Source organism: Haliotis cracherodii, unplaced genomic scaffold (genome assembly GCF_022045235.1).
Source record: "Haliotis cracherodii isolate W230 unplaced genomic scaffold, xgHalCrac1.p SCAF_16, whole genome shotgun sequence".
In the NCBI taxonomy this organism is placed as follows: domain Eukaryota; kingdom Metazoa; phylum Mollusca; class Gastropoda; order Lepetellida; family Haliotidae; genus Haliotis; species Haliotis cracherodii.
The window spans coordinates 10,610,788-10,726,404 of NW_027266271.1; the positions used below are offsets into that span (position 1 = coordinate 10,610,788).

General features: G+C 40.1%; 4 protein-coding genes across 4 annotated transcripts; 2 read left to right on the forward strand and 2 right to left on the reverse strand.

Moving 5' to 3' along the window:
* Nucleotides 1-11,417: 11,417 nt before the first annotated feature.
* LOC139463376 (uncharacterized) lies at nucleotides 11,418-19,580 on the reverse strand. Its single transcript, XM_071244635.1, has 5 exons — nucleotides 19,511-19,580; nucleotides 18,992-19,180; nucleotides 15,646-15,726; nucleotides 15,356-15,452; nucleotides 11,418-12,648 (listed from the first exon to the last, which is right to left on the reverse strand). The coding sequence occupies exons 1-5, from the start codon at nucleotides 19,563-19,565 to the stop codon at nucleotides 11,877-11,879; spliced, it is 1,194 nt and encodes a 397-aa protein (XP_071100736.1). The 5' UTR covers nucleotides 19,566-19,580; the 3' UTR covers nucleotides 11,418-11,876.
* A 3,720-nt stretch (nucleotides 19,581-23,300) lies between these two features.
* LOC139463813 (glutamate decarboxylase 1-like) lies at nucleotides 23,301-69,455 on the reverse strand. The gene is made up of 15 exons (XM_071245146.1): nucleotides 69,351-69,455; nucleotides 45,849-46,064; nucleotides 44,354-44,590; nucleotides 42,766-42,856; nucleotides 42,297-42,403; nucleotides 41,721-41,836; nucleotides 39,240-39,319; nucleotides 38,598-38,769; nucleotides 36,795-36,859; nucleotides 32,087-32,165; nucleotides 29,961-30,110; nucleotides 28,353-28,402; nucleotides 26,081-26,135; nucleotides 25,357-25,446; nucleotides 23,301-24,056 (listed from the first exon to the last, which is right to left on the reverse strand). Exons 2-15 carry the CDS (start codon nucleotides 46,060-46,062, stop codon nucleotides 23,877-23,879), a joined length of 1,686 nt encoding a protein of 561 aa, XP_071101247.1. The 5' UTR covers nucleotides 46,063-46,064; nucleotides 69,351-69,455; the 3' UTR covers nucleotides 23,301-23,876.
* Nucleotides 69,456-90,525: 21,070 nt separating this feature from the next.
* LOC139464150 (atrial natriuretic peptide receptor 3-like) lies at nucleotides 90,526-103,233 on the forward strand. Its single transcript, XM_071245680.1, has 12 exons — nucleotides 90,526-90,826; nucleotides 91,410-91,781; nucleotides 92,899-93,056; nucleotides 93,713-93,847; nucleotides 94,804-94,939; nucleotides 98,343-98,431; nucleotides 99,047-99,182; nucleotides 100,048-100,135; nucleotides 100,702-100,861; nucleotides 101,752-101,829; nucleotides 102,466-102,537; nucleotides 103,168-103,233. The coding sequence occupies exons 1-12, from the start codon at nucleotides 90,526-90,528 to the stop codon at nucleotides 103,231-103,233; spliced, it is 1,791 nt and encodes a 596-aa protein (XP_071101781.1).
* Nucleotides 103,234-103,912: 679 nt separating this feature from the next.
* Nucleotides 103,913-114,836, forward strand: LOC139463377 (atrial natriuretic peptide receptor 1-like). Its single transcript, XM_071244636.1, has 10 exons — nucleotides 103,913-103,946; nucleotides 104,789-104,938; nucleotides 106,415-106,583; nucleotides 107,822-107,974; nucleotides 108,306-108,429; nucleotides 109,787-109,855; nucleotides 110,266-110,440; nucleotides 111,225-111,323; nucleotides 112,903-112,994; nucleotides 114,774-114,836. Exons 1-10 carry the CDS (start codon nucleotides 103,913-103,915, stop codon nucleotides 114,834-114,836), a joined length of 1,128 nt encoding a protein of 375 aa, XP_071100737.1.
* The last annotated feature ends 781 nt before the right edge of the window (nucleotides 114,837-115,617 follow it).

Here is a 115,617-nt window from a genome sequence, read left to right on the forward strand (position 1 = left end):
TTTGATCACCTGTTTTGACCAACAGGTTGGTAGCAGTATGAAGAGTGGAATTTACACCATAATTAGGTGCCAAGACCACATCCTGCAGCAGGTCCTTGCACTTGTACACAACATACATAATTCAAAATTAACTTATCGTGATATTAGTGGGTTTTTTTAAATCAGTAAATGCTGCTATCGTGTCATTGGATTCTCTGGTCTAGCGATTACTTGATTATCTGGTTTGTTTACAGGCCACTGTCGCATGGCAGGGGCACTGATGTGCGGCGTCACGTGATAAATACCTTACTTTTTATGCAAATTGGGAGAATGGCGGGTGCTACCGGTAAGGCATGTTTGGTTTGTTGTTTTAAGCCGCGCTCAGCAATAATCCAGCTATATGACGGCGGTCTGTAAAATAATCGAGTCTGGACCAGACAATCCAGTGATTGACATCATGAACATCGATCCACGCAGTTGGGATCGATGACATGCATCAACCAAGTCAGCGAACCTGACCACCCGATCCCGTTAGTCGCCTTTTACGGCAAGCATGGGTTGCTGAAGACCTAGTCTACCCCGGAATCTTCGCAGGGCAGGGCAGGGCAGGGCAGGGCAGGGCAGGGCAGGGCAGGGCAGGGCAGGGCAGGGCAGGGCAGGGCAGGGCAGGGCAGGGCAGGGCAGGGCAGGCTTTTCCTTTTCGCGAACACCTGGTGTCATCACTGATTTTCAGGGATCCTCACATATAATTTTCACAACTGTTTGCCCCTTTACGCCAAATTTCAATCTGTTTCGGCCGATAGTCTACACTTGTTATTCTCTTGCAATGATTATTTATATAATTGAACTACTTAAAATGGTGTGAGTATCGGAAAATGAAACTGTTGTAACGTTAGTTTCTGAGACATTTCGAGAACTTAGTTTTGGCTGAGAATGTAACTTTAGTTTAAAGCATCAATTCCCGTTTTTGCAAATTTTAAATTCAGTCTCTTTTGATTTGGTGGAATCTTATTTCTGGTTTGGCCAAACGTTTCGAAGCAGTATCAAGAACTATACTCTGTTGTCGATATTCTGAACTCATACATTCATCAGAAAAAGTTGCTGGAATCGTTTGATTTCTTTGAACCACACAGATTATAGTCTTTTATCAATTGTTCTTGAAGGGGCTACAAATCTTCCAAATCAATGCCAGAATTTGGTCTTCGTAAGCATGGCTTAGACATGCAGAATTCAATCAGGTCACAAAGTTCACCCGAGCCTGAATACCTACACAGTCACTTGCCGAATTTTATCCTGTCTGCTAGATAACAACAGTTAGTGGGTCATGTCCTGACTTGAAACCATAACTTAGTATTCGGGCGAGCTCAGTAGGTTGTGCCAACACTATGAATATCTATGCAAGGGTCGGAGTGAAAGGGGAAGGGGTCGAGGTCTATGATAGTGAGTTCGATCTTGGTTCGGGCCGATTATGTTTCTAGTTTTGTCAGCACTACACCCATGCTTGTGAGTAGTAAACGTCTAAGACCTGCATCACTTCTCACTCACTCACTCACTCACTCACTCACTCACTCACTCCATGCAACGGTATAGGATTAAAAAAAACCAATTATCGGGTAAGTAAGTGCATCACGTCGACGAATATTTGTCATATGAGTTTATTACTGAATCTGGGGCCAAGGCTCTTAATGTTACATTATTATTTGAGTAATGATAATTGATGGCGTATGATTCCAAATGCTTTACAAACTCCCCATTGGAAACATTGCAACATATCCATGTATCAGCGTAAATGGACTGTATATAAAGTTCTTGTTTATCGGTGGATTTGTCAATGTGAAGGTTCATTCCATGGCATTTACGTTACATTTCCATATAAACTAATCGGTAAAATATGTAGACATGTGTTTAATCCTTCTAAACTGCTATAGAGCAAGAATTAATCACTTCAGTACTATACAAACGTCAAAGATTTTCAACATCTCTGTGGAAAAACACATAAATTCAATATCAAAATTTATATCGGTAGGAGCAAAACGGAAATATGAACTATTTTCTAACCTAAGTTAAACCAATACGCCGTCGTCAATAATCCGTGTAGACCCGGGGTAGAATAGATCTTCAGCAACCCATGCTTGCCGTAAAACGCGACTATGCTTGTCATAAAAGGCGACTAACGGGATCGGGTGGTCAGGCTCGCTGACTTGGTTGATGCATGTCATCGATCCCACATTGCGAAGATCGATGCTCATGATATCAATCACAGGATTGCTGAGTGCGGCGTTAAACAACAAACCAACCAACCAACCAATCGTCAATAATCATTCAAATAATGTACATACTATGCATGGAACAACCCAAACACTCAGTGTTAAGATGCATTCAAATAGATATCATCTTAATACTCAACACTATGCGAGATTATTAATCGGATTTCCCCTTAACTATGACGTCATAAAACTATAAGGTTACATGATGCTATAGCAACGCAATGTATCTCCTGCCGAAGAAAGCGTGGTCTCAACTGGCGATTAATTTGTAATTAAGTTCGCGTGTGAGCTTGATTTATTGCACCTGATGAAGGTGTAATCAGACTGACCAGAACCAAATCTTCTCGAGGGGAGGATATCTTATATATCTCAATGACATACATGGAGACGATTTCAGAATTCCGAGTTCTACGTAATCATTAACGGTATCCTCATCTATCAAGCGACACGAACAACTGGGAGAGCAGGAAGAAGATTCGGAGAGCAGGAAGAAGATCAGCAGAGTTGAATATCACGTTTCTCCCTGATGCCAGGAGTCTTATAAACGCCAATAATAACTATAGTTATTTAACCCAATGCTAGCTTTTGTGTCAATAAAACAGTCAAATAATTCCAGAAAAATGCGTGTCTTTACAGATTCAAGTAAATTCCCATACGGGGAGACGTTCGCAATACGGGATGAAATTGAACACATAGACAACCCATCTAATACCGTCACAGTGCCACAGAGACTAATGCTGTGTGTACTGGCTGTATTGGAATACGAGACCTTCTACATTAGTGTGCATTGTTCCGCAAAGATGGCGGAAGTCGTAGTTTTGTTTGCTGGTGGGCTTAGGCCGATGTGAGTTGATTAGCAACGAGATGGCTTTCAGTATATAGTTACAAATGTACACTCCTTCAAAAGGACAGGCTCTAACATGATATATTTCATCATATACAGTAAACTACGGTTATAACGAACTAAAAGGGACTACTAATTTTAGTTCATTATAATCTTAATGTGTTATAAACATATATACAGCATAACTACAGCAAATAGTCGGGACCAAAAAAGTGAGTTCGTTATATCCGTCAGTTCGTTATAAGCGTGTTCGTTATAACCGTAGTTTACTGTGGTTTTCATTTCACGCTGGGATGACCTAGGGATGGCCTTGTGGTTAAAGTGTTACTTCGCTTGGGTTCAATTCCAAACGTTTACAACGTGTGAAGTCTAATTCTGATGTCTCCCACCATGATGTTGCTGCAATGTTGCTAAAGGCGGCGTAAAACCATACTCGCTCACTCAAGCAATGATGATGAATACTCCGGAAGCTAAGGATAACTACTGAGCATGCATTATACTTCATTATAGTCACAGGGCATGTCGGATTTGTCGTTCAATTTAGACTCCGGATCTTTAATTTGAATTTTATTTGGAAATGGTAAATAATCCCTTAATTAAGATAATTTCGTCTCTTCAAAGCATTTTTTCGGGGAAAGCAAAGACATGTTTGAACTTTATTTTGTTAACTTTTCTAAAAGGCTTTGAACAGATGTATTGGAAGCAAAGGTTTGAGAAAACACAATACAGCTATTTGACAATGGGTTACTTCGTCAAGCAAACGGGGTTACGTGGGCGACACACAGGGGCGGGTTTGAGTCAGTCGTGGCTACAAATTAAGCGATATTTTCCCCGTCTCCAATCACAAATTTACCTAATTGACAAAAACAAAACTTTTTAAGGTATAGCAGCACAAGTGGCAGAATATAGAATTCAACCAAACGGAAATCAATTCTCCACACAGTCCCGACACCCTACAGCACCCGCGCTAACAAGAACGCTGTGATAACACAGTAATTCAAACTCGTCAGACAGCCAGATCGGAATTGTGTTCAGACAAGGCAACATTCAGACGTGTTCAAACCGCAATAAAGGATCCATTTAATAGGTTTCTATTTCGATTCTGCGCGTATGGACTTGACAGTGAAAGAAAGGCATCTATTTATTACGTCAAAGAGATGTATAACAGCTGTCCAGCAAAGACCCAGAGGATTTATTATTGATTACACAACCAAACCTTTACAAGAAAGTTTGGCTTGGGACGGAATAGAGCATGCTAAGAGCGGGCATTTGTACAGATTAATAGTTGCACGTTGAAAACTTAAAGATTGTCTTTGAAACCTTAAAGTATTTTTGCAAAGTTTGGATAAAAACATAAAAAAACACCTGTCTGATTGGCAGTTCCCGACATTATTCGATTGTCCCCCCTTAACTGAAACGTGTTTGAAACAAGCAGCTATTTCTTATGAGTATGGAAAGGGTTTTGTGGCTTGTATCTATTGATATTATTACGATTTATCCGTTGAATGATATATGTGTGAATGAACAGTAAAGTGTAATGTGTTGTGGCATGAAGTTTCAGAGTCATTCGCTTTACTGATACATTCAAGCACGTGTGTGGTGCTGACAGACAAGCATTCACAATCCGGGGTAAACTAGAAATCGAACTCGTGGTCACCGGATCCTGGCATGTTTAAAGGGAACAACTCTGCACTGTGAAATGTGGCTTCTTAGATTTCTTTTGATTATGTAAAGGGTTGCTTCTTCGATCACTGGGCCATTCGTGTTGTCGCTTTAAATTGGAAAGACTAATCTTTGTGTGTTGTTTAACTCCACACTGAGATATATTCGTGACGGCGGTCTGTCAATTATCGACTCTTGTCAACAAAAACATGATGTGGTATTGGATACCAGTATGTATGTATCTACTTTTTATTATGTAGATTGTTGTAAACAGTCTGTAAAACATGTACCAGGGTGGGTGGTTTTGAGAATAAATGACTTGAAAATGAAAAGGCATCATGAGCATTGGAAACAGTGACATTCATCAACCAAGACTGACCATTCTATCCTGGTAGTAGAAAGAATACCAGGGAGGACGTGTAAGGATCATTGTCTTGATCCTGGATACTCAGCCCAGGTTTATTTTGGAAGCTGCAAGGTGAATATTGTTACCCCTGCTATTCATCGTTCCAAGCTGCGTGGATCGGTGTTCATGATGTCAATTACTGGATTGTCTGGTCCAGACTCGATTATTTACAAACCGCCGTCATATAGCTGGAATATTGCTGAGTACGGCGTTCAACTACAAACAACAACAACCACTGATATTATATTTTGTCCTGCCACTCTTTGTGTTCTGCCATTGTAATTGCTGTGCAGTAATTTGTATTGGTTTGCAAACCTCGTTCATTTCATAATACAGCTGTTAATTGATGAAGGGCCAAGCAGCTCGGAAACGTACCAACAAGTTACAATACGTAAAAAAGGCGTCATGTAATCATTAACTGCTAATTGAATTCCATTTCTTTGTTGTTTTTTTATTACCGAATTCTTTTAAGTATAGATTTCTGGTTTAACATATTGTTTCATTGTGGAAGTCGACACGTAACAACTGCCGTGTATTAGGCAGCTGTGATGAGCAAAGATATTACCTTCTGTTTCTTTGTTTCTTTGTTGTTTAACGCCAAACAGTACGATAGCAGCTGTATGACGGCGGCTTGTAAGTAATCGACCCTAACCACACAATTAAGTGATCGATATCATGACTATCGATTCACGCAGTCGGGGTACGATGACGCGACCTTAACGAGTCACCAATCTTGAACCCAAAGTCTTCTCCTACGACCAACATAGGTTGCTAGGGACCAAGTCTAACACCTTCAGTCTAAGATTCTCTTACCAGTTTAAGGGGGCACGGGTGGCCCAGTCGTCTAAGGCGCCGCAATTCGCTGCGTCCCTTGGGGATGCCACAAACCTATGACTGTGGGTTCGAATCCCGGTTCGCCGCGATTATGTTTCTAGGTTTGTCAGCACCATACCTGTGCTCGTGTTTTTCATCGAAATAGTAAACGTCTGAGACCTACATCACTTCGGGCTTTCCTCCCACATTAAGCTGACACGCCGTGATATAACTGGAATACTGTTAAAAGCGACGTTAAACTCAACTCACTCAATCCCTCTCACAAGTATACGTAAAATGTGCCCATATCGATCAAACACATTTTTTTAATAACAGATACATAAAAAATAGTCAACTGCACACCGATTAAGCGCCCAAGTTCTATGTAACGTGAGGTAGCCACATTTGATGTGTATTTCGTTATGCAAGTAGCGTATACGTGTATCACTTTCAAGAAACCCACGAGCATAGGTATGGTGCTGACAAACCTGGAAACATAATTGGGGCGAACCTGGTGTTTGAACCCACGATCAAAGGTTTCTGGCGTGTCCGATGGACCCAACACTGCACAGTGAATTGCGGCGCCGTAGACAATCCCTTATTAAATGAATATAAGGTGCAATTTGCAGTTCCAAGAAGATGACAAAACAGCATCAGATATCATGTAACAAGCACTGACCGCATAATGGTGAACATGGTGACCGCATAATGGTGAACATAGTGACCGCATAATGGTGAACAAAGTGAACGCATAATGGTGAACATTGTGACCGCATAATGGTGAACACATAATGATGAACATGGTGAACGCATAATGATGAACATGGTGAACATTGTGAACGCATAATGGCGAACATTGTGAACGCATAATGGTGAACATTGTGAACGCATAACGGTGAACATGCCGAATACATTTGATAAACAGTGAGCTTACGTCATTAAAAACAGATTTGTGTCACTAAAACCTTAATATCTGTTCGGGATCAGGTCAGGAAATGAAGACACTCAGACTTTTGCTGTTACCGTAGCGGTAACTCCGCTTTTATTTGAGAGTGTAAGACCTCATTGATTAGGTGAGTGTTAATACGAGGACGCCCTGTCAGTGCATGCCTAAGTCTGGGAAACCGCATCGTGTTGAATGGCTTCTCGGACTAATCAAATATCAGGTATCAGTAATGACTGACTGATACTCATGCTGTGTGAAGTTACTATAATATGCATTACAAAAACGCTGGAATATAAGCCCAGTGTAATCTATTTAACATGTCCATTTTGATATATTAATTAAGTCGTTTTTAATAATTGTAACTGCACAAATAGGATTTATCCGTTTCTTAGGTCGACGCGACTAAATTCAAGATATTTTTTCCATTCGTATTTTAAGCATTAATCACTTACCTATATGCCCAGGGAAGGCCTGATTGGGTTCGTATTAAGGAAAACATCAAGTTCTCTCTCAGTTCGTTTTGGACGCAGCATCTTTAGCTAGTTGTTTATGTTTACATAGAAATGTAAAACGTTTGGGATATTGAATTTGTAATGTTCTCACCAGCTGAATGATCTCCTGGAGCTCCAACAACACTGGTCGTCTCCGTGGGTTCGATCCCCGGCCGCGTCATACCATAAAGATGGTACTTGTTGTTACCCTGCCTGGCACTCGTCACTAAGGGACTAAAACAATGACTGGTCCGCTCGGAGTCAGTATACTGTGTTTGAGTAGAGTATGCATGTTAAACTGCGGCATGTTATCTTAGTGTGCTGGCACTATAAATTGGCATTAGTCCGGACTAGTACAAGCAGTCTTACACACACATATAAGTGCAATAATCTTGGACGCGACGTTAAACCATTCACCTCACCTCCAATAGCGCCGCTACAAACTCACGTCTCCCCTACCATTGGGTAAGCACGTTAATCAAGGACCTAAATCGTGGGTTTGAATCCTATCGGACTGTCCGCACCATTCCCGTGCATTAAAACCTAACTCACAGACTTGAGTTAAGTGTTCCGGAAATTGTATTATATCATGTTGAATGTGTTTCAATAATAAATACCCTTCGTGTGAAGTGTTCCGGAAATTGCATATCACGAGTTGAGATGATGTCATATCATATATCATCCTAGCCTTGATCGAGTGTTAAGTACTTTTAAACTAATTGTAACTTTACGCGTATAACACCGAAATCCGCTTTGAACCGAATTGAATAATGTTATGTCACGACGTGTCACAATTATGTCGGAAGAAATGTAAAACGTCAAATCCAGAGAATATCCAGTCTGGATCATCTGACGAAACAGATTTCAACTGGTGTAAAGGAAAAATAGCAATGAAACATATATGAATAATTTTTTTATGGATCATTTAATTAAAATAAGTGTGTTCTCGAAAAGGGTAAGCATGTCCTGCCCTACCGGTAGCACCCGCCATTTACACAATTTGCATAAGATGCGCGTGTACTTTTACACCGCACAGCAGTAGTACTCCTGCCGACGGATACCCGTGGAGATCCGGGATAGAATAGGTCTTCAGCAACCCATGCTTGCCGTAAAAGGTGACTATGCTTGTCGTAAAAGGCGACTAACGGGTGGTCAGGCACGCTGACTTGGTTGATGCATGTCATCGATCCCAATTGCGTGGATCGATGCTCATGATATTAATCACTGGATTGTCTGGTCCAGACCCGATTACTTACAGACCGCCGTCATATAGCTGAAATATTGCTGAGCACGGCGTTAAACAACAAACCAACCAACCAACCAACCTGTCGACGGCGGTATATAAACAGACCAAACAATGAAGTGATCATAAATTCAGTCACGATAGCGCATTTATTGATTTTTTTGTTGAAACTAAATACGACAGGTTCATTTTTAATTATATCTCTTACAGGTGCAGAGATCCTGCTGCTTATAAGTAAAGGAAAAACGTTTCAGAAAACACGTTTAAGAAAAATGTTCGTTTTGAAATAGGGAAGTAGGATGGGGGTGTTAGGGGTGTGGCTATGTTATCGCTCGGTCTAGACATTGCCAGTCCACCAACAGGAATATTGTCGAAGTACGAGAATATGAAGGTCTCAGTTGTTGGCGAAACCCATAGGTTGACAAATCAAGAATGTTAATCGGACTAAAGATCATAGAATTCTTGGACGCCAACGGGAAGCAACTCTGCATTGCGTATTACGGTAACCTGAACGACTGATCCACCTTTCCCTAGCCTCCATTTAAGAACATCAGGGTTGCAACTGCAACGTGGTTCACGACGTCGACAGCGTAGATACATACATTTACTCCTTCGTATACAATCATGTAGTTCAAACTGTAACCAGAGTGCGACATGTTCCTAGGCCATCGGCGCGTCACGTTAAATACTACTTTACTTATTTTCATAAATAAAAAAGATAATAAAAAATTGTATTTGAGACCCGGGCCCTGTGTGTGACCAGAAGTGTTTCCGCCTCACGTTTTGAGTAAACTGTGTGTAAGTGGTCGATTTGAGCCCTACGGGGAGTGATCTGAGCCTGGAGTGAGTGTTATGGGCCTGGTAGAGTGGAGTGATCTGAGCCTGGAGTGGGTGTTTTGGGCATGGTAGAGGGGAGTGATCTGAGTCTGCAGTGAGTGTTTTAGGCATGGTAGAGGGGAGTGATCGGAGTCTGCAGTGAGTGTTTTGGGCATAGTAGAGGGGAGTGATCTGAGCCTAGAGTGGTTGTTTTGGGCATAGTAGAGGGGAGTGATCTGAGCCTGGAGTGGGTGTTTTGGGCATGGTAGAGGGGAGTAATCTGAGCCTGGAGTGGGTGTTTTAGGCATGGTAGAGGAGAGTAATCTGAGCCTGGAGTGGGTGTTTTAGGCATGGTAGAGAGAGTGATCTGAGCCTGGAGTGGGTGTTTTAGGCATGGTAGAGGGGAGTGATCTGAGCCTGGAGTGGGTGTTTTGGGCATGGTAGAGGGGAGTGATCTGAGCCTGGACTGGGTGTTTTGGGCATAGTAGAGGGGAGTGATCTGAGCCTGGAGTGAGTGTTTGGGGCCTGGTAGAGGGGAGTGATCTGAGCCTGGAGTGGGTGTTTTTGGCATGGTAGAGGGGAGTAATCTGAGCCTGGAGTGGGTGTTTTGGGCATGGTAGAGGGGAGTGATCTGAGCCTGGAGTGGGTGTTTTGGGCATGGTAGAGGGGAGTGATCTGAGCCTGGAGTGGGTGTTTTGGGCATGGTAGAGGGGAGTGATCTGAGCCTGGAGTGGGTGTTTTAGGCATGGTAGAGGGGAGTGATCTGAGCCTGGAGTGGGTGTTTTGGGCATGGTAGAGGGGAATGATCTGAGCCTGGAGTGAGTGTTTGGGGCCTGTTAGAGGGGAGTGATCTGAGCCTGGAGTGGGTGTTTTAGGCATGGTAGAGGGAGTGATCTGAGCCTGGAGTGGGTGTTTTGGGCATGGTAGAGGGGAGTGATTTGAGCCTGGAGTGAGTGTTTTGGGCATGGTAGAGGGGAGTGATCTGAGCCTGGAGTGAGTGTTTTGGGCCTGGTAGAGGGTAGTGATCTAAGCCTGGAGCGGGTGTTTGCGGCATGGTAGAGGGGAGTTGCCCGAGTGATTTTTTAAAGGATTGAGTTCAGTCTGCTGCACCGGAAAACATTTTCTGTATGCAGCCAAAAATATATATTTCGCTGATTTAAATGAGCAAGCAACAAGGCTCGTTGTCATTCTCTCGTTGTATTTGATGATATTGGCTTTATTTTGGTGATTGGGATGAGGAAGGGAATGTCTATCACATATTCACAGTCAATGCGTATGGTGTACACTGATTTTACCAACACTTCAACACCATAAAGTCGAAGGACCACATAACTCAATAAAAGCAACACGAATTGTCTCCCTTGTCTTTCTGGCTTCAAATTGCTTGCGAAATCTTGGTGTAGATTTGACCAACCAAGATATGTGATTGCAAATTACCATCTTTAGTTGTTAGACGAGAACAAAATAGACACACTTTATGCACAAAATAGGGACCAGTTATCTGCAATTAACCCTTACTGCAGGAAACAACTATCTAAACATGGAATAAAAGCTTAATCTAATCGTCTCAAATAGTTGAGAACAGTGTGACAAATAACTATAGGTGCTTCACATTTACGCGGGCTAACAGAATAGTGCAACACTTTTTGTCATAAAGTGTACCGTGAAGACGATTGAAAGCCCTCAGTTAGTATTAACCCCAGCCACGCGTGACGTTTGCGTTTGTTGTTTAACGCCGCCCACAGCAATATTACAGCTACATGACGGCGATCTGTAAATAATCGAGTCTGGACCAGACAATTCAGTGATTGACATCATGAGCATCGATCCACACAATTGGGATACGATGACATGCATCAACCAAGTCAGCGAGCCTGACTATCCGATCCCGTTAGTCGCCTTTTACGACAAGCATAGTCACCCTAAATATCACAAAAGACAAGATGAACGTAATCATGTGCTTAATTTATTAATCATCCGTTCATCAATCAAAATATATAGTTTCAACAGACTGAGTATACATTGTAAACATTAGGGCATGCTTTTGAATGGGAACTCGAGATTATAAAAAAGGTATGTCAACATACATGTGCAATAAAAAGGAAGCGCAAATCGACAAAAAAAACCTTGCAAGTAGAAGAATGTGAATGTTAGAAATAAAGATCTGAAACTGTTTTTTGAACGTTTTGCATTAACAAAAATGATGTTAGGAACATATTACAAAAGTTCTCACGTTCAAAAAGCTAGTTAATGTACTTCTAAGTACGGCAGCCAACAAAGACTGAATGTAGACACTGATACTCTCCCCCACGATTATTTCTTCAGCCTAGATATAGACGACATTGCATATGACAAATGGAAACGCATATGAGAACAAGAAAATTTAAGAAAAAACAATGATCCCGTTGTTTAAGACTCTGCTTTGGGATCTTGCTTGACAGCTTCCTCAGGAGGAGGAGGCGGTGGTGGGATGGGAGTTACCTCCCCTGGTGATAGGATTGGAGTTACCTCCCCTGTTGGTAGGATTGGAGTTACCTCCCCTTGCTTGCTCCCAATGCTTTTCCCCTGTAGCATTGCTTCCATTTCAGACATCAGCGATGATTTATCCTCCTTAGGCGCTTCTTGACAGCTCATCTTCTTGTCTGCTTCTTTCGCAGCCTCTACCTTTGTTTCCGTGGCCGTGATGCTGCCTGACGCAATACCAGTGTCAACAGCACCAGTTACGCCGGCTGTAATGACAGCGGTAGCCGTAGAGCTTACAACAATGGCAGATACTACAGTAGAGTCGGTTGCAACAGTTGTAACCGCAGCTGAAGTCGAGTCTTTCAAAATGAAGTCGGGAGGGTCAGGTAACTTCTCATCTTTGCCAGCGTCTCCATCCGCAGATGCAGATGATGCAGCGGCAGCAGAGGTCAATGTAGTTTCAGCATCTGCAGTTCCAGTCGCTCCACCTTCCACTACGGCAGTGGTTTTTGCAGTTTGTTCATCGCCACCGGCCGATTCTTGCGGCTCTGCTTTACCAGTTTCTCCGCTGGGAGTTTCTTGTTTTGAGTCATCTGTCATCTTTGCGTCCTTCTTTTGTCGTTTGTCTTTTTTCTTTCGTCCCTCTTTAGCATCATCCTTTTTCGATGTAGACTTGGGCTTCTTCTCCTTTGGTTGACGTGCCCGCCTTTTGTATACTCTGTGACAAAAATGAATGCGTTACAAAATTCATCGGTTGTTTAGAGTTACAAACGAGGGAAGGGTATGTGTGTAACTGATTTTCAAAAGAAACACGAAAAGAAGGACCGAAGTACTTCAGCAAGCGGATATGAACATAACTGTTTTTAAAATGAGTTTATACAACTGTAAACACCCTGTTTTATATACACAAAATTATTCGGTGGCAGTGGTCTTGCCGTCTTCATTTCAAGACAAAGGGCGTTATACTGTCTACTGGATATATAGCTACTACCTTTCTGACTGGTGTTTAACGCCGTTTAACGTAACATGGCAGCTATATCAAGGCTCCTGTAAACAATGGAGTCTGGACCGGGCAAACCAGTGACTGATATCATGAGCAACGTTCTACATAATCGAATCACGATGACACGTTATCAGCTCAGTCACACAGTCTGACCACCCCCGTCCGATTTGATACCCTATAATGACAAGCAAAGGGGTGCTGACCAATCCGATTTGATAATCTATAATGAATAGCAACGAGATGTTGACCAATCCGATTTGATTACCTATAATGGCTATCAACTGGGTGCTGACCAATCCTATTTGATTGCCTATAATGACTATCAATGGGGTGCTGACCAATCCGATTTAATAACCTATAATGGCTAGCAACGGAGTGCTGACCAATCCGATTTGATAACCTATAATGAATAGCAACGGGGTGCTGACCAATCCGATTTGATTATCTATAATGAATAGCAACGGGATGATGACCAATCCTATTTGATAAACTATAATGAATAGCAACGGAGTGCTGACCAATCCGATTTGATACCCTATAATGAATAGCAACGGGGTGCTGACCAATCCGATTTGATAACCTATAATGACTAGCAACGGGGTGCTGACCAATCCGATTGGATTACCTATAATGACTAGCAACGGGGTGCTGACCAATCCGATTGGATTACCTTTAATGACTAGCAACGGGGTGCTGACCGTTCCGATTTGATAAACTATAATGACTAGCAACGGGTTGCTGACCAATCCGATTTGATTACCTATAATGACTAGCAACGGGGTGCTGACCAATCCGATTTGATAACCTATAATGGCTAGCAACGGAGTGCTGACCAATCCGATTTGATAACCTATAATGAATAGCAACGGGGTGCTGACCAATCCGATTTGATTATCTATAATGAATAGCAACGGGATGATGACCAATCCTATTTGATAAACTATAATGAATAGCAACGGAGTGCTGACCAATCCGATTTGATACCCTATAATGAATAGCAACGGGGTGCTGACCAATCCGATTTGATAACCTATAATGACTAGCAACGGGGTGCTGACCAATCCGATTGGATTACCTATAATGACTAGCAACGGGGTGCTGACCAATCCGATTGGATTACCTTTAATGACTAGCAACGGGGTGCTGACCATTCCGATTTGATAAACTATAATGACTAGCAACGGGTTGCTGACCAATCCGATTTGATTACCTATGATGACTAGCAACGGGGTGCTGACCAATCCGATTTGATAACCTATAATGACTAGTAACGGAGTGCTGACCAATCCGATTTGATAACATATAATGAATAGCAACGGGATGCTGACCAATCCGATTTGATAACCTATAATGACTAGTAACGGGGTGCTAATCCGATTTGATTGCCTATAATGACTAGCAGCGGAGTGCTGCCCAATCCGATTTAATACCCTATAATGACTAGCAACGGAGTGCTGCCCACTCCGATTTAATACCCTATAATGGCTAGCAACGGGGTGCTGACCAAACCGATTTGATTACCTATAATGACTAGCAACGGGGTGCTGACCAATCCGATTTGATACCCTATAATGACTAGCAACGGGGTGCTGACCAATCCGATTTGATAACCTATAATGACTAGCAACGGGGTGCTGACCAATCCGATTTGATTACCTATAATGACTAGCAACGGAGTGCTGACCAATCCGATTGGATTACCTATAATGACTAGCAACGGGGTGCTGACCAATCCGATTGGATTACCTTTAATGACTAGCAACGGGGTGCTGACCAATCCGATTTGATAAACTATAATGACTAGCAACGGGCTGCTGACCAATCCGATTGGATTACCTATAATGAGTGTGAGTGAGTTTGATTTTACGCCGCCTTTAGCAATATTCCAGCAATATCACGGCAGGGGACACCAGAAATGGGTTTCACACATTGTACCCATGTCGGGTATCGAACCCGGGTCTTCGGCGTGTCGAGCGAACGCTTTAACCACTAGGCTACCCGACCGCCCCACCTATAATGACTAGCAACGGGGTGCTATATTATGACAATGGACCCAACGGAAACATAAGTACTGGGTTTTGTCTTTTGTTTGCTGTTTAACGCCGCACTCAGTAGTATTCCAGCTATACGACTGCGGTCTGTAAATAATCGAGTCTGGACCAGATACTTTAGTGGTTGACATCATGAGCATCGATCTACGCAATTGGGATGCGATGACATGCATGAACCAAGTCAGCGAGCCTGACCACCCGAACCCGTTAGTCGCCTCTTACGACAAGCATATGTTGCTGACGGCCTTTCCATGTGTAGGAACGGAACAGTCAATGATGAACACATTTTACTCGGATAGACTTAATCCAGTTACTGTCGAGCGCTTTCAGCTCAAACGTGCCTAGACGTAAGGTAGAACTAAAACTCGTACCTTCTAAGAACGCAGATAGTGACTAAAATCATGTTGATGACAGTGAAAGCCCCAACGGCGATCATTATGACATGATTCATATTTGCTATCTCTGGGGCTGAAACAAAAAAGGGCTAAATTAGTATTTTAAAAGAAATATTAAATGTTGACTGAAAGTTATATACAAACCTAGATCTATACAGTGTGACAGATCAAAATTTGATAATTGAATCATTACCAATCAACTGCTGATGTGTTTGTGTTTACTGTGCTAAAAGCAAAGCAAAATTAAAGCCAATGTTTCGACTTACGACTGCATAAGAAACGCTTTTCGTCGTCGCAAGCAGCTGTTGTTTCTTTTTTTCGAGGCAGAACTAGCATGGGGCATTCATCTGAAATAAATATATATTCAAATGTATAATATAATAAATATTTAACCACCAATGCAAACTATATTATAAATGTTCCTATTGCAGGAAGTTCACAAATCCAAATATGCATTAACAAAAGCAGGGTGCACACATACCTGATCCCACATGGTAAACGGTGGGTGATTTATGAGAGCTTCAAATGTCTTCATTAAAATGGTTATCTCCCTTTAACTCACAAAGTTGCGTACCAAGATACTTGAATGTGCATGGCTATTTTATACAAACACGTAGGCACTTGAACAACATACAATATGCATAAATGCATACACACTTTATCCTACACGCACCTGCATCATATTTTCCCACTAAAGACTCTAACGTCCATCCATACACACCAACATCTCATCCACGCACAACCTCACAACCATACATGAACACATAAAGTCCACATGTACACAAACCCATCCATTCATCATCCGTCCATTGATCCATACCCACCCATCCACACAACACAAAACCACATCCACCTATCCACATCACACTAAACCATCCATTCATACCACGCCTCGCCACGCCTCGCCACGCCACGCCACAAACACACGCCACACGCTGCGTCACATACACACACGCCACACGTCACACACACACACATACATGTACGCCACACACCGAGTCTCACACAAACACACGCACGCACGCACGCACGCACGCACGCACGCACGCACGCACGCACGCACGCACGCACGCACACACACACACACACACACACACACACACACACTCACGCCACGCCACGCCACGCCATACAAACACAGACGCTACGCCACAATACGCCACTCACATACACATGCCACGCCACTCACACACATGATACACACCACGTAAGGCACACACACGCAATACACCGCGTTACACACGCCACGCATTGCGTCACATATACGCCACACTGCGTCACACACATACACACAAGCGCCATGCCACGGCATACAAACACACACGCCACGCCACGCCACGCCACGCCACGCCACGCCACGCACCAGGTCAGGCATCGGCATACAAACACACACACCGCGCCACAATAGACCCCACCCCCACCCCCACCCCCCCCCACCCCGACACACACACACACACCACATCCACATCCTAATCCACGCGCCACGCCATGCCATATCCTACAAGTAGAGATTAATATTTTGCTGCGGAGCATCAATAGCTCCCCGCCATATAATGTTATGTGCAGAGGAAGGAAGTGTAAGCTATGGGAGGAGAGAATTTGTGTTAAGTACAAATTGGTTGTTATTAATGTACTTATATTTGGAAAGCACAATAAAAGAAACAGTGTCTTTAATTGGCCAGCACAAAGAAAACCCAGGCAAGAAAACGGGGCCTGTCAGGCAAAACTTGATGTATACCCACTATTAGTACCAATAAAAAAATCCTATATAGATAACACAACAAATGTCACTCTAAAGCATGCTTTTGCAGCAAATATCAATATTTCTGGTCAAAATGTTTTAAAATAGTAAACACAAAAAATGTAATGAATACACTCTAAATATACTTCAGTTCAAATGTAAAAATTCATGCAATCAGTAATGGATTCCCATTTATCTAGCAGCAAGTTAGGAACATACAGTTTGGTCACGTTATCTATAGATATTGAGAATTATCTTACATATTGTAAAAACAAAGGCCATAGGTCACTTTTCTCAAAACTTCACAAATTAAAAATTGAAAAAATTGTAGATATACAAAAACACCAACCCCATTTGAACAACGTCTCTGTGAAACATGTGATGTCTCAGAAGGATGAACAACATTACGCACTGTCTTACATAATACAACCAAGAAAAAGAATCACAAATAATCCCCAATCATGATAAAGAATTTGGTACACTCTGTTAAAAGGAGCAGATTCTTAATAAGTTTACCAACAGTTATCCAGAAATAACTTCCAAGATCTGTTAACATATCAACAATTACAAACAAATTCCTTGTACATGTATGTACAACATTACCATAGTTTTGCTTAATTCTCATATTGTTTCCATATCATTATAATACACTTGTTTTAGAAATTAAATTCTACCTCTTTTGAATGTTGAATGTTCCTGTGTTTTTTAATTGTCGTTTATTGCGCATGTATATTTTAGTTTGTGATTGTGTAATATTGCCACTGTTTCTTCATTGAATGTTCCACAATACATATCTCATCTAAAACATCTTTGTTGTATAATTGTTTCTTACAGTGGTTTACGGGGGCATGGTTGGCCCAGTCGCCGAAGGCGCTGCAATTCGATATGGAGAGTTGTGTCCCTTGGGCACGCCAGAAACCTATGACAGTGTGTTTGAATCTCGGTTCGCCCCGATTTTGTTTTCAGCACGTTGGTTTCACCAAAGTGGTGAACGTCTAAGACCTGCATCACTTCAGACTTTCATCCCACTTCAAGTTGACACGGAATACTATTCAAGACGGCGTTAAACCCAACTACCTCACTCACTCTTGTGTATGGTTCCGTTTGGTTAACTGGGTTTGTGTTGTGATTGCTTCCGGCTTAGATTGGACATTTGTTTAGAAGAAAGTTACTATGTTCAACCCAAACATCGTGAAGATATCATGCAACCGTATTATCTTTTTGGAAAATAATTGCAAACTTCAGACCAACCTGTTGATTTCCTATGTATCCAGATGCAAAGAACATATACGGGTGTATGATCTCTGCTGGAAGTTAATTTTTTTTTGTCAAAGCAATAAACCATACAGAAACGTAAACCGCCGCATGAAACGGTATGTACCATACATTACATACAGTGAAGTATTTAAAACAATGCTGTGCTCAACTATGCGCAGCAATACATGTGATTATGAAGACAACTAATAAAAAAATTCTCATATCAAACCCGTTGTTTTACATGTGTTGTTTATTGAACAAAGTCATACTTTATAGAAGCCTGTTATTTAATCGTGTTGAACAATATGTTGCAATAGTAGTGTGAAAATTGAGTGCGCGTGACAGGCTTGGCCTAAATTCCTTCCTGGAACGTTTCTCGGGCGGGGAAGAATAAGCATTATTTAAACTTACTTCACCGGCGAAGCGACCTTTTGTAATGTTTAGTTATAAAGTACACACCACTACATTATGACGTTCGGGTTTACTTGTTAAGACGTGCGTATTAACGAATAAACTAACGCACACGTCTTGTCTTTCGCTTTAGCGTGTTACATCAACTCTAAAGTAAATACGTGAGTACAGAGGATGGCTAGTTAATGACACAAGCTTCTTACCTCCTTTTTCTTTGACGCCGCCAATCCAGTATTCCTCGTCTTTACCTATATTTTTTAACAACTCCACAGTCAGGTAGTTTGTGAGGCGAAATCCATCTTTTCGGCATTCTTTTTCCGCTTCATCCCAGTCCTTCTTTCCCTGGGACACATTCACGTACAGTTCACCGTATATTGGAAATCCCTCAACATCTGAAACGTGAGACGCCTTTTTCTAATAAAGCGACATAACCCTTTATAATAACAAGAAACTCGTCTAAAAGCGATTCCGACCATTCCAACTACATAATAAGCCAGTGTTTATCAATTACCCATAAAGCTTCAAAAAAGGAATATAGTTTAAAATGGTATGTGTAACGGTATCTGTTTTTGTCCATGTTAACATTCAGATCCTGTAGTTGGTAGTACATAATTTATTTATAATAGTTCTCATTCTCATTAAAAAAAGAAGTTATGCAATCAACAATTTCTCTTACCGCATTAATGTTTGAAAATGATAATAATTAAAGAGAGCTCACTTACGCACGAAGTACAGAAAACAGCAGACCACGAAACATGTTCTTATGTCAACCATCATGGGCTCTTGGTCTGTCCCAAACGGTGCATGGAGTCTTTAGTCACGTGACTGTAAATCTAACTGCTTAGCTGTTGGTTTCAAGTGGACAGGCAGTGTTACTATTACACGACCCACTTTAATTTGCAAATTATGTATCTACTGGTCCGCCTGTATTTGCCCACTCACTTGTTTGTATGTATATGTATTCTCAGCCTCACCCATTTCAGAATATTGTGAGTGCAAGGGGAATGTTGTTTGTGTGATTGATGTTAAATGATACAAAGATACGCATCCAAGCAAGTACACACACGCTCGCACGCACGGACCCACACAAACGCGTCCAAGATTATTGCACTAATATACCGACGTGCATGCACGTGTGTGTGTGTGTGCTGCTTGACATAGTCAGGATGAATGCTAATTTATAGTGCTAGCACACTGAGATACAATGCCACAGCTTAACATGAATACCCCATCCGGGGATCGAACCCCGGACCTTCCGCTCCCCGGGCGGAGTGAGTGAGTGAGTGAGTGAGTGAGGAACACTTCTACCGGGAACCGACAGGGGTACTCTTCATCAAGCACGTACGAACGTAGATGCTTATATTAACATCATCGGTCATTGAAATGAAAAAGAATTTGAACCTTTTCGCAAACTCCTGATATCATCGCTGTTGACAGCGATTCATAGACACATGCTTTAAAGAAGTCGGAACCATGCAAAATGTCTTTAAGTTATTGTTATTATGAAATTGTTTTGTCGCTTTTATTTTGATGTTATGATGTTATATTAAGGTCGCGTGTCTCTAGTGCACATTTCGGAGTATGACCATGCTCTCTTTGTGGATGCTCATGTACTTAGTATATATAAGTAGATAGTGTACACACCAGTATTTATTTGCATGATACTGAATATAAAACAAAACAAGTTTGTAACTCCAGCTAAATATGACATTTATTCAATCTAAAAGCAAAATGTTTATTAAATTCTTTCTAAACAGAGATCAGGGTTTCAATGCACAAATATCCACACATTTTCCAAAAAAAACCATATATTATCAATATATACATGCAACGTTAACATTGATAAATGCAAACAAAGAATGATTACAGTATGGATCGTGTAAACACCGATTTCAACAACCATGAACATAACCATCAAACGATTCTGTCATTTTCGCCTTTCCATCACCACCGAATTGTATACGAAATAAGTAAATACTTGACCGTTTCCTGTATACATGCAAAGAGATCTACATATCTTATCTATATATCTATATTAACGCCGTCATCAACTGAGACCGTAACAAAACTACTGTATATAAAATGTGTGTCTTGTCATTGCTGCTGGTAACATTATGAAATCACAGAGTCTATATCACAATGATCGCTGGGAACAAAAACATGTGTACATAACAATACGTCACCCATTTACGCCCCTTAATGCCGAGCGCCAGGCAGGGTAACAACAAGTACCGTATATTAACGTCTTTTGGTATGACGAGCTCGGATCGAACCCCCGACCTTCCGCTCTCCGAGCGTACGCTCCACCACTAGCCCAGAGAGGCGGTCCAGAAACAAACAGTTTCACGTTGAATAGCTCTCTATCTTTGTCATAAATACACACGTGATCACTTCTATAGTTAACTAAATTATATATTCATGTATTATACATTCTTATCCACAATCTGCTTGGTACATATGTATGTTGCTGTGGGGGAATGAGTTGGTTTTAACGCCAGCTTGAACAGTATTTCAGTTATATCTTTGGTGAATGGCGATGGTAAATATTGATTAGGGACAATCTGGAATTCGAACCTGTAACGAAATAATTCAAATGCGCCAAAAGGGAGCCAACTCAGCAGAACGAATTGAGAGGCCGTAGATCGCTGAGCCATTGTTAAATGTGATTATGTCTATTTAACCATCACTTATTCCTGCAACAGTTTGTAAACAGTTATCTGTAGCTGAATAATGTTGAGTAGGAATATATTAGGAAGAGAATTTATGGATGTCAACGTCTTTATTATGAGGGACATGTTGACCTGATGAGTAAGCATTTACTCCGAAACGTTGTGTTCCTCATAATACAGAAGCTGACATCCATAAATTCTCTTCCTTATGTGTAATACTCCTAAATGCCTTTCCAAGACTAAAGATATTGGTTGCATAAAGACGGGGGTAAGAAATGAATTTTGCAACCGTATGACCCTATCATGTTCCAAAAAGGAAATTTATTGATAAGATGCCTCAGATACACATCATCAGTAAAAATATTTTTATTTTTAGAAGTTTTAAATCTTTGATATTTTACACATAAAACCATGTGGAAATATTCTTTTAGTGCTGACATGGTGCCAGTACAGTTCATTTTTGTATAAAACGTCGCTAACCTAAGATAATTCAATTAGTGAGTGGACAGTTGGGTTTAACGCCGCTTTTAACTGTATTACAGTTATATCGCGGCATGTCAGCTAAATGTGGGAGAAAAGCCCGAAGTGATGCAGGTTTCAGACGTTTACCACTTCGGTGAAACCCATGAGCACGGGTATGGTGCTGACAAACCTAGAAACATAATCGGGGCGAATCGGGATTCGAACCCACAATCATAGGTTTCTGGAGCGTCCGAAGGGACGCAACTGTCGACTTGGCCACCCGTGCCCTCTAATTCAATTAAATATCAAACATATGATAAAATAAGCCGAGAGGTATAGATGCTCTTGTCCCTCACTTTATGATAACACATAACGTTAAAACATTCATCGTCATCCAAGCCTTTTTTGTGAATTGATGGATTTTTACCTGAAGTAAACTATGAAAGACATGGCACGCAAATTCTGAAAGCAGAAGAGACGCTGGAGAATTGGCGACAGATCCTCAATGGGAAACAACATTCATTGTGACACAGCGGCCACCATCTCTTAAGAATCGTGAAGGAGTTAACAAGATAGTCAGTATAACAAGTATATGCCGGTCCACCGAAGAAGGTGGTATACCGAGGTAACGGGTTCAAAGTAACAGAATCGCTATGCCAAACAAATATTAAAATAATGACAAGATGAATTACAAAGTTCCCATTTTGAGAAATGTATAATATAACAAATTCGATTTAGATGTCTACCTTCCTTGCATATGGGCACATAAAAACAAATAGTAAGTAAATAAATGGCAAAAACATTCCCCTTCAGTGGGACCTGTTAATTCAGTTTAAAAAGCCAGCTTCACCCTGTTTCTCAAACGTTTTGTTTTAGGTAATACTATGCAGTTGTTCCAAACATTAATACGACAGACGTACATGTACATTAACGCGTGAGTGAGTGAGTGAGTGAGTGAGTGAGTGAGTGTGTTATATCAGGAGCTGCTGTATCCTTTTCCAGCGAAATCTCGAATAATGTTAGAAATGATGCTAATGCGGTTTGAACTTAATTCTGTTTAAATGTATAGGTTTCAGTGAATATATATATACCGTATTCGACGTAATAAGCGCCCCGCTCTATCAAGCGCCCACGGCGATATTTGCTAATATATTGACAAGTAAACAATCATAATAAGCACCCCTTCCGATTGATAAATGCACACAAGACTTATTGATTCGCGTATAATACGCACTCGTGTGTTATATGCACCCTTAATAATGGGCAATTAAATTCTGGAATATATTCTGGAAATATAAGCATTTCAGGCTGTCAGCATAAACCACGAAGTTTATCTTTCAACTCTTGTTTTCACCAAAATATTATTCTAATAAGAGCCCCTTATTTTCAATTTTGAAAGCGCCCTGGGCGCTTATTGCGTCGCTTACGGTATATATATATACTTGCAATGTACATGTCCATAACCTCAGGTCCTAATACAAGCAAACTTACAACCCATATTACTAATACAACCACTTTCAAATTGCGAGACCATACAGATACCACAGCATCATAACGCCAAACTACAAATCTCAAATAACTGATCGTTAATCGTCCTCCCACAACATCTATTTGTGCCGTGACGCCTATGTTTAAGTTGTTCTGCCAATGGGAGATGCTTCTAATGGCTCTTATACGCTCTAATTAAACATAATCATTTATTGTCGGTTCTCCAACGGATACCGATATAAATTCTATAAGGTCACATACAGTTAGGGAATGCTTTTCAACGCAATCAGATTTTATTTCCTAGACTAACATCCTCTCCCAGACCTTTAATCGGGCATCGTGATTACAAGAGCTCACACAGAACGGGTCATTATGCAGTTCTCTAAAAACACTCTCAGTGAATATGTTCCCATCCACAACTTCTGTATGGGAATTTAGTTTAGTTCCTGCTCCCGGAGCAGGAAGAAGATCACAGGTTCAGATCTCGCCCAAGACATTCGATCTCATCAAGCAGGAAGTCCAGGTCACGTGTACTGACGGCCATGTTGGAAATGGCGACCCGGAAAAAGTTGGGCATCGTGTTTAACGGTTGATATTGGACCATCACTGTTCCTGATTCCATCATTCGTGCCTTGATGGCTGGTGCAACCTAGGAAGAGGAAGAGGTGTATGGTAACTGTCGACAGACCGTATACATTTCAAAATAGAACGCGCACAATTTTTATCACCATAACAAAAAACGACAATTGTTCTACTTCCTACTCAACTATATGGGATGACCATTTGATCATTTAATATAAGAGTAAGATATTTGTTCGGCGTCAGTTGCAAAGGCAGATAATGTTTTTTTTATAACTGGGAGCCTTGTAACAGTGTACTTTGTGGTGGGCAACTTCTTGTTTTTCTAAAACATACTGTTTTAAAAGGATTTGCAGAAACAGCTTTTTTTTATTCAAATGGTCGGTCCCTAAAGTCAGCGGATTGGCCAAGCTCGTACGACGGATCATTAAAGGAGGCATATTGTCTACAACAATAATCAATAAACAATTATCTTTTTTTATATTATCATGTATGATTTTCCAATAGGAATGTTCAGATAGGTCGTACTACAGACGTATTGAAATTGTCTCGATAATAATGTATCGATAACAAGCTGAAATATCCTTTGTTGAGATCAATACCAAAACATGCTATCGACACAACAAGATGAAGAAAAGTATTCGGAAAACACGTATGAAAAGGATGATATCCATATAGAACACGGGAAAACTTTATATAAGAGTGAAAAACGTCAAAGCATAGAACAACCATGTCGAATACACCAGGGACTCTGCATGAGTGAGTGAGTTTGGTTTAACGCGGTTAAACGGTAACATCAAGGCACGGCAGTTTGATGTGGGAAGTGAGGTGAAATTGGGTTTCACGTCGCGTCCAAGATTATTGCACTTATACAGCGACGTGCATGCACGTGTGTGTGTGGCTGCTTGTACTAGTCCGGACTGATGCCGATTTATAGTGCTAGCTCACTGAGATACCATGCCGCAGTTTTAACATAAATACCCCACTCAGACACAGTATACTGAATCCGAGCCGACCAGTCCTTGTTTTAGCCCCTTAATCCCGAGCGCCAGACAGGGTAACAACAAGTACCATCTTTTAACGTCTTTTGGTATGACGCGTTCGGGGATCGAACCCCGGACCTTCCGCTCTCCGGGCGGACGCTCTTCCACTAGACCACGGAGGCGGTCCGTTTGATGTGGGAGGCAAACAAGAAGTGATCAGCAGTGACGTTATACCCATAAATACAATACAATACAATACGTCTACCCCAAGTACAATAGTATCGTCACAACGTTTATAACAATACTGTTACAATGGTATACATGGTACAATACAATAATATATATTCCAATGTGAACGGAGCATATGTTATTACACACGAACGTTACCTTGTGGAGATCTTCATCGGGTATTTCCTCGCGTTTTAAGGATCGCCATTTTTGTGGGATATACCAGAAACAAACATTAGGGCCTTCGATCTGGAAAGGAATACTTTCATATATGTAATGTATATGTACGAACACAAACACCTTCCCGATGACAATCATTATAATCTTTCGTAGTCGTGCCTTGAGGTGAGGTGAGGTGAAATGCGGTTTAACGTCGCGTCCAAGATTATTGCACTTATATAGCGACGTGCATGCTCGTGTGTGGGTTTGTGGCTGCTTGTACTAGTCCGGACTGATGCCGATTTATAGTGCAAGCTCACTGAGATACCATGCCGCAGTTTAACATGAATACCCCGCTCAGACACTGTCAGTATACTGACTCCGAGCCGACCAGTCATTGTTTTAGCCCCTTAATGCCAGCGCCAGACAGGGTAACAACAAGTGCTATCTTTTAACGTCTTTTGGTATGACGAGGCCGGGGATCGAAACCCGGACCTTCCGGTCTCCGTGCGGATGCTCTACCACTAGACCACGGAGGCGGTCATCGTGCCTTGAGACAAATATGGGGTACATGCCATGGGGACCTATTCCGACTTTTCGGACTTATAAGAATAATATATCTATCTATATCTCTACATATATACTTGCATTTATTTGTAAACTATCTAGAGTTACTCCTTTACAGATATACCAATTATACATTATATGTAGGATCGATTTATACCTCGTCAAGAATAAGGTGGAATCCTTCGCGATCTCTCACTTTTCCAAGAAGATATCTGTTATTAAATAGAAATTACAAAACATCAGTAACATTACAAACAAAAGTCATTAAGTCAAACCATAATCTGTATAATCAATAGGCAAGTTGCCATTCACATTTCAGCGATACAATTATTAAATCTAACAAACAAACAAACAAACAGTTATGAAAACGAATCTTGACATGTAGTAACGTTGCGTTAGTAGACACGATACGGTACTCGAACATTGTTTCTTAAAAGAGTTTTATTACGTTCTAAAAGGAAATAACTACCAGTAGCAATAAAACTAATATATATTCAGTAACTAACGGTAGTTTGAGATCTCTTGGATGTTTGTTTGTTGTTTAACGCCGCACTCAGCAATATTCCAGCTATATGACGGCGGTCTTTAAAATAATCGAGTCTGGACCAGACAATCCAGTGATTGACATCATGAGCATCGATCCACGCAATTGGGATCGATGACATGTATCAACCAAGTCAGCGAGACTGACTACCCGATCCCGTTAGTCGCCTTTCACAGCAAGAATGGGTTGCTGAAGTCCTATTCTACCCCGGAATCTTCAGGGGTCTCTCTTGAATGTACCGTTAGGACGTATATACATGCAGTGGATTAAATGCTTGAACAGTGTTTATACCTTGTAATGTGTGGGAATGTTGTTTTGTGCCGTTGACAGGTTTTAACAAATATATAGTGATAGTCTGTAAATAAGCAAACATCGACCATACAAGCCAGTACTTGATAGTATGAGCACCATCCCACCCAGGGATGGGGTTGGATGAGGGGCATGTGTGCACAATATTTTTATAGGCAATAGGGTAAACGAATTGGAACTGTCTCATAACACGGTCTTGGACCGAGGAAGTAGTTGTTATTACAATACTAGCAGCAGCACACGTGATTTTGAAAAACAAAACACAGCGGTTATTTGAGTAGCCTGCTATAAGCCTGTCCACAAAGGCGACAGTTCGTGTGAAGGCAGTGTATTCGAATACAATGGATTGATACTTATATTCATTTGACAAAGTAAAGAGGTGACAATAATTTAACTTTCCTTGTGAAACTATTACTTTTGAAACGCCTTCGAATTATTATTATTTCGTTCATTGTATGGATTAAACATTATCAGTTATCAGACACAATGTCACAATTCGCTTTTACAAAGCAACGTTCACAAACGTCATCTCTGCGAGTATTAAACAGTGTCTACATTTAATGAATAGTCTTGTTTAATTTATAAAATTACTCGACCAAAGTTGGTATCGGTACGCAAATGAGAGTCCGAAAACAAATATTCGGCGTAAGGTCCATAACCCATAACATAATAGTGAGTGAGTGAGTTATGATTTTACATCGCATAGGCAATATTGCAGCCATATCGCGATTATAACATAATAACTATCTCACTTGGTCAAGTTGCTTTCGAGATTGGAGATTATTGTATGTCAACGTTTAATCAAAAAGTGCAACTACTTTTTATTGCAAAGCTGTAACCTAATGAACTGTATGTTAACGTTTAATCATAAAAAGCAGCTACCTTTCACTACAAAGCTGTAACCTAATCAATTGTATGTTAACGGTTTATCAAAAAGTGCAGCTACATTTTTCTACAAAGCTGTAAACTAGCTAATCAATTGTATGTTAACGTTTAATCAAAAAGTGCAGCTACATTTTACAACAAAGCTGTAACCTGATCAAGTGTATGTTAACGTTTAATCAAAAAGTGCAGCTACCTTTCACTACAAAGCTGTAACCTAATCAATTGTATGTTAACGGTTTATCAAAAAGTGCAGCTACATTTTTCTACAAAGCTGTAACCTAATAAATTGTATGTTAACGTTTAATCAAAAAGTGCAGCTACATTTTACAACAAAGCTGTAACCTGATCAAGTGTATGTTAACTTTAATCAACAAGTGCAGCTGCCTTTTACTACAAAGCTGTAACCTAATCAATTGTATGTCAACGTTTCATCAAAAAGTGCAGGTACTTTTCACTTCAAAGCTGTAACCTCATGTATCATGTGTGCAACACGTTCTGTTGATAATATACGAGGGTTCAATAATGAGTTCTAAGCCTAACAGGGAAGGAAGTTCGTAATAGTGACATTACCTGATGCCATTGAGGTACATCCACAAACACTTGAGTCATTTGAGGCTTCGAACTAACCACTGAACTCCCGTACATGTGGTTCGAATCACTTTACTAAAATAATTAAAACTGTTTTACTTACTTTGCTAGTTCAAAGTTACGGTCCATTTGATCCTCAAACCCTTTATCGCCCTGTGACATATTTAAAGACATAATTATTCTAACATCATCATAAACAGAAGAAGAACGTCAACTGAAATATAGATATTCCTACCGACATTTCCTTTGAAAAACTGAAATAAAGAAAGTTTATTGGACATGTTTTATATATTTGCATAATAAAGTGAAAACCCAATTACAGTTTTAAACCATGCTACAATCTAACATTCTGCAACAGAGAGAAGGATATTTTAATTTATTTTTAAATTTGAAATTGAAATCTGGTGTACCCAGAAAAACAAAATGATAGTCTACTGTTTGTCTCTTTTAACTTGTTTGTGTATTCGTTGAAACAGCTCTTCACAAGAAGACAGATAAACATTACCAGTATTTCAAGTATTTTAATGCACGGTTCATCCAAAAATAAACGTATCATTATTGAATGGACTGAGTATTGTTTGACGCCAGTTGTCGAGTCATATCACGGCAGATGACAGCGATATTGCATTAATGAGCTTCACACTTCAACTTCACTGAATCAAAGTGGGGATCTAAATCAGGTCGATGAACGAACAATTTGACCAAAACATTGAAATACGTGGAACTGGCATTCAAGCTACTACAAGATTTTCCACTACCATATACATTCAAACACCGTTGTGTCGAACGTTTATGTGTCGAACTTACGGCAAGTCTTCTTTGACAACGGTATAAGGATCCATACCGAAACGTCGCCTTTACAGTTTTAAAGTATAAAAGAAGTTGTTATCCATAAATTGTGTCTACTTTGTTTTGTATTTGTGTTCAATGAAACATTTCTTGCAGGTCGGTGATTATGAAAGCGATTTGGTACGTACATGTTGATTACAAAATATTATGTGCAGCCAATTGGAGATGTAGAAGTGGGCTGTAAATGCTACAGCTAACTAACTGTTCTAAATGGACCATCCGTAGCCCCCAGTAGTGACACATAGAAACACTTATACGATGAATGGATGGGGACATACGGTAACCACAGCCAAGAACCACTGTGCCTGGGGGGGGGGGGGGGGGGGGGGGGGTTAAAAGGTGGTTGACAAATAAGTTGTTTATAACAACCGTTCAAAATTGTATTTTTTTAAAAATATTCTGTAGCTGCTTGATTTTCCTTATTAACTAACTGCTCGAACCGAAACCTGTTTTGTTGACCATATCACTTCCATCGTGATACTGGCACGTCTAAGTAAATAGTTCCATCTGTAACGGTTGATCAACATTTTGTGGGTGTCATCAATATAGGAGTAAGCCTATAATAAACATGGTAGAAATGATCCAAGAACATGCCAAAATGTCATGCAAAGTATCTTAAACAAACATCAGGAAGGGTCTTCAAGCAATGATATATAGCAGCTGCGCTGATCCCAACTTCAGCTTCCACAAATGAACTTTTACCAATGGAATATATGCTGGCCGATCTCGTGAGTGGTGGTATCATATTATTGCAGGAGATTTATTTAATTGCTAGATTTGACTATCTCACTGTAAATTATAAGTACATATTAGTAACATCGTGATCCTTTCGTATGATTCCAGGACTATGACGCCACCGTACCTTGGATCTCCACATGAGCCACAGTTTAAAGATGTCGTTGTGTCGGCCACACTGTACGGTCTTGTCACCCGTGTCGTAACTCACATCGTATAGTTTGTCCTTTTGGAAAAGGTAGGCCGCATTGGATTGGTTCGCAGCTAAAAGAAGATCCTGCAATTCACATTGAAATGTGTGACGAGGCACAACAATGTATGATCCTGGTATAATTTTTCGGTTAATAGGAACACCAATATTATCTAAAACGTTATTTGCTTCTATTCGGGGTTTCAAACTTCATAGATCACACACCATGTGTCTAGCCAATGAGTGTATGGACGTTACTTTATGTCTGGTTACTTTATGTCTGAGTGTAGAGGTGCTTCCCTGTGTCTAGTCAAGGAGTGTTACCTTGTGTCTAGTCAATGGGTGTTACCTTGTGTCTAGTCAATGAGTGTTACCTTGTGTCTAGTCAATGAGTGTTACCCTGTGTCTAGTCAATGAGTGTATGAACCTTACTTTATGTCTGAGTGTACAGGTGCTTCCCTGTGTCTAGTCAAAGAGTGCGTGAGTGTGACCCTGTGCATCTAGAGAATGGCCGGTCACCGTAGGGGCACGTCCATCATCTTGTGTGGAGTGTATGAGTGTGACCTTGTGTCTAGACAATGAATGTACGTGTGTTACCTTGTGTCTAGTCCATGGGTGTTACCTTGTGTCTAGTCATTGAGTGTATGAGTGTGACCTTGTGTCTAGTCATTGAGTGTATGAGTGTGACCTTGTGTCTAGTCAATGAGTGTATGAGTGTTACCTTGTGTCTACTGAAATAGTGTTACCTTGTGTCTAGTCAATGAGTGTTACCTTGTGTCTAGTCAATGAGTGTATGAGTGTTACCTTGTGTCTAGTCAATGAGTGTTACCTTGTGTCTAGTCAATGAGTGTTACCTTGTGTCTAGTCAATGAGTGTTACCTTGTCTCTAGTCAATAAGTGTTACCTTGTGTCTAGTCAATGAGTGTATGAGTGTGACTTTGTGTCTAGACAATGAGTGTACGTGTGTTACCTTGTGTCTAGTCAATGAGTGTTACCTTATGTCTAGTCAAAGACTGAAGGAGTGTTACCTTGTGCTTAGTCAAAGAGTGTAGGAGTGTTATCTTGTGTCTAGTCAATGAATGTTCCCTTGTGTCTAGTCTAAGAGTGTATGAGTGTTACCTTGTGTCTAGTCAAAGAGTGAAGGAGTGTTACCTTGTGTCTAGTCAATGAATGTTCCCTTGTGTCTAGTCTAAGAGTGTATGAGTGTTACCTTGTGTCTAGTCAATGAGTGTTACCTTGTGTCTAGTCTAAAAGTGTATGAGTGTTACCTTGTGTCTAGTCAAACAGTGTAGGAGTGTTACCTTGTGTCTAGTCAATGAGTGTTACCTTGTGTCTAGTCAATGAGTGTGACCCTGTGTCTAGTCAATGAGTGTTACCTTGTGTCTAGTCAAACAGTGTGGGAGTGTTACCCTGTGTCTAGTCAATGAGTGTTACCTTGTGTCTAGTCAAACAGTGTGGGAGTGTTACCTTGTGTCTAGTCAAAGAGTGTAGGAGTGTTATCTTGTGTCTAGTCAATGAATGTTCCCTTGTGTCTAGTCTAAGAGTGTATGAGTGTTACCTTGTGTCTAGTCAAAGAGTGTATGAGTGTTACCTTGTGTCTAGTCAATGAGTGTTACCCTGTGTCTAGTCTAAAAGTGTATGAGTGTTACCTTGTGTCTAGTCAAACAGTGTAGGAGTGTTACCTTGTGTCTAGTCAATGAGTGTTACCTTGTGTCTAGTCAATGAGTGTGACCCTGTGTCTAGTCAATGAGTGTTACCTTGTGTCTAGTCAAACAGTGTGGGAGTGTTACCCTGTGTCTAGTCAATGAGTGTTACCTTGTGTCTAGTCAAACAGTGTAGGAGTGTTACCTTGTGTCTAGTCAATGAGTGTTACCTTGTGTCTAGTCTAGGAGTGTGTGAGTGTTTTCTTGTGTCTAGTCTAAGAGTGGGTGAGTGTTACCTTGTGTCTAGTCAAACAGTGTAGGAGTGTTACCTTGTGTCTAGTCAATGAGTGTTACCTTGTGTCTAGTCTAAGAGTGTGTGAGTGTTTCCTTATGTCTAGTCTAAGAATGTGTGAGTGTTACCTTGTGCCTCGTGAGAATGGCCGAGCACTGTAGGGGCACACCCATCATCTTGTGTGGATTCCATGTCAACGAGTCAGCTCTGCAGCAGACGAAGCAACGTAAACATGGATGCAGCTGGAGTGAGTGAGTGAGTATGGTTTTACGCCGCTTTTAGCAATATTCCAGCAATATCACGGCGGGGGACACCAGAAATGGGCTTCACACATTGTAACCATGTCGGGAATCGAACCCGGGAATCTTCGACGTGTCGAGCGAACGCTTTAACCACTAGGCTACCCGACCGCCTCGGAAGCAGCTGGAACTTGGATGCCAAATATATAGTCCCATAGAATACAACTAATTAATTAAACATGTGCACTCACATTCGCATATCTGTCACACGTAAAGAAAGAAAACAAAGAAAATGGAAGTGACAAACAGGTGAGTTACAATCACACATGGTGTTGGCGTCGCACCTGTCGTGACCACATACCTCTAGGACCGTGTAAATCTAACATTAAACTACAAAATAACTTCTTTAAAAATATTCCCCGACGAGTATGTTTTCATCTCAGCCATGGCTGACATTTGAAAACGACGCGTGGGTGTACTATAATATTGTACTCTATATATATAACATTTTTTCCTCAGTTGAAATTGAATATTTCTTACCATGTCAAATGTCAATCGATAAAATAAGCGTGGTGTTTGGTAAATCGCAAACGGAAAAAGCAGGAAGTTAGGAATCGATTCGACGGAAGCTCTCCCATCTATTATTTCCATGTTTTTAACGCCAAAAATGTAGTCACTGACGTAGGAGAAGGGTAAAAAGCCACCATTGATATTAAGGTTAATTCTGTCATTCCCCATCGACAGTTGATTCGATCTCAGCCTGTATTATTCAATTTTCTTCACACATTCCACAACCACCTGTCTCCGGCATGATAAAGTAGTGCATAATTTTCTCAGGAGCGGGGGATCATTACTTTTCTATCGGGGAAATCTCCTATGTCACCGTTTTTCAATTGTTTAAGTCCACACAAGTGATTGTGCGTCAGTGAAGTCCAAACATGGTCCCATCGTTGTGAAAGAGGTTAGGGAGAGGATAGGAGGCGGTTTCCGCTCCGGAGAGGGTATCGATTACACCCGTATCGATCAGGATTTAATCTGTTGCCAGATAGAGAGCTGATTGCATGAGAAGCAAATATGGACCCGTGGAGTCATAATAACGACATGTGATTCTTACTATAGTTATGAAGGGGCTAATTGTTATACAGCGCATTATACTGAGTTATTGCAATGGATTCACATAAAATTGTGATATAGGAGTCCAAAATAATTCTTGTATTTTTATATGCACGGCTTTATTGTGCGGGGCTATTGTGTAATATCCATATATTGTCGACCAGCTTTTCCTTCAGTAATGCTGCTATGGTGTTCAGAAGGAACATTCAATGCGTGAGGTCTGAGCTTTGGATTGGAACTTTTCAACGTACACTTTCATTGTTTAGTTTAACATTGTCATGTACCTATTATTACACAATCTAGCCGCCGTCATATCGCTGGAATATTGCTGAGTGCGGTGTTAAAGAACAAACAAACAAACAAATACAGTTTAATCTCGATTGTAAACACATTCTTTCCTAAAAGGTCAAGTGAATTAATAGCCGTTTGGTCTTCGCAATCTGAAATACTTTGCAAAAAGAGGCTTCATATAGTTATTTTGCAAAATTTACGCCAGATTGAATCTGTTTCGGCGGATAATCTGGACTGTTTATTCTCTTGCATTGACAATGTATTTTCCATATAGCATTTATCCGTTTATGTCAAAGTGCTGATCTGTTGAGCTAAACGTGTATGATCAATGGGAACAGTGAGAGCGTGACTATGGTATCACGCTTTTAGCAATATTCCAGCAATATCACGGCGGGGGACGCCAGAAATGGTCTTCACACATTGTACCCATGTCGGGAATCGAATCCGGGTCTTTGGTGTGACGAGCGAACGCTTTACCCACTAGGCTACCCGGCCGCCCCCTTGTTGGGATAGAGATGCCGAAAGTATGAAATTGTGTGTCTTCCAGTTATTGTGTCCAGAAACAGTCCTGTCTCTGAAGCACAACATCACAACATCACAGATCAAAGAATTAGGTGAGATAAAGATTTAGAAAATGGTTTCACAAAATAGCATGTTTGTGTTTGTCCACTGTGTGTTGTAATTTTTTTTTTAGGTTTTAATTTCTTTCTATAATTCGTATTTTGGATTGGAGATTGGAATCGAAAACTACTTTCCATGTTGATTTGACAACAATAGTGGTTGTCTAGATTTTTGCACAGGTTAATATGCTACGAAGATGAGTGGAACTAGCCTTGAAACGACCGTTCAAGTATAGCACGCAATATGTGACCTTAGAGATGTTCGGAATCAATGGTTGGTTCCTGAAGGCCACGAAACTACTGTTCACATTAGTAACAGACATGAAGGGTGTTAAAGACGACATCACAGACACCTATTGATCTGGAACACATCGGGAACAGCTGTGATTACTACGTCAGCGGCGGTGTCATTGCGGCAACCATGTTTGCTATGTTTGATCGCCTTTCATAATTGACCTGTTACATGGAATGTCAAGGGTAACGGATAAGTTACCAACCCTTCATATCCTTACATTGTATATACAAGTAGGACCGCCTCCGTGGTCTAGTGGTAGAGCGTCCGCACGGAAAGCGGAAGGTCCGGGGTTCGATCCCCGACCGCATCATACCAAAAAACGTTAAAAGATGGTACTTGTTACCCTGTCTGGCGCTCGGCATTAAGGGGCTAAAACAAGAACTGGTCGGCTCGGATTCAGTATACTGTGTCTGAGTGGGGTATTCATGTTAAACTGCACTATAAATCGGCATCAGTCCGGACTAGTACAAGCAGCCACACACACACATACACACACACGTACATGCACGTCGCTATATAAGTGCAATAATCACCATTTCACCTCACCTATATACAAGTTAGCGAGTGAGTATGGTTCTACGTCGTTTTCAGCACCAGAAATGGGATCATACGTTGGACCCATGTATGGTCACGAACACGGGTCTTCGGCGTGACGAATGGTCGGCGTGACGAATGGACGCTTTAACAACCAAGCTACCCTACCGCCGCCTATGAAGAACAATACATTTTTTCTGGTACCATTTCATATGGAAACTGTAGATTGGGCATAAATGGTACTTTCCTAATTGATACGGCGAGTTGAATAAATGTTGTATAAGCCACCAGTCAGCAATATCCCTGCTATATCACGGCGGCCCACGCCATCGGAGCCATATGGTATAGGAAGTCGGAACCAAGACACCAATTGGTGACTTTCCGATCCTCAATAGTTGGCTCGAACAAGCATGGAATACTGGGACCATATTGTTTCTCGGAATACGCGCGCGTCTCAAAGAGAGCAATAGACTGTGGTATTACTCTCGTATTTTCTAACATTATGTTTAGAATGCAGACAAGTGGGTCTGTTTGGTTTAACACTGCTATAAACAGTATTCTATTCTATCACGGCGTGTCAGCTTCATGTCGGAGCAAAACCTATAATGATGCAGATCTTTGACATTAACCACTTTGGTGAACAGGTATGGTGAGGTGAGGTGAAATGGGGTTTAACGTCGCGTCCAAGATTATTGCACTTATATAGCGACGTGCATGTACGTGTGTGTGTTTGTGTGGCTGCTTGTACTAGTCCGGACTGATGCCGATTTATAGTGCTAGCTCACTGAGATACCATGCCGCAGTTTAACATGAATACCCCACTCAGACACAGTATACTGACTCCAAGCCGACCAGTCATTGTTTTAGCCCCTTTATGCCGAGCGCCAGACAGGGTAACAACAAGTACTATCTTTAACGTCTTTTGGTATGACGCGGCCGGGGATCGAAACCCGGACCTTCCGCTCTCCAGGCGGACGCTCTACCACTAGACCACGGAGGCGGTCATCGTGCATTGAGACATATATGAGGTACAGGCCAAGCGGACATATTTCGACTTTTCGGACTTATAAGAATGGCGTATGGCGTGAGTGCGTCACTACACCACTAGATATTGGTACACGGACCGATAGTAACACATGAATTCTTACACGAGTTTCGTAAATCAGTTTCACACAAAGACGAGCGTAACACTTTCTATATTGCCCATTATTTCTTAATCTTCCCCTTTAGAAAAATGCACTGATCACGACCGCTTCTCAGGAAACCACATTTGTTGAATTACGTCAACAATCTTCAGCTATGAAATCGTTACTAGTATGACGTCATTCCGACATACATCACAATAAGAATCGAATGACGTCAACAGTACCGCCCGGAAGACGTTAACAATACAGTGGTGCGTGTGAAGTGATATTTGCACGAGTGCAAATACGATTTTTATGAACTCGGTTGCTGCTTATCCTATGAGTAATAAAACTGTCAATAAAACGTAATAAAACGTCGTTTTTTATTTGATTTTTTTGCCGTCACAATGGTAATGACGTCAAAGCGTATCACTGTTGACGTTATGTGTAATAAACACGTATATGTAAACGGATAATCAGCAAATGTCTGACCGGGAATATTCGAGTTGATGATATGATCAAACTGATGAATGTGTATAAGAGTGTATGTCATGCAATCACAATGTAATACAAGATGCTACATATGGTCTTCTACAGCAAAGGAAAGCTTCATGTTTTACCTGTGCACGCCCTGCAGAAGATGTCTGTGTTTTCGAGAGAGCAACGCCGATCCTCCCCACGCTGCCTGAAGAAAGAAGATCACATCAATATGTAGTGGTTGTTTGATTTTACATCAGAGGCAGCCGAGCCTTTCCCACAGCCCATACGCCTCATCAGGCCTGTAGCGGAAGACCAACAGTAAATATTGTGATCACAAAAAAGACAAAGCCATTCTCATCCAGCTGGTCACTTGCACTATCGATTCTATACAGCAACCGCGACCCCTCCGACTGTTTTGTAAATTACTTAAGGGTACAGGGATCAAACAACGAACAATTACGAAGGTGGCTGCAAGCTTCTGAGCATGACTATGAAGAATTTAGTGCACCCGTAACAGTTTGCATGTATTAAGTACAATACTGTCCATGTTTATTGGCTGCATTTGAACCCTATACACAATCAGGCCGCATATTATTGAGGGCACCAAAGTAACAAGGTATTCTCTGTTGATGAAAACTGGCTACTGCGCTGTCCTCAAGTTACTCCAACAGACATGCGGACATGGACTCCACTTGAGGTGATGATGCTCCTTCCTTTGCCATTGTTACGAGGTCGGCAGAGAGGGGAAGGAACAGCCTCGACAATAACCCAAGATCAGGAAGACCTTAATGTTCCACCACCACATAGGAACATGTTGATAGAATACTTGATATGATTCTGGATCATTGAGGACACACTTCACATAACCAATACAATAGGCAACATGAGAGATAGAACATTCTGATTTAAACGTGGATGAGTCTTTTCAGTCACAATCAGCCAGCGACTAGCAACAGTTAAACAATAGAAAACATTTAACCTCTTCGCCGAAAAAGGCCAGGTCCGTTCCATCTACTGGCTTGATGGCTTCGGATGTCTGAGATTTCATAGGAATGCTGCTGGTGGACTACCTCCCGAATAATCGGACCATTAATGGTCAATGTTATGCTAATCTGCTGAGGCAACTGCGTGAGAATACTAAGGGCATACTTCGTAGAAAATGCACTAAAGGCGTTGTTCCAGCAGGAAAATGCACCTGAACACAAGTCTGTTGTCGCCATGACTGCAATGTATGACTGTGGCTTTAACTCCATTTTCAACTGATTTGACACGTTCAGATCGACCTTCCCCGTAACCTGAAGAAAGAACTGTCTGGCACACACTATGCAAACGATGTTGACGTCATTTCTGCTGTTGACTTTTTACACAACCAGGAGGAAGCTTTCTACACCAACGGGATCCAGGCACTCTAGCATCGTTCGCACAATGTGTGTACCTCGGAGGGGGATTATGTTGAAAGATAAATAGCAACCATCAACGCAGTCCATCATAGTTAGGCTCAGAACTTTTCAGCCACCCCTTGTGACACGATCATTTTGAGAATTTGTGTTTTCCCATCAAGACCGTTAGCTAATGCCATCAATGAATTAATCTTAGGCTTAAAAGAAGGTTATGACAGGAAGGGAAGCTACCTTTTGCCCAAATAAAATATATTACATTTTTTTAACACATTTTTTTCTATGAGATCGCTCAAAAACGTTTTTTTATATTTTAACTGCCAACGATACTTTTCGGAAAGACCAGAGATGATTCAGAAGATCTTACGCGTTGCAAAAACATTTACCTTCCTGTCATGTTTTATCATTGGCAGATACTTTCGATAAATCACGAAGCATATTGTCTTGTAATATAATGAATAATAATCGATAAAATGAACGACTGTGTCGTCGTGATTTATAAATAAATGTCTCAAGTATTTTAAATGTAGTATCAAAGTTCCTCACATCAATGTGTAACCACATTTCATTTTTTTCACAAACGTCCGCAATAGCCTCCACTGGGTCATAAGCACCAAACACAGTTGTCCCACATGTTGCGTTGACAAGCATAGGTTTCTTGCCAGCCTGCTTAGCCAAACTGATCTTCTTTTCCAGGTCCTCAATGATCATCTTACCCCTGTCATAACATTAAAGTCCTGTATAAACCGTACGAAAACGACAACATTTTACGAATCGTCATACGAATTTGTTATGATCACATAATATTTTCCAATTCCAACTTGAGGAAAGCACAAGCAGCGAAGACAATGAGTGAATGGTCAGTTTAGTTTGAGACAGTTGCTGACAAAACGAAGAAATGAGTCTTTAATTAATAATCAGGAAACATCATTGCGGCTTAACATTTCAACGCTTGAAACGCCATGAAATAACATAACATTGCATGAGTTGTTATAAATCTTTCCTTTCGCAATCACACGACATCGGTGGACGATGACACAAATCAGTCAAGTGGCTACTAGATCCTCTTTTGTCGGTTCCTACGACAGGTATTGGGTATTGTTTTCCCTTGAATCTCTACATAGTCGATCGAAACGATCTTAAGCACAAATACATATTATCAAGCATGTGTTGAACGTGTGAACATACCTGTGGTCACACTTGACGGATATCACATTGTTAGTACCAATTCCCAAGAGCCCAGCTGCTCTCCTCAGAGAATAATGACTCTGAAATGATAATAATATACAGAATCAGATTATTTTCTTTCAAACATATTCCTTCGGGGGGACAGGATAAGATGCAGCCTGGGTATAGTGAAAGAGAGGAAAATGTACCAGTGGAAAATCACGTCACAGGATAAGTACCTCGCGATCATCAGTGACAGTAAACTGACTGTCTTCCAAAACGCAGGAAGTGCCAATACCAACTTCACTTTTTAACGGAAACTTAGATCTGTTAAGATTGACTCTACAATGAAACACGGACAAGGGCATATCAAGTGTTCACCAGAAAAAATGGGAACAAACATATATTTTAGGAATTGCATCGAATGTCATCGACCATCAAAATGTAGACATGCCCTCCACGTGTCTTTTAGAGTTTGTTTTGGAAAGCTATTCTGCGGCCTTGAATGTTGCAACCCTGATGAAACAAAATTTGAGGAAGAGTCGTATGAAACCCACGTTTAATATTACCGACTCGAAACTGCATATTGCCTGTTAATGGTAAAGTGATACTTAAAATGTTCTACATAATCTCAACATATGATTTAAGTATTAAAATAAAAATATATGCCATGATTATTTCATTTCGACATTTGTGTAATTGTCTCCTTATTTGTCTATTTTCGAGTTCGGTTGATGTCTCCGTTTACGCATTCTGTCAAAAAAATTATGATATAAGGAAATATATTAGAAGCGATAAAATTAAAATTAAATGACACTCAAAATTTTAACTTGGATTTGCTAAATGAAGAGGTATTTGTTATTTGTGAGTAACATATCTTGCAACATTAAACTCATCAGTAGATATTTCTGTAAACAAGGAGAATTACAATGCCCTCACAGTAGTTACTTGAAAGATGGTTATATCTTGCGAGAATAACATGATGTCTTACAGAACTGTTTGCACTATTGCATAAGATTTATTTTTATCTAAAATTACAAAGTGCAAATTTAATTAAATTTTCAACTATTTTTTTTGACCAAAAACATTTAAATGCGCATGCAAAAAACTTTCTGAGTCAGATACACAAACGGAGCACTTGTCATCTTCGACAATCCTTTTTTCGTACTCTACTAAGGTCTAATAGCTTAGCATCCCAAATGCTATTTCTATAGTTTGAGAATAGAGGTTTTCCTAATATATTTAATTCCAAATCATTTTTCCATTTTTCATAAAGATGTTGGTTTTTGCTGAGCATATCATAAAACATTCCTAAATCTTTTGTACAAGACAGCAAGTTACACCGTTTTTAATAAATACTTATTAAGTATTCAACTTTATATAACAGTACACTACAGTTATAACGAACCCAAAGGGACTGCTGACTTTAGTTCGTAATAACCGTAGTTCGTTATAAGCATATATACAGCATATATGCAACAAATGGCCGGGACTAAGAAATAAGTTCGTTATATCGATCAGTTCGTTATAAGCGTGTTCGTTAAAAACGTACTTTACTGTATTCACTACTTGCTTCCATGATTTAGGAATATTTAACAGCATTCTACTGTATCAAATTTTGTCATTTAATTCTACACATGGTAAAAACCCTTCATTACATATATCTTCAGCACAAGGTATACCCTTATAAAACCGATTTTTTCTATAAAAACAATTTTGAAACTGGTGATTTAACCAGAATGGCTAAGATGACATTTCTTCCACACTGTGTTGATTATTATTATGTTTATTGCAGTAATTACCACCTCAAGTGCAATATATCCTTCCCAATTTTAATATTGTATTGTTGCGAATGTTTGCACCAAGAAGGAGATATGAAATAACTGGCGGATTCTCAAATCTGACATTGATTGGTTTTAAACATAATTGAAATGACTCCATAAAAGACGTTATATCAATCATTCGAATACCACCCTCTTCATATTTTCTTATCAAGTTTGCACTATTTATTTTGTCTCGTGTATCACTCGAAATAAATCTATATAGCATCTTATTTAGTTTATCAATAAAGTCACTTAGTGGATGATGACATGATATTGACTCAGGTCCTCGGTTAAACTAACGTTACGTATTTATCTCTACCAGATATCACATAGCTCAGTGTTAAATATGTTCTGGGTTAATACTGTGTTTATTTTCGAATCAAATGCCTTCAAAGTGACCTATTATAGGGCTGTGGGGGAACATTAGGAAACACCTGGAGCTATATGTCATTAAGTCTTTATTGTCAAGTGTTGCTATGGCCTCTTGTCGGGTTAGCGTACCTGAAATGACATCAGGATGGCGTGTTAGTTGATTTCTCCTTGATAGATATCTGAACGTGTATGCCACACACATGACAAACTATCGTCATCTCACCCTTACGACAGACAGCAAAAGCAACATGTCAATAAAAGCCACAAAACCCTTTCCAAAATCAGAAGAAATCTCACTGAAAGTCACCTGTTCAGACACAAACATGACCGGCTGAGCAATGCCAATCATCCCATCTTTCTTAACTTCCGGGTACATCTGGTGTCGCGCCAAAAGAACTCCATAGAAGTTGGACACAGCTCCGCCTAACGGAAGATATGCATGATAATGTATTAACAAGATAAGGGTGGCATGATATATTGTGATATACGAAGAATGAAGTATATGCCAATGAAGAACTGCCAATATCGATAGCTTGTGTCAGTTACAGAAAACTATGCACTGGAAAATATTGCTTGGTGCGATCACCTTTCTACAATTGATGGCATTTTGAACCTTAATGGAAAATATATAACAAGGAAGGTTGAGACCGTTAATGTCATATAGCTCTCGGAAACAATCGATCCAAGATTATTACCAAGATTTCTGTTTTCAAAATTTCGAGACTTGATTTTTAATATACCTTGAGATTATGACATGACCCAGTCATACTTAAGAACAGATCGAAGGTATTCATAATTGTTTCATAAGATTTAGCTGAAGATGATCAACATTTTAATATGTATCGAGTTTTATACTGGATGGCAAGAAATGGCCGCTACTCACCGGGGGCAAATATTCCGTCCCCTTCTTCCCATCCAACAAGACTGCGCATGCGCTGCAGTATTATTTCCTCCATAAGCGTAAACACAGGAGCAACCTCATACGTAAACCTTAAAACATAGTCATACTTCTTGACGGTCGTATTTAGCTTACCGAGTTCAACATTTTTTTAAATTGTTTATTTGATATAAGATAGGTTGGTCAACACTTTGTACTAGTTATTCCATTTCAGTTTCAAACAAAGAAAGATAATTATCACTTTGAAAAGAACAGGTGTTTTGTTTTATGCCGCAGAGCAATATTCCAACTATGTGGAGGCGGACTGTTGTTTATCGAAGCTGGACCAGGCAATCCAGCAACTGATGTTACTATGACTGCTCCACGCCGTCGGGGTACAATGACACGCAAACCCGCAATTTCCTACCCCGGAATCCTGACGGGGCTGTAACGTGACAGTCCTGGTGGTACTCACATGTTACTGTTAGCTGTGGCAGCGAGCCACTCCCCGGCGACGCCAATAACATCCACTCCAGTTCCTAGCTGGTTAAGAAACCGGGGATGACCTGCAAGATAATACCCTGGATTGATTTTTGTAAATAGTGACTTCGTCCTGCTGTCTTAAACGTCAAAACAGGGCGATTACACAACATAACATGCTTTCGATTAACCCATGGGGCAGGAAGAACAATATTTTTTCATGCCAAGAAATTCTGCAATTTATCACTCGTCTTACTGTCGGCTACAACTGAAGTGTGAACACGGATGAAATCTTGACATATATTGCATTACACGTGTTTATATAATGGGAATGCTGTGTTTGTTTGTTTGTTGCTTAACGCCGCATCGGCAATATTCCAGCTCTATGAATGTAAATAATCAAGTCGACCGGACAAATTAGCAAGTCGCCTTTTACGACAAGCATGGTTCTCTGAAAACCAATTCTAACCCGGATCTTGACGGTGAAATGCTGTGTAAATATAAAACGTTCACACCGTTTGTTTGTTTGTTGTTTTACGCCGCACTACATATTCCAGCTACATGAAAACGAGTCTGGACCAGAGAATCCGGTGATTGACTTTATAAGCATCGATCCACGCAATTGGGATACGATGACATACATCAACCAAGTCAGCGAACCTGACCAACCGATCCCGTTAGTCGCCTTTTACGGCAAGCATGGGTTGCTGAAGACTCCGGATCTTCACACATGTGTCTCTGGTATGGTCAGGTTATCTATGGAAGAACTTGAGCTATAAACTCTGCGTACACTCTGCACAGTGAATGGGGTATACATAGACATTAGACTTAGCATTGCTGTCCGAATGTACATACTTGTGGAATGCCTATCACTTAAAAATCAGATCCTTTACTCCGATACCCTTCTGTGTGAAGCGCTGGGAACACCTCCATTGGGGACTTCTACATTGAAAATCTATTCGGCGTGGAGTCTCGTAAATTCTCGGTACGAGGGAATGAAGCATTAAAACAAGCATGTCTGATTTCTTTCTCTATTTCGAAAAGCGAACAGAAACGATGATGTTCCAAAAGTAGAATCACAAGGCAGCGACATTATTTTGTTGTGGATATTTCTACACCCTGTCGTTTCTGGGCGCCATGGCATCTCAAGTCAAAAGGAATACAAGGGAAGGAATATCCAGTGTTCAGAGTAGGTTTTCATTTGTACAAAGTTAATCAAAATTTCCGAATAGGGGTGGTAACAACATGAGGTCGAATCATGGAATTTGTGGTTCTATGCAAGTTCTATGAAGGTGTCGTAAGATCTTCACGCAGAGATATATCTCTTTTTCATGGAATTGGTGGAATGGCATCATCACAATTGGTATCTTAACGTGAGTAATTGAGTTGAATTCTGCTAATATCGTTTTTATTCACTTCTATAAAAAAGAGAACTCTCAACGTCAACATCACAGACACGTTCAAGGTCGTTTGTCTGTCACATGAGAGAGGTGAACGAGCTCAACAACGGGTAAGAGCGTCTCGTCAGGCGCCATGTTTTGGATTCGCTTAATTTATTTGAAGACAAAATAAAGCCTACGCACCAGATTTCACGCAGTACTTTAGGGTCTCTTTGCAGTCGCTAAGTATCTGCTCCAGATCTCGGGGACTCTCGTGAATATCGAGACAGTGCGCCATCATCTCGCGGAGTTGGTGAGGGTGGTGAAAGTCAAGGACCTTTCCTCCCCTGTCCTTCTGCTTCACCAGATACTGCTGCAGGACGTCAGCTATCTCGTGAAGGAAGTGACACATCTTCTCCGAACCGCCAGACTTGAGGAAATCTGTTGTCAGGTATAGACATGTCCTATTATTGATGTTATTTTAAGATCAAAGACCTTAATATCACCCATGTAATATGATAACTGAAGATAAATCGTTAAAACATCATGTTTGCACTTTTGAAAGTTTCTAATAGCTTTTGCAAAATTGATTGGATGTAAACCAATTAACCTTTGCGCCATCCTGTAACACTGTCATCCTGTATGTAATCTAATCTAACTATCTAACCAAAGGTAAGTCAGTTAGGCTCGCCTTACAAAGTTTATATTTCCTGAACATGTCTTTGAAGTAATCTGATTCTTTTTAGAAGCGATAAAAAATTTTTTTTTAAAGTTTGAAACCTCGTCCTTTCTGCTCCCTTTAGCCTTATTTCAGTAGATCAACCTGTCACGGGGTTCTAAAGTCAGAAGAGTGTATCACTGGGAAAAATAATAAAAAAACCTGAAAAATAATCTGCCCAATACGTTTCAGCTTAAATAACTGATTGAGTTCCCTTCGTTGGCACATAGTATTTTCTTCAGTATTATTAATGTGTAATTTAATTAGTTTTCAGATGAGACAATAAACCAAGATAATTTTATTTAACAGAGTTAGCTCAATGAAATAATATATGGAATGTAATAACATACCGCATATATGTGGTTGTGCTGAATACTAAACGGCAAACTTAGCGATACAGACGATGTACGTGATGCTTTACAATCCATTATCATCTGGTAACCGCCTTAGAAATATTGCCAGAACCCGTAAACTCATTGAAACCAAACGCGATATCGTGAGGTTTTGAATTTGATGTTTTTCACAGGTTTCTCTAATTTGAAAACACAGTTATTTTCTCTCAATTTTACATGGACGCAATGACGACCTCTTTGGTAATAGCGCAAGTGATGATTAATAAGGCATCAGGTGAGTTTAATACTTTCTGCAGTATGAATTGGTGAATTTAGGAATCAGTGATGTTTGGGTGTAATCCGCATATATGTTTGAATTAAGATACACCAATCAAAATTTTCACCACAAGACTTGAACCATTGCAATAAGTCACAGCAAAACACCTGGCAGATATCCATGATTGAAACTGTCGTCCACAGAGAAAATGGAGCGACCCTTGCAAAGATTAGTTCCAAAATACACTCCACCATATTTATGACGTCATAGTGGAATGCAAGACGTCCAAGCATTGTGACGAGAAAGACAAGTATGTCACTGTGTGTGTGATTACACTGTGACGTCACTTTTAGAGCTTTGCTATATATTTACCAGTTGCAAACATGCCCTCAAATTCTGACCAATCAGGGCTGCGGCAAAACTTGGAAACTCTGTTTTCTGACGTTGGTCTGAACGTCAGCTCTGATGTCACTGATTTGGTAACGTCATCGTTGGCCGTTGTCATGGTGTTTCCTTCTAGATGTTTAGGCTCTTGGACGCTCCTTGCTCGCTTTAACTTTTGAAATACCCCGCAATCAAATGCCATATCTGCAAAAGATAATGTATGAAATAGAATCTATTCAAAACATCGCAACGGAGAATCAGTTTAATTAAAGCTAATAGTTGTAGAATAAGAAACTATAAAACATCAAAGCCAGAGCCGAAATTAAACAGATTCCATTGGGCGTAAAAAACACAATCGCAGCAAAAATTATATGAGTACATCACTGAAAATCAACGAGGTGAGGTCAGGTGAAATGGGGTTAACGTCGTGTCCAAGATTATTGCACTTATATAGCGACGTGCATGCACGTGTATGTATGTGTGTGTGGCTGCTTGTACTAGTCTGGACTGATGCAGATTTATAGTGCTAGCACACTAAGATACCATGCCACAGTTTAACATGAATACCCCATTCAGACACAGTATACTGAATCCGAGCCGACCAGAGCTTGTTTTAGCCCCTTTACCATCTTTCAACGTCTTTTGGTATGACGCGACTGGGGATCGAAACCCCGGACCTTCCGCTCTCCGGTCTACCACTAGACCACAGAGGCGGTCCGAAAATCAACGATGACATCAGGTGTTCGCGAAAATGGTAAGCATGTCCTGCCCTAGAGGAACAAACATAACCAAAAATAATGTGACCAATTCTATCTCCGGACAATGCACTATGTGTCTGTAAATCCTTCTGAAGTCCTGGCCACTGCTCCGAGATGCACGCACTGATTTAATTAACTGCGCGCAGTCATCTGACAGCCAATCCCTATCCCGACTGTAACCACTTGATTAAGGTGAGGTGAAATGGGGTTTAACGTCGCGTCCAAGATTATTGCACTTATATAACGACGTGTATGCACGTGTGTGTGTGTGTGTGTGTGTGTGTGTGTGTGTGTGCCTGACTGATGCCGATTTATAGTGCTAGCCCACTCAGATACCATGCTACAGTTTAACATGGATGACCCAATCAGATACAGTATACTGACTCCTTGCCGACCAGCCCCTTAATGCCGAGCGTCAGACAGGGTAACAACAAGTATCTTTTAACTACGTTTGGTATGACGCGGCCAGGGATCGAACCCTGGACCTTCAGCTCTCCGGGCGGACGTTCTACCACTAGACCACGGAGGCGGTCCCACTCGTTTTAAACTCAATGATGATGTTTATCGTTAGCAAAATAAATACTTTAGCAATGGACATTTTGCAATGTTCCTCTTTAACGCAAGTGATTGAGTAAGGTTTTACACTACTTTCAGCAATATCACGGCGGGGGACACCGGAAAATGGGCTTCACATTGTACCCATGTTGGAGAATCGAACCCGGGTCTTCGGCGCGACGAGCCAACGCTTTGACCACTAAGCTACCAAACCACCCCATTAACCCAAGTTATATTGTTTATCATAGGAAAGGCTTGTTTTAAGTATTAGGAAACACGCAGCTATCCTTTTAAATTCTTAATCGTGATGTTTCTTGATTCTACTTCAAGCGGCGAGCAAGGGCTATTATGTTATCCACACTCGGGATAAGGACACGGGCATTTTACTCATTGCCAAAGGATATTATAGTGTCAGATAATGATGCAACTAACTATCGGTGAAGCCTTCCATCAAGAGAGTTGCTGAATATGGTTGTCACTACATTGTTACATTTGTAATCCATTTTTAGTGTACTGTGTGGCATATGGTATAATGTTAATTAAATACATAACTGATTAAACATCACACATGATTTTGCTAACAATTTTGTCTGTTCTAAAACATTTACATCAACATTGCACGTAAGGTCTAATTAAATGTCATTTTTAAATCATCAAAGTGTCACAGCTTGTATATAATAAGACATTTTTGCTGTACACTGTTACACACAGCTTAATGTTTTGTTCATGTCAGTGCGGTTCCTCAACCAAGAGGAATGTGACTTTCATTATATTATTATATAATAGTTAATGTACCAATCTGCTAGTTTTACATATTGGCTTATAAACATGTATCTCTATAAATTCCCTTGCATCTATTAACAGAAACATTCGAAAACATAGCAGAGGACAAACATGTCCGATCTATATTATTTGTTATGATATTGATTCATTGAGAAGTTAAACTCTGACAGTAAGCTGCATAGATAGACATCACTTCGCAAGCGTGACACAACCACATGATCACAAACAGTGCCTCCTGCATTAAATGACACTATCTTATGACCACAAACAGTGCCTCCTGCATTAAGTGACACTACTTCATGACCACAAACAGTGCCTCCTGCATAAAGTGACTCTACCTCATGACCACAAACAGTGCTTCCTGCATTAAGCGACACTACCTCATGACCACAAACAGTGCCTCCTGCATTAAGTGACACTACCTCATGACCACAAACAGTGCCTCCTGCATTAAGTGACACTACCTCATGACCACAAACAGTGCCTCCTGCATAAAGTGACACTACCTCATGACCACAAACAGTGCCTCCTGCATTAAGCGACACTACCTCATGACACAGACAGTGCCTCCTGCATTAAGCGACACTACCTCATGACCACAAACAGTGCCTCCTGCATTAAGTGACACTACCTCATGACCACAAACAGTGCCTCCTACATCAAATGACACTATCTTATGACCACAAACAGTGCCTCCTGCATTAAATGACACTATCTTATGACCACAAACAGTGCCTCCTGCATTAAGTGACACTACCGCATGACCACAAACAGTGCCTCCTGCATAAAGTGACACTACCTCATGACCACAAACAGTGCTTCCTGCATTAAGTGACACTACCTCATGACCACAAACAGTGCCTCCTGCAATAAGTGACACTACCACATGACCACAAACAGTGCCTCCTGCATTAAGCGACACTACCTCATGACCACAAACAGTGCCTCCTGCATTAAGTGACACTACCTCATGACCACAAACAGTGCCTCCTGCATTAAGTGACACAACCACATGACCACAAACAGTGCCTCCGGCATAAAGTGGTCATTGGACGGAAAAACGACGTTATTTGGACGCTTTCAAACCATCGTTTTTCCGTCCTAGTAACGTCGTTATTTGACATCGGAATTTACTGGGAGAGAACGATATCATCAAGCTCTTCCCTTTTTTGATTGACATTGTCAATCAAGCAACATCGCCTACCGGTATTCCTACTCAGATTTCATTGGTCAGTTCTCGCGTGTTAGATGACAGGCCCGAGTTTGACGCTGTACTCGAAGCGCTTAGCGGAAGTACTGAAATCAATCGTTCTGCGCATGAGGATTGCTTAATGCCTTGTCCAAATTTTCCGTTCTGTGCATGCGCGGTTTCGCATATTGTTTCCACTATGTCACCACTATTTGACAATGATTCATAAACACAGTCTCGTGGTAAGTTCGGAATCGTACAATGTCGCTTTAGTTTATGGCACGTACTTGATCGGCACGCATTTCCCATTAACTAATACAATGATAACGGTAATAGTTTTAGTCAAAATATTTAGGAAAGCGCAAGGCTCAGGAACGTCTGAGTATAGGAAAAGGATTTATACTTTCGAAAGTTATATAATCGTCAAATACGCAAACGAATATCAACCGGCTTTTAAAACTTATTTTTGTAGAAGGTGATCTTGGTGTATATTGCCAGATATTATATGCATACACATTTTCCCGATATTGCTTATTTTAATGTTTATTAATAGTTTTAAGGTTCGTCCGCCTAATTGACGGGATTCCACTTTCTCATTTGTACATGACACTTAAGCAGTGTCCTGTTACTGTAAACAGATTAGTTTCAAATTCCAAACTGGTGATGTCCATTCAGACTAATGCTTAGTCTCTAAAACTGTATAGTTTTGAAAGAAACAAGTAACTCCATTTAAATTGAAGAGTAGCCCCAGTTATATGGGAGATTCCGAGATGATCCTATTCTATGGATATCTAAGCTGCCACCCAAACCGATCCAAACGGGACCCGAAAGCTTAATATTGTATGCTATATAGTCACATGGAAGTGCACCAGAATTATACATTGTATTCCGGACGATTGTGCTCTTTCATTTACTTTTAAGTCAGGAAAAAAGACTTAAAAGGAGATTTGTTGAAATTAAGTATTAAATGTTGCCTATACACTAATCTGAACGTACTACTCATTGTTCTATTTTTGGCATCCTATATATATACAAAATAAGGTCAAAGGAGAGAATGACTTTAGAACGGTAACATGCGTTAATGTATATATATCAGAGATATACATTAACGCATGTTACCGTTCTAAAGTCACACTCTCATTTAACCTTATTTTGTTCATAGTATCAAAGTTTAATCAACATTATCAAGAGCAGCGATTTAAACTACTGAAACACCCAAACACAAGGCTGTTATCAAGCGCTAGTGCAGACGTGATGCATCGTAAAAACTGTATCGTGATGTCTTCAGAAATACAATTTCTTGCAACATGTATACTGCGAGATAGTAAGCCTAACGCTTACTCACCGGTGGAACGCAGACAATATCGCTAATACAGATATCACGTATTTGAATGTTAATACTAATGACAAACACTCATTATTTTTGCAGTGACGATATAACACTTATACACGTTTATTGGTGACTTTCATCAGTTTTGCTATTCATTTTAATAACTTTGTTTTCACATATACAAGTAACAATACCCGACTAGCCTGTCATACATACTTATGGGGCAGTTTTCAATCTTGTACTGACTTACTCTGGTGTTCCCGAGCGAATATTAGTGGCTTGGGTGTTATACCCCGTTTTTCTGGTAATCGTATTATTACTTCATTTTTATCTAATGACACCCTGTTGTCTGAATCCCGGCTCCGTGACTGTCAACAACAATAAAGATGAACATTCAGATCAAGTACATGAATGAGTTTGTTTTGACGCCACAGTCAATCAAAGACAATTGCTGTGCGGTTTGATTACACAACTCTACCAGGTCGAACATCGTGGATCTTTTTTTTTTACCTAAAGAGAATCATAGTTCATATGCTAATCCATCTACGAAAACCGTCCCGCTCAAGATGACCTTAATTGTTGTTAAATCCACCATCTATCCCCCCACTCTCACCCCCACGCCTCCCCTCCCCCCCCCCCCCCTGCCACACACACACATACACGCACCCACCCAAGCACGCACGCACGCACGCACACACGCACGCACGCACACCCACAAACACAACAGACATAAATAACATGGACAGGAAATACTGCTGTTAGCCTCTGGTCAACATCGCCGCGCTACCACAGAATGTCAGTAGCTTTAAACTCGCTGAAATGTTTTCGCCTTGCATCCAAGATGGTGGACATGTCAAATCGTATGATATTTGACTATTTTATGTCGATATGTCTTTTTGGATTACCCAATAGAGTCAATTCTTAGTTACAAGGTTGTGAAGAAGCTTACAACTTTATAAAACTTATTCATCTCCATATCCAATAGAGCTACTCGTACTCACATAAAGTTGTAGTTATTATGTTACTGTTTTATTTCTTTTAAAACATATTACGTGTTAATCAGTAACAATTAAGACGAACATTCAATTTCCGATACAAGTAAACGAATACGTGTGTTTTACGCCACAATCAGTCAAAGACCAAAGTTGTCCGGTTTGATGACACACAATCTACCAGGTACCACATTATGTTCACCCGATCCCCATTTAAGTCTCCTCTGTGTGGATATTCCTGCCGAAAAGGCCCCATGTACCTGGGAATCTCATTGATACATTCATGCGCGGCGTTCTCTACCTCAAGAAGATCATAGTTAACATGTTTATCCAACTAGAACTACCACCCCGCTCAAGATGAATGTTTTATGTTATATCCAACAGACTCACATCTACACACACACATACACGCACGCACGCACACACGCACGCACGCACGCACACGTGTATGCACGTCGCTATATAAGTGCAATAATCGTGAACGCGACGTTAAACCCCATTTTACCTCACCTCACTGAGCAATTTGTTATTGCGATCACCATGTTCCAATAGTCTCATTGATCGAACGATTGGGAAGTAATCGTAACTTGTGTAAACTGCCGGGCAAAAGTAAGTATACACCTATCTATAATGGTGGCTAAAAATGAAACAAACAAGAAATGGTTATTCGATGGAGAGAAATGGTTATTCGATGGAGATATATTTCCTTCGGGTATCTTAGGCGATACTACATGCATCATATCAAGGAGTGTCTCACAACAGGTGACGTGCACATGACGTCTTAAGGAACACGGGGGTCGCAATTTCACAGTACACAGGAGTGATATCAAAATGGCAGGCATTTTCTTTTGCCCGCTTGTGTATATATATCCTGGGAATATAATTTTAAACAATTTGAGAATTGGTGCCGTTATTTACTTTTACTGTTCTAATATATTTGATACTGTACAGCAGTTATGAATAGTTTCCTAGACAGAAAGCATGATCTATGAAACGGTATCTGCAGCTGGTAGTTCGTAACACTCTTTGGACGACATCCACCTCGTGTCTGCAATCCAACTATCCCCTCTCCCTGGTAAATTACATCATGTCAAGGGGTCTTTGTGTGTCAAGAAAATCAGCTGATGTCCGATGCTGAAGAACTGTGTTCACAGCTGACCGACTTGGTATTTTTCTGCACTGACAGAAACTGGATCAACTGACACACAGCTATTATCGATATTTGAATAACCCCAAATAATCAAATAGATGCCCTTCGTTAATCCCTGTGTGGAGTACCGTATATACCTGTGATAACGATAGCGGTGGCGATGCTAATGGTGGTGGTGATGATGTTGGTGATGATGGTGATGGTGATGGTGATGGTGATGATATGCTGTTATCCTTGCATTTTACTGTGGTGATAAACATTGTGATTGCAAACTTTAACATTTGAAAAATGAAAGCGCATATAGTTGATCATATGATCAAAACCTCTGGCGTTGCCTGGTGGTAAAAGCGTTCGCTCCTCGTGCCGAAGGTCCAAGTTCGATTCTCTGCATATCATAGGCACAATGGGGGAATCCCCCGCCGTGATATTGCAGGAATATTGCTAGGGCGGCGTAAAATCCGACTCACTCACAAACTCTCATAAATCACTGTGCCATTGCTAACCAAGGTTCTGCAGATGGCACCGGAGTAAGTCAAGATTCAAATCTCGGTTGCTCTTCTTTCATTATATCTCACTAGGTGGCGCCACTGGCCTGGCTAGGTCGTTCATTCATCCACAGGGCTGTATACATGATCAGCGGCACTTTCTCAAAGCGGTTGTCAAGTAGGGGTTTATGCCATGGGAAGTTGACCTCAACCGATTTCAGCAGTCCTGCTTTTATCTGATCCATTGACCTAAGTTTGTGGCTCTGTGACAACATGTACAAAAGAAAGTCTTTGTACAGGAGATGCAATGGGCTATTCATGACATATCACAGGCTTTTACGGATTATGAACCGGCCTCGCGATGTCTAATCCGTTGTCCTCGCATAGATATTAACATATCTTCCAGATCTGTCTGAATGAATGGCGTGACAACATTCAAGAAGTTCGTTAACGGTTATGTGAAATATTAGAATGATTCCACCACAGAGGCTAAATCTTTAAGTTCTTTGATTCTTCGGTAGCATTTTCAATAAATGTTGTTCACGAGAGGTTCCTAAATACATTAATCGAGATTACGCTATCCGCATGGATGATCTATTCCGGCATACATATATCTAGATTGGTGACGCTAAGCCGGTGACTCACTCACTCACTCACTCACCCAATAAAACAACCAATAAAACAACCAATCAACTTCATAAAACAATACAATCAATATAAAAAAGTAAATCAATCACTAAAACAACTCAATCCAACAATTGAAAAAAACAACTCAATCAAACAACTTAATAAAACAACTCAATCAGCTAACTCAATCAATCAACCAATCAATTAATTCAAACAATCTATCAATCAAACAATCAATCGTGCTTTCTACATGCAAGAAAATGGAAATCGAGTGAAGGATGCTTGACTCACTCTAAGTCTTTGTCGGCCATTGTATCGTTGCTCGTGGTACCAGTTACCAGTTTGGGCTAGACGAAGCATTGACGAAGCAAAGAGTTTAATCAGACGTCTCCTTGAGGGAGACTGGTATCACACCTGTGATCCCTGGCGATAAGAAATATTGCATTGCATGCCAGGCCAGCAGTTAGACGTATCAACGCACAATCGTAAATTCTCCTCAGCGTAATATATATCTTCTACGTGTGTGGTAACAAGGTGTGTTTGGTAGCTTGAGTAGGAAGCACAAGTGCACGAATGGATGTTATTTCAGATGACAAATGAAAGAAGACAGAATGATTGTGATGCAAATTTAGTGACCGCAATTTCACAGTACACAGGGGTGATATTAAAATTAAACACACACACACACACACACACACACACACACACACACACACACACACACACACACACACACACACACACACACACACACACACACACACACACACACACACACACACACAGAGACAGACACACACACACACACAGACACACACACATACGCGCGCACACACACACACACACACACAACACACACACAACACACACACAACACACACACTAACACACACGTGCATGCACGTCGCTATAAAAGTGCAGTAATCGTGAACGCGACGTTAAACCCCAGTTTACCTCACCTCACTGAGAAATTTGTTATTGCGATCACCATGTTCCAATCGTCTCAGTGATCGAACGACTGGGAAGTAATCGTAACTTGTGTAAACTGCCGGGCAAAAGTAAGTATACACCCATGCATAATGGTGGCTAAAAATGAAACAAACAAGAAATGGTTATTCGATGGAGAGAAATGGTTATTCGATGGAGATATATTTCCTTCGGGTATCTTAGGCGACACTACATGCATCATATCAAGGAGTGTCTCACAACAGGTGACGTGCACATGACGTCTTAAGGAACACAGGGGTCGCAATTTCACAGTACAAAAGGGTGATATTAAAATGGCAGGCGCGCGCGCGCGCGCACACACACACACACACACACACACACACACACACACACACACACAAACACAATAAATTGTTTTATTAAATGTATCCTAGAGAGTCAGTAAGAAACTATATGTAGAAATAACTGCCTTTGTTCTGTAAATCTCATAAAGTTTCAGCTTTCGCCTCTTCCTTTGTGGAATGAGGTTTCGTATTTGTAAAATGATCTCTGTTATCTGTCTGTACCATCAACTTAACTGCCCTCGCCCCCTGCTGTTTTCCCGTCCCATATTGCCAAGCAGGTGACCCACAAGGAGGAATACGGTCCTCCCACAGTCCAGAATCATCATGAGTTATACTGTGCCTACCACAATAAGTTGTGAATACGTAGCCTTGCTGTGGCCAAACGTTTTGTAACAATTTGGCAAACTTTGATATGTAAACAGCACATATAATTCAGTTTTATTTCATCTTAATATATAAGTTGAATCCAACTTTACCTTTGAAGATCCGGGTTAGAATAGGTCTTCAACAACCCATGCGTGCCGTTGTAAGCGACTATGCTTGTCGTAAGAGGCGACTAAAGGGATCGGGTGGTCAGGCTCGCTGGCTTGGTTGATGCATGTCATTGTATGTCAATTGCATGGATCGATGCTCGTGATGTCAATCACTGGATTGTCTGGTTCAGACTCGATTATTTAAAGACAACCGTCATATAGCTGGAATATTGCTGCGCGCGGCGTTAAACAAAGGACAACAAAAACGGAAAATACCGGATCCTACTTATTTTGTGGATACCATAACAATAAATAAAAACAATAGATCGTTTGAGCTAGCCAAATGTAAAAAATAGTCGATAGTCATAATTCCCTCTGTTGGTCCCACGTGAAATGCTCTTCATGAATACTGTAAATCATGAAATTAACGCAATAATAAGTCAGCACATTAATGCGAGTATAGAACCCTGGCCTAAAATGCGTCATGACATTTGTGAGAGTAGCCTTGCAAAACTCACTGTAGACTCACAATTTAATAATGTAGTATTGGTTGATAGACGTTCGACCGAATGATATCATTTGATAACTTCAACTGTTCATCTAATTTCCATCAATGGATGTTCCATATATGTTCATGTGTTTCTTCACTGAACGTATAGTGTTGAGGACTACTTCAGTTGAGGATAAGTAACATAAATAATGATGATATTATTGTCATTATTATTCCTTCAGATTAGGCGCGGTCGGGTAGCCTAGTGGTTAAAGCGTTCGCTCGTCTCGCCGAAGACCCGGGTTCGATTCCTGACATGGGTACAATGTGTGGAGCCCATTTCTTGTGTCCCCCGCCGTGATATTGCTAAAAGCGGCGTAAAATCCATACTCACTCACTCCTTCAGATAATTAAAAAGAGTTATTATGTTTTCATATTAAACATAGAGAAAGAAGTATGGATATTGTGGATATTTTTTAAGCATCGGCATTTTTAACATAATTCTTAAAGATATCATGTTTTGCCGCACTCGGCAACTTAAGGTTATTACAACATACATACATTTAGGTTCAGTTGGATTATTTAATTTGTTTTATTTTGCAAATGTTACAGAGACCTGATAAAGTGATATAAAAATGTTTAGTCGCTATTCTTAAAAGTAAGAATATGTTAAATTGATCAACCAGAAATATTGCACACCAAACGATAATCATATATCCTGACACTATTATATGTCGATATTTGTGTATGCTATTGCTACATGATTGGTTATGACACGGATACGTCATGATAAAGCAATGAGAAATTGACATTTGATGATATAAGACAGCTACGCGATAAATCACAAAGAACAAAGAAGAAGGAAGCGATATTTATTTCACGATAAAACATTGTTCTATCATGACGTCATTTATGGAGATTCGAACATGCACTCGCAACTTGAGGACGTCGTAAATTTGACGTTATTTGTGAGAGAGAAGTGTCTAGTGAGTTGTTCCTAGAGCTGTTCCTTTTCACCAAGTTTTGTGATGCAGGTGGAATGGCCTATGAAGTATTTACTGCCCTCTATAATTCTTTGATCCAGCCTATTCTAACGTATGGGGCAGGTATTTGGGGACTCTATGAACACAAATGCCTTAACACAATCCAAAACAGAGCGTGTCGCTTCTTCCTTGGAGCCAGTCGTAAAACTTCGAACATCGCTACGAGAGGAGATATGGGTTGGACCTCTTGTGTAACCAAACAACGTCTTGAGGTCTTCAGATTGTGGATGAGAGTGGGACTTATGCACGAATCCAGACTACCACACAAGATACATAAGTGGTCACTCAACCGGAGGAGATCCTGGGAACACCGAGTGCAGAAGCTGAGTAAAGCCTTGGGACTTGAGCAATACTTAACCGCAGTTACTTTTAAATCCACTGTACTACTTATTCGCAAGCAGATGAACATTCAGGATGAACAGAAGTGGTTTACTGACATATGGGACGATAAAGGAAATTTAACAAACGGAAATAAACTTAGGACTTATCGCATGTTTAAGAAAGACCTGTACCCAGAAGCTTATGTAACCAATACAATGTCTAGACACCACCGCAAGTCCTTCATACGACTGAGAACCTGCAGTCTGCCTCTGTGTGTAGAGACAGGCAGATATTCTAAGCCGCCCATTCCACTTCATGACAGAATCTGCCCTCTCTGCCCCCTAGAGATCGAGGATGAAGCCCATTTCACCATCACCTGCCCACTGTACTCAGATATAATGTACGACGTCTTCAAGTATGCCCTGAATGTAGACGATGAATTTATGCATAAAAACCCAACAGAAAAGTATGTGTTTTTAATGCAAAATCCTAATTGCCAACTCCTACTTGCTTCTAAGATTCATCTCATGGTCAGAAGAAGGAATGCTCTTTTATGATTTACTTAGTTAACGTAATTTCTGTAATGTTTGTAAGTAAGTGTGTGTGTGTGTGTGTGTGTGTGTGTGTGTGTGTGTGTGTGTGTGTCTGTCTGTCTGTGTCTGTGTGTAGGTGTAGGTGTGTGTATGTGTGTGTGTGTATGTAGGTATGTGTGTATGTATGGTCTGTGGGTCTAGGTGTATGATATGTGTGTATGCGTGTATGTATGTGTGTGTATACGTGTGTGTATGTACATGTGTGTATGCGTTCGGCGGAATGCATGTCAGTGCGAGAATCTATGTTGTTGATAGACCTGTATGATTGTTCTCATGCAGGTTTGGGTATAATTCATGTTTTAATTATATATTGAATGTAGGGACTGTTTGTCATTTGTGCTTTCTTAACTTATTGTTGTTCTGTGATATTTTAGATTATAGTGTCTCATAGGCCATATGGCCGGGTGCATTTTATCATTCTATGAATGTACATTTTGTATTTTATCATATAATGTGCACGTGACACTTAAATAAACACATTCTCTCTCTCTCTCTCTCTCTCTCTCTCTCCCTAATAGATGTAGCTGTGGAAGGTAGATAAATGCAATGCGCGAACAATCGCATCCGAAAGTGAGAGCGAAATGAAAATCGGCATTGGGAGAAAAGGTACAGATAATCGACGAGAAAATTGTGAGAATATGCGGGGAAGACCAAATTCAAACCCTCCTGTTCATAAAATGGATTTATCTGGCATTCTATTCAGGGAATCATCATTATTTAAGTACGGGTAAATATTTTTAAAGCGTGTACTTTTTCCTAATTTAACACCCTTAAAGAGGCTGTACGTAATGTTGATATCTCATACAAGAAATAAACGAGTCGTGGTCGTTGTTTATCTACAATAAACAACTCCCACACGCGGTTTGTTTCTTAATCACATGACCATATACACTGACATTATATCACATGTTTATCAGTTGACAAAAACGACATAAGCCGTTCCATCGTCACAATAAACCCTTGCCAAAAGTAGCGCCAACTGCACGATTCCGACAACACCAGGAGCATGTTTCAATATTCACCATAAAAAATGATGAAAAGTGGGTGCTCGCAAAAAGGCACAATTCCGCCACAAACACATGCAAAAGCAAGCCAAGTGTTCACCCGAAAAGGCACGGAAACACACGGTACAAGTCAAAATAGAGAATTGTATCAGACATTTTGGTAATTGATACGTCAAACCTGGAAATGCCGTCTGCACGTCCAAAACAAAGCCCAAGCCAGGACCCGAATCCTTTAAACCCGCCCAACCAACCAGCTGAGCACAGAGCTTGCCGAAATCAAAAGTTCTGTTAATTACGTACATTTTCCCCTAAACTAAAGTAATCTATACTAGTTCTGAAGTAAATCGTATTTACCCCTATGTATCGCCGTTTGTCATTTATTGCCGATAAACAGAATATGCACACTTTCTGACAGTAACGTGTGATAAATCAAGCACTAAACCTATCTTCTCGATATACATGTTGCACTTACTTAAAACACAATTGGGCTAACAAGATATGTATATTAAAGTGCCATGCTTTCCTGATGTGCTATCATTCTAATTTGAAATAATGATATAAATAGTTACCACTCATCCTTCAATATTTTTCAAGGTCGGGTCAATCACAAACATATTTGAATATATACAACAGCTATACTTACTTATCTTTATACTTAAAGGCATAAGATTTGTCTGTCATACAGACCCCGTAACAAATATGTCCAATACAGCCCAAAATTTGGCAAAATGAAGAACGTCTCTTGGCCCCTTTTTTATTATATTTTATAACTATTGTTTAACACATGTTTTTTTTTCTGTAAAATATGTTCATTTCAGAGATTAGATGTTATTCTAGCATCAGGTCTGTGGTACGTTCACTGCATCAGCGTTGACATAAAAGCGATATTTACATATATAAATACAAACAGAGGAAATACTTAGCATTTATCTTTAAAGGAAGAATGTGGGACATGCTTAATACATATGTATGTGGACATATATGTATGGACATTTGGATGAATATAGATATACCTCCTTATAGATAGTGATCGTAGATAATTGTAGAACGTGCATGAAGAAAATGGAATAATTATGTGAGTAATCGGGTAAATACCACGTTTAGCAATATTCAGACATATTGCGATATTGGTTTCCAACATACAAGACGGGCCTTGAAATTATGACTTGAATTTGGACCTGGCTTTCTGGTGTGATGTAACACCCCATAATCTCCTGTAGAAAAAGAGCTCAAAGCACGAATAAAGATCACGAGATGAAACTGATGTATACATCTTGACATAAATTTGCGTAGTATTACTACGTTAATTCATCAGTATATATGTATTTTGCGCAAGAGGATATTGTAGGATCGATGCTGACATGCGCATATAACCTATTCACCAGTGCTGTAATATTTAATTCATTTGTCTTTTGATACATATCGATAGGAACATGGAGAGTCTGTCTGAAGAAATATAGACATGCATGGGATCTTTTGGATAGCTGTACTTCATGGTTAGACTAACGCTTAGTCTCTGAAAATATATTATTTTGGTTAAAACGAGAAACTATATTTAAATTTAAAAGGAGCCCAAGTGAGATTGAAATTTCAGCCTGAACCTGTTGAACATCTAGGCTTGTTTCTTTTGGGGCTAAAGCATTGCAGTAAGGCCTGGGCGGAAGGGAAAATAATATGGTTCGGGAACGGTGAGACAAACTACGTCACGGTCTGTATCGCCGTCGTGATCTTTAGAGCTACGAAATTAGAGCCATCTGAGACAGCGACTCGACACCTGTTTGCACCCATCAGATACCAGTCACTACTGTCACTACTTCTCTCTCCAAACGAAAATAAATACGAAAAATGTCGGATGTATATTTTTAAAACTTCTAATTTACTATTTAGATATATGATTTAACTTTAAAGTAATTATATGTATCTCATGTTCAGAAATGTGTTATAGGTATCTGTGATGCTGGTACCGTTTTGTCTGCATTGTGTAGCTTTAAGGAGTTATTATGAATATCAAATACATGTCTTGAAATATAGACTTGTAAAAGAGTTCATCAATGAACCATATGCAGTCTAACCATTGGCGTGTATGGATATATTATCCATTTACTTATACACACTTATTATGGACATATACAGAATTTCATTGTACCTTATTATTAAAAAATATACCCGTGAAGATCTGGGTTAGAATAGGCCCTCAACAACCCATGCTTGTACGAAGGCGACTAACGTAATCGTGTGATCAAACTGGCTGACTTAGTTGATGCATGTCATCGTATCCCAATTGCGTAGATCGGTGTTCTTGATGTCAATAACTGGATTGTCTGGCCCAATAACTGTTTTATTTACAAACCGCCGTCATATTGCTGGTATATTGTTGAGTGCGGCGTTTAACAACAAACAATCAAACACAAACTATTATTAAACACCTTCCAACAATGAGAAATTAAACTTTCATTTTCTATATATATAGTATTTATAAAATAATTTAATCATTTCGTTGCTTTCTTGTCTGTCATTCAATGCGCATGTTCAAACCCCCAAACCTTTAATATTTGATTTACAAATGGTCACGTTAGTGAGTTGCCTCGATCTTTTGTTACCTATTCACACGAACAGATTAAAATAATTTGTTTGTACTATCATATTTCAATTTATTTAATTCATTATACGAAATTAATCATTCATTTATAAAAGTATAGATTATATTCGTTTATATCACTATCTGATGTTCAGGTTTTATTGCAGAAATTATAATGAATTCAAAATGTAGAAAGATATACAATTTGCCATTTTTTTCAATTTTTAAACTATACAAAGTATAATATAATGATTAGAATGCCTGTACCGGACAGTGTCTAAAAACTAAATATTGGTCGATTAGTCCCATTTTTCAGATATGCCCTTCAGTTGTATTATTGTATGTCTCCAGATAGATGTTTACATTGTAGTTCTCATTATATGTGGATAATTCAAAATGCAACATAGAAAATATATATTCTACCATGACGAAAGAATACAGAGTATACAATAACTCGCAATTGTTCAAAAAGAGATTTCAAATCACAACATATCTGATATAAACAGAGGTGGTGATACTTTAATCTCTACATTGTGCCCTTGTTCGTGAGTCCTTGTTCTATTCAGCGAACAGCCCAAACCCGAAACTCCACAATATATCCGATTACACTGACCCTGGCTGGTCCCAGGTGGATTCTCCCAAACGTCCGTTCTCCATACTCCATACATACGATACTGATACCCTTGTACGTCTCCCAGACCGTAGAGAATAAATTTAAAAGGAATCAAGCTCAAGTCTAGAACGATTTGGCAAGCCCAGATTGCCTCAATTCTATCCATGGAAGTAAGTATCAATAAAACAATATTGTTCTTGGCCCCTTTAGATTATATTTTGTAGATACATATTTTTAACTACGAAAATTTTACTGACACCGGTACTGTCCCTTGAAGCTATTCATAGCTCGAATAAGAATTTCGAATTATCGTCCATTGTTCGATGTCAATACATCGATGACAAGTGAGGATATCATATAGTAATCGTTGATGCCGCGCTACACTATAATAAACATTATAATCAAGTTGACTAGTATGTTCATTACTACAGTGAACATGTAACTGATCATGCCCTTCGTAATATCAAATACTAATATGTTATTGTGGGATGAATTTAACTGGATCATTGATGACATGTGATATTAATATTCCATCGATTTCTTTCCTGGTTGGTCTATCCATGTCTACAAAATAATAATAAAAAATGAAAAAGGAGGACAGAACAATTCTTGATTTCAGGCTAGAGCTGTGGAAATCTAGACTTTCCCAACCATAGCCTTGCGTTGGTCTCACAGCTCATACCATACAACAACAACACAAGTTTTAGCTTTTCCGCAAATCAGTATCTCATGCAGTATGCAGTATATCAACTGCAATATACTGCATATAACATGCAGTATACAGTATGTCGCGAGCACCGCGCTGGGCCGGAGCACACATTTCCTACCCCTCTCCCTTCCGCAAACACCTCATGGGAGGTGTAACGAGGTCACAGGTCAGGCGTGCACTCGTCAGTTGTCTTCTACGGTCAAGAGTAGGATCTTCCGGACGATCACTGCACTAGAGGAATGTGGATTGTTGATGAGGTACAACGTGTTTGAAAACTGGGAGTTAACTGAACTTTACGCCTTTTAAACACATTTGTGAAGGGGCGACAATGCGACAACGAGACATATTTTAACATTGAAAACGGCATTGTAGCCCTTTTGTAAGATAGATAAAAATATTATTCAAAGAGCGACAATGCGACAAATGGCCAAAATGTCACGTTGTCGAATTGTCGCGCTTTGGTTAATTTTGACACGTTTTGCTTGATTTTGTAAGGGCGTCAATGCGACAATACGACCACGCGACAATGTCCCTTCCAAGATTCCGTAGTGATCCGTGCAAACAACTGATTTATGAAATAGAAGTCCAAAATGCCAATTAAAAGATAAAGTGTGAAAATGCGCTATAGCAGCTTCTGATTTCATAGATCTTCAAGAAGGATTATCAATAATGGGATGGGTGATGAGTTCATCTGCATGCCGAATCTACACGCTGTGATTAACAAAAATGCTGTGAGTCAATACATTTTGTCAAATGTATGACATGTATTACCTGTAGGAACATATTGTTTATACTCGTCCATGTTTTTGACGGACAATATGATATACATGCTCGGTAATAGTGAGGACGGGCATCATTGTGTGTTTCCGTGCCTCGTTCAGGTGAACAATTGACTTGTCCTTGCATGTGTTTGTGACGGGTGCCACCTATGTGGCAGGACACGCTCACCCTTTCGCAAACACCCGTTGGATGGCCTGAACCGTGATATAACTGGTGTTTAATGCGATCACCGTAGTGTGTTACTGCAACTGTCCAAATTATGTGTAGTGATGCCATGTAATATGTAAAATAAAGCATATTCATTTATCCAATTGATTTGATTAGAATATACTTGCGTCAGAGTATTTTATTAACGCCAAAACCGTATTTGTTAAACACATATAATAACAGATCATATACACGCATGGTGCCTGGACTTATTATTAGCTTTAATAGGCCATTCCGGAATAAAATAGTTCCACCAAAAGCGAGGAACATCTGTTTTAGTTTGTTTACAAGAAATGTATTCCAAAAAATATCCTCATTAGATGAGAAGGTCTGTTAAGAACTACCTCAGTAAGTCAATCACAATGACAGTGCGTCGTAATACATTTACATCAAGTACAAGACGTCAAAATGGCCGACACGATATACGTGACGGGAAATATTTCCGAAGTTGTTAATTAACCTGTGGCGATGTCAAGCCTTTGTCATCACTGATCAATTGGCCGATCACTGAAAGGTGATTGTAAAGATGTGCAAATAGATACTAAGGTAAATTCATAGATTGATGTAGATTGTCACTACGATAGTTTGGATTTTTGTTTATTTGTTTTTTTCTCTAGGATGGGTTGTAGGGAGGGTATCGTATGAACGGGCATGCAACCAAACTCTATGACTTATCCCAGAGTATTTTAGGACGCTACGTTCAAAATTAAAGGGTCTAAATGATGAGTAACAACGCTTCTGTATGAATTCGTACTAGGGAATTCCCAGGGTTTTCCCTGGGAATGTGGAAGTAGTCAGTGTTTACGTCATTTCAAGAATACAGTCCCGTGAAAAACGTCATGTGACCCACCTCTCGTCCTATGGAAAAGCCGTATATCGTGTAAACTTCACATTACAAAATTAGTTACTGTTATAACCAAATGAAACACAACCCATTATCCGATAGAGGTAACTATGCATAGCGGTGGAATATGTTATCTCAATAAACTTGGTAACATGGTTTGGTTTGACTTCTTGGCGCGTGTCTGAATTCCATTAACGTGTTACATATCCTAAAACTGACTAACAGTTGTACAAGCATCGTTTTCCCGTCCATTTTACGCTTGAAAAACTCGACGCTTTTCCGGACACTTTCTAGACGCTAACCAATTAATCAATTTTAATGAATTTTTAGTCGTTTTTCCGTCCAATGACCATATACGGGAAAAAAACGACGTTTTCGTGTTTGCAGTGCAAACTCTGTCGCCATTGACACTACGTCTCTTTGTTAGCGCCAAACTGTTTTATCATTCCAAACTTGACCCATCAGTAACAAAAATGATGTCTGATGCAGTTCCATATTTTAGATTGTGCTATATGCTCCCGTGTTTGTTCGGTCGAAGAATTGATTGTGTTTGTAACGAGTGCCACCGGTAGTGCAGGACACGCTCATATCTTCGCGGAGACTTTGTATCCATTACATCATAGTGGTCCATGACACATGTCTATGACGCAGTCGGAATCGCACAATGGACTCTGCTAACAACAACGATATGTTATGATTATAGAAGGGTATTGTCGCTTCTATTTAAGGAGAAAATGTTGGTACATTTCCCAATGATATCTAAGAACTAGAAAGAACTCTTGCAATTTCAGATCACGCCATATCAGATAATGTAGACACACAAATGGAGTTACCAGACATCTTAAATGTATATACGCTGGAGAAATTAGTTCAGCATGAGACCATGGCGAGTTCATTGCAAATATAGTCCAAAAGCGAATGTGATTTCTTAAACACCAATTATTATAATGAATGGTGTGATTTCCAAGTGCTATAATAGGACGTATCGCTGGCATTTTGCGAAAGACACAGGCGTGAATATAGTTAATAGGTAACTGTGTTTGATAAAGGTAACAACTTTCAAGGCCTCAGTAATGCTTTCAAATTTCTTTTATGGAAGACATTTTCAAATTTGGTTCATCGGTGACAAATATGATGTCCGATGTAGTTCCCTATTTTGTTACCGTGTGTTTTATAGGTGAAGAATTGACTTCCCTTTGCATGTGTTTGTGACGGGTGCCACTGGTGAGGCAGGATACGCTCATCTTTTCGCGAACAGCTGGTGTTATCACCTGTGATACTCTCGGAATCGCACACTTAGCAGAGATTTCTTGTTGCTCAACAAACTTGTGGAGTCTTTCTGTTTATATGGAGATCATAGAGTACGCAAAAGTATTTGACACGCCGACATATTCAGATGTTTGTTTTGAGAGTCAATATAATGAAACATACAATTATAACAATATGCATAAAAGGTACCTTTGAGTAGAAAAGTCATAGATAATGTTATATGTCTAGCTATATAGATGTCGCACAGGTTCGGTCCTTTTTTCCTCATTATTTATATAAAAGTCTGTACGCGGCTCTGCTTCTATCGCAAGGAACGCTTGGCACACGTTTGCTGATCTCATATCAATATTTTCAGACTACTCATCAATTATCATTCAACTTCTGTGGACATCACTTGGTCAAACTTCTTAAGAAAGCCTTAATCCCTATTCTCGGCGCACGAACTCTAATTTTCTTATCAAGCTGATAATTGAACATGCTGTAAATTCGTGACCATTCAAAGTGTCTAGAGTATATATATACTGGCTAGCCCCGGGGGTACCTCACTGTCGAGAAATCCCCAATAAAGGAGTTGACCATAGACAGTTTGTTTGGTTTCTTTGGAGGTAAGTCATGTTCACTTTACTATTTCTCTAAATGTATAAGTTAAATTGTTTTATAATTTGTATCGTATATGGAGTAATATTATTAATCTGATGTTATTGACCATGTGTAAGGGCAAATATATTAAGTTGGTTGTATCTATTTAACGGACTTATCTGTCAAATGTTTGTGTGTAAGGTTTAGGCAAAACTATCGTTTAAGTATTAACTCCACAGTATAGCATATCAAACATGTTCCGAGTCGGAAATAAGGTGTTAATACTCGGGTGTCGCGATCGTGGTAGCAAGCTGTGTATTTTATCTGCGAGTTGTTATTTTAGTGTGATTGAGTAATTTTGTATATGTGATTTTTTTTGTAAATGCAGGCGAACTACCTCACTTTCATCAGACTTTTTATATCACATGAGGCATGTTCATTATCTTTTAATGTAAGGATATTATGATGAACCATACATTGCATGTATTACTTGTTCATAAACATAATCCAGAGAGACTTAAAAAATTGTTTATAAGAGTTATTTGATGGAACTAGCGTCACAGAAAGCGTTAATGTCTATAGCTAATATATGATGTATTTACATCCCACATATTTATGCTAATAGCACAACTAAGTCTGAGCTTAAATCCGTAATAATATTCATGCAATCATTAAGTTAATCTGTTCGCGATGTCCAAATAAGATAGGTAACGCTCTTGTACTTACATAGGCCTGAGCATAATGCATTTGTAACACAGCTTCAGCAAACATGTCTTCATTGCGAGCAATGCCTAAAAATATACATATATCCATATATTATACCATTCAGTAATGTGAATGGACATTGGTTAATGGGCCCGTTAACTCAGTGTATGTGGATGCTATCGGATGGACTTTGTTGCGGTAGTTTAGATAAATGATAGATATGCCCTTCAAGTATAACATATACCGGCATAAAAATGAATGATATATGCTCAGAAGTACAGCCAACACATGTTATTTATATTTACATCGCGTACATTTGATACCGATTGTGGGTTTAACTACTGTAGATTAAAACGTAAATAACGTAACTTTTGGCAGTGCCATTTAGCAAGGCGTAATCATAATTAGGAGTGGCTGAAAATAAGTGTCACATGAGATCATGTAAGCTTTGTTCATAGGTATCTTTGTAGACTGACTTTAATATTGTTATTTGTAATTGGTTGTTTTATCACTTAGCTCACGATACGTTTGTTTATCATAAAACTTACACTCTTATGTATAATCATTGTTTAATATCACACACCATTGTGATAACTGCTTCTTGTATGGAAACTGTAAATGCTCTACATGACTTTGTACTTTATATGTAAAAATATTTCTTATTTAAATGTGAATTGACTGTCGAGAAATCCCCAATAAAGGAGCTGGCCATAGACACTTTGTTTGGTTTCTTTGAAGGTGGTGCCCGACCCCGAGCTAATTCCCCAAGGCTAATTCTATATATTGTGACGGTTTTAATACGAAATGCAAACCATTATATATAGTATACAGTGGTACCCATTGTGCAAAATTAGTACCATCATGATTAGTAGTACCCTAAATGGTACAGTGGTACCCTGAGGGCCGGGTACAGCGGCTGATGGCTTTGCTAAATATTTGACACACTGGTTTGATACTAAACCCATAGTGTAGTTTATAACACACTTGATAATACACAAATACTGCACGAACATATGGAACAGAAACCGCAGCCTTTGGAACACCGCGTCTTCATAAAAACAGTTTTATATATGAACTGAAAGTAAATGATAACGAGAATAAAGCATACAAACATCACTGCATTTGAGGAAACAAATAAACAGTGCCATTCACTTCAGAACTTTCCAAGTGCATTCATGTTATGACATCAAAATGATGACCTTCTTTATATGTCATTGAACATTGGCAGGATGAACATGGGAAATAGTTCTATGGATATTCATCTTTTTTATTTCAATAAATGCGACGTGTCGGTGGAAAAATTAACACCGTTATCAAGCAAGGAATGTTTCAACACCGAAACGTCACATTCATTGTAATAAAGGTGTTGTATATCCATAGAACTATCTCCCTCGAAAAATGTTCACAAGAATATCACACATAACTTCTGACAATAATGAATTGTCTGAAACTATGTTGTCGTGTACCAATATCTTATTATTAATAATTTTTCTACATGTTTATTCAATTTGTATTCTACATAAAGCCAAATGGCTAGCTTATAAAAAGAGCTGAATGCACAAGTAATTTCATTCGTTACATTAACAAACAGATGTTCCAACAGTCATCAGATCGACTGCACATGTAATTAATGCATACGTAATGCATAAGTAATTCCGAACAAGAACTGGTGAACGATATTTGTTTCGTGACGTTCTATTTACGAAACTGCATCTCGTCATGAGGTAAATAAATAGTGTTGTTAAAAAAACTGGTAAAAAAATGACATTTATTTGGTCAAAGGCGACCTGGTATTCGCCATATTTCCTGCTGCTATTTAACAAGTTTAATTATAGTTCTTTTATGTGAAGATGTTTGTAATCTAAAATGTTCAAAATTTTGGAGTATGCTTTTTCACCAATTTATAAAAAAAGACAAATAAGTGATTTTCTATAATATCAATAAAGAAAATCCGGAATTTTTTCGGCAGACTCACCACTAATTGTTTTACGTTAGAGAATGTTTGTTTTAATACATCCCCACGAGTTATGAGAACATCAACTGACAACTGATCAAGGGATGAACAATTACACACATGTCAATGCACACTACCGTCTACAGACAACAAAGAAGCGGACCTACCTCTCCCCCCGAAAGCAGTCAATGTGCGGTGGCTAAAGTTTGTGCTAATCTCTCTGCGACACCAGAGGGAGTCGGGGTCGAAATCTCAAACCGATTTCTCGATCGTGCTTGTGTTCCCGTTATAAAGTGGAATCCACCACCATCCCAGCATACGATTTGTTCATGTATGGAGATCCACTGGGGCCACACCTAAAGCCGTCAGCTACAACACCCACACGTCCGATATTGATATCAATATGTCTATGAGATGATAAAAAACGTGTTATGTTCTTTCTCATTATATCGTATTTCTTTCACATCGATTCAGCACGTATGTCATTTAAGTATGTTACGAACACAAAATACAATTCACACATATGATGGATATTTTCGGCGTGCTTTAGTTGTTCTTAAACGATTTTTCAATCCAGTCATAAATATTTATGAATTTGGTTCATCAGAGAGGGGGATTCAATTGGTTATGGTCGTATAATGGCATACTGATGTTGTCGGTGTAACATTTAACGCATTAGATTATCGGGGGTGTTACATAAACTACATCATATGGTAAACGTTCTCATCAATAGCTTCGGCGTTTTGGTGATTATTTCTCTTAGTGTACTGCTCGTAACAGTGTCGATGCACAAGGTCCACCAAATATACCACCAAATCCCCGTCTCAGAGTTTAGCAGTTATCCTTACTACAATCAGGGAAGGGCTTTCTTTGTATTCACAAAAAGCATTTAAGACAATAGGAATTAATTCTATGTGGATTCTAATATCAATCAAAGGATTTGAGGAACACTCGAGCATGCTCTTTCTACCAAGATGCAAGGCCTCATAACAGGTTGTAAAAGGTTTGTAGTTGACATGTGGAGAGCCTTACAAATTTTGACGCATTTCTGATGCAATATATTTGATTGTGAATCAGGCTCATGATAAAGTCGGAATCGTGCAATCAGGATCAGGTGTCAGGACCAACCTCACCCTATCTGATGCATGTGTATTTTAATCTGTAACTACTACTACTACTACTACTACTACTACTACTACTACTACTACTACTACTACTATTTGAAGATCCGGGGTAGAATACCCCACCCTATCTGATGCATGTATATTTTAATCTTTAACTACTACTACTACTACTACTACCACTACTACTACTACTACTACTACAACTACTACTGCTACTACTACTACTATTTGAAGATCCGGGGTAGAATACCCCACCCTATCTGATGCATGTATATTTTAATCTTTAACTACTACTACTACTACTACTACTACTACTACTACTACTACTACTACTACTACTACTACTACTGCTACTACTACTACTACCACTACTACTACTATTTGAAGATCCGGGGTAGAATAGGCCTTCAGCTACCCATGCTTGCCGTAAAAGGCGACTATGCTTGCTCGCTGACTTGGTTGATGCATGTCATCGTATCCCAAATGCATGGATCGATGCTCATGATGTCAATCACTGGATTGCCTGGTCCAGACACAATTATTTGGGATTTATAAATTGTGAGAAATCATGTGAGAAAACGAACCCACAATATCAGCTAGTGTTCTCATGCCACAAGGGGGCACGGATGGCCTAGCCGTCTAAGGCGCCGTGATTCGCTGTGCCGAGTTGCGTCCCGTGGGCACGCCAGAAACCTATGATTGTGGGCTCGAATTCCGGTTCGTCCCGATTATGCTTCTAGATTTGTCAACACCATGCCCGTGCTCGTGGATTTCACCGAAGTGCATCACTTCAGGCTTTCCTCCCACATTAAGCTGACACGTGGTGATATAACTGGAATACTGTTAAAAGCGGCGTTAAACCCAACTCACTCACTCATGCAACTATGTTGCTCCAGTGCACCTTGCTTCAGTACAAAACTACAAACGGTGACAGCAACTGGGCATAGACTTTGCAAGGAGAGCACTAATGGGACAAGAACCATGGCTATTAACTGATAGAACTCACCAACCCACTGACAAGGTGTGATATTTCCCAGGGCCTAGTGTGGTTAAAGTGAACGTTCGTCTTGCAGAAGGGCCGGTTTCATTTTCCCTCGTGATGTCCTTTTCTGATGTTCCTATTTCTGATGTCAAAAAACAGAACCAGAACTATTTCAATTAATGCGAAAGAGCTTGAGTTTCGTATTTCCGAAATAAATGCCAGGGTAGTTTATGGTCCGCAAATCCCACGACTGGTATAGACGTTATATATGTATAATAATCGCATGGTCAAGACATTGATTTCACGAAGGTTTTGCGAAAATGAAGTCATGACCTTCCGGATAGATTTCTCCCGCCTTCGATATCGTCACACGTCCCCATAGTTTTCAACAGTTCAATCTGTCTCGGGCAGGCTTCCATAGGCTGTTGTCCTCCCCAGTCATCAAGAGTAACAGGTCGATAAGATCATCTGAGTCAACTGTGACCTCGTCCTCCTCGCATTATAGAACCTATAGTGTGTAGGTTTCTTCGATAATTAATTTCAGTGCATAGTTCTCAAAGCGGAATCTTGCCCCCAGTTATTCGTTTGAGCGAGAAATATTCAATTACCTAACTTCAAATGCTGGCTGCATTCCAATTCATTTGTCAAACTCTAATGCCAATGCGTGGCGCTTAACCAATGTTCACATCTATTTAACAAATGTTTGATTAAGTTGTCGCGATCTGGTTTGAATTAAAAAAAATCGAAACCCAATGGAGACAGGATTTTTTACCCTTACGTACAAAATCATGATTCCCTGAAAACTGAAGAATTCTTACTTATTGGCGTGATTCCTTAATTTCGTCAATACTTCCAAAATATCTAATGTTTTAAATGAGAAAGTATCGTAATAAACACCCCGTGTTTACAACTTGAGCACAAGAGAGGTTATAATAATCCCTTAAATTCTTTGGACATCTACATGGATTGGAGTGTTTGTGCATGCTCGTAAACAGATTGTTTATGATTGTTTGTTTGTTTGTTGATTAACGCCGCACTCAGCAATATTCCAGGCTTTAAGACGTCAATCTGTAAATACTCGAGTCTGAACCAGACAATCCAGTGATCATGACATCATGAACATCGATCTACGCAAATGGGAAACGATGACATGCATCAAACAAGTCAGCGGGGGTGACCACTCGATGACATTAGTCGTCTCCTCCGACAAGCTTAGTCGCCTTTTACGACAAGCATGGGTTGCTGGAGACCTATTCTAATCCGTTTTACACGGGTCGGTGTCTTTATGGGAGTGAGACGAGAACTAAAGTGTCATTTAAGGATGTAATAGATTACGTGACATATAATTGTATGTGGTAGCATGCATTATGTAAGTGAGCGTGGGATTTCAGTGCAATAAATCTGAGAAAGGTTTGTTTATGAAGTCCCTGTGTAACGTGAGTCATGTAACTTAAACGATGCTTTTAAGAGTATTTCGGTCACATCATGTCAATGCAGGTCCAAAATCGTAGACGCATATAGCGCATTGGGGAAACCAGGTAAGGTGTTGACAACAAAAAGCATAAAAAACATTTTCATATCATAAGACATCTCTCCTTAAAGAGTCCATCGATGATTCCGACTATATCATATGCATGTGTTTATGAAGAACTATCAAACAGTGATGATAGGTGTTCGTGAAAAGGTGGCATCCGTCACAAACACATGCAAAGGCACGTCAATTTTCAAAACAAGGATCATAACAGCATAATCATGGTCTTGAACCTAGGATAAGCGAATCCTCCCAGTTGGAACAAATAAAACACATTATATCTCTATTCTAATTACACATTGATTACTTAAAGTGTTAAGTACTACTGTGCAAATTGTTACCAAAGTCTTTTTTTCTAATTCAATCACCATTCACTGCATGCACGTATATTCCACGGAAAGGAAACGCAGTCTAAATATAATTCAAAGTATCCAGTATACAGGTTGTCAAGAACCCTAGATTGTGATGTGCAGTGACAGTGTGTTGATCATACCCTGTCAGAGCCGCGACGTGTATATTACACGCTAGGTGAGGTGCCATTTCCAGCATGTCACTCGTGTGTCAGTAGGATGCTTTAATTGAATAAATTGTCCGATCGGTTGCCCCTGACCATCACTCTTGACAGAGACTGCGTATCCAAAGACGGTGGAGGATGGTGAAATAGGGGACACTTACTCCTGAAGAAGCAAGAGGATGTATGCAACCATTTCTCCGACATGATTGATGAACTTTAACGGCCTTCGGTGTACATGTAGTTTTAATCGAAGTCATGACATTGCGAAAATATATCGAAAGTGAAAATAAAAGCGACAAAACCCTTTCCATGTCCAAAAGAACTCTGCTGAAGGAATGTGCGTTAACTATGTGTCTGATTTTCGTAATTTTGGTGTGTCAATAGAGCCTTTGCGAACACCTGGCATTATCCCTATTTGATAGTGATTCATCATCACAAGCTCATGATATAGTCGGAATCGTACAATGGACTCTGCTTTGAAAAAAGATTATGACTAAGAAATGGTTTGTGTCGCTACATTTTTATTGTCCCGTAAACCTTTATGGTCTACGTTGTACGTATTTAGTTAATTTCTCTATTGCACCAAATGAGACCATTCCAGCACCGCTATCATTTGTGCATGCATGACAAAGGTTATCTTGTGCTGGAATGAACTTATTTATTCTTCCACACCCCTTAAAACTGTAACAAGGAAGCTATGAAGCATCACATTCTTCATCAGAAAGGGATATATTAATTATTTCTAGTATAATTTAATTATTAACAATCATTATTGTATTGTCGAGAATCGTTCACATTTTTTGATCGAATTCATATTCTGTATGCTATGTCTAGCAGGCATTTCCTACCTCTTCTTCATCACGATTTGACAATTTTGATTAAATATCTTACAATTCTCTAGGGGATAATTAAAAAATTGTAAGAACGTTGGTAAATTTAACTTCCCGGTTTTGCATCGAAAGTTCTGAAAGATTCCATCCAATAAAACTGGAAAGTGAGGTGGAAAACACGTCTTGACCTCTTGGTAACGGGGATCATCATTGCCGAGTGTTTGCAGAAGCGAACGCGGAATAACTTGACTCATTGATTGGCGAACTGTCAATTCTGCCGCCTTCAATAATTACAGTCGCTTTCTTTTGTGCGTTCTATATGTCATTCAAGTTGTTTAAATAGTCTTGAAACGTCTTATTTTAACCATACGAACCGTGAATGGATCAGGAAGGATATATCTGGCATTCATACAAAAATATTGTCAATGAGTATGTGCTTAAAAATCTGAATACTGACAACAACGTGTATTGCAGCTTGTATTTCGCGTCATTTTTTAAATTTCGAACAAAGATGCCTCCACTTACCTCAGAGAACATGTCCCGCATGCCAATATTACAACAACGATTTTCGAGAGGATGAATAAACGCAAAATATTACGCGATCATTTTTCATCAACAAAAAGTTTTTTGAACATTTATATAGACATACTTTACATATTATAATTGTTGCATTCTGTCATGATAGGACATTGCCAGAATATCTACTATCCTCTCTAAGAATTAAAATAACCTGAGTGTTTATATACAGAAGGCATACATACACTTTTTTACGTTGTAAGATTAGTTCAAAGTTCAGAGATATTAATATAAATCAGAATTGATATTGTGTAGTTTAGTTTATCTAATGCGGAAAATATCCCGGGATAAAGCTACTTTAACGATTCCCACTGTTTGTATTGAGTATACAATATTATATTTGATAATATAGTATTAGCTGAGTGTGTTTCCGTATCTTAAATATCACATATTAGCAAATAAGAATTGTATTCTTAATATCATTAATATGAGATCATTCTTAACCAAATCGATGTTTAAGACGTAAAGTAGCCCAACTTTAGAAATCGCATATGAATACAGAGTTTGAGTGAACTGCCCCATTTCCCACACAGTGCCAAATGAGTTGCAGCCGTGTTTGTCTGCAGAATCAGACACACATTGTGAACCCCTATCTAAACTCATTTGGGAATGTTAGTCAACAGTTTATTGACAGGGCGAACATTGCATCGATGTGTGGAGCTTTAAAAACGTATTTCTGCTTGAACTCATTTGAATATTAATCGGATCCTGAGACCATTTTTATCGAAGTAGTTTTTACATCGATAACACTATCCATTACATACCGAGACACTGTGAAAACGCATATTCAACTTTAGCTGGAAATATAAATAGATGTGGCTTGTGCTAAAGTCCATCTTCAAATAATTCGAGATTCGAACCCGTAGGACGACAATGTTGTGTTGTGCCTAAATACCCAGAACAATTATTTTGGTTATTTGGACAAATATTTTAAAAAACATCGAATATGCGTTTTCACTGTCTCTGTATATTATATTTGAAAATAAATTATCTTGTCAACATGGATGCAGCAAAGTATCTGTTACAGGTTTCAATTTCTTAATATCTTACCACCTAATAATGTACTCCATCCTTTGCATGAAAGTTAGGATATTGGAGAAAAATATGTAACAGCCTTAAATGCAGTCGACCTTATAGGATGTCCTGTGAAAATCACAAAATTTTGACTGTGCACATGAATGCCATATGGATGTAAATTGCCAACGTCAATGTATTCAGTCTATTTCCGGCTTCCCAAAGACGCCACCGCAGTCATGGTCACAAGAAAGGACGAAGGCCAAATGATACTATTGATTTGGAAGATTTGTTGACCCTCCTCAAGGAACCATTTGGACTCCACAAGGTAAGAAGAAGACTCTACATTGTATTGATGAAAGAAATCAAACAACGCAAGCAATTTGTGCTGATGGACAGGTCTACACACAATAATAGCTCACAGTATCGACTAGAGAGCATAGTTCCTTGACAATGATGTGTAACGTTTGACCAGAAACAAACAAGAAAGCAGAAACAGGCACAACCAAATCAGATAAAGATTCCTGAATTTGCAAACAAGTGAATTGATGCGCTGAACTTAGGTAACATTCTCAGACAAAAATCAGTTTTCCTAAATGTCCCAACATATTTCAAATTTCAGGAACCATTTACAGTGTCATATTCATAGACGAACACCATGTCATCCAAGGTAGTCAATTGTTAAAACGTGTTGCAGATCTTAGCATCTCTTGAAGTAACTTCCACTTATTGCGGTTGCCAGGACTCATTATACTGCCACCAACCTGTTGGCAAATATGGCCCAAAATATCGCGAACAGACTGCTACAAATAAGGGATCACAATCATATTATCGTTATGGAGGCGGTCTGCGTATGTCAAAATATCGGTCAGAAGAGAAGAGGAACCTGATGACCTCTGACCTGAGACAAAGACAGAACAAAGGGATTTATTACAACCATATGGCAGCGACCATCCTTCGTATCCTGATGACTCCGAGATGATTGGTTGGTTGGTTGGTTTGTTGTTTAACGCCGCACTCTGCAACGTACGAGTACCACGTACGAGTCTCATCAGGCCATAACTGAATAACGGACATGAAGTAGTAACATATAGTTACGTGACGTCATAACATTTAGGAAACTATGACGTCACAATACCAAGGTGACATATATATATATATATATATACATAATTATGATATCGCATTACGATATATAAACCGCCGGGCAAAAGAAAGTATACACTTGTAAGTTGGAATTGGACCAAACGTTATCACAATCGTTGAACACAGTCGCCGTAACATTGCAAATTTATGGTCCAAACCACAACTGTGATCAAATACATCACAACCGATTCCATTGTCTCGCCTCTACAACATAGCTTGCTGTGGACCAAGCGTTTTAAGTATAACCGGAATCCGGCAAATCATATCAATACCAATACATGATCAATAAATTATTGCACTAGGTTTAGTGAAGCGTGTAATATCGCACACACATGTGTAATCTGTGTGTAGTGGCTGGTAGGTTCGTTTAATTATTTCAAAATCTACACACATAATATTTCACTTAAGTACGACACATATATTTGTAATTGGGGGATAACAAAATGTTATCAAACATCGAGACACTATTGTTCATTGTTTGTAATGTGAGGTTTTATATCGGGGATGACCAGTGAGGGAAAGTAGCAGGCCATGTTTCATCTAGCGTGTGTTCGTACTTAGAGGGGGGCACTTGTGGCCCAGTCGTCTGAGGTGCCGCGATTCGCTGTGCAGGGTTGCTTCCCTTGGGCACGCCAGAAACCTATGATTGTGGGTTCGAATCCCGATTCGCCCCGATTATGTTTCTAGGTTTGTCAGCACCATACCCGTGCTCGTGGGTTTCACCGAAGTGGTAAACGTCTGAGACCTGCATCACTTCGGGCTTCCCTCCCACATTAAGCTGACACGCCGCGATATAACTGGAATACTGTTAAAAGCGGCGCTAAACCCAACTCACTCACTCACTCGTACTTAGAGGGACATCGAAGTTGGCATCCAGTGGAATAGCACAGATACGTATGACACACACGTCCAACATGTAAACCGTAATCAGTAAACCTAAATGGTCTCCTTTGACGAGCGAAAAAGCGTCGAAAGGGCTACTTCTTTGGGTTGAAAGAGTGTACCTTTTTATTGAAAAGTACTGCCAACGCAAGAAGATATTTTCTTTTTTTGTAATTGATGCTGTAATGAGGTCCCAGATTAGAAGTTCTTAGCGCAATTACTTTACACAGACACATGTTGCCACATCGTTGTACTTTGGCAATAGACATTTAGGGGACGTATAAAAACTTCAGATATGCAGAGGACGCTAAATATAATTGAACGTTCATACAGTGTATTTCATTTCCAATTTAAAGATAACCCACTTAAGATTTCCTTGGTAACCAGAAATACCGCAATTGGTCTTCAAGATGCCGATGTGGCAGTACACGGTCGACTGACTGCCAGTTAGTATCTATCATATGAAGACAAAAACTTGTACATCAGTATTGAAATCGCTCATTTAATGGTGATTGAGTTGTGAAACGCTGCCTTGAACAACATGTAAGCTAAATTGCGGCGTGTCAGCTTGATCTGGGAGAAAAAACAAAAATAATGCAGGTCTTCGACATTTACCCCTTTTGTGAAGCACGGGCGCGCGTTTGGTGCTGACAATCCCCGAAACACATCCGTTGCGACCCAACTGTGTTTTATTTTTTTTGTGTCTGAGCATATTATCACGCGGTTCTCTTTCAATCATACCCGGTTGTATCGTGAGGAAAACTCGATCCTTTAAACATTCATATCAAAAGTAAGACACTGCAATATTTTGCAAATTGGTTTTGTGATTTTGAGACTGTCCCTACAATGGAGATACCGATTATTGGAAAATCTTCGTCACTTTATTTTTGCTGTATGCACAGAAGCTAATTGAGTAGAGCGATCTCCATTGACAGGGGTATTAAGATCGAATTAATAGACAGGTGCTTTATTAAATCCTTCCCCATGACAGAAGGCCCGGGTGAGGGGGGGAAAAGGGGCATTTTCTCTCCATTAGCAGCAGCTGTGACGATGGTAACGAGCTCGAAATTTGCACATAATCGATCGCGACAATCGTGGGGCCCGTCCAATTGATTTTTGAAACGTCTATTAAGTCCCAGGATAGTCTGAGAGTTTGGACACTTCGCCTCTTGATCCTTAGAAAATCGAAAATCGCTCTTAGGTCAAAAATTAATACCCAATATTGCATTTTGAAGCAGACGATTAACGGAGCGAGGAGGCGATGCGTGGGTTAGTGTTAGACGGCCGCAGAGAGGAAGATGCCGTCTTTGATACGACCTTGATCTTTCTTTGAGTGCTTTTCTTAAAGCTCTGAGATTAGATGTCGTGGTTCCTTTGTTGCATGGTGTGCAAATACATTTGAAATCTAATTTGTAAATCCAACTGTCTTTAGTGATAGGGTCGGGTTTTTCGTGTGCAACTGAATTAACGATCTGCCAACAGCTTCTAGTCCGATTTAAGACGAATATCGTATTCCATACTTTTGACGTAATCGAACGTGGGGTGTTTTATATACACGCAACAATGAGTTACGTGAGGAAACGTAATGGGTTGATAGTTAGTCACTATGGAACGTGTTAAGTGAATGGATTTTCAACAATTGCTTGATCTCTGATAACCCTCAGTATACTATTTAGCCTTCTGTGTGATGGAGTTCTGTTAGAACAAAACATTGGCGGGTGTAGAAGGAGTTATTGTCCCGAGGATTCCAGCAACCTCTGCCCGTCGTAAGAAGCGACTTAATGGATCATAAACCCGTGCAGATCTTGGTTGGAATAGGTCTTCAATAGCCCAGGCCTGCTGTGAAAGGTAACTCTGCTTGCCATAAGAGGCGACCAACGGGATCGGGGGACAGGCTTGCTGACTTGGTTGATGCATGTCATCGTATTCGAAATGCGTAGCTCGATGCTCATGATGTCAATAGACCCTTTAAGATCCGTGTTAGAATAGATCTTCAACAACCCATGCTTGTCGTAAGAGGCGACTAACGGGATCGGGTGGTCTGACTCGGTCGCGATTTTAAATACGGATATGGACAAAATACCTTCAAGGCGGATGTTTAAGCAAGAGCGATTGTTGTAGAAGTGACGATACAATGACTACGAAATGTTAGAAACGTTTAAGTCCGCATTTCACAAATACGTGATTCGCTGTGTAGAGTTGCATCCTCTAGGCACGCCTGTAGACTGTGGCCGGGGATCGAATCACATATTGGCACTGATAATGGTTTTAGGTCTGTAACCTCCCACATCAAGCTGACACGTCTTGAAGCAACAGAAACAATTTGGAACCAAAACCGGCGTTACAAAAAATCACTCACTCATGATTTATTATTGTGTGTATATGCCAGCAGGCTAGTTGGACCATAGTTAACTTAATATTTTGTCAAATTTAAAGGTAATAAGCGTTTATTATTTTATGTGGCCTGTATTCGATAACATCGCGTAAAAATATAAACTTAGGACCCACTTGCACAAAACGACCTTAGCGCTAACTCCCATACTTTAACATATGCTTACAATAGTCGTAGCGCTAAGATCGCTTTGTGCAAGTGGGCCCTGATCTGAAATTTGGTAAAATCACCTTATCACAGTGTGAGGAAATTACTTCATTTTACAATTCTTTCCGTATCATTGGTCATAAGGATGTTGCTAAATTTAATCGAGATTAAGTCAATCAGTAAAAACAAATATAATTTTCAACTGAGCAGGTTCTCTTACATAAAAGGGTTTGTTCACATGGGAACAGTGTAAAAGAACCATCTAACAATTTAATCAGTAAAATCGTCAGACGTTATATTATAACGAAAATGCTATGCAATTATTACTTAAGAAACACATATACCGGTGGTACATGGAACAATTATATATGGACAAATTTGACATCAGCAAAGAAGAGCGAGCGAAAGAATGAGTTTTGTATATCGCCGCTCTGAATCAGTTGTGTCACAGCGTGTGATGAGGATGCATGGCAGGCCGAGGTGATGCCGGTGTAGAAGGGTCGGGCCACTCGAGAGTTGTTGTCTAATTTAACTACTTTTAAATTTGATGTGTTAACTGTATAGTGGAGTTTAATGAAACAATGTTCAAATCGAATCAGTCCGTCGTTTAGAATAACAATACGGTGATGGCTTGGTATTCTTGCGATCCTTCCTACCAATGGTCACTACACCCAACTGTTTTTCCAACTCTCCCAATGTTTTTAATGTTTGATTTGACCCCACTTTTACTAGTATAATCTTAAGTGTATATAAATATATGTAATTATATGCAATGCTGTCAGATTTAAGCGTCATACCATTTACGGACTTCTGCCTGTTATTTTAACTGTATAACAACTAGTATAGTGTTACAGATTTACGTTTAAAACTAGTTGTAACATACCGCCATTCAAATATGCAGGACTGCAATTCATTGTATATAAATTTGTTTAACTGTTAACTACTATATATATATAATATATATATATATATATATATATATATATATATATATATATATATATATATATATATATATATATATATATATATATATATAAGGATATCTATTAGATATATATGTATGTAATGTGTAAATATTTTAGATGAGTTACTTTTCAATTTTTTCTGAAGAATGTTACTTTAATTTAATTTAGTTAGTTTCCAAATTAGGACTTAAAAACAATGTATTTCATATGAGGAAAACATTATTCGTCAACATGTGAATGTGTGAATACACACACGCTACAACGGTAACCGCCTGTTGGTAATTACTGTGGCATGTAGTACCCCTTTTGAGTTATATTATTTCCAAATAAATCAATATTTATTAAGCATTCTTTACGGGGGAAATGATTTGATCCTGAGAGGGGATTGATTACATCCTAGGACAGAATCACTCTGGAGTGAAATTTGTGAGGAGTGATTTGATCCTAAGGGGGATTGATTTTAGCCTGAAGGGAGTGTTTTGATACTGAAGGGGAAGTGATTTGATCATAGGACAGAATCACTCTAGGATGAGGAGTGATTTGATCTTAAGGGGGATTGATTTTATCCTGAAGGGAGTGTTTTGATCCAGATGGAGTGATTTGATCCTAGGACAAGATCACTCTTGGGTGAAATTTGAGAGGAGTGATTTGAACCAGATGGAGTGATTTGATCCTAGGACAAGATCACTTTAGAGTAAGATTTGAGAGGAGTGATTTGATCTTAAGGGGGATTGATTATATCCTTAAGGGAGTGTTTTGATCCAGATGGAGTGATTTGATCCTAGGACAAGATCACTCTTGGGTGAAATTTGAGAGGAGTGATTTGAACCAGATGGAGTGATTTGATCCGAGGACAAGATCGCTCAAGGGTGAAATTTGAGAGGAGTGATTTGGTCTTAAGAGGGATTGATTTTAGCCCGAAGGGAGTGTTTTGATCCAGATGGAGTGATTTGATCCTAGGACAAGATCATTCTTGGGTGAAATTTGAGAGGAGTGATTTGATCCAGATGGAGTGATTTGATCCTAGGACAAGATCACTTTAGAGTAAGATTTGAGAGGAGTGATTTGATCTTAAGGGGGATTGATTATATCCTTAAGGGAGTGTTTTGATCCAGATGGAGTGATTTGATCCTAGGACAGAATCACTCTAGTGTGAGGAGTGATTTGATCCTAGGACAAGATCACTCTTGGGTGAAATTTGAGAGGAGTGATTTGACCCAGATGGAGTGATTTGATCCGAGGACAAGATCGCTCAAGGGTGAAATTTGAGAGGAGTGATTTGGTCTTAAGAGGGATTGATTTTAGCCCGAAGGGAGTGATTTGATCCTGAAGGGGAAGTGATTTGATCCTAGGACAAGATCACTCTAGGGCGATATTTGAGAGGAGTGATTTGATCCAGATGGAGTGATTTGATCCTAGGACAAGATCACTTTAGAGTAAAATTTGAGAGGAGTGATTTGATCTTAAGGGGGATTGATTATATCCTTAAGGGAGTGTTTTGCTCCAGGTGTAGTGATTTGACCCTAGGACAGAATCACTCTAGATCTTGAGTCAAATTTGAGAGGAGTGATTTGATCTTAAGGGGGATTGATAATATCCCGGAGTGAGTGTTTTGATCCAAATGGAGTGATTGGATCATAGGACAAGATCACTCTTGAGTGAAATTTGAGAGGAGTGATTTGATCCTAGGACAAGATCACTCTAGAGTGAAATTTGAGAGGAGTGATTTGATCTTAAGGGGGATTGATAATATCCTGAAGGGAGTGTTTTGATTAAATTTTATGTGTTAACTGTATAGTGGTGTTTAATGAAACACCTATCAATGGTCACTACTCCCAACTGTTTTTCCAACTCTCCCAATGATTCTAATGTTTGATTTGACCCCACTTTTACTAGTATAATCTTAAGTATATATATATATATATGTATGTATATATATATATATATATATATATATATATATATATATATATATATATATATATATATATATATATATATATATATATATATAAGCATGAGTGTTATTCATTGTCTATAATTTGTTTAACTGTAAACTACTATATATATAAGGATATCTTAAATATTTTAAATGAGTTACTTTTCAATTTTTTTTCTAAAGAATGTTACTTTAATTCAATTTTAGTTAGCTTCACAATTAGAACTTAAAAACAATGTTTTTCATATGAGGAAAACATTATTCGTCAACATGTGAATGCCACGCACACCCAGACCTCATACACACACGCTACAACGGTAACCGCCTGTTGGTAATTATCCAGATGGAGGGATTTGATCCTAGATCAAGATCGCTCTGGATTGAAATTTGAGAGGAGTGATTTAATCCTAGGACAAGATCGCCCTGGAGTGAAATTTGAGAGGAGTGATTTCATCCAGATGGAGTGATTTGATCCTAGGATAATTTCACAATAGAGTGAAATTTAAGGGGAGTGCTTAGGCGAATGGCACTTTAATATGTAAATGCATTTAGCGACAGCCCATGAAAGCTCAGTCGCGAAACATGTGTTACCAGAGACTAGGAAGTGTTTGAGGACTGCTTGCAATGTATGAAACCTGACTGAAACTATATCAATGGCAGTCAGTGTATCTAGTTTGTAATGGAATCTGGACCAGGCAATCCGCAACTGAGATACAATGACATACACCAACCAAGTCAGCGAGCCTGACCACCCAGTCCCGCTAGTCGCCTCTTCAACAAACATGGTCGCCTCTTCAACATACATAGTCGCGTTTTACGGCAAGCATGGGTTGCTGAAGACCAATTCTAGTATGATTTTGTATATAAATATTCAATGCTACCAAAATTAAGTGTAAACCCAGTAATGCACTACTGCCTTTTGTATTAACTGTATATCAGCTAGTATAGTAGCATAGGAATATTTTTTGAATAGTTAAAGTCATCCCTCTTGTTATGCAGTCTTGTGGATATTTTTTTGTCACTCTGAATCTTTATGTATATATCTAAATATGAACCAGACGAGGCGGTCGCACGAGTTTCCTTTATTTCTACTTTATGTGGGGAAATAAGTGAAAGGGAATTGGCTAGTTGATGGTAAGTGAACGATATCAGATCATCGATTGTTCTGGATCCGTGGAGATCCGGGGTAGAATAGGTCTTCAGCATCCCATCTTTGCCGTAAACAGCGACTATACTTGTCCGTTATTCAGTTATGGCCTGATGAGACTCGTACGTGGTACGAGTTGAAAGCGCTAGCCTATTAAAACTGTGTTCAATCTTACTCCACTTATTTAATTAGCACTGGAACTAAAGGTGGCTCTTTTCCAAGAGGTTCCACTGAATATATCAGTGACACTGGATCTTGTAAAGCACTGGAACTAGAGGTGGCACTGTTCCAAGAGGTTCCACTGAATATATCAGAGACACTGGATCTTGTAAAGCACTGGAACTAGAGGTGGCACTGTTCCAATAGGTTCCACTGAATATATCAGTGTCAATGGATCTAAAAGTGCCCCTGATTATATCAGTGCCATCGAATCTAGAAGTCTCCTTGAATATATCAGTTCCACCGGACCTATATGTGAAACGAGATCTGAAGGCGACATTGGATGTACATGTAATAGTGATACTTAAGCTTGTGAACTCTGGATCTAGATATGCCCCTGAATATATCAGTGCCACTGGATCTACAAGACCTACTGGATCTAGAACAGCTACAGCACCTGTCAGTGACACTGGATCCAATAGTAAAGAGGTCTTTGCTTGCAGGAAAAGGCGACAATGCTTGTCGTAAGAGGCGACTAACGGGATCAGGTGGTCAGGCTCACTGACTTGGTTGATGCACGTCATCGATCCCAATTGCGTGGATAAATGCTCCTGATGGCAATCACTGGATTGTCTGGTCCAGACTCGATTATTTACAGACCGCCTTCATATAGTTGGAATATTGCTGAATGTGGCGTTAAACAACAAACGAACGAAGGAACGAACCTTGTTCTGACATCATATGCTTAAAGAAACAGATCCGCAAGAAAGGGACCACACTTGGTGCCAATGGATGTGCCTACTTCTTGACCAAATGTCTTACCCTTAATTTGTACATAGATGTTGTCAATAATGAAGTCCATTATTTCACATATAGTTTTCTCAGTCAACTTCAGATGGCTTCTGCTTTCGTTTTTGAGAATTATCCTTATCCTCTGAATATCGACATATAGCTGCAACAAAAACATTAATACCGAATAATGCATGAATGGTATAAATAAAACACGTGGCATAAAAGAGATAAAACATAGATAACACGTTCGACATATAGGAATGTTCCATACATGGAAGAGAACTTTAGTAAAGAGTACTTCTGTAAAGTACCAAAACGCTTCCTAGCGACGGTCCCGCACAATCTGTCGAACAGAAGCGGTGGTAAAATATTTTAGCATTAGGGAATACTGCAGTCGGTCGGCTATATATTTGGCACACGTTTTCTGGTGAACTCATCTCGTGACATACCTAAAAATTCCAGTTCTGTAATTTTGCATCAAGAAATGAACTTTTTGGCCTGACAATAATCATATAGATGTGTGCGTCACACCTTCATAGCGTTTTTGGGGCGGTGGGGTAGTCTAGTGGTCAAAGCGTACGCTCGTCATGCTGAAGGCCCGGGTCCAATTTGGAATATTGGTAAAAACGAGTGAGTGAGTGAGTTGGGTTTAACGCCGCTTTTAACAGTATTCCAGTTATATCGCAGCGTGTCAGCTTAATGTGGGAGGAAAGCCCGAAGTGATGCAGGTCTCAGACGTTTACCACTTCGGTGATACCCACGAGCACGGGTATGGTGCTGACAAACCTAGAAACATAATCGGGGCGAACCGGGACTCGAACCCACAATCATAGGTTTCTGTCGTGCCCAAGGGACGCAACTCTGCACAGCGAATCGCGGCGCCTTAGACGACTGGGCCACCCGCCCCCTGGTAAAAACATAAAGACATACTCACTCTCTCATAAGGTTCTGAAGCTGAGGCTGACGTTGATACTGATTTGGCACTTTACAAGCTCCACGAGACTGCAAGATAATAATGGTCCATTTAAAACAATAGTCCATTTGTATCGCACTTATCATGCGCAAAGCGCACAGAGAATTATTACTCAGGTCAATGGATGAGTGTGCACTCGATTTACATTCTCATCACCCATAGGACCAAGCTGCATGTGAAGCACTAGGCTAACAGTCACAATACTATCTCATCCTACCGGGTACCCACTCACAGCGGGTTGAATGTTCTAGAATGTCTAATAGATGGCTTAGATTGTAGGGCAGTACGTCCTATGGAAAGTCACTTCTATACAAATGTTTATCCCACTGAAGTAGGAGATAAACAGTGGTTTGGATGGATTCAGTCGTACGGCTCGTAACTGTCGTTCGGAATACCCAATGTTAATCATTTTGAGGTTGCATAAGTAGAAAATAAATTCAGACTGCCACTTTCCTGACAGTTCTGATTTCCAGACGCTCTGATTGGTCGGACGAAAGGTCGTTCTGGCATGACCCGTAATGGGATGTCCTCAATACTTTGTTTAGAACTCAGATCTTATTCTAAAATGGGATTGGTCCTATTCCAACCATATCAGGTCGGGGGAAACAAGAATGGGGTTCACACGGTGTACCCATATCGAGGATAAAACCCAGGACTTCAGCGTGTCGTATAACAAAGAGACACCCGACTGCCCATGAGATTAACGAGTGAGTGAGTGAGTGAGTGAGTTGGGTTCAACGCCGCTTTTAACATTATACCAGTTATATCACGTTGTGGGAGGAAAGCCCGAAGTGATGCAGGTCTCCGACGTTTACCACTTCGGTGAAACCCACGAGCACGGGTATGGTGCTGACAAACCTAGAAACATAATCAGGGCGAACCGGGATTCGAACCCACAAACATAGGTTTCTGGCGTGCCCAAGGGACCCAACTCTGCACAGCAAATCGCGGTGCCTTAGACGACTGGGCCACCCGTGCCCCCCCCCCCCCCCCCCCCCCCCCGTGAGCTAAAGATATGTTTGTAAAATAGCGCTCGGGATGTATTTTGCATTTGATAAAAATAAGATATTCAACAACAAAAATTTCATCATTTTTACTCCGACACTAACCGATAGAAGAGTGTATTTCTGTAATGAATTCATGAGAACCCTCCAACAGAACTCCAAGTATATGAAAAACGCCTTGAGAATATTTCAAATATACTATATATATTGTTTTCAGGAAGGAATGTATATTTCATCCCCAATCAAGGTCCTAAACCTGATAAATGCTAATCATTCTCAAACCTTCACCAAGTGAGAAAAAGAACATTAATGTAGACAATGCAACAGAGTGATTGATACAACCACAGATTGACGGTGTTCATATGTTTAGATATTTTATAGCCGCTTCTGCACATTCGACGTGAGGGATTTCTTTCCAACTATTTTGACAATTCTATTTTTATATTTGTCACACTGCTCCATCAAATAACACTGTCATAGCTATGTATGGCTTGCAAGAGGTTTGTGTGTGTTTTTAATTTATAAAAAAATAACATGCTACTTCTACCTTTGTTTTTAAGACAGATTTGCATGCAAATGTCAGCTCAATCTGAGATGATGATGTTGGTTACAACTGCTGGCACTGCTGGACTCGCGACTCGCGGTGAATACACACGTATGAGGATCAATGCACATAGGGTCAGAGAGTAAGTCGTAAATACAACCAGAACTGTCTTCTAGTTTGTTTTATCTGTTCCCATATTTTCCAACGTAGGAACCGCCTCCGTGGTCTTGTGGCAGAGCGCCCGCCCGGAGAGCGGAAGGTCCGGGGCTCGATCCCCGGCCGCGTCATACAAAAAGACGTTAAAAGATGGTACTTGTTGTTAGCCTGTCTTGCGCTCGGCATAAAGGGGCTGAAACAAGGACTGGTCGGCTCGGAGTCAGTATACTGTGTCTGCGTGGGGTATTCATGTTAAACTGCGGCATGGTATCTCAGTGTGCTAGCACTATAAATCGGCATCAGTCTGGACTAGTACAAGCAGCCACACACACACGTGCATGCACGTCGCTACATAAGTGCAATAATCTTGGACGCGACGTTAAACCTAATTTCATCTCACCTCCAACGTAGGAACTTTCTTTCAAAATCGATTACATTCTATATCAATATGACATAGGGTGATATGACAGTGACACAAGCTTTTCCATAATCATAAAGAACTCTGCTGAGAGTAGCCCATTGTATGATTCCGATAATATCACGAGCATGTGTTTATGAATCACTATCAAATAGTGATGATAAAAGGTGTTTGCGAAAAGGCGAGCGTATCCTATCCCACTGGGGGCATCATTCAATGAAATAGCTAAACGAAAGTCAAGCGTTATTATGGTTTTCGTCAAGATAGTGAGTGAGTGGGGTTTAACGCCGCTTTTAACAGTATTAACAGTAAGTGATGTAGGTCTCAGACGTTTACCACTTCGGTGAAACCCACGGGCATGGGTATGGTGCAGACAAACCTAGAAACGTAATCGGGGCAAAACGGGATTCGAACCCACAATCATAGATTTCTGGCGTGCCCAAGGGACGCAACTCTGCACAGCGTATCGCGGCGCATGAGGCCTTCCGCTGGGCCATCCGTGCCCCCTCGTCAAGATAGGGAATTGCATCAATATCAGTTTGGTAAACCACAAAACGTTTTGAAAACATTACTTTGACCCTGATCAAACAGCATTTGAGTAATAGTCATTCATAGTATTCATAGAAAGACCATACTCTAAAATACCTCAAAAGGTGTAAAATGTAGACACAAACGCGATTTCTGTATGCGGGCAATGGTAGACCAATGGCTTCAGCGTTCCATGTTCGATTTTTCTTATGGGTACAATATACCTCATTGCTTAACACATGGAATTAGTCCAGCAAGCACTTAGCAGTAACTAGTTGGGTGATAATTACTATAAAGGGTTAAATGGTCTGTGACAAACTGTCAATTATACCTATGTGTACGGCACTAGCTACAGACGATGACATTGGCGTTTTGCAACAATAAATTTGTAACATTTTCATCTCACACAGATAATAAGCTTGTTTATCTTCTCATCACTTTATCAGCACGGCACACCAGAACAGTCGGTCGGTTTCGACATCTAAACAATGTGTGAAGCCCATTTCTGGCGTCCCCCGCCGCGATATTGCTGGAATATTGCTAAAAGCGGCGTAAAACCAAACTCACTCACTCACTCCTACATCTAAAGCAACATGGCAAAACCGTGGTATCTCTGCTTGTGGTTTAATACACTGTGAGGTATTATCTATTCGGGGGATGCCATATTTTTTGGCGAAAGTAGCAACGATAGAAGTTAATCAATACTGCTCGCAAAAGTATGTGGGACTCCACTGTTTCAATATTTCTAACATTTATTCCGAATCAATTACATCTTAGATCATTATATGACAGGGTGATATAAAAGCGACAAAACCCTTTCCAAAATCATTACACTGCCCTGCTATAAGCAGTCAATAGTACGAATCCGACAATATCAAGAGCATGTGTTTATAAATCACAATCAACTAATAGTAGTGATAAAAGATGTTTACGAAAAGGTAAGCGTATCCTGCCCCATCCGTGGCGCCCGTAACAAACACATGCAAAGGGTAGTCAAAATAGGGAATTGCATCGGATATCAGATTGGTCATTGATGCGTCTAATTTGGAAATGTCCGTCACATGTCTGACATAAAACACTTTGAAAGGTTTACGACGGCCTTGAATGGTATAACCCTGATCAAACAACATTTGACTAAGTCTTATGGCGCTCTTTGAAGTTTTAATAGAAAGTTTTGAAAAATGTTGATGTGAAAATTGTGACGTGTAGAAACCAAACGCGCTTTCTGAAAGGCACATGTATGAGTGCGATGGGGTATGCAGCGTTTTTTTGGGTTAAATTTGTCTTTTTGGTACAATATACCTCATTACGTAACACATGAAATTAGCCAAACAAGCACTTAGCAGTTGGATTCTAATTACCATAACAGCTCTAATGATCTGTGAATTACACTGTCAACCGTCAATTACACCTGTGTGTACAACGCTCGCTGCAGATGATGGGCCTTTCGCAACAATTACATGTGACATATGTTCACCCGTCACTGACAACAACGACACAGACGCCGTTTATCTTCTCATCACTGTATCTGCAAGGCACACCAGAACAGTCGGTCAGTTTCCAGAGCTAAAGCACCATGGCAAAACCGTGGCATCTCTGCTGGTGGCTTGTTACACTGTGTAGCGTTATCTGTTTTGGGGATGCCATATTTGTTGCGAAAGTAGCAACGATAGAAGTTAACAATACTGCTGGCAATAACGACATCCGTCAGTATAGCCCTGCTATTAATTTGGCTCTTGACAATGTGAGAGAAACATACGCCGGCTTCATCGAGTTCGAGTTTGAATACAGAGACATTGAGTGCAACGCTGCCAAGATAGGTTCAACCGCAGCGGATGTCTATCATAGAACTGGTGTCAGCGTTTTTATTGGACCAGGTGAGTTACAGCGTTCATTCGGAAATGGGCTTCACACATTGAACCCATGTCGGGAATCGAACCCGGGTCTTCGGCGTAACGAGCGAACGCTTTAACCACTAGGCTACCCGACCGCCTCTAAAACTTTGTAGCGCCATGAGCATTAACTTGGTAAATGGAATCTGGCGCAGTATAGGACTTATTATTATTTAGCTGCAAGATTGTCAACAGCTCACTCACCCAAACGTACGTGTAATTCAAATCTAGTGAAATCCTTTTTGTTGAATTAAGAAGTCCAAGGTTGGTTGGTTGGTTTGTTGTTTAACGCCGCACTCAGCAATATTCCAGCTATATGACGGCGGTCTGTAAATAATCGAGTCTGGACCAGACAATCCAGTGCTTAATATCATGACCATCGATCCACGCAATTGGGATCGATGACACGCATCAACCAAGTCAGCGAGCCTGACCACCCGTTCCCGTTAGTCGCCTTTTACAAGCATAGTCACCTTTTACGGCAAGCATGGGTTGCTGAAGACCTATTCTAACCCGGAATCTTCACGGGTATGTATGTACTTAGGATTACCGTGTGATATTGTTTCAGCCTGCCCGGTGTCTGTACAGACGCTAAGTTACATGGCCAAGGAATGGAATATCCCCGTTATAACGCCCGCTGGGTACAAAGGGACACTTAAAAACAAGACCCTTTTCCCCACCCTGACGCGACTTTCTCCTTTTGGGCAAGAACAGTTTGCCGAATTCACCGTGCAGCTCCTTGACTTCTACGGCTGGAACCACATTGCCATCATCTACGACAACAGTGAACCTACGGCGATGTCGAGCCTCATGGGTGATACATTCGTGGATTTCTTCATGGACACTGACTATGATTGGACAGACTTCGCAATGACGAGCAGCGAGATGAACGACAAAGGTTACGAGAATATCCTGAAAGAGGCAAGCGAGAATGCAAGAAGTATGCTTTCATTACTTCCACAAATTTTAAAAGTGACAGTATTTTTGTCAAAAAGTAAATCATAAGCGCAAAATGTATGAGTAATGTATGTTCCATAGTTATATATCATACGTATATTTTCATGTGTACCAGTATACGATTTATCAATGGAATAGGTAAAATAATTATAACTGTTACAGAACTCATGTCATTAAACATTAAATTAGGATTTCGTCTGTCAGCTTCCTTCGTTGTTGCTGCAGACCGCCTCTGTGGTCTAGTGGTAGAGCGTCCGCCCGGAGAGCGGAAGGTCCGTGGCTCGATCCCCGACCGCGTCATACCAAAAGACGTTAAAAGATGGTACTTGTTGTTACCCTGTCTGGCGCTCGGCATTAAGGGGATAAAACAAGGACTGATCAGCTCGGAGTCAGTATACTGTGTCTGAGTGGAGTATTCATGTTAAACTGTGGCATGGTATCTCAGTGTGCCAGCACTATAAATCGGCATCAGTCCGGACTAGTACAAGCAGCCACACACACACACACACACACACACACGTACATGCACATCGCTATATAAGTGCAATAATCTTGGACGCGACGTTAAACCCAATTTCACCTCACCTCACTATCATCATTGCGTATGACTATGCTTGCCGTAAAAGGCGACTATGTTTGCCGTAAAAGGCGACTATGTTTGCCGTAAAAGGCGACTAACTAAAGGCTAACGGGATTGGGTGGTCAGGCCCGCTGACTTGGTTGATGCATGTCATCGATCCCAATTGCGTGGATCGATGCTCTTGATGTCAATCACTGGATTGTCTGGTCCAGACTCGATTATGTACAGACCGCCGCCATATAGCTGGAATATTGCTGAGTGCGGCCTTAAGCAAGAAACAGACAGCAGAGAGAGTAAATTTGCAGCAAGACGGAACTCAAGATTTATATTAAAATACATGTATTTTAGAAGATGCCAATGATTGCGATGTGTCCTCAGTCCAAAATGGTATTGTCAGAAGCAATATACTTGAATAGTTCAAATAATACAAATATATTTTAGACAAAATAATACAAATAAATTTTAGACAAAAAATAGCAATTGTCATTTCATCAGATATGCCACTGAACTAATGTTTCAGTATTCATCATTCACGCCCCCATCGATGATATCCGGGACATACTGCTTGTGGCACACCAACTGGGCTATACTGACGGGGAATATGCCTTCATCGTCACCATATCACTCAGAAAGGCCATCACGGAGACTGTGTGGAAGAGGGGAGACGGCAAGGACGAGGTATATTTGCAATGAATTATTTTTAATTCCAAATGTAAGACATGTTTAACGGAAGAACAGCTTCGTCCCAGCAGTAACGTTCGGGTTAGTCACGAATGTATCTTTGTCACATAAGAGGCTCGACTGAAACATGAAATAACGTATTTCTCGATGTTTCGTTAGGGAATATAACGATAATTTAAACCTCATTACTTCAGAGTGTCTTTATCATTTTACCTGTAATGACTTATGTATAGGTTCCCAGTGGAGAGTTCAGGAAAGAATGGGTCAATGCTGGTCCTAAGAGGCGGTCAAATGGATCATGTGGTCGGGCTCGCTGACTTGATTAATTTCATGTCATTGTATGTCGCAGACATTTAGACATTTGACGTATCAGGGACCAAACTGCCGTCGGATGCAATTTCCTATTTTGACTTGTACCGTAAATATGTTCCCGTGTTTGTTCATATGAACACTTACCTAGCCTTTGCATGTGTTTGTGATTGGTGCCATAAGTGGGGACAGATAAAGTCACCTTTTCGCAAACACCTGGTAATATCACTAGTTTATAGTGATTGATAAACAGGTTAGGAAGGCAAGCAGGATTTCTTATGTTTGAAGGGGTCCACATTAGCCTAATCCTGCACATGTGATCACAAGAAGGTTATATATTACAGATTGCACTAGAGGCTTTCCAGGGCGCCTTGTTCCTTTCCTTGTTGGACTCGAACAAGTCCGAGTTCCAGATATTCATGGACGCTGTACGGAAGAAAGCGAAGAAGAAACACGATATCAGTATAAGCCCGGATGATGTGAGTTGAGCATATGTTACATCGTAAAGTGTAGGTGTGTACGTAGTGGTCAGTAGTGGTCAGTAGTGGTCAGCGGCTGGGTTTTGCATTATTTACCTGGCGATTGATTCTACTCTCCTAAAACCCTGCCATGTACCAGTATGTGTTGCAGCTTTAATAATAATCCCTGAACATGTGTATATGTTTCTTTTCACACTTTGGCGAATAATATGTTGTTTTCTATCAGTGTCGTTCATACTTCCCTCTGTACTTAGAGATTCACCAGATACATTTGGATAGCATATGCACAAGTCCTGAGGTTGCGACCTAAATTATATGTACATGTATATGTTTCATCCGAGACCAATTGAACCACTGACTGCTATAAGATCGGCCAGTGATGTAAACTGCCATGCAAAAGAAAGTACTCACTTGAAAATTGGATGTGACCAAAACATTACAAACGCCACAAAAAGTTACAAGCTTGAAAACAGTCGCAGAAACACAGCAAACTTTGGGGGCAAAACGCAACGATTACACACGCATCAAATACATCCCCATCGAATAGACATTTCGTCTTTGTTTCATGTTAAGCCACCATCAAATATTGCTGTATACTTATTTGCCAGGCGGTTTATTTTGTCACTGTGCAGTTATTTCTTACATTTTCAGCAGCATTATTCTGGCTTGTTGTAATGTTCCCCATCATTTGTAGAGATTTGTAGTATGTTTCGAACATGGACATACAGTAAACTACGTTTATAACGAACACGCTTATAACGAACTGACGGATATAAAGAACTTACTTTTTGTCCTTAAAATTTGCTGCCGTCATGCTGTGTATATGCTTATAACGAACTACGTTTATAACGAACTAAAATTAGTGGTCCCTTTGAGTTCGTTATAACCGTAGTTAACTGTATTGTTGAATGAGTGCACATGACTTGTCTTTAACCCTCCCCTCCATATTATTAAAGCAGATCAGTGACATAGTGGGATACTACAACGCCTTCAGCATCTATGCGTCGGTCCTCAACGAGACTCTGACGGACGGCGGAGATCCCTATGATGGCCGCGAGCTAACCCGGAGGATGAGAAACCGGACATTTCAGGGTAAATCGCAAACCAGCACCCGCTACAGCGCGCTTGAGATTGTTGAGATCGTCTTTAATTGTTATTATTGTCTGTGATATTTTAGATTGTTGAGATTGGCTCAGATTGCTGACCTTGGCGGACATTGTTAAAGATGGCTGAGGCTTGGACATTGTCTGAGATTGTTGAGATTAGCTCAGATTGTTGAGATTGTCTGAGATTGTTGAGATTGTTGAGATTGTCTGAGATTGTTGAGATTGTCCGAGATTGTTGAGATTGTTGAGATTGTCTGAGATTGTTGAGATTGTCTGAGATTGTTGAGATTGTTGAGATTGTCTGAGATTGTCTGAGATTGTTGAGATTGTTGAGATTGTCTGTGATTGTTGAGATTGTTGAGATTGTCTGAGATTTTCTGAGATTGTTGAGATTGTCTGAGATTGTCTGAGATTGTCTGAGAATGCTGAGATTGTCCGAGATTGTTGAGATTGTCTGATATTGTTGAGATTGTCTGAGATTGTTGAGATTGTCTGAGATTGTTGAGATTGTCTGAGATTGTCTGAGATTGTTGAGATTGTCTGAGAGTGTTGAGATTGTCTGAGATTGTTGAGATTGTCTGAGATTGTTGAGATTGTCTGAGATTGTCTGAGATTGTCTGAGATTGTTGAGATTGTTGAGATTGTCTGAGATTGTCTGAGATTGTCCGAGATTGTCTGAGATTGTTGAGATTGTCCGAGATTGTTGAGATTGTCTGAGATTGTCTGAGATGGGTGGGAATGGCTGGTATTGTTGAGATTGGCTCAGATTGCTGACTTTGGCGGATATTGTTAAAGATGGCTGGGGCTTGGACATTGTCTGAGATTGTTGAGATTGGCTCAGATTGTTGAGATTGTTGAGATTGTCTAAGATTGTTGAGATTGTCCGAGATTGTCTGAGATTGTCCGAGATTGTTGAGATTGTCTGAGATTGTTGAGATTGTCTGAGATTGTCTGAGATTGTCTGAGATTGTTGAGATTGTTGAGATGGTCTGAGATTTTCTGAGATTGTTGAGATTGTCTGAGATTGTCTGAGATTGTCTGAGATTGTTGAGATTGTTGAGATTGTCTGAGATTGTTGAGATTGTCCGAGATTGTTGAGATTGTCCGAGGTTGTTGAGATTGTCTGAGATTGTTGAGATTGTCTGAGATTGTCTGAGATTGTCTGAGATGGGTGGGAATGGCTGGTATTGTTGAGATTGGCTCAGATTGCTGACTTTGACGGATATTGTTAAATATGGCTGGGGCTTGGACATTGTCTGAGATTGTTGAGATTGGCTCAGATTGTTGAGATTGGCTGAGATTGTTTAGATTGTCTGAGATTGTCTGAGATTGTTTAGATTGTCTGAGATTGTTTAGATTGTCTGAGATTGTCTGAGATTGTTGAGATTGTCTGAGATTGTCTGAGATTGATTAGATTGATTAGATTGATGAGATTGTTGAGGATGCCTGATCGTACTGAGAATGGCTGTGATTATTAAACATTGCTCAGATATTGTTGAGAATTGTTGAGGTTGTAGAGATTGGCTGTGGTGATTGAGAATTGCCTAGGTTATTAAGATAGGCTAACGTTATTGAGAACTGGCTAGCATTATTGAGATTGTCTGAGATTGCCTGCGATTATTGAGATTGGATGTCATCCAAAGTCTGCATGTCCTACACGAAACGATGTTCCCACTGACAAGGCATCAAATAGCATCACCATTGTATGTAAACACAATTACATAAATTAATTGATCAAAGAGCTTGATATAAGTGACCTATCACATGACATAAAATCGGTACAAAGGAGAGATATTTTGCTGGGTCTAGCAATTGTACCAACAAATCTCTGTGCCAAACATTAACCACAATCCTTAGTAAAATCTAGAGACTTTCTTTATATTCACAGAAAACATTTGAGACAAGTGGAATTTATACCATGTGGATTCGCAAGTATTTGCTTGAACGTTTGCAATCCCAGAAAGAACCAACCTCAATTCTTCCAAAACATTTGATTTTTCAACTTTGTTTGTTTGTTTGTTTGTTTGTTTGACGCCGCACTAAGAATATTCTAGCTATATGACGGCGGTCTGTAAATACTCGTACATCACTATTCCACATGACCAGACGTAAGGCAAAAATCTTAATTCCTTGAGCCATGAGGCATTGGTCACTAAACGTAGTGACCATAGATAGACATGATAGTTACATATCTATCTTCAGGGGTCCCGGACAATTTAAAAAAAATGTCATCTGAAGTTTACTGAAGAAACTGATAACATCTATGTAACATTTTGGGGTAAAAGTAAAACATTCAAGCTTGAAGTAGGTATCCCAAAGGTCACCAGTTGTGCTCCCCTTCTTGCTGGTCTGTGTTTTATCCATTTGAATTAGAATTTCTCTTCGAATTGGCAAAATCTAAACAAGGTAATATAGCCAAGGAGTTTAAGATTGTAAGACAAGAGGGACGACATCTATTTTCTAATAGTGAAATTGCCCTTTATGTCGAGTAATAATCCAGTAGCTCTAACATTTGGTGTCTACATTTCTAAACTTTTGAGGTACAATCGAGAATGTTCACGATTTCCAACTGCCTCATACGATTCTTCCTCAAAGGTTACAGCAGTTTGCATGTGTTTGAGACGGATGCCACGCGTGGTGCTGGATACGCTCACCTTTTCGCGAAAACCTGTTATGCCCTCTTTTCTTTCTGCAAGTATTTGATCACTGCACGCTTGTCCATTTTCCAAAGGGTCACAGACCCCTGCATATTTTACTAACTTGTCACATCGAAATAATTTGCTCAAATGACTCAAGTCTTTGTTGATATACATTTGTACATCTATGACATCCTGTAATATCCGACCGCCTCCGTGGTCTAGTTGTAGAGCGTCCGCCCGTCCGGGGCTCGATCCCCGGCCGCGTCATATCAAAAGACGTTAAAAGATGGTACTTGTTGTTACCCTGTCTGGCGCTCGGCATTAAGGGGCTAAAACAAGGACTGGCTCGGAATCAGTATACTGTGTCTGAGTGGGGTATTCCTGTTAAACTGCGGCATGGTATCTCAGTGTGCTAGCACTATAGATCGGCATCAGTCCGGACTGGTACAAGCACCCACACACACACGTGCATGCACGTCGTTATATAAGTTCAATAATCTTCGATGCGACGTTCAACCCAGTTTCAACTCACCTCGCCTGTAATGTCCACAACAAAATTCACCTTTGTGCAATTCCTTCTATGAGAGGCTTAGATCTTTTCAAACAACCCTCGTACAGGTATGGTATTCAAGAAAATAAGAGGAAGGGCCCGCAGGTAAGGATTTGTCCCGTTATCAATGTTAGCTATACATTGTACTTTTTTTTTTCGTTTTTCCAGTGTGTTATGCTACGTGTATTTGATTTCAACAGGCATAGCTGGTCCCGTCACTCTGAATGAGAATAACGGGAGATATTCGAACCTTGCGCTGCATGACATCGCAGAGAATGGGGAGGTCGTGGTAGGTAATCCAAGTTCATTTAATTCTCCAGGTAGCCATCATGGCTGCACAAGGATGTTACTGTGGTTTCTTGTGGCTAAATACTTCGTTTATGTACCCCTGAAGATCCGGGGAAGAATAGGTCTTCAGCAACCCATGCTTGCCGTAAAAGGCGACTGTTCTTGTCGTTAGAGGCGACTAACGGGAGCGGGTGGTCAGGCTCACTGACTTAGTTGATGCATGTCATCGTATCCCAATTGCGTGGACCGATGCTCATGATGTCAATCAGTGGATTGTCTGGTCCAGACAGGATTATTTACAGACCGCCGTCATATAGTATACATAATATATGGAATATTGCTGAGTGCGGCGTTGAACAAAAAACAAACAAACAAACTTATATGAAGTTGTTAGACACTCCCAGACAGAGATGCTCCTAGTGGGACTTTCAGGAACACAATTTGGGGAAACAGCCTTTTAATGAGGATCGGGTCGTTACAGCGTGTGGCCTGTCTGATTTATTTGTCTTCATGATCTTGTCACATTACTTGGACACGCTGTGAAGTAACGGAAGCACTGTTCAGCTCTCCAACCCACTCACTAGCTGCAGCTGTACACTGATTGCCTGTCCCGCAGGTAGTGGGCGTGTACATGGGTAAAGAACGGATATACGAGCGGGCAGAGAACCAGGAAATAATCTGGCCCAAGAACAGCAGTCCTCCTCTTGACGTACCAGTGTGCGGTTTCAAAGGATACAGATGTGAATACAAGAGTAAGTGGCACTTTCGGGTCAACAGATTCAGAGATGTTTTAACCGGTTTGCATTATTTTTATTATCCCGTCTGTCATTTGAACCACATTTTGGCCTTTCCCTCTTCAGAGTTTATGTACCACGTTGTTATACTTGCGTTCGGTTCCCAGAAATCCTCCGGGAAATATCTACCAATTCAGCGGTTCTCCCATGAGTGTGGTGCGGTAGGCTTACTCCCAAGAGCTTGATATACGTGACCTATCATATAATGACATAATCACATGAAAGATCAGTATACTGAGTAATGAATCTGCCAAATCATACATCAGTACTAACAGCATCAGTACTAACAGCATCAGTACTAACAGCATCAGTACTAACAGCATCAGTACTAACAGACTCTGCAGCCTGAAGACAGGCCAATTCCTCTTTTGTGTTGAATAAGCTCCATAAACATCCGTACCAAGCTGAGATATTTTGCTGGGTCCAGCAAATGTACCAACAAACCCCTGTATCAAACATTAACCACTATCCTTAGTAAAATCAAGGAAGGACTTTCATGGAACATCAAGTAAATGTTGAAATAGATTTTGAGTTACACGCTAATCAGTTCTCACAAATTCTACAAGCTGAAGATCCGAGAAGTTTTCAGCAATCATTGCTTGTAATAGGTGATTGACTTAATTCATGCATGTCATCGTATCCCAATTGCGTAGATCGATGGTAATGATGTCAATCACTGGATTATGTGAACTAAACGCGATTATTTACAGACCACCGTCCATAGCAGACACTGCTGGAATATTGTTCAGTACTGCGTTAAACAACAAACAAACAAACAAACAAACAAATAAATACATGCTGTAGATGAGTTTCACCCTTTCAGCTGCGAACTTTAAGTTGATCGGTGGACTAACTGGCGGATTGGTTTTTCTGTTTGTGATTGGCGCCCTCGTTTTTGCGGTCTACTTCAGGTGAGACTCCTCAGTTTATGCATATGCTATTGAATGATTATCACACACAACTTAATTTGAAGAAGCTCCCCTATTTTCCATGAAATCTAAAAGTCGTCAGTGTTTCATTCATATTTGTACCTCACGATCAGTTATGTTTATATCATACGAGTGAGTGAGTGAGTATGGTTTTACGCCGCTTTTAGCAATATTACAGCAATATCACGGCGGGGGACACCAGAAATGGGCTTCACACATTGAACCCATGTCGGGAATCGAACCCGGATCTTAGGCGTGACGAGCGATCGCTTTAACCACTAGGCTACCCGACCGCCCTTATATCATACGAACATGTACAAGCAGTGGTGCATTTACACAAGCCTCTCATGTTTAATATATTTTTAATAGTCAAATATCTTCATTGATATCTCATTCGTCACTCCTTTCCGACAAATGCACGTGTAAATCCTCATGTTACTATTATTTCAAACAATTACGATTCCATTCCACGTGTGCCTCATCGTAAATTCTAAATGAGTTGGCCCGCTGATCATTCCCCGTATTAGTAGTCTGTGGAAACGGGCCAGCAAGATAGAGAGGTGGTGGTGGATGGTGGACGACAAGGAGCTGATCACGGCCTCGAACAACGACGGACAGTCAGCTCAGTCCCTCACATCGCGGTTCAGCTCTATCACCCCCAAGAGCGACCTCCTGCCCGACTACAAGGCCAACCTCGCTATATACAAGGTAGGTATGACGTCCTACACCTGCAATAGGATGTATTATATTTACACCATCAGGGTGTGGTTTGTCCATTGTTTCACCAGGTTGAAGTTCTTGTTGCTATCCTGAGTGGGTCACCAACGTAGACATATTTGCAAGTTAAAATCCAAAAGGTCGACAATCAGGACACGAGTAAAGGGAATATACAGTTAAATACGTTTATAACGAACACGCTTATAACGAACTGACAGATATAACGAACTTATTTTTTGGTCCCGGCCATTTGCTGTATATTTGTTGTATGTATGCATATGACGAACTACGGTTATAACGAACTAAAAATAGCGGTCCCTCTGAGTTCGTTATAACCGTAGTTTACTGTGTATATATATATACACACAAAAAAGATTATAACGACTTAAGATTAGTGATCTCTTTGATATCCCAAATATGTATATATATATATGTATAATCGTAGTTCGTATATATAATATATCCTGTTATCGTGGGCTCGCCTCGATTATGTTTTTCGGTTTGTCATCACTTGGGCTTGGGCTTTCTTCCCACATTAAGCTGACACACCGTGACATAACTGGTTTACTGTCAAAAGAGACGTTTAACCAAATTCATTCGCTCAGCTTCTGAGATTTGAGTTACGATTTGATCGGCGTTATACCAGTACGTCAGAGAGTATACACTATGACACTGACGATTCCTCGAAAAGTTATTAGCAATTCATCGTTGGAAAACATATGAATTATCATTGTTGTTGTTAATAATATTCACATGAATAATATATTAAAACGCACGTCATTGATTTAAGGCAAAAATGGAAACGTCATGTATTTCGACTATCCATGTTAGACAAAGCGGAAAGACTTTTTCATGTATAAATTGTTTCACTTAAATTTCAGGGTATGCCAGTTCGTATGAGGATGCTGACAATGAAAAATATCAATTATGATAAACAGCTACTGGATGAGTTTGAGCACGTAAGATTATCCTTATGAATGACAATCGTTACTTGTAGAAGAGAACGCTTACGTGAATACTCGAGTAGATGAAAATGAATGTTAAAGCAGAAAATATTTGACAGTACATGCTTTTGATAATGGAATGTTTATTATCTTCAGATACGCAATCTCAATCACCCCAATTTGGTTCGAGTAATTGGAGCTTGTGTCCAAGGTGATGATAAATATATCCTCACAGATTACTGTTCCAAAGGCACCTTACAGGTTGGTTGATCATCACATACTTTATTTCAGCTGACTACCAGAATTCTCCCTGTGTGCTGATTGCAGGTTCATAGACATCTTTGGTCAACTTTTCACAAGTTTGCTAATCAAGTTTAGAGGATTATGATGTCAGGGCGTGAGAGTGGTGGTTGTTATCGACACAGGGAAACTTATGTATCTCTCGGGCATCGACGGATGCAGGTCACCTCGTATGGTATGATCCCTAGTACCACTGTTGCTGACACAACTCCATGTAACTCGTTACAACCAGAAGCAAACGTTATACTTATTTGACATTTACATGTACCTGCTAATTATAAAAGCTGAGATTGACCATGAAGTTTACAAAGAAGGAATTTAACTATGTACATGGGGTGTTTTTACTTTCAGGACATGATAGGCAACGCGGAGGTGAAGATGGACGATGAGCTGAAATTCGCTTTATGTATTGATATTATCAAGGTACTTTTCACACAAAAATTAATAGTCAGAAGAGTTTGATGTATTATTTCAGTTGCAAAAAAACATACAAACATGTACTCAGCTATTATTGTTGTTGTTATTATTATTAGTACCATCATCATCATCATCATCATTATTATTATTATTTACAGATTAAAATTAAAAATGCAGCAAAGATGGTTTGGTTGATCCTGGCACAGTCAGGCTGGTTAGGCTCATCAGTGATATAAATGATTTCATTGGATTTATAAAAAAGGACAAGATCAGGTTTGTTGGCCTGGATATGCCTGAGGCTGAAAACGGGCCTATTCCAAAGGATTTTGTATTTATCATTTTCCATTACGCCTCTACATATTCAGGGTCGTACCATTGTTGGACCTCTGTGTCAAAACCACAAGCATGGCGAAGACGGTAATAAAATGATCGAGCTACACCATCATGTCGTTTAAGATACTGTGTTTGTGCCGAAGCTGGGCATCTACTGACAATGTGTTAGACAGTCTCATCAAATTCATTAGATAATCTACATTTCATATTCACATTTTGATGCAAAAACACACATTGACGGTTTCTGGTGGGAAGTGACTGGTCCTGGGCAGCAAACAGAAAGCCTTCTGTTTCACTTTTCAGGCCAGCCGACCTCATCCAAGCAAAGGAATCGCAGAATTACTGATCTTCTCAACACACTGCACATAAACTCGATGCAGTGGTCGTTCAGAAAGCCTCTCCTTGAAAAACTGAGTCTGGGCCGATTTGATATGACACTTCACTTGGTTGACACTCATTACTGTACCGTCCAGCAGTACAGAACCATCAACAAAATCAACACCGACATTGAGATTATGTCCCACATCCTTGGCTCGTTTTAGAAAACTGCGGAATGTTATTATTATTATCATTATGGTGATGGTGATGGCGATGGTAATGGTGATGGTGATGGTGATGATGATGATTATTATGATGATTATTATTAAACAATTAAGGTTTTTTTAGGGATTGGCTATTTTATATTCTTGGACCGATGTCAGGGAAATTAGTTGGCGACAGAACATTTCTTTAGTCAGTGCTCACAGACTTTCGTTTTCTTTCTCGGAAATAAAGGAAACACACATGTTTTTGGGAATGTTTTAGCATCCGCCATATTAAGTAAATGTTTTTCCTTATCGAGGACAAAATTCTCAAAATAATTGCCAGCCCCTTTTGTAGGATTCTAACACTGCTATAGAAGCTTAACGTACACTTTCAGGGTTTGTGTTTCATCCACGAGAACTTGTTGCACCACCACGGAAGGCTGACCAGTAGCGTGTGTCTGGTGGACAACAGATTCAGGGTCAAACTTGCAGACTTTGGCCCGACTTCTATTTTTTCGAAACTCATGATCAGCGATGAGTCGCAAGAGTTCAAACAAGGTGGGAATTGTTAAGGCACACGAGTCTCTTCCGCATCTGAATTATCAACTTAGCTGATGTATGTTATATCCATTACCACACTCTCAGCATGTATATTCTATTACACATACCGACTCTCTTTCTTTGAAACCGTACAGCCATACATAATTGACAAAAACTCAATATATTATCGCAAATTGTGAAAACTGGAACTGGCACGCTTCTATCATCATGTAAAATATTTTTCATTGTTTGTTTAACCATGTTTCACACTGTGTTCTTTTTTTAACACAGTAAGTGAGAAATAGAAACTTGACTTGAGTATACAGTAAACTACGGTTATAACGAACTCAAAGGGACCACTAATTTTAGTTCGTTATAACCGTAGTTCGTTATAAGCATATATACAGCATAACTACAGCAAATAATCGGGACAAAAAAATAAGTTCGTTATATCCGTCAGTTCCTTATAAGCGTCTTCGTTATAAACGTAGTTTACTGTATATGAGATGTAACGGATCTGTCCTTTAACAACAAACATATAAATACTAAATAAGTAGAGCCAAGAGGTACTGCAGCTCAGTGAAATAGCCCGTGAAGTGTTATACGACTTTTTTCACATCTGTGAAATATAACCAGATGATGCTCAACAATCAAACTGAATACAATTCCCAGGAATCTATATAACCAGTTCATTTAATTCGAAATTCGCCTCAACAAGAACTGCTGCTGCTACAGTGATATAACTGGATTACCGTGAAAAGCGGCGTTAAACCTAACTCAAAATAAAGATACTTTTCAATAAAAGTATTCATAGTATTCAAATGGCGGCATGCACCCCAACTGGTTTTACATTGCTTCAGAATGTCTATGGAGGGCTCCGGAATTACTGCGGTCCTGCAATCTGGTCGGCAGCAAGGAGGGCGACGTCTACAGTTTCGGAATCATTCTACAGGAAGTGTTCACCGCCGATGCACCATTCGGGATTGAGACTGTGACCATGGGTGTGGAGTGTGAGTTACCTGCAAATGTCATGGAATGAGATCCCTTACATATCATGGAAGACGAACCTATATATCATAATATCAATCGCTAGTTTGACTAATCCTGACTATTGTTTTCATGCTGCCAGCATGTAGCTGAATTAATGCTAAGTATTATTAATGACACATCTATCGGAATTGCTGCATAAAATGTTAAAACTATTATAGGAGATAGTTTTAACAATGATCTTATCAAATTATCTATATGAGCAGAGCTTGTCGTAAAAGGCGACTAACGGGATCGGGTGGTCAGGCTAGCACGCTGGTTGATGCTTGTCATCGTATCCCAGTTGCGTGGGTCGATGGTCATGATATCAATCACTTCATTGTCTGGTCCAGACTCGATTATTTACGGACCGCCGTCACATAGCTGGAATATTGCTGAATGCGGCGTTAAACAACAAACCAACCAACCAATCCTAAGAAAACTAAGTTTATGCTTTTAAGTCATAACAAAATTTGCCAAGCACCAGATCTTGTTAACAATCCTCATCGGTTAGAGCGCCTGAACACTTGGTGTAACTCTGTCTGGTAATTCAAAATCATCCAACCATTTAACCTCTGTTATAGGGGAAATTTAAAAAATGGTTTCAGGCTTGAGAAGATTAATTGAAACGTTTTGTCAAAAGTGTAATTTATCATGTATATTTGGCCTATTTTAGAATACAAATTATGAGTCTTGGACAATTGTACCGTAGAAACGATAAACGTTAACTAGTCCAATCAGAAGAAGGAAGAATTGTCACAGGTTAACCTAAATTTGCACCGAAATCTAATTAATATTATGAAACTGTTTGGCTTAACAACGACATAATCATCTTCGTACATTTCACAAAGTTCAAATAAAAAAACGGATACCGGAGACGCCTTAAGACTTTCTTCCACCTACAAAGGAATCTGTCTCACACTAATCTGAGAAATAAAACAAATTTTATAATTCCTACAACTAGAACTAATTCCCGCCAAAATTCTGAAGTAAGGACACCACTTAATTATCAAGTTTTTTTAAAAAGTTTCTCTAACGTTGCCGCAATTCTACTTGCAGGGTGACAGAAAAGTAAATATTTTTTATCTGCTCGGCCACAATCTTCTTGTAGATCGTTAAATTCGGAGTTTTTCGTGTACATCTCAGTGACATCCAGTCTCGCGATTGTGATTCAGAAAGTGAAAATCCTTTTCATTATGTTCTTGAATGCCCGAGGTATATCCAATTCCATTATCAATTCATTTCTGACTTGTACGTTTTGTGTCAAGTAATGTAAACTTTTCGCAAAGTGTAAAATCAGTTCACACAAGGCCTCGCTGCGACTTCTACGGACGAGTCACTTGTGTGTTACTGTTTCTGTATAAGCGAATTAGGAGCAGTGTTGATTCCTGGAAAAATGAAGAGAGTTTTAATGTTACTGGATGTACATGTGTTTTTGTGACAGTTATTCCCTTATCTAGGTGTTATCGAGAACATCATGGATATGGAAGGACAACCGTTTCGCCCTGAGTTCAATGTTCCTGAAAGTTTAAAGCCAGTAAAGGACCTGGCTATACGTTGTTGGTCAGAGTTGCCGCATCACCGCCCTCTAATGGCCAACGTAAAGAGAGACATCAACGAGATTGCAGTGTATGTACTATATGTAAACGAGGTTGTTACTGCATATTTAACCTTATGTTAAAGGGAAAACATGATGTGATACATCATTCTCGTTGTTTGCTTTATTAACATCAATGTATATGATGTGAGACATTTGAGCAAGAACTAGAAGTCATCCTTTATTATTGCTCCCCATCTTGCTAAGCTGTTTCTGTATGCATATAAATCGGAATATTGGCTCGGATTGGCAAAGTCAAAACAAGGCAGTTTGGCACATTTAAACTTCAGGAATATCTATGATCTCGAATGCCAATTCCCTTTCACAGATTTACCCACATGAACTGGAAATAAAGGCGAACATTGTTTCATTTTCAGATCTATGTAAAAAAAAAGATTCAGAGTAACAAAAACCTCTTCACAAGACTGTATGACAGGAGGGAAGACTTCAACTTTCCAATAGTCAGCTTTCCCTTTATGTCGAGCAATATTCCAGCAGCTCCAAGCCTTAGGCGTCAACATTTCACAACTATTAAGATACAATCGACAATGCACTTTCTACCAAGATTTCAAAGAATGTCATTACGATTCTTGCTTGGAAGTTGTTTGATCAAGGTTGACAAATTCAGGGCCTTCGTAAAGCTTTCAAAAAGTTTGATGGTAGACATAATGTTAAGGAAATTTCCAATTTGGACACATCAGTGACAAAAATGGTGCCCGATGTAATTCACAATTTTGACCCTTACTATATGTTCTCGTGATTTTCAGGCGAACAGTCGACTTACCTGTACATGTTGTGGTACGGATGGACCATGATACGTTCATCTGATATAACACCATCTGAACGTGATGCATAAACACATGCTCATGATATAATCGGAATCCTACAATGGACTCTGCTTTTAGCGGAGATGTCTTATGAATATGAGGGGGCACGGGTGGCCCAGTCGTCTAAGGCGCCGCGATTCGCTGTGCAGAGTTGCGTCCCTTGGGCAAGACAGAAACCTATGATTGTGGGTTCGAATCCCGGTTCGCCCCGATTATGTTTCTAGGTTTGTCAGCACCATACCCGTGCTCGTGGGTTTCACCGAAGTGGTAAACGTCTAAGACCTGCATCACTTCGGGCTTTCCTCCAACATTAAGCTGACACGCCGTGATATAACTGGAATACTGTTAAAAGCGGCGTTAAACCCAACTCACTCACTCACTCACTCACTCTTATGAATATGGAAAGGGTTTTGTCGCTTTTATTAACTTGTATGGCTATATAGTCAGATGGGTGCTAATGGGAGTCTGATGGACAGTCTCCTCCGTCGTATGGAGCAGTATGCCAACAACCTGGAGAAGCTGGTGGATGAGAAGACCCTTGAGTTGAAGGAGGAGAAGAAGAAGACAGAGGATCTTCTGGATCAAATATTACCCAGGTAATAAAAGACGGTGGGGTCAACTATCTGGTGATTGTCCGATGAGCATGCAGTAATTGTCCCTGTTATTAAAATATGATATTGTTTGTCCCATTTTCGCCTCGACAATAATATAACTTTAATGTAACTAGAATATATATGGTCCTACATATTTCTACCAAATTTTATTTGAGTCAAATCGATACATTTAGATTTATCGTGAAAACTGTATGAGAAAGTGGATTTAAATTAAGCTCTCGTTCATTAGATAGTATCACTCTAGTATCTTTCATTTGAGAATGAGAATGGCATATAGAATCATCCCAATTTACATATTGTCGACTTTTTTTAGACCGGTTGCAAACCAGTTGAAACTGGGTCAGAGAGTGACACCAGATGCATTCGAGTCTGTTACTGTCTGCTTCACCGACATCTGCGGCTTCACGGTGCTGTCATCGAAGTCCTCCCCAATGCAGGTACCCAGTCAGGAGTATATCATGCGTTTTCTTTTTACACTAGACGATAAACTGATGTCACGAAATTGTGTATGTCACGATGGGATAGCTATCACGGTGTACTATTCTGTTTAATAGTAAAATGGTTATATATATATATATTTTAAATAAAAACTGATAAGTATACGTTCACATGGAATAGTTTGATTAAACGGAACAATACGATCAGAGTAAACATAACGATCAGATTGAATATCAGACTAAATAAATCATGATCAGACTAAATATTTGATAAGACTAAACACATGACCTGACTTAAGTGAGTGAGTGAGTTGGGTTTAACGCCGCTTTTAACAGTATTCCAGTTATATCACGGCGTGTCAGCTTATTGTTGGAGGAAAGCCCGACGTGATGCAGGTCTCAGACGTTTACCACTTCGGTGAAACCCACGAGCACGGGTATGGTGCTGACAAACCTAGACACATAATCGGGGCGAACCGGGATTCGAACCCACAATCATAGGTTTCTGTCGTGCCCAAGGAAAGCAACTCTGCACAGCGAATCGCGGCGCCTTAGACGACTGGGCCACCCGTGCCCCCGATCTGACTAAAACACGCCATCAAACTGAATATATAATCAGACTGAACACAAAATCAAACAGAATACACGATCAGACTACATATATAAAACGCAATAGACGACAAGACTCAATCACGATAAGACTAAATGATTTATGCGATCAAATTAATATATATTTTTTTTATCAGATTTACTATTCGATCATGCCATATATACAAATACGATCAGACTCGATACACGATCAGACTTAACAATCAGTCACCATGTTGTAAAGCGAAAACGTCGACCAGCACCAGATCGTTAATCTGTGTAGGTAGTTAAATCTATTTACAATCTAGTTTATTGTTTAACGCCGCACTCGCCAATATTCCAGCTATATGATGTCGGTCTGTAATTAATCAAGTCTGGACCAGACAATTCGGTGATTGACATCATGAGCATCGATCCACGCAGTCCGGATACGATGACATTCATTAACCAAGTCAGCGAGTCTGACCACCCGATCCCGTTAGTCGCCTCTTCCGACAACACGATATGTACACATTAGGGCCGACTATTGGTCTGTTTTCTGTTATGTTTCTAGGTTTGTCAGCACCATACCCGTGCTCGTGGGTTTCACCGAAGTGGTAAACGTCTGAGACCTGCATCACTTTGGGCTTTCCTCCAAAGACCCAGAGATATATCTGAACTGTGTCTGTGATTTTGTCGACACTATCCCATCTAAAACACCAGTACATACAGGCAGCCTTTTTTGAAATCTGATTCTGTTATTTCAATCGACTTGTATTCTTTTTCTCAGGTAGTCGACCTCCTGAACGATTTATACTCCTGTTTCGACGACATCATTGAAAACTACGACGTCTACAAGGTAAGACGTCCCATTTACCTCGGCTTGTTGTAATCGCCAACGACGTTTGTGGCAACTTACACATGTCCCTGTGGGGATTGAATTGGTCCCCAGCAAACTATGCTGACCGAACCACGAGACATGACATCGTACCCCGACGGCATGACATGTTGTTCATGAAAGAAATCGCTGTGTTGTCTGGACCAGAGTTAAATTGCTGAGTGCGGCGTTAAGAAACAAAGAGGCGTGAAAACAGTCAACAAAAATCTAAGACTAAAAGGAATTGATTTACAAAACTTAATGCGTGTTCAATCAGGCAGGCACATATGTTTAGTTACAGCCTATTTTTTTGTGTATATATTTAACGCAGCTTTCGATATTATGAAAGAATGGCTATGAATTGCTCTCACGGAGAATCTGTGTTTTTTCAGGTAGAAACAATCGGAGATTCCTACATGGTGGTGTCTGGTCTCCCGGTGAGGAATGGAAACATGCATGCCCCCGAGATATCGCGGATGTCTCTCAACTTACTCCAGGCAATTGATAATGTCAAGATCAACCATCTTCCTGAAGAGAGACTGAAACTCAGGATAGGTTTGCATTCAGGTGTGGTTCCAGATAGACAGGACCCGTGAAGATCCGGGGTGGAATAGGTCTTCAGCAACCCATGCTTGCCGTAAAAGGCGACTACGCTTGTCCTAAGAGGCGACTAACGGGATCGGGTGGTCAGGTTTGCTTACTTGGTTGATGCATGTCAGCGTATCCGGATTGCGTGGATCGATGCTCATGATATCAATCACTGGATTGTCTGGTCCAGACTCGATTATTTTTACCGCCGTCATATAGCTGGAATATTGCCGAGTGCGGCGTTAAACAACAAACCAACCAACCAGATAGATAGGCGCGTCTATAGTAAGACAGAATCACAATTACGTACTTAACAGGACATGGGTAACTAAAGAATTTCTGAGAACACGATTTGGTTCAATAAGGGAACAACCTTATTTTAATGATATTTCTAACATTTGGCTCATGAGTGTGTCATGGCCTTTTTATACTTTGGTCTATTCTTTAACGGCTTGACCAATAACCTGAAACCTGGTACACTTGGTGTGTTTGGTAGAAATTATAGAGAACAGTTAAACAGTTGCCAAAATGGAAATAGAAAAGCGATCGTTCTCAGAAGGCACGTAGTCAAGTTGAAATATTTAGGATGACAGTAACAATTGTGCATGGCATTAACATTTCCATGTAAATCTTGACCCATCGTGTTGCTTCATCGATGTTTTCGTTTGTCCCTTAAGCTGCATGGAAAATATCCTGGTGGAACCCAGGGCAACAAGAAACATTATTGATGCTTTTAATCCTTGACGCGTATATCTTTTTCTAGGTCCAGTCTGTGCCGGTGTCGTGGGGATCAAGATGCCCCGGTACTGTCTGTTCGGTGATACAGTAAATACTGCCTCCCGGATGGAATCTCATGGTGAAGGTAGACCATTTTCACGTTTTCAATATTAAAATCAGTGCATGTTGTTGTTGTTTCTTTCTTTCTTTACACCACAATATAAATAATCGAATGTGGAGGCTATTTCCAAATTTGGCGTATTAGCGACCATGATGTCTGATGCAATTGCTTTTTGTGACGCTACCATATGTTCCCGTTGAATTGCCTTTGTGACGTGTGCCAACTGTGTGCGTGTGTACAATGGCATCTGCTTACGGAAATAGGTATTGTTGCTTATATACTGAACCGCAAAAGAAACGTCACCCCAAGTAACATTACATGAAAAGTTGTCATTTAAATATCTGGGTAAACAATAAAACCGATCGCCCAAATGCATCACGGCAACGGCCATGGTAACCCGATGCACGTAAGTTCCGTGCAAATTGAAATCCTCATGCGTTCTCCCATTTCTTGCCCTATACAAATCCACCCAGATCGGATAACATTCTTTCGCTATTGAATTGCTACCACATGCCAAGATCGACAATACACCAAGCCCATGGACGATTGCAAGTTGGACATACCGCAAGGCAAGTAGCCAATGCATTTCAAGTCCACGTAAGGACCATATACCGGTTCAAGCAACGGTACCAGACCACCAACACTACAGATGACCAACCACGTAATTGAAGCCAAAGGATCACCACCCGACGTCAGGATCGTCAGATTGTGCGACAGCATCTTCAAGATCGCTTTGTTACTGCTGCGGAAACTGCTCGACAGACCATGGAAGCATACCAGCAACACATTAGTGCGGACACCGTGGGAAACGTTATTCGGATGCTTGTGTTGTTGAGACACGTGGGGTGGTCCGAGTATCATGGTGTGGGGTGGAATTGGTCTTGCACATAGGGTCGGCCCTGTGGTCTTCCAGAACATCGGTCCAGGGAGAGGCAATGGTGTCACAGCAGCTCGGTACATTGATCTAGTCTTAAGACCACACGCCATACCTCATTTGGCACGTCGCCGCAACCACGAGTTTCAGCATGACAACGCCCGTGCCCGCACTGCGAGAGTAACAAGAGACTTCCTCCAGCAGAATGACATCAGAACCATGCAGTGGCCTGCCCTCAGTCCCGATTTAAAGCACCTGTGGGACGAGATTCAAAGACGGCTGAATGACGTCCGACCAAGGCCGACAACTGCAGCTGAACTGCGTCAGGCGTTCCTCAGAGTGTGGGCTCAAGTGCCTATGGCCTTCATCAACCGCCGCATCCATTCCATGTAGCGACGTTGCACGGCAGTCATCAAACCACATGGCGAAGACACCAAATACTGACTTGTGATACCATTTTCTCAGAGACTAGTTTTGTGTTTCATTTTAAGAACATTTGACACTGTAATTTCAACCTTGATGATCAGTTTTGCCAAGTTTCATCTCTTTAATATGTCTCAAGGTATGTTTAAACTGTTTGGACAAATAAGGTTTCTCATATATCTATCCATGGCGACGTTTCTTTTGCGGTACAGTACATTTAGCTGTGTGGGTTGTGATTCCTAAACGTAATAAAATCTAAGCACCTTGTTTACTTTCAAGAATGATACCTGGTTGCTTCTGTTTCAGAATGTAAGATTCACATCAGTGGGGAAACTAAGATCATCTTGGACAAACATGGGTCGTTCACGGTAACGCTGCGTGGAAACATTAATATTAAGGTAAGACCATCTCCCAACAGAAACTGGAGCACAATAGAAACTCAGCAATTCTATTGCAAACGTTTAAAATGATAATTGTAGTAAAATATGGGCCTTGCAAAAACTGTATTATGAGAAAATGTTAAAATCATTTATTTCAGTGTGGTTCTTGCCTTTGAATGTTTCTAATTTACAACCTTAACGCAAACACCAGGTATAGTCACTATTTGATAGTGATTCAACAATGGACGATATTTCTAATGATTAAGGAAAGGGTTTTGTCCTTTTCTTTTGGTTACGAGGGATAAATACACATGCGCCATTCACACGAATTCTTTTGGTGTTGTAATACATTTTTGTCAGGTTGGTATCAGCTTGAAGTACCATTTTTGAAAATAATTGAAATGATCCTCTTTTGGCTTTGAACCTGTCATAATTTATGTAAGCTGTACATGCATGTGTTTATAAACGGATTAGACTTTCGTCCATTTGAGTATGTTACCCACAAGTCCACCACGTGTTTCGATATTTAATAATTGCCAATTTATCCATGTGTCTTGATTCGACAGCTAACCTTTTAGCATCAGGTGAGTATCAGATATGTCAGGTGGGTGCATTTGCACACTTGCTTTCTCTGCTACTATTCATTCGGGCCATTGAAATACTATTGTGGTTGTGATCATATGGGAAACCAGTATGTGACATAACAATGTTAAAGCAAGCATTCCCTTCCATGTCGGATCATTTCCACACAGCCAGTAGGCTGCATTAAAAATACATGTTTCTCGAGCACATATTTCTTAAAAGAGAGGACGGAAATATGACTTGTATAAATAGCTTTTAATGAAAACAAGTGATTTGAGGAACACCTAGACTAACATATAGTCTCTGAAATGAACATATCGTACATAAAAAAACAGTTGTTCAGTTATCTTAATAAAAATATAATAAAAAGGAGCCCAGTGACTCTCTTCATTTTCTGCAGTGATCTAGACTTGCCAAACATTATAGACTTGCATGGGCTGTATTTGATATATATTTGTATCAGGGTCTGTAAGACAGACTAAGGAACACCTTCTTATTTCCCTACCAGGATATCAACAAGCACTTGTGGACACACAGTGAACTCTGCTCTTCGCCAAAATATCTCAATCATGTGTCGGGTGAAATGTGAAGTGAAATGACGCGTTTATACCCGAGCACTTTTTTCCTGTTTAACCTGAATATGGTATTATCGCTGTGCACTTGTGTGCCCCTTCTATTGTAACAGTTCTTGAGAATATACTTCACAATGTCAAATTATAAAACTGTCACATTCAATATAAACATACTTGTAATGCACTCTGCAAAGTTATTTTACTCATATATAAATACAATTAATGTTTTCCTGGTTATGAGATCTGTGGTCGTGCTAATATTTCGATATTGCGGTAACGTCCAGACATATTTCAATCATAACGTGTTATGTTTAAATAAGCACACGTACATTCTTTGTACGGTGAATATCATTTGACACCTTCATCTAGTTTTGCAATGGATAAAAGTATTGTAATTTCATCTCAATCTACAAATTTATCTCCCGAGCGCTTTTAGAAAAGGGATAAGCTAATTGACACATATCAAGTGTTCACCTGAACAAACACGTGAACTTATGGTCAAAATAGGCAATGGACATCATGTTTGTCACTGACGCGTTTGATGTCTACCATAAAACAGTTTCAAAGCTTTACTCGGGCCTTGAATGATATAGCCAAAGATTTGAGCAAGAATTGTATGACGCATTTAAAATCGTCGTTGCAGGGCAAGGGGAAGATGGACACGTACTGGCTGCTGGGCGAGGACACGAAGGGGGACCAATTTTGACCTACCTTATAACTGAGGAGCATGGCGGAAAGAAATGGAAGTTCGTCCTTTAATGTTTGTTCTGACAATATCGAATTTGCAAGATTAAAGCCGAAGTTCATCAACAAAGTGTCTCCTATTTTATGTAATAAATGTTGGTTTTGTTTGTGCAAAGTGCCACTCCTCCTTCTTATATAGTCTGTTTTCCTAACTTAAGTTAAGTCATGATCTTTATCGTAATGTATATATGCCTATATAGCTTCAATACTTCGATTCCTTCTTCATTCTCTTACACGGACAATTAAAATTTAATAGAAACACCACATGTGTCATTTGGGTTTTACGATTTCTTTTTAATTCAAGTCAAGAGAATTTGTCGTGGCGAGCTGTCCACCAGTTCATCGTAAACTTTAGTTTTCGATTTATCCTTCAATCAGCTGAAATTGTGTGTATGTGATCAAAGCTGTGGTGTCTTAAACTAACTCACATAATTCCAATCCGATTTTAAACATTGCTGAATATAGCATTATGAAACTGACATGCAGTATGAATGTGTTAGGAAAATATAAAACATGTAATATGTTGCTGTGAGTTGTGAGTTTTGGCACTACTTCAATATGTGACCTTCATGTATCATGGCTGCAAATAGTGTCACGACAAACACGATGAACGTTTTGGTCCTCCAATTAGCCAGGTGTGGAGGTATCATTGCGTACTTAAGGAACATTCTCTTAGGATGACTTCTTTCGTCCATTGAGTTGATATAGAATATGCATTGAACATCCGACTTGACCATTTATTT

Bases quoted from the DNA above. Each gene is read 5' to 3' on its own strand.
- LOC139463377 (XM_071244636.1), top strand. From the start codon at position 103,913: ATGATCAGCGATGAGTCGCAAGAGTTCAAACAAG. The intron at 104,939-106,414 runs GTGAGTTACCTG...TCCCTTATCTAG, and splicing joins TGTGACCATGGGTGTGGAGT to GTGTTATCGAGAACATCATG. The intron at 112,995-114,773 runs GTAAGACCATCT...TCGTCGTTGCAG, and splicing joins GTGGAAACATTAATATTAAG to GGCAAGGGGAAGATGGACAC.
- LOC139463813 (XM_071245146.1), bottom strand. From the start codon at position 46,062: ATGGCATTTGATTGCGGGGTATTTCAAAAGTTAAAGCGAGCAAGGAGC. The intron at 44,591-45,848 runs GTAAATATATAG...ACCTGACAACAG, and splicing joins TGAGGGCATGTTTGCAACTG to ATTTCCTCAAGTCTGGCGGT. The intron at 39,320-41,720 runs GTGACTTTCAGT...TTATCATTTCAG, and splicing joins TCATGTTTGTGTCTGAACAG to AGTCATTATTCTCTGAGGAG.
- LOC139463376 (XM_071244635.1), bottom strand. From the start codon at position 19,565: ATGATGGTTGACATAAGAACATGTTTCGTGGTCTGCTGTTTTCTGTAC. The intron at 19,181-19,510 runs GTAAGTGAGCTC...CTCACGTTTCAG, and splicing joins CTGTTTTCTGTACTTCGTGC to ATGTTGAGGGATTTCCAATA. The intron at 15,453-15,645 runs GTAAGTCGAAAC...TTTTTGTTTCAG, and splicing joins AAAGCGTTTCTTATGCAGTC to CCCCAGAGATAGCAAATATG.
- LOC139464150 (XM_071245680.1), top strand. From the start codon at position 90,526: ATGGCAAAACCGTGGCATCTCTGCTGGTGGCTTGTTACACTGTGTAGC. The intron at 94,940-98,342 runs GTAAATCGCAAA...TGATTTCAACAG, and splicing joins GAGAAACCGGACATTTCAGG to GCATAGCTGGTCCCGTCACT. The intron at 99,183-100,047 runs GTAAGTGGCACT...TCACCCTTTCAG, and splicing joins ATACAGATGTGAATACAAGA to CTGCGAACTTTAAGTTGATC.